General features: G+C 34.6%; 3 protein-coding genes across 6 annotated transcripts in view; 2 read left to right on the top strand and 1 right to left on the bottom strand.

The window, feature by feature from the left end:
• The first annotated feature begins 13,949 nt into the window (after nt 1-13,949).
• On the top strand, nt 13,950-37,065 carry LOC148940657 (aldehyde dehydrogenase, mitochondrial-like). Its single transcript, XM_089105034.1, has 4 exons — nt 13,950-14,146; nt 21,087-21,096; nt 28,006-28,212; nt 36,880-37,065. The coding sequence occupies exons 1-4, from the start codon at nt 13,950-13,952 to the stop codon at nt 37,063-37,065; spliced, it is 600 nt and encodes a 199-aa protein (XP_088961160.1).
• On the top strand, nt 36,904-86,657 carry LOC148940656 (aldehyde dehydrogenase, mitochondrial-like). The gene is made up of 9 exons (XM_089105395.1): nt 36,904-37,045; nt 52,584-52,773; nt 54,915-55,028; nt 57,391-57,493; nt 58,596-58,780; nt 77,547-77,711; nt 79,909-80,066; nt 83,732-83,806; nt 86,414-86,657. The coding sequence occupies exons 2-9, from the start codon at nt 52,660-52,662 to the stop codon at nt 86,484-86,486; spliced, it is 987 nt and encodes a 328-aa protein (XP_088961521.1). The 5' UTR covers nt 36,904-37,045; nt 52,584-52,659; the 3' UTR covers nt 86,487-86,657.
• Nucleotides 86,658-99,069: 12,412 nt separating this feature from the next.
• The window catches only part of LOC148940654 (aldehyde dehydrogenase family 1 member B1, mitochondrial-like), a 136,644-nt gene continuing 103,561 nt past the window's right edge, over nt 99,070-132,152 (bottom strand). For all 4 annotated transcript variants that reach the window (XM_089105382.1, XM_089105384.1, XM_089105383.1 and 1 more), the window contains 8 exons: nt 124,956-125,146; nt 118,697-118,810; nt 117,874-117,976; nt 113,884-114,068; nt 109,475-109,639; nt 104,006-104,163; nt 103,244-103,318; nt 99,070-99,314 (listed from right to left, as the gene is read on the bottom strand). In XM_089105382.1, coding sequence (XP_088961508.1) covers nt 99,242-99,314; nt 103,244-103,318; nt 104,006-104,163; nt 109,475-109,639; nt 113,884-114,068; nt 117,874-117,976; nt 118,697-118,810; nt 124,956-125,146 — 1,064 coding nt within the window. In that variant the 3' untranslated portion in view covers nt 99,070-99,241. The remainder of the gene's footprint in view (nt 99,315-103,243; nt 103,319-104,005; nt 104,164-109,474; nt 109,640-113,883; nt 114,069-117,873; nt 117,977-118,696; nt 118,811-124,955; nt 125,147-132,152) is intronic.

Here is a 132,152-nt window from a genome sequence, read left to right as displayed (position 1 = left end):
ACTTGTTATTGGGAAGTATGTATACATTTTCGTATGGGGGGACGAATTTTAAGCTGGGATTTTTTCCACAGGGGAATTTCCCATTGGGAGGGAAGTTTCCAGGAGGTGAAATTGCCAGGGGAAATTATACACTGGGGGAATTTGCCAGAATTCCTAAACAAAATTCTTTTTATATGTCTTGCTTTCTCTTTTTCGTCTCAATTTCACGCGTGGAGTTGTTAAGGGTAATTGTTAGGGGTAAGTTTTCACCACGATTGAACTGTCCAGAGAATATTTCCGTGGAGAGGGGTTTCTCCATGGAGGTGCGGCCAGATTTCCTGGCATTATTTAAAAAATGATCAGAAATTAAATAAAAAACAAGCATTTTCAACTTAAAGTAAGGAGCAACATTAAAACTTAAAACGAAGAGAAATTATTACGTATATGAAGGGGAGTGTCCCCTTCTCAACACCTCACTCTTAACGCTATAGTTTGAATTTTGTCCCAATTTTTTAAGAATGACTCTTGAAACACAAAGGTCGTTTAATTAGAACAATAAGAAGCTTTTTTAAAAGTACTAAAAACTTAAAGTTAAGAACAAGGTGTTGAGGAGGGGGCAATCCCCTTTATATACGTAATAATTTCTACTCGTTTGAAGTTTTAATGTTGTTCCTTACTTTCATTTGAAAAAACTTTTCTTTTTTCCATGATTTAATTCATGGAAGGAGTCATAAATTGAAGTAAATATATTGAACGACCGCAAAATAGTATTATAATTTATTATTTAAATGAAATTTTTACCCCCCTCCCCCTTAACACTAACAATAAAAAAAAAATAAATAATTTTTTTGCTTTGGGAAGGGGGGGGGGTATGCTGCATTTCACAATAAAAAAAAAATTATTCCCTCCATCAGATATGTATTTATATCTTTACAATGTAAGCCTTCTCGGTTAAATTGTGAAAGCAGAAGGATCGTCTCTATTGTTGGTAAGAAATACTTCCCTTCTCAGAATATTAAATATATGCCCTAAAAATTAAATTATTTCAAAATTTTCACACACACCCCCTCCTGGGCTCCGAAAAAGTGTTCTGAGCTGGTCAGAGCTCGTCTTAAATTTTGATGTTGCTCCTTATTTTCAGTTGAAAAACTTGTTTATTTTTTTTTTATCTAATTTCTGATCGTTTTTTTTTAAATAATGCTAGGAAATCCGGGCCTCCCTTCATAGCAATGTCCCTCCCCCTGAAAACTTCCTCCGTGGAAAGATCCTCCCACATAACACCGACCCCCCCCCAACTACCAGAAAAAAACCCTTGAAAACGTCTGTATACTTCCCAATAACCAATACTATATGTAGACATTGGGTGAAGTTCATAACTTTCAGCCCTCCCCCCACGGACTTTGGGGGTTTAAGTCATCCTAAAAGAGATATTTACTATATTTTCGACCATGCTGAACAAAATGGTTATCTCAAAATTTTGATCGGGTGACTTTGGGAAAAAATGAGCATGGGAGGGGGCCTAGTTGCCCTCCATTTTTTTGGTCACTTAAAAAGTGTACTAGAAGCTTTTAATTTCCGTTTGAATGATCCCTCCCACGATATTCTAGGACCACTGGGTCGATACGATCACCCCTGGAAAAGAAAAAAATAAAATAAACACGCATCCGTGATCTTTCTTCTGGCAAAAAATACAAAATTCCACATTTTTGCAGATAGGAGCTTGAAAACCTCTACAGTAGAGTTCTCTGATACGCTGAATCTGATGGTGTGATTTGCATTTAGGTTCTTTATCTTTTAGGGGGTCTTCCCCCCTTTTTCGAAAATCAGCCAAATTTTTTCAGGCGCATAACTTTTGATGGGTAGGACTAAACTTGAAAAAACTTATATATTTGAAATCAGTATTAAAATCTGATTCTTTTGATGTATCTATTGGTGTTAAAATCCCGTTTTTATTAGAGTTTTAGTTACTATTGAGCCAGGTCGTTCCTTACTTACAGTTTGTTACGACGAACTGTTTGATATTTGAGCAAAACATTTTATACCCAGGGCCTGAATAGATTTGATCTCATAGTTTGAAGTTCAAATTAACGAATTTTAATTAAAACATGGGAATTTTGAAAAAAGCCGGAAACACTAGTGATTCTCGTTTTTTTTTTAGAAAAAAGTGCAAACAAGGCACTGGAACATCGCAAAACGTTGTTTAAGATGTCATTTGAAAGCCACTGCTCACACTGCTTACGTGGTTTTTATAATCTCGTCATTGCTACGCCATCATAAAATGCTGGGCGGAACGTAATTATGAGGAGGCATAATTACGGAGGCAATTATGCATAATCACGGAGGCAATTATGTGGAGGCACAAACCAAATGGGATGTTCATCTTTTAGGTAGCAAATTAATTGAACCTTCGTCAAACTTACCGCCAAAATTTTTGCCACAAAATCCTTAGAAAACTGATCTTATTAAAAACTTTGTAAAATTACTAAAACGTCAGATCTTACCTTAACTTTACAGAATTGCAACATATCTTGGAAACTGCGAGCACCACGAGAAGCAAATTTTGAGCTTCTAATCAAAGCCAGTTCAAATTTATTCACAGACCAGGGGTTTAGTTGAGTCAAACAGGGGTTGGTTTAAATAGGGATAAGTTAACATAGGGTTGAGTTAAACGGGGACGAGTTAAACAGGATTGATAGATGTTGCCATCTTTTATCTTTTATATATCTTTTCCTTTAATTCTATCACGGTTTAGCATATTCTCATAATGTTCTGCCCATCTCATTCCTTTTCACTAATTGTGGCTTCGTTCTTATCTTTAAGTAGGACAAGTCCAGATTGACTATTTTCTTCTCAATTTATTAACGTGCCAGTACAATATATTACTATTATGCCGTCTGGCGGCATTTCTAGATATTCGGCGATTTTATATCCCGGCTTATTTTCATATGACCTATCTCTTAAATAAAGCTTGTACATACCCCTCCTCTTCTGGATTAAACATAAAGCATTGTCACTAATATTCCTAGCTGTATTTCTAACTTTCTTCCCTAAGACACCATCAACGATTTCACAAATTACTTTCCTAAAATTATTTCATCCATCTTCTACATTGTCAACTTTTAAACTCTCCAGTTTAGTATTCAATTTTCCCTGGAAAGTTTCTCTCAAATTCTCATTCTGGAGTCTACTAACGTCAAAAACTCCCGAAAGGTATTTACCATTCCTAAATTTCGGCTGTAAGTTAACCTTAGACACTACTAGATGGTGATCTTTACTTTTAGAATCCATAACAGCACTCCTATATACTCTAGTATCTTGTATTGATCCTGTAATATAATCAATATGGTTAGCTGTCTTACCATCATGTGAATACTATGTTAACTTATGGGTTATTTTACGACCAAATATTGTTTTGGTTATAACTAGATTTTAATGCCTACAAAATTGCAGCAATATGTAACCGTCCTAAGTGCAAAAAAAAAGAAAAAAAAATAACATTTTAAAGTAGGTTTATAGTTTAAGTCTTTAAGGTTAGGTTCGGTTGAAGTCTTTATCAAAAATCTCATTTGTCTTGTCGCTTTATTCACTGGCTGAAAGTAACCGTCGTTTGGCAAAGTCTTTTTCTTAATTGTTTTGTTCTTAGTGCGTCACTATACATGCCAATACTAAAAATGCCTTTAACTAATTTTTTGCCTTGAGAACAACGCAATTTTATCCTACCTAGGAAACGGTCACTATGTGATAACTGGACAGGAATTACTTTTCAGTCCGCTGGCAGCAAGATGCTTTGCCAGATTATTTGGAATAAAATACAGTTGCGAGTCAACGAATTGCTTACAAATTAGCAGTATGCCTTCCGTTCTATTAGGTCGTGCTCTGACCTACTGTTCGACTTGAAGCAAATGTTTGAAGAAGCTACTGAATAGTAAGTGCAGGTATTGCTTGACTTTATTGGCTTTGTGAAGGAATCCGACTCATTCCACATGAGACTGGGAGTAGTCCCATACCCTAAGATAATTCTCAGCAGAGACATTGGGAGAGGGGGGACTTGGAGTCTGTGCTTCTTGAAATTTTGTGATAATTTGACCTTTGGAAGAGGTATTTGACAAACTAGAACGTGGATGTTTTATTTTAACTGATGAAATTCATGACTAGTTTGCCTTCAATAATTGAAAAGAAACAACATTGAAAGTTTTATCCCAAGATGCGGGAGAAGACTTTAAATAAGTATGGACAGTTTCTCCCTATCCTTATCTGATTGTGGGATTTTCTCTTGCTATTTTTGAGATGAAACAATGGGCAAATGTCTTTCCTGAGAATTATCTTTGGATATCTTTGATATCTTTTTGGTATCTTGAGGATAAGTATGCGAGAAATCTGTTATTAAGCTTTATTAGCTATATTCCAGTATGCATTCCAGTATATTCTTATTATGAAAGGGTATAGGGAGGATAACTATGCGAGAAATAGTGCACAATGCAAGTGCTGCTTGACTTTTTGAAAGAATTCGACTCAGTCCACGTAGGACTATGAGAAAAATGTTACTGTGTTATGGAACTCCCTTTGAAAGTGTACTTGTGATTAAATGTCTACGAGGAACAGCTGTGGGCAGTGTAAACTGAGAACGCCTTGACTAATTGGTCTTTGTCAAAACTTTTGTATCGCGACACATTTTGCTATAATCATTGACATGGTCTTAAGAGCTTGCAACACTCATGAAGGAATCGAACTGCATCCGGAGCGGTCGCTCTTTGACAGTGATTTTAAAGAAGATGTAGCCCTTCGATCGCCCTTGCAAGAAGATATGCAGAAGAATACAGATAAGCTAGAAAAGAAGGCGATCCCCACTGGCCTGCGGATCAATGTCAGCAAAACAAGTCATGTTCAATAGTTAATACTTAGGTGGTTGGCCTTCATGTCTGGCATTTAGAAATTGAAGAATTTCGGTATCTTGACGGTGTTTTAACGCAAGATGGCAATTATGACACGGAGATAATTGTGTGGATTGCTAGCGTAACAGCAGCGTTTCTCTGCTCCTAGTCACTCAAACGAGAGAGGAGAGGAGAGGAGAGGAGAGGAGAGGAGAGGAGAGGAGAGGAGAGGAGAGGAGAGGAGAAAATCCATATCAAGCGGTAGAGGCCTAAAGCAAACAAAAACCTACCAATAATAAAGTGGGTTTCAAAAGCAGAAGTATGGGGTTCCCTACCGCCAACATATGTGCCATAATAACATATCTTAGAAACTTTGTCTGAAAAAGGACCCCAGATAAGAACTTTCATCCAGGCCTCCTAATTTCTTGAATTAGATTTTATGAGACAGGTCACCCCGTCTATATTTCAGTGTGTGCGGGTCCGTATCCACGCGGTTTACTCGGTTTGAACCCTCCCCGAAATATGCCTCTAACTCATAAATTAGCCTGAAAAATGCAGGTGGAAACTATTTCTCTTAAAAAACTGAATAGTCGCGAAGTGTAAATTTGTCTTAAGAAGACGAGTAAACAAAACCCTTATTTGAGACAGTCAAACCCCGGAGGCAAACCCCTTAGTATTCTGTCTGTTTTTCTCCTCCCCCCCCCCTAAAAAAACGGTCTGGTTGCGGCTTTGTATTTATGGTAAACTAGTTTATGGAAAGAAATTTTTTAACAAGATTATTTCAGACTCATAAAAATTCTCATATGTGGGTAGTACTAGTATATAATGAAAAGAGTTTCCTTTCTTGATCTAAGCTACCGGCTAAATTGGTTACACATGAAACACAACTTGAACATAAGACCAATTTTATTCATGTATTCATTTATAAAAAAAAATGTTTTGACAAACATACAAAGCTTTTGACTGCACTTCCAGCAGAAATAACAACTATTAATACTTGTCGAATAATGTAAGTAAAATTGTAAACCAAGAAACGAAGAAGTGGGAAGTAAAAAAAAAAAAATGAAAACCTCAATTTTATAATCGAGTTTATGCGAAATGATAATTTTCGTAAGGATTCATAAGGCAGGTGCACCTCTTCAAACAGTTTCTACACTCAAACCCCCACTAATCAAACTTAAAGTAACATGAACATCAGAATAAAAAATATTTTTAGCACCTTGGACCTAGTTAAAGTCTATTCCTACCAAAACCGTGATTTTCTAAGATTTTTCTTTGAGTTGTTTTCAAAATTAAGAAGTTTGCAAGGCTTCGGTTGCAACTTGGGACTGGTAAAATAAACAAGAAAAAGTAATTAATTATATCTGACAATCCTTTTCGTTCCGAAAATTTAGAACATCAGGACAACTACATTTTCAAAGAAAAACTAACACACTCTTAAGCTGTTTGGTGCTTCCATCTGTTTTTAGATAACTTTTTTTCTGATTTTCCACCCACATTTGTTTTTTTTTTTTTAATTTGGCGCTCGTTAATACTAATAACTGCATATGAATGCCTTTTTTCATTAAAAAACGTATTTTCAATTTTTCCTAACTTTTAAAGATATATATAGTGATTTAAGTTTGTAATTAACTAATTCAAACTATCAAATTTATTTTTATGGTCTTTGGTACTTCAATAAGTTAAATACAATTTTACTCTTACTGCTGTTAAGCCCACAAAAGTCTTAAATTAAAAAGTTTACTGAGTAGAAATTTCTCTAATGAAACTGAAAAAGATGTTCTACAGATGAACCAGCTAACAGGAAGAAGAACTATTCTGTTGTAAATTTCTCCCATGGTCTGGTTAAAGACATTTAAGGGAATAAAATCTAAAGGGATATAATAAATCTATTGTAAGGGAAAAAATATTAAAAACAGAATCTATCAGGATAAACTAAATTTAAAGGGACCCGCCAATTAAATCAATTCCTACGAAACATCTATTGTTGCCTTATATGCCAAAAATGTCACAGGAAGACCTCTTTATACAGGGTAGGTCAAACGTCAAACGTAAATAGTTTTAAGTATATAAAGTTTACAAACAAATTTAAATAAAAAGAAATTTAGATAAAAATACAAGTGTATATGTACAAATTTATTTATATAAGCATAAATAAATGTTTACAATAAAAAAATTAATATGGATATATAAAACAGTTTAAAAGATACAATTAATAAACAACTTTAACCCCATTATCAACCCTATTTAACCTCATTATTGGCCATCAAAAAATGAGACAATATTCAAGATTTAAGTATTTAATTATTTATATTGCAGTTGAATAAAAGTTGTATAACATATAAATATATAAAAGTTGTTTAATATAAAATTTGAATTATTAGTTACTATTTGAAAAACTCTTTAAAAAGACTTTGCAAACTGAATTTGAACGACTATAGGCGTGTTATCCTTCTTCTTAATATTTATATAATTATCTCTTCTAATTATCCAGATTATAAGGTTTAGATGATTTAATCCAGGCTTCTCATTTACAGAATAAATAAGACGACAAATCTGTGGATATTAAAATCATTTTTTTTTCTTTTTTTGGATAGCTAAGGATTATTTTTGCAAAAAAAAAAAGAGAAAAAAAAAAAAAAAAAGTGCAGTCAAAAGCTTTGTATGCTTGTCAAAAAAGTTCCTTGTTAACAAATTAATTTTAAGGAAAGTTAAGGTTGTTTTAAAATAATATACGTGAAATACAGTAGCATGAAGTTTTCTAAAAACACAGTTCTCTGTAATGTTATTCTTTTTCCATTGACCAATTTTACATTAGATTACTAAAATACTCCAGAAAAAAAATACGATTCTTCTTTTGCTGGTAGCGAAATCACAGATGGCACCTAACCTGGCATTTGTCAATGGTCCTCACTCCTCTTCTTTCTTTCCTCTGCAGAATATTTACATAAGGGACGGGGTCTTGGTCGAACAGTATCTTGCTCAGGTTCATCATCAAAATAAGAGACATTCTGAAAGAATATATTATTATAAGCTAACGATAAATAAATAAACAAAGGAACTTACTAGCCCTTTGTTACTGTATTTGAAAAAAATCCTCCCCTTCCCTCAATTTATTTTCTGACTCGTAAAGACGTAAAAAACTGAAAATACACACATGTGTGATGTATTACTTATTTGTTCACTCCCCCCCCCCGAAAAAAATTCCTGGATACGACCTGTTACTGTATATGACAAAATATTACGTTTACGCTCTTTATTTTGTTTACTTTTTTGGGAGAAGAGTAATGGGATAGAAGTTTAAAGTATTGCAGCACAGTTGTGGCAATAATGTTATTCTTGGATTTTAAAAATATTTCTGTTAAAACCATAACTGCCATAATAAAAACAAAATTCAAAAAATGAAGATCGAGAATGGGCTTTTTTGGCTCGCTCTTGGAATTAAGCTCTTTTTTGCTTTTCAGTTCTGCTAATTTTGGATTTTTTTTATTTTATATTTCGGTTCCATGGGTGTCCTTTAGACTAATCTCACGGACAGAGGGAGGAATGACTTAACCCTATCCTTTTTTAGTTATTCGTATATTAAGTAGACTCATCGAGTTCGGCTCTCTCCTGGCTCTCTAACCTATCAAATGCGCAACCCTGCTGCCTAGTGTTGTAATTTTGCTGTATTAAGAAAGACTTACCTTTCCTTTACCCTCTCCAATTAATTTTTTTAAATCTTTTCTCATGACCCCTTCCCATCGTATTTGAGGACTTTCTACTTTTCGTTGGCTCCACCCGGATGGCTGGTTTTAAAAGCTGATCATCTTTAATCCGAAACGCATAATCTGGCCATCTTAACTTTTCTTCCTTTATAGCCCTAGGAGCTTTATTACATTACAACCCCCGATGTCCCAACTTTCTTGTTTGAAAAAAGGCCCACTTGAAACTTCAAGCTCACGGTCGATTTATTTCCATAAAATAGAAATAACAAAACAATATCCCAAAGGGCTTAATAGCCCGTTATTTGGGAAACGACTTACAATAGATAAATAATGTTAAAACTGGGCATATCCATACGAAAAAACGCCTAAACGTAAATCTATAAGGAAAAAAAATCAACTCACCGACACCGACAGACCCCAAGAAACTGCCATCCTCCTATTACCCGACAATCAAAAACAGATTAAAAATTTTCTATGTCATCGAGGATCCAACGCTTACAAAACAAGACCCCAAAAATATAAAATCCTAAAATAACTAAAATTTATTTAATATTTACCCTTAATAAAAAAAAAACTGTCCATCTGTCTATTAAAGGAACCATGTGTTCATGACTGTCGGATCTCAGCAGGAAAAAAGTTCACAGCACGCCCCACAGTCACGGACAAACAGAAGTCTGAATAAACCGAGGAAGTAACCGGAATCATCATATACCCCTAGTAACGAACTGTGTATAAATTTAAATTTGTACACAGTTGTACAAATACTTTCTCTAAATTTCTAATTTTTGTTTAAGGAACTATGAGATAGACCCAGTGTATTTTTCAATATCCAGGGGGAGGGAGCAAAAATACCCCCGAAAAGGTGTTTTTCAAAATCTAGGGGGAGGGCAAAAAATTTTGGGATAGTACTCCAGTTCCCACCCAATTTACGCCACTGGTTACGCCCTTTGGTTTTAGTTACTTAGGCCTCCCCATCCAATAATTACAAGTTAAACAGATCAGAATAAAGAGTTCACAGCAAAACATCTAGTAGGCTCTGTGCGTATGACTCGAGATTTGATGAAAAAAAAACTATCAGCTGCATTTTTATTGATAATACTTGCTGCTATTTTTTGGAAGCCTTTGGCTACCAATTTTTCAAGAGGACGGACCCCCCCCCCCCAAAATGTTAGAACAATAGAAATTTGCAAAGACATACAAACTTAAAACAAAATTAATAAACGGAGATTTCCACTGTTTCTTGTAGATGATATCAGAGTTCAGCACGTTACGACTGCTTTTCTTAATGGCAATTACCAACACACCTTTACTTTAAAACGAAAGCAGCAGATTTGTGTTCAATGCAGTCTTATATAAAATACAATATTATATTTGTTATTAGTCCAGAAGAGGACACTAACTCTGCTGTTACCCTAATCAGTTCTTAGACCAAACTGGCTAGATCACACAAAAAAAACAACATAAATCCATAAAGGAAGAAATAGTTTTAGCCAGTTATCAAATATGGCTCCCGAGGGTCTTTTAGGGAGGCTTTCAAAATAGAAAAAAGTGTATTCCTGGGGGATTTCACTTAATGGGGATAAAAAGGAAATTTCCTTAGGTCAAATTTACAATAGCTTTCATTAAATCTGAATTATTTTAATATTATGTTGTACTTAGTTGAATCTGAGTCCCTGCCCACTTCCTCTTCGACAAATGAAATTATTTCGGGAATTCCTGATAAAAAACAGCCTTCCTAACATGTTTTTTCTTTAAAGAAGGTAGAAGAACAAGTTGAATGAAACTCAGGAAACAACTCGAACATAAAATCCTTAAAAACCCTGACAGAGGTTCCTCTTAGATCTTAGAGATTCATTAGAACTTCTTGGGAGGATGTAAAGAGGGAGGGTGTGGCTAGATTAGGATGGAGGAAGAACGTGAGTAGCTGTGTTGACCTCAGGCGGCTTGATACGAAATTGAGTACTACGAAAAGGGGATTTAACAGATGATTAAGTGGCTTTTATAAAAAATTTAAGAAAGGGAAGGAGTCAATGTATCAATTCTAGCACGTTCATTGTGATGTGAAAAAAAACAAAAGTATGTCTTCGTTAAGGAATTTGTGTATTAAGTTAGAACTTCCAGCGAGGGCTTAAAAGGGAACGTTGAGTGGCAAGGGGGTCCAGAAAAAGGGGGTATAGGGACATGGGGGTCAAGGGCAATTTTTCTGTAAAAGAGAGCTTATTACTGAATTTTTTTCTTCTTTTTAAGGATGCTGAGATGGATTCTTGCCTTCCCTCCGAAAAGAGACCAAGATGGGATGATATCACATCAATGCAAACTGCAAGTTCTCTGGACCAACCAGGGCCCTCTCATGACAGTGTCAACTCTGCACAGAATTCGATGAGAGAAAGCTTTATTCGCTATGCACCACGGTCACTTTGTAACGAGCTAACTGCAACTTCTATGGTAAGCGCCATTTATCAGATAGCTTTCAACTTTATAGCGCACTCACAATTTCGTTTTACAACTTCCATTTTTAAACAAGTTGCTGATAATTTAAATTTTACATTCGACTAAGAGATGACGTTCATGTACTAAAGTTAAGAAAAAAAACCGGGTCAACACGTATCTCTTAGCCTAATCAAATGTAGATTCCTTAAAAGTGTAATAAAACTTAGCATATGAAAAAACCTGCCTTTGCTCCGTGTATTCTTCAATGAAATAAGGAACTTCTCGTGAAATTTTTTTGTCCATATTTCATTTGAAGTCTTAATTTAAGCAAAATTAAAAGATCATCGTTTGTTCGGCTAACAATTTATAATCAGCTACTTGTCTGCGCGTGTGTGTTTTTACTAAAGAGGGTAATTATTGAAGAAAAAAAAGGGTGTGTAGGGGTGGGGTAAAAAAAGGGGGGGGGGTAGATTTGTAGGAAAAGGAATCTGCTTCTAGTCTGATCGCTATTTCTTACGGATGGCGAGATTTGTTGGAAAAACAATCAAGTTAGTTTTTTTAATGGGGGAATAAGACAAATATTCGATTGACTTTTTTTTATTTTATTTTATTGCTATTAGTTAAACGTTGCGATGTTTTTGTGTGTACGTGTGCGTGTTTGTGTGTGCTTGTGAGTGATCTTTTGTTTGTTTTTGCGGGGTCGTTTGTTGGGGTGTGTTTTTTTTTTTTTTTTTGTGTTTTTGTTTGTGTTTTGGGGTGTGTGTGTGTGTGCTTGGGTGTGCGTGTGGGTGTGTGAGTGTGAGTGTATGTGCGTGTGGATAGGCATATGGATGTGTGTGCGGATATGTATATGTGTGTGTGTGTGTGTGTGTGTGTGTGTGTGTGTGTGTGTGTGTGTGTGTGTGTGTGTGTGTGTGTGTGTGTGTGTGTGTGTGTGTGTGTGTGTGTGTGTGTGTGTGTGTGTGTGTGTGTGTGTGTGTGTGTGTGTGTGTGTGTGTGTGTGTGTGTGTGTGTGTGTGTGTGTGTGTGTGTGTGTGTGTGTGTGTGTGTGTGTGTGTGTGTGTGTGTGTGTGTGTGTGTGTGTGTGTGTGTGTGTGTGTGTGTGTGTGTGTGTGTGTGTGTGTGTGTGTGTGTGTGTGTGTGTGTGTGTGTGTGTGTGTGTGTGTGTGTGTGTGTGTGTGTGTGTGTGTGTGTGTGTGTGTGTGTGTGTGTGTGTGTGTGTGTGTGTGTGTGTGTGTGTGTGTGTGTGTGTGTGTGTGTGTGTGTGTGTGTGTGTGTGTGTGTGTGTGTGTGTGTGTGTGTGTGTGTGTGTGTGTGTGTGTGTGTGTGTGTGTGTGTGTGTGTGTGTGTGTGTGTGTGTGTGTGTGTGTGTGTGTGTGTGTGTGTGTGTGTGTGTGTGTGTGTGTGTGTGTGTGTGTGTGTGTGTGTGTGTGTGTGTGTGTGTGTGTGTGTGTGTGTGTGTGTGTGTGTGTGTGTGTGTGTGTGTGTGTGTGTGTGTGTGTGTGTGTGTGTGTGTGTGTGTGTGTGTGTGTGTGTGTGTGTGTGTGTGTGTGTGTGTGTGTGTGTGTGTGTGTGTGTGTGTGTGTGTGTGTGTGTGTGTGTGTGTGTGTGTGTGTGTGTGTGTGTGTGTGTGTGTGTGTGTGTGTGTGTGTGTGTGTGTGTGTGTGTGTGTGTGTGTGTGTGTGTGTGTGTGTGTGTGTGTGTGTGTGTGTGTGTGTGTGTGTGTGTGTGTGTGTGTGTGTGTGTGTGTGTGTGTGTGTGTGTGTGTGTGTGTGTGTGTGTGTGTGTGTGTGTGTGTGTGTGTGTGTGTGTGTGTGTGTGTGTGTGTGTGTGTGTGTGTGTGTGTGTGTGTGTGTGTGTGTGTGTGTGTGTGTGTGTGTGTGTGTGTGTGTGTGTGTGTGTGTGTGTGTGTGTGTGTGTGTGTGTGTGTGTGTGTGTGTGTGTGTGTGTGTGTGTGTGTGTGTGTGTGTGTGTGTGTGTGTGTGTGTGTGTGTGTGTGTGTGTGTGTGTGTGTGTGTGTGTGTGTGTGTGTGTGTGTGTGTGTGTGTGTGTGTGTGTGTGTGTGTGTGTGTGTGTGTGTGTGTGTGTGTGTGTGTGTGTGCGTGTGTGTGTGTGTATGCACGTGCGCATGTGTATGTGTGTTATTAACAAAATTTGCCCAAAAAAAAGGATCATTCAAACATTTTATTCGCGCTTTAATTATTGATATGGAAGGGGAAAAAAGTTCTTTGCTTACAAGAATTTATTTAGTCCAGGTTAACTACATCCGACACTTCAATCAAAACCGTTGCTAAACGACATAGGAAAATTCGGATTATCGAGAAAGTTACACCAACAGCAGCAGCAACCAATGTATGGGATTCATGGCCATTAACCGAAGCTGAAGAACAATGCTTCATAGAACATACTGCATCGGTTGAACGATGGTCGAATTGTTTTGAGAATTCTAATCAAGAGGGACAAGCACTAGAGCTGGATCCCTATGTTGCATTTTTATTCTGAAAAATATTTTTTTGAATAAAACCACTAGTTTTATATATCATTCTCTTGTTCTAACTTATCCTCTAAGAATAAGACTTCATTTTCCTGACTAAAACGATATATTTTTTTAACATGTTCAATTGTCATTATGAAAGACATAGACCACTGTAACTTTTTTTCTTCTTTTAATTGTTCAGATGGTGGGACAACGACTATGAAAAAATTCAAAGAGTTTATTAACTTTATAAAAAAATAATGGTTATTTCACATGGAAAATAAAATCTTTTTTCTACAGATTAATGAAATAGAACTGCCGTTGGATAATGAAACATCGGAATTTACAGGGCCAATTCTGTCACCTCCAATGGAGTTCAGAGACGAACCTACATTAGTTGTAGATAATATGGAATGGCAAGGTAGTTTTCTTAACGATTTTTTTGGGGACATAGCTAGCCTAGACGACTTGAATTGTGATACTGATATGATAGAGGATCCGGACTGGGTAGATGGATTTATGCATGAACATTTAGGTGATGTTACTAGTGTAACTGAACCGGGTCCTCGTAAAGAAATTACGTCGCAGGAAAATATTCATATTCATATAAACCACATTCCGTCGTTGAAAAGGCCGTTTTATAGACGTCATCGTCTGCTATCTAAACCTGATGATAACCTTATGTGAGGTCGAGCGATGAAAAAATTTTATTTTTGGTTGAGATGGAGTCTAGGATTTCATCAATTTGGGGCAGGGGAAATTTGTCGCTAACTACCTGCTTATTTAAGCCTCTATAGTCTACTACCAGCCTAAGGTCCTTGTTCTTTTTTGGCACTAGTATAACAGGGGCTGAATACGGGCTTATACTCGGCCGTAATAATATTGTTTCTTTCTAATTCGCGGATTCTATTTTTTAACCAATCTTTGTAGCGATGAGGGATGCAATAGGGCTGTTTAGCAACGGGCAACCCTGTAGTTTGGATAGAATGTTCATAGAACGGTATCAATCCAATATCTTCTTCGCATGTGGAAAATATATCTCTAAAATTCCAGAGTAATTCACATAATTTTTCTTTTAATTGCGTATCTTGGATATGATCTAATTTAAACTTTTCCAAAAATTGGGATCTTGTTAGTGGGTACCAATTCTTTGGATTACTAACACCAATACCATTAACTAATGTTTTCTTGGAGTTTTTCTATTCATTTAGTCCACGCTCAGAAATCACTTGTATTTCAACAAGGCACGTTCCCTTTTTTAATGTAATTATATCATTTTCGTGTGTATTGGTCAACCAAATAAAACCTACTCCTTTCTCGTACATGATGATCTGTTCTTCACAAAACAGATTTTCGGGGATTTCCTTGCACGGGGATGCAAACAAAATTTCGGAATGGTCATTTACGGGGGTGACCATATGAGAGATTTGAACTCTTTGCATTGTTTTTGGGGTGATTTTTGTTTTACGCACCGTGAATCCATAATGTTTTTCTTCCGAGTCATTTTCTATTAAGTTAAGATTGGCGCTTGGTTGCGTCAAATCTTCCGTTGGTGGGGTTGGCTGTAAGGGGACGGTACTTGGATTTATTATTTCGTTCCATAATTTTACTATTTTCTTTATTTCTGTTTGTCTATACTCCTTTATTTTCCCTATTTTTGTTTTTATTGACTCGATCCATTTGCTGCTTGATTTTCTCCCACAAGACGAGAGATGGCGTACAAAAGATTTTATTCTATTCACTGTTGCTTCCCCTTTCTCCACGCGTTGGAGAATAGACGCATCTAGACGTATGGAGCCTAATGCTTCCAGTCTATGTCCAGTAAAACTAGTCAAACTAGGAATATTGAAATTTTTCCGTCGCTTAATATATGCTGGTAGTCAATTAAATACATTTGAATTTATTACTTAAACCGATGTGCCTGAATCTACTAACGCTTTGAAATTATCACTTGCAACACCAAAATCATTTAGTATAGGTGATGTGTCATTATTATCACTTAAAGAAGGTAAAACGACTGGAAGGAACCTATAAAAAATACTGGACTCCAGGGTCCCGGTTAATTTTCTTGGGGGCCCGATTCGTTTCCCTGTGCACTTATTTGATAGGTTGGGGTTTGACATTGGGTTTCGGTGGGAAGTGAATTGGGTTCACTATCAAGTGAAGTTCTGAGTTGATTGACATTTGATTGTCTTGGTTGCCACGTATTATTGCGTGGGTTAAAATTTCTTGTGCCGACGGCTTGAGCCATTTGATCGTTTTGTATTGACGAAAAATTTCTTTCGTTTCCCGAAAAATTTCTTTCGTTTCCCGTCGGGAAAAAATATCTTCTGTCATCGCTCATATTCTGGATCAATCTAGTTGGATACACTGTCCGTGAATTGAATTGGTACATGTTTTGTCGCGTATTTGGGTTGGGGAACCGATAATTATTTTGTCGGTTTGGGGAAGGATTTGAATAGGATTGGGGAGGCGTATATTGGGAAGAATTTGAATGCGCAAATCCTTGTTGCAATGGGTTGCGGAACGATGGGAGACGTGGGGGGTTATTTTTATAGCTTCCTGACCCATTGGCATTTAAGTTTGTTCTCCCGAGCAAACGGTTATTAAAACTAGGGGTTCCTGGTATATAGTTGTTTCTCGTACGGCATTCCCTAGCGATATGTCCTTGTTTATTGCATGCATAGCATATAATTGGGGGTTTATTTGTGTAGTTTGTCGTGTTCGTGGGTACAAAACGCACTATTCTTTGTCTGGTAGGGGTTGGAGATCTATTTTGGTTCGGTTTGGGTGAATAATTTCTCGGAAAAAGTCCTGTGGAAATTTCTCGTGATCGTCCCTGAGTTGAATATCCTACATTATTTGTTCTTGACTTATTGTGGTTTACCACAATTGAGTCAATTTTAATCATCCTCTATACTTCCTGAACTGCTAGCTCTAATGTTTGAATATTTTTTATATCAACATTCTGTACAATTTTGGGCTCAATCCTTGCGTTAAAGTGTTTAGTACAATTTTGTCGTATAAAGGACCAGATTCTTTTTCGTATTTAGCCTCAATGGATACCATTACCTTTTGTAGGTATTCCCTAATATTTTGTTTTTCATCGAAACATACGGTTACGTGCTTTAATTTGTGCGTTGTACTGGTTTCAACAAAACTTTCTCGGAACGCTTTTAGCAATTTTTCTATTGAGTTTAATGGAAGGTTGTTATCTTCCCCTATTATATTTTATTTTTGTTTTAGGAATGTTAATGCTTGCCCCTTAAGTCTCATTAATAACATGCCTACTAATGATTTTAAGTCCGTTTGAGTTACTTCTACGAATTGATTTAATTGGATATTAAATTCATCTACATCTGAATCTCCGTTATATGAGGGGAGGGATTTTGAAATTTCCACTGTTTTGGCAATAATTTTTTGCTTTAAAAATTGTTCATTTGGGTCTAACGACATATTGATTCGTTTTTTTTTTCAAAATAAATTAAAATTCGGCACTGTTTTTTTTTATATTATTCAAATTTGACACTTCCAAATTATATATATATTTTTTTTGTTATTATTTTAAGGTATCAGGTCTAAATCCCCTTAACAAAATATTCTATTCAAGCCATGCACAAAATATTGCACTTTCCTTATGCGTAATATTTCTCAATAATCTTTTTTTGTAGAAAAGTTTGTCCTTGTGTTTTGCTCCTTTAAACAGGCCGCGCCAATTTTAATGGGGGGGGGTTCTTTTAATAGAAGGGGAGTTCTTATTCTTATACCTTAAGTTATTTCTTTGTATGTGAATTTCTCTGAAAAAGAGGAATTATAAAGAGTATTGAAATACAATGGGTAATTTTCAGTTAAACTCTTAGTTGACGGTTCACGAATAGCATGCCTGAGTGGAGGCGGAACTTCAAGTGTGGGGAGCTTAAATTAGCAGTTCAAATGGGGAGCTTACATTAATTGCCAAACTGAGTCGAAATCAGATTGAAGGGCTTCAGGTTCCCTTGAGAGCGAGTGGAGCCACAAGGACTAACTATCTTGAGAAATATTAACATAAAGAGAATAAAATAAGAAAGTAATGTATTTATTTTTACTCACATATCGGAACAGAGCTTCAGGTATATCAAGACACTTGCAGTAAATGACACTAGGTTAAAACTGTTCACTGGCAATAAAAGTAACGTTCAGTAATGCTGTCTTTTAATTTCACATAAAATAATAGATTGAAAATGAGTCTGCAATAAAACTGGCACGAGTCTCAAGTAAGACTTCCATAAAACTAAAACAAGACTGACTCAAAATTGCTAAGTCCTACGAACTATACCCTCCAATTTCACCTCAGGTTACATTCAGGCGTTGCTATACTAAAAAGTATATTTTACAGATTCTATTGGTTCCAAAAATATGTCCTATAGTACTATTGGAGAGGCATGTACCAATCAGCTAGTCGATTTTAACTAACTTTGATACGATTTATGACTTTTTAAAAATTCACTTTGGAATTCTTCTTAGCGTAATAAAATTTTTACCTTATAATTAGAGCGAACTACACAGTTCTACATTGTATCTCAAGAAACTATTTTTTAAAGCTTTACCTTGTAATTACAGCGGAATATTTAGTTCTACTTTTGTATCTCGAGAAACTATTTTTTAAAGTTTTTACCTTGTAATTATAGCGGAATACATAGTTTTATTTCCTATCTCAAGTGACCGTTTTTTTGTATAATAATTCCTACCACCTGTTGATCGTTTGGAAATTCAAACTCAAGATTTAGATTACATGGTTGATTGCATGTCATGTAAAATTGGTCATGCTGAATATTTATTGCTGTTACTTTTTTTGTGGGAAAGATTTTTTCATAGAGTTACAATTTTAATACAATGTTTCGCTCCTTTTTAAGTTTGATAATTAAGTATTACTTGAATTCTTTGGGTTTATATTCTGGACGATTTTATTTTACTTGGAAAGTTTCGGGGTCTTGAAAATTGATTCCATCACATAAGTGTATTTTAAAGCCAAATATACGGCCAAGAAAACAGTAAAATAACACAAATGAGTATAATGAATGGAGGGGGGGGTGTTTAACCCCACGTATAATTCCCTCCCCCACGGAAAATAAACCCCGTGAAAAATACCCCCTCCTTGGAAAATACCCTCGTGGAAAATACACTCCCTCGATTTGGAAAGTAAGGTTTCTAAATTTGAAACTTTTATTTAGTTTTTTCTTTGTTTCGTTGAAAAGTGCTAAGGAACGGGAAAAAGAGGAATTTACACGCCAGAAGTGTCTTAAAAACTTAGAAAAAAATCACAAATCCATTTCTGTTGAAAAGGCTTCCATATGATTTCTGCAATTTTCGGCAGTACCGGGTGCCAAATAAAAAAAATTGAAGAAGAAAAATAATTTAGGCAAACAATCATCAAAATTAAGCTAAAACATATGGCACCAAAAAGTTTAAGAAGGTTTTCCTATCCTTTGAAAAGATAGTTAGCTTTGGGAACCAACACATTCTAAATTGCTTAAGTTTTTACGGACAAAAGCGTTGTCAAATTCTATGAGTTTGTTTTTCTTATCTTCCAAGTGTAAACCCACCACAAATTACAACGAAGAAACCAGTTTTGTTCTTGAGTTTTATACAGCGTAAACTTGAGTGAGTTGGCCCCAACACACAAGTACCGAAACTCTTTCCCCCTACGGAAAAAAACTCAAATAAAATTCTCAAATTTGGAAAGCCTTCTCTTCCACGGAGGGGGGAAGATTTTCCCCGGGCCGAATCGTTGTGTCAAGCATGTGGACCCAACAAAAGGATATTTACATCTGTTAGGAAGCGACCATTACAAATGCACGATAATGTAGGTCACTAGTCTTGCTGCAATCACGATGTAATACACTCACTGGGATATTTCATAGCTCCATCGGGAATCCCCTCCTCCGACCCCCCCCCACCAGAAAACATTCCTCCTGAAAACGTATGTATACTTCCCAATAATCAATACTATATGTAAACAAAGGGCAAAGCTCATAACTTGCAGCCCTTCCCCTGTTTTTTCAGCTTAGCACGACACAAGACAAAGAAAAGTGATAGAATTTATGGGAAATATATAATTTGGGCTATATATTTGCACATAAGGGAGGGGGAGGTAAAGTATTTGGATACTAATTTACCCGGGGAGGGGTCTGAGGAGGGAGTTATGTGGGAGGATCTTTCCATCGGAAATACAGCCAACAACAATGTGTTCTGTCTGTCAGGAAGGCCATGACCCAGTCGATAGCTACTTTATTAATTACTATAATTCTAGCTCAAGCTTCAGTCAACGATGAGGGTCCTTATAAAATGCCTTATCATGGTCAAATAATTCACTATCAAATGCGATTCTCTGATCTATGAGCTGAATATTGTCATTATAGGCGTCTAGCAGTTTTGTGTTTATCAGCCTGCCATTCCTAAGACCATGTTCGGCTTATAGTCAAACAAAGTTACGAAATCCCAGATGGTGATGATTACTATCCTTTTCGACACTAGAGACAGTTTCTCATACTTTTACCTTTGGTTCCTATTGATGCGATTTTTTTACGCAAAACGGCTCGCGGATAGCGGATGTCAGAAAATTGCAAAAATGCTCATACAGCAACGATTTACTGCAGTCGTTGAATCGCAAAAATATTACTAAATATTTAAAACGTAAATGGACAGAAATAGGCTAGGCCTAAATCAAGTTCTAGAAGCCAAGGAAAATATTCAAAGGGCTAATCTGTGTTTTGCAGCAGAAAAACGGAACGAATTTGACGGATCATGCAAAAACGGCCGTTTTGCGTGAAATCACATCAGTGGGAACCCAGGGATAAAAGTCCAGAAAAAACAGAAGAAGTTTGACTTGTTTTTGTGTGAAATAATAAAACGTGGTCAATATGGTTTACAGAGGACTATCCATGAAATATACACAGGTAGTCTATGCATTTAGCATGCTATCTAAGTGACACCATCAAGATAGTTGCAGTTTGACCTAATCCGATCCATCCTAGTGGCTAGGCTGCTGCAAACAACTTATTGCAGCACCAAGCTGCCTGAGACACTGGTAGCTCTGAGCTTCCTCCACCCACACTTGCTCTAAGCATGACTCCCTCCAATGAAATTCTCCTTTCAATTTCAAACCTTTCTTTTTACGGTAAAATTCTACTTTAGTTACTTTTACCTATCTTGGAAAGGGGTGAGGTTAGGAAAATGAAACTTTCTTGGATAGGTCTACAGGCTAAAATATGTCCTGGGAAGGTATTTTGAAGTAATTATCTCCTCTCCTTCTCCCTCTAGAGGATCCTGAAATTTGCCTACATGACAGGTCTCTACCTAGGCTATTGAAATTTTGACAAAACAACATTTTACCTTAATTTTCAGTTATAAGATTCTTTTTCTCTGGCTTTAGTTCTGAAAATGCAATTTCTGTTATTTGAGTAGTATTTTAAGCCATATAAATGTTCATTTTCAAAAATTAGGAAATGTATTTGCATATCTTTAAAACTCTGTAAATCAGGATTGAGTGAAGTTGTGAGGCTGAAAACAATTTTGTTGGACTGCATTTTAAGCAGAGGATCTCTTTTACAAGGTTTTAATTTTATAGCACACATATTTTTACAGGTCATCAAAGGTAAGCATCCTCTAGAGAGAGAAGGAGTGGTGGTAGGTACTTTAAAATATCTTCCCGGGACATACTTTAGCCTGTAGATCTATCCCTGAAAGTTTCATTTTCCTAACTAAACTCCTTTCCAAGATAGCCAAAAGTAGCTAAAGCAGAAATTTACCCTTGATGCAAAAATTCTACTTTAGTTACTTTTGGCTATCTTGGAAAGGGGTTGGGGTCAATATATACAAAATCATATTATTGAGTTAGGACTAAAGTGAATGCACCATTTGATGCCTTTTTTTATGCTGATTACGAATATAATAAGCAGTTCTATTGGAAATGAATTTCAGCCCCCCCCCCTATTTAGGTCAATTCCGGGTTAGGTTTGGTATAGCCTTTATAGGGGGGGGGGCTGAAATTCATTTCCAATAGAAATGCTTATTATATTCGTAATCAGCATAAAAAAAGGCATTGAATGGTGAATTCACTTTAATCCTAACTCAATAATATGATTTCATATAAATTGACCAGGGTTGGGTTAGGAAAATGAAACTTTCAAGGATGGATCTACATGCTAAGGTATGTCCCGGGAAGGTACTTTGAAGTAACTACCTCCACTCCTCCCCCACTCTATATAATGGTAAATTACTGCACATTACTAGTTGTTTTAGCTCATATTTCATCCTATATTACTATCATAATTATAAATCACTGCTTACCTTACACAACTTCAGCTTTTAACCTTGTTCATTAAAATATATTCCAAAATCCTATTTTCATTGTAAGCCATTTAATTTCCTACCCATGCTGACTTTGGTCATGGTATAATGAAACTGGGTTTGTTGTGATGTCACAACTTTACTTATCATAACCCCTTACCCTTAAGGGTAGCATCCAGGTGCCAAACAACTCTTGTGTTGATAGACATTTAAACTTTATTAATTAGGGAAAGAATTTGACAAGAGATAGACAAGTAAAAATAACCAAATTGTTTTTAAAGGAAAAATTATGTCATGGGAAGATGTTTTTGAAATTCAAAATTTTCCAAAATTCTGCTTTAGAAGCTTCTTAAATATTTCTAAAGTACTAATAGATAGAGTGCTAAAAACATCAGAATCAACTTCAGAGGACACCCTTCTCCCCAAACTCAAAAAATTTCCAAAATTTTACTTTAGAAGCTTTTTTAAATATTTCTAAAGCACTAATAGATAGAGTGCTACAAATATCAGAATCAACTTCAGAGGACACGTTATATCACGGGAAGAGGTTTTTAAAATCCCCCTTCCCCCTAACTCAAAATTTTCCAAAATTCTACTTTAGAAGCTTTTCAAATATTTCTAAAACATAATTTGTCCTCTGAAGTTAATTCTGATATTTGTAGTGTTCTATCTATTAGTGCTTTAGAAATATTTAAAAAGCTTCTAAAGTAGAATTTTGGAAAATTTTGAGTTTGGGGGGAAGGGGGATTTTAAAAACCTCTTCCCATGATATAACGTGTCCTCTGAAGTTGATTCTGAAATTTGTAGCGCTCTATCTATTGGTGCTTTAGAAATATTTAAAAAAGCTTCTAAAGTAAAATTTTGGAAATTTTGAGTTTGGGGGGAAGGGGGATTTAAAAAACCTCTTCCCATGATATAATTTGTCCTCTGAAGTTGATTCTGATGTTTTTAGCACTCTATCTATTAGTGCTTTAGAAATATTTAAAAAGATTCTAAATTAGAATTTTTGAAAATTTTGAGTTTGGGGGGAAGGGGGATTTCAAAAACATCGTCACGTAAAATAATTTGTCCTCGGAAGTAAAGTCTGATTTTTTTAGCTCTCTATCTATTAGTGCTTTAGAAATATTTAAAAAGCTTCTAAAGTAGAATTTTGAAAAATTTTGAGTTTGGGGGGAAGGGGGATTTCAAAAACATCTTCTCATAACATAATTTGTCCTCTGAAGTCAATTCTGATGTTTGTAGCACTCTATCTATTAGTGCTTTAGAAATATTTAAAAAGCTTCTAAAGTAGAAATTTGAAAAATTTTGAGTTTAGGGGGAAGGGGGATTTCAAAAACATCTTCCTGTGACATAATTTGTCCTCTGAAGTCGATTGTGAAACTTTTAGCATTCTATCTATTAGTGCTTTAGAAATATTTAAAAAAGCTCTAAAGTAAAATTTTGGAAATTTTTGAGTTTGGAGGGAAGGGGGATTTTAAAAACCTCTTCCCGTGATATAACGTGTCCCCTGATGTTTTTAGCACTCTATCTATTAGTACTTTAGAAATATTTAAGAAGCTTCTAAAGTAGAATTTTGGAAAATTTTGAATTTCAAAAACATCTTCCCATTGCATAATTTTTCTTTTAAAAACAATTTGGTTATTTTTACTTGTCTATCTCTTGTCAAATTCTTTCCCTAATTAATAAAGTTTAAATGTCTATCAACACAGAGTTGTTTGGTACCTGGATGCCCATATTAGCCATATGGTGGATGTCAGGATACCATCAGATGGCTCATTTGACAGTGTATATATATACAAACCTTTAAATTAGCCAACCAGTATTTTAAGCCTAGGAGTCTAGCTGGACATAAGGAAACATTAAGAAAACAATTATTACTCTATATCATGTAAAACGATCCTAATTAACATGGTCTGCAGGGGAAGAGCCTTTGACTTTTATTCTTTGCTTGTGTTACTAGTTTTCTAAGAAATTTATGAATTTCTTAGGGTCTATATATTCACATAATATATACCCCAACCCCCTACAGTACACATATATAAATAAAATTGCATAATCAATCTAAATATAACGTCAAATTGCATCACATTATAAAGTTCACAAATGAACTTTACTCCCACATTAGCCATGTGGTGGATGTCCCTTGGATGAGCAATGTTTGTCTATTAAAGTCATTGGTTCTTTATACTCCAAGCAACAAATATTGTCATTTACTCTTATATAGAAAGCACTATAAAGTGGACATCCACGACATGGCTAAAATGGGAGTAAAGTTAATCTTTTATGCAAATGGATGTTCTATTTGGAATAAGGATGCAATTCTAGGTATATATTTACACATTAGGGGGTTGGGGGTATATATTCTGTGAATATATAGGCTCTAAGAAATTCATGAATTTCTTAGAAAAACTGAAAAAACAAGCAAAGAAGTGAAAATAAAGACTCACCCCCTGCTAAATGTGTTAACTAGAATTATTCTACATATTATGGAGTAAGAATTGTTTTCTTAATGTTTCTTTTTGTCCAGCTGGACTCCTAGGCTTAAAATACTAGATGGCCAGTTGGCTAATTTAAAAATTTGTATGTATATACACTGTCAAATTAGCCATCTGGTGGCAGGCCCTATCCCCTATAAAGTCAAACAAAAGACAATGTTGTGTTTCCTTTAAACCTGGAGAATGATATAAAGTCTTCTGTATGACTTTTTAAACATCAAACTATTATAGAGAAGTGTAAATCAATTCATACAGAAGACTTTTTGGTTTTCTTATTTAATATATGATCCACTAAAGTTCATACATAAGAAATTATATTACACCACCAATACATAGAGAAAACAAAAAGTCATACAGATGGCTTTTTATAGCCTAGGGCTACACAATTTTATGTATAAAGCTGCCTAAATAAAGTCATACAGATGACTTTAATATATGATTCTACTACAAATATAATTTCTTCTGTATGACATTTTAGTGGATCATATATTAAATAAGAAAACTAAAAAGTCTTCTGTATAACTTGATGTTTACAAAGTCATACAGAAGACTATATCATTCTCCATCTTTTCTCTAGATATAGAAATATATAATTACAAACATACAAGGTATAAAAAGTCATTTGTATGACTTTATTCATGTTTGCTTCATAAAAGTATGAAGTTTAAAAAGTTATCTGTAGGACTTTGTTCATGTTTGCTATATAATAGTACAAGGTATAAAATGTAATCTGCATTACTCTATTCATGTTTTCTCTATAATAGTGTAAGGTATAAAAAGTCATCTGTATGACTTTATTCATGTTTTCTCTATAATAGTGAGATATATAAAAAGTCATCTATATAGATTTATTTTTGCTTGCTCTATAATAGCATGAGGTATAAAAAGTCATCTGTATGCCCTTATTTGTGTTTGCTCTATAAAAGAATGAGGCATAAAGTCATCTGTATGACTTTTTATCATTCTACATAATAGGAAAAAGCATGATATTGTCTTCTGTTTGACTTTATACTGCATTCTATATAAGAGTAAATGACAATATTCTACTGCTCAGATATAAAGAAAAAATTTTCTATATTGTCATATATAGGTAACCCCTACTACTTGATGCCTATTTTTATGCTCTTTACAAATATAACAATCATTTTTCTTGGAAATGAAATTTTACCCCCACCCATATATATTCCAATTTAGGGTATATATTTAAACATTAGGGGAGTAGGGGTAAAGTTTATTTCTGATGCAAATGAGAGGTAAGTTTAAACTCTACCCCCCCCCCTAATGTGCAAATATATGCCCTGAATTGGTATATATAGAAGCAGGGATGAAATTCATTTCTGACAAAAGTTATTGTTATATTTGTAAAGAGCATAAAAAAAGGCATCAAGTAGCATGTTCACTTTATTTGTAAGTCAATATGATGAGCTGCCAAAAATTTACCTTTTGAAGTACCTACCTCCACTTTGTCTCCCTCTGGAGGGTCCTGACCTTTGATGACCATTAACAATCTGTGTGTTATAAAAGTGAAACCTTGCAAAATAGATCTTCTGCTTAAATGAAGTACAACAAAATTGTTTTCAGCTTCACATCTTTGCTCAATCCCAATATATAATGTTTTAAAGATATGCAAATACATTTCCTAAATTTTGAATAAAACATTGATATGGCTTAAAATTCTACTCAAATAACAGGAATTGCATTTTCAGAACTAAATCCAGAGAAAAAGAAACTGATAACTGAAAATTAAGGTAAAATGTTGTTTTGTCAAAATTTCAATAGGTATAAAATAAACCTGTCATTTAGGCATATTTCAGGACCCTCTTGAGGGAGAAGAAGTGGAGGTAGGTACTTGAAAATACCTTCCCAGGACATGCTTTAGCCTGTAGACCTATCCCTGAAAGTTTGATTTTCCTAACCTAACCCTTTTCCAAGATAGCAAAAAGTAGCTAAAGTAGAATTTTACCAAGCTGTTCACCCCGTCACTTCAACAGTGGATTGGTGCTTGAATAGAAAATCTGATGTTGAATTGCTAAATCAGTTGGATGTCTCAGCAGAAATATTTACTTTTCTTTCATTTTTTTACTGGCTGTGATTATATCTTGTATCCTTAGGATTTCTTATATTGTCATACTTATCAAGTATATTCTTATAAATTAATTAGCCTACAGTTGGTTACACATTTAAAATCTTTGGTGTGATTGAAAATGTATTGAACAAGACAGAAGGTTATCCATTCGGGTACAAGTTTAACATCTTTTCCTATTCAGCCATAATATATTGTACTTTGTTTAGTCTTAAATCAGATACTAGACCTATTAAGGATGTTTTTCTGTGTCCCTAGTGTTCTGACAAAACAGATGCATTCAATTTTAACCACTTTTGGAATTAGCTCTATTGTATAGAGACTATAGATTGAATACTGAAGCCATATCTCCTAAGTATGTTTGCTCTTGGGCATCTGCTTGCTGAACTTGTTGAACTCTGTTAGTGTCAATCTTGTTAAAACTAGTTTACCTGTAATTGAATTGACAGTGAACAAAATCAAGAATCAATAAATGCATAGGGTATGATAGGCTATGAGCTATATATGTGAATAGGCTATGAGCTATATATTTGGGTAAGGTTAGAAAGGTGGTAAATTTGTAGTTGGCTATATAGTTTAGCTAGGATGAAAGTGAAAACTTCATTTGATGCATTTTTTTTTTGCTCTTTCATAATTTAATAATTGCTTCTGGGGCAAATTGCATTTTGAACCCTTGCAAAGGTCCCGAAGGTATTTTGTATAAAGAATAAAAAAACATAAAAAAGCATCAAATGATATTTTCCCTTTTTTCTTAGCTAAATTATATGGCCTACTTTAAATTTACCATGATGTCCCTAGTCTACTGACAAAACAGATGTATTCAATTTTAACTGCTTTTGGAACTGGTTCTATTTTGCAGATACTATAGGTTGAACACTGAAGCCATATCTCCTAAGTATGCTCTTGGACAATAAAGTCCGCTTGCTGAACTTTAAAATTAATCCTTAGGGACTGGACCTCTTTTGTCATGAAAAAAAAATGGATTTGAATGAAAAAACACTCAAATATAGATAAGGGAGCCTAAGTCATGTATGAATTGCTCATTGCCAACAATGAACTGTTGATCCAGATTGCTTGAATTTTAAGTTTTGCAAAGGTTTATTTGCAAAAAAATGAATAGTTCTTCTTTGTTTTAACACTGAAAGCCTTCAGGAGCCGTGATAGGGCTCTAAGACCTGTGTAGCGTTGTATAAAATTTTGTTGCTAATTAGCTACTGTGTAGTGGTTATTTAACACATTTTTTAATTCTTCCTTTTATAAGTCATCTGGCTAAGTTCACTCCAAATATTTCAAGTTTTTTTTAGTTAAAGTATGAGCTGACTATTGATTTGTGTGCCTTCTTAGTTAAAGGTCAATCCTTTAAACAAAGATTAATTCCATCCATAATATAAATACTTCAGTCATCAAATACTAAGTAATTTTCATGATGAAAATTTGACACAGACTATAATATGATGAATTTAAAAACATTTCCTATCTCTAGTATTGACATTTTATGCATCAGATATTTGATACATTAAAATCTTGAATTCTCTTTTGGATTTTCCTCACTATTTAATTGACAAATATGGTCTCTTAGGGGTTTAATCACTTTAAGTTGTGAATCTAGTATTTTTGTAATATTTGTCAATTCTAGATATTTGTAAACAACAGATTTGTCAATTCAGTTAGTGGTAAGGTTTTCTCAGTAGTTAATCCAAGCACTGGAAGACAAATTTGTGATGTCCAAGAAGGTGATGTCCATGACATTGATGTTGCTGTTAAGGCAGCAAAAAATGCTTTCAAATTTGGGTCACCATGGAGAACCATGGATGCATCCAGTAGAGGAAAACTTATGCATAAGGTAACAAATCAGAATTTATTTTTACTTTACATCATTTGACACTGATTATGAAAAAAAGAGGGTTTAAAGTCTCTTAAGAAAAGAAGCCTACTTTGGTATAATTTGATTTCTAAGATGTACTTATTGCTTGTAAAATTTTGCTCTGGGAACACTATAGAATATGCTTAAACAGTCAACAAAGTTAAGTAACTTAAGTTGTACATAAATCCAACTCCTAGGGGTATTGGCGCAGGGGGCGCATAATTTTCCTGTTTAATTCTGAGGCTAACATTTCAACCTATTTGTCTTGTTTTTAAACTTTATTATGTTGTATATTTTATCCAACTTGAAGATCTAAGTAATGGACTAGGCATTGCCTACAGGGAACTCCTTGGTAAGGTTAAACCAAAAGGTCTTTCAAAAGAATGTAAGATATTTTTTTTGGTGGGGGAGTTTGAGTCTCACCCCCTATTTTCTTTTACACCCTTGTGACACCCTGCTTAAGTACAACTGCAAGCACTAACTCTGCAAAATATGAGGGGGTATCCAAAAGTAAACAAACTATTTTTTTTTTTTTTCTTTGACAACTTCTGCAAAACGCTTTCCTTGCATGTCTCTTTTTATTTTGGGAAATAAAAAGAAGTTGCATGGGGTAAAATTTGGTGATTGGGGTGGGTGGGAGGTAATGGTGAGAACATATTTGGTTAAATACCAGCAAACAGAAAGGGCTGTATGAGTGGGATCATTGTCATGATGCCAAACCAGTCCGGCAACTGCTACACACCTGGCCTTTTTTGTAACAAACTGATGTGTTATCTTCCCAAAACTTCCAGATAAAATGCCTGGTTAACTGTCTGACCCAGTGGAACTAATTCTGAATGAACAGCTGCTCTTGCATCAAAAAACAAATGTTAATTGTATTCACTTGGTGAGCTTTCTTAGGACAAGGCAATTTTGAGTCTTCTGTTGACTTGATTGTTGCTTAGTTTCAGGAACATATCCCTAGCAACATGATTCAACACCTATGACAGCATTGGAAAAAAAATTGAGCCATTTTGGAACTCTGCCTTCAGAGCAGCTCATGATTGAATACTGGGCTGTGTTTTTGCTGTGCAGTTCAAGGAATAAAGCAGAAATACCACTCAAACACTATGACATTTCAAGGGTTTCCATAACTGTTTTCCAAGCAGGAAAAAATCCTCAAGCAGGAAAAAACACAAAATAACAATCACATTGATTTTGACACAAACAGAACACAGCCCTCTACAATGGTAGTAGTTGGCACACTGACAAATAAAAATTAGTCTACATGCTGCTACTTGCAATAACTTAGTGCTACAGAGATTCCACACTCCACAACATCAGTTTGATATCTTTTGGATACCCCTCTGTATACCCTACTAATCTTCAAGATGTTGCCCAAACAGAATTTATAAGTCTCATTGAATTTTTTTATGTGTTCTATGTAATCTAAACTTCAATGTAATTTTACTTAAGCTTTGTCCCTTTGTGGCTCTTGCTTACAAAGTTAGCTGTTTAGTGCTTGATTGATAGTACAAAAAATACAGATTTTTTAAGGCTCAAATTAAAAGTTTTTGCAAAGTTCTCCACACTAAATTTCTTGTACAAAAGATATGGGTAAAATGTGAGAAGAACTGCATTTGATAATTTATTATAATCTTCTGCTTGGTGAATGGAACTTTTATGAATGAATGCACAACCCTAATTAGGATAGGATAATTGTTTTAAGGTTTCTGTCTCAACCCTTCTCTATTTTTAAGGCTGGAAAGACTCATCGAAGACAGATCTATGTAGGTTTGGTAAATGTTAACTTCTTCTTTTTTTTAGTTAAGCTTAAATAGCGTCTCTTCGTCTCTAAGCTTTGGTAAGGCAGTTTCCAGGTTTTGAGCTGCATTTTGAGGCATGTTTGAATTTACTTTCAAAGTTAGAACCTATTTTTAATTAATCTTTCAAGCCATACATGTCCTAAACAAATGTCCTGATATTGCCTATAATAAAGAGCTATGTGCCTGGAATGTATTATTATTATTATTTCCTAGGCTGTTTATTGTGGCTTGTAGAACCTTTGTCAGGGATGGGAGGCTTATTTTGATTGGAAACTGAAAGTTTTAGTTCATCTTTTAAGAGTTTAAAGTCATTTGAGGGCAACTATTTTCAAAATTTCGTTTATTTCCAATAGATGTAACTTACAGGACATATAGACAGGCCTGGTGAACCTGAATGAAAACAAAAATATTTTGAAAATTGTTGGTAGCTATGTATGATACCTGAAAGTGCCAATACTATTTTTTCAGATCAGCAAAGACTTACAGGGCATGTAGATAAAGACAAGAGAACCTCAAAGACAATAAAAACATTCACGAATGAAGACTTTGAGTTTAGTTTTTCTCTGTTTGAAAAAAAAACAACTATTCTTTCAATTTGTGATGCATAAAGTAGGCTCGAGTTTGTTTTATCTAATCGGCTTGGAACTTACTAAGGGGGTATACTGGGTCATACCAACCTATGATGAAAAAAACAATATTTTGAAAAAATTGGTTGTATTGATTTGTGAACCATTAGAATGGATCAAACATTGTTCTTTTTTTCAATTCGTTGGAAAGTTTCATTATAAGTAGTCTGGACTAAAACGACCTTTACGAGAATAATACATTTTGGAAGGAAAATGTGATTTTATCAATTCTTGGCATGAAAATTTCGACTTTTTTTTCAGGCTATGCAGACAGTTCCATTAAAATTTGACAATCAAGGGAACCTCAATTAAGACAAAAAAAAGTTGGAAACAATTCCAGTTGTGTTAATTCGTCATATCCATGTTTTAAGACAACGAAGCAGTTCTTTATTAAATAACCTGGACATGCATTGATTTAAACAAAAAACAATTACACCAACATAATAATGTAGATATTCTTCTAACAAAATGTTGAATTAAGATATATGCGCATTGAAGGGTGTCTTTAGGATGGGGGTCAGGATTGCTTCAGCCCTGTAGAAGACCAAAAATTACCGATATTTTCAATTCATTTTTCAATAAATTTCAAATCAGGCACAAAACGCCAAGAAATTGAAATAAATAATAACTTCAAATATAAAGATAACAGATACTGCTACAGATGAATAAATAAAGCCTAAGACGAATAGAAATCAAAATGAATAACCGAGTTTACCTTAAAATGAACTAAAGTTACCACAAATGGTTCTAGGCGTTTACCCCCCCCCCAGAAAATACCTCCCTGGAACCCCCCCCCCCCCCCGCGTAAAATAACCCCCGTGGAAATTAAGGCTTTCCAAATTTTAGAATTTTATTTGAGTTTTATTTTATTTTTTTTCGTAGGGGGAAGGAATTTTGGTACTTGTGTATTTTGCGCCACTCACTCAAGTTTACGCTGTGTAAAATTCGAGAATACACCAGTTTTTTGTTACTTTACAAATAAATTTGGGCTATAGATATGCATATTAGGGGGGGGGGGATAAAGTATAGCGGGTCTGCATGCAAAATGTGTTTGGTACAATTACTCTGCATATTAGATAGATGGATAGAGAAGTGTATTATAAAGCCAAATATACCGCCATGAACATAGTAAAATAACATAAATGAAAGGCCCAAATAACATAAACTTTGATCAGTGATCATCATAAAACAGTTTAATGAAACGCTACATTAACCTCATAATAGTACTTCATACTTGGAAAATTGGTCATTGAAAAAAAAACACTTAGCACTTGGAAAAAACACTTAAATGAAACATTAACTTTACTTTATACTGGGATTTTTTTTTCTGTTTTTTTTCTAATTTTTTTAGTGGCCATACCTAGAAGGAATTATTTTTTGACTTCATACTGGCCAAATACCTTACCCCCCCTCTTATATGCAAATATATAGCCCAAATTACATATATCCCATCTATTCTGTCACTGGTCTTTGTCTTGTTTCATGCTAAGATGAAAGAAATTAACGAAGAAACCGGTGTTCTCGAGTTTTACACAGCGTGAACTTGAGTGAGTGGCGCATAATACACAAGTACCAAACTTCCTTCCCCCTACGGAAAAAAACTCAAATAAATTTTTAAAATTTGGAAAACCTTATTTTCCACGGGGGGGGGGGTATTTTCCGTGGGGGAGGGCGGGGGTATTTTCCGCGGGGAAGGGGGGGGTAAACGCTGGCCACCACCACAAACAGGAGTAGAGCTACTACCCTCTAAACCTTCTAAAGGCTATCGTGTCATTTGTGGCTTACTCAGTATGGTTTTTGTATTTTGAGCAGCGTGTTGTTTTTTTAACGTCACCGCTAACACAACAACGAAATAATGTCACAAGGCTAATCAATGTTTAAAAATACGAGTGATGTCCCCTTTCCCTTAACTTTCTATATGACTGAAGTATCATTTGTGTTTTATTTGTCAAAGCATAGACAAAATAAATAAATAAAATCAGCAAAATAATGTAGATGGCTGGAAAGAACTATTGAAAATAAACTAATTGTTTACTATATAATGGTTGTAATTCCTCAGAAATTATAGGGATTTTTGATTTTTAAATTTATATTTCTATAAGAGAAAATATTAAAAATGTATTTTGATTTCAGTAAAGTGCAAATATAGCCTTCAGAAGGCTTAGGGGGCAGTAGCCCTGATCCTGTTTGTTTTGACTTGGTTATTCATTTTAATTTCTTTTCGTTCCAGGAATCATCTATTACCAATTGTCTTAGATCATAAATGGAATGGTCCAATGATCATATCGAACCAATGGTCCTAGAAGATCGGGAAAGGGCTCATTCAAATAGAAATCAAAAGTTCAAGTGGTGATAAAGATTGGAGGGCAACTAGCCCCCTTCCCACCACTTTTTTTTCCAAAAAAACATGCGATCAAAATTTTGAGATTGCCATGTGATTCAGGATAGTTCAAAGATTCAATAACTATACTTTTGAAGATAAAGTGACCTCTAATAGTCCCTGGGGAAAGGCCTGTAAGCTACGAAATTTGTCTATTGCTTATATATAGTATTTGATGTTGGGAATTGTATTTTTTTCCTTTTTATTGGGGGGGGGGGCGGTGTTGCGTGTATGGAAGTTTTTGTTGGGCATTTTACACTGGTGGAGGGGGAAGAAGATTCCCTGGCATGATTTGGAAACTGGTCGGAAACCGTATAAAAACAAGGTTTTTAAGTAAAAGTAAGGAGCAACATTAGAGCTTAAAACAAACAGAAAATATTCCATATATCAGGGGGGCTGTCCCTTCCTCAGCCTTCGCTCTTTACACTGAAGTCTTAGAGTTCTTTGAAAATACTTCTGATTCAAATTTAACGGCCCTAGTGTTTGAACAGTCTTTCTTAAAGATTTTTGACAAAAAGTCGAGCTTTAGCTTAAAGAGCAAGGATTAATAAAGGAAAAGCCCCCCCCCCCCATATAATTTTTCATATGCTGTATTATTTCTGTTCATTTTAAGTTTCAATGTTGCTCTTTCCTTTCAGTTGAAAAAATTTATTTCTGTTCATTTTATGTTTCAATGTTGCTCTTTCCTTTCTGTTGAAAAAACTTGTTTTTTTATTATTTAATAATACTTAAGCTACACATATAAAGTTAATATTAGTTACAGCAGTACAGCGGAAGCGAGACTCTCCTTTGGAATTTAAGGATCGAAGTCAAGTATGCTCTGTGGTAACGCTGTAGTAGATCTGAAGTCTTGCAGTCTACTGCTCTTTTTAAGCATCAAAAAAACAAACAAAAAACTGTAGTAGTATTGATTTACATAACCGAAAACAATGAGATGCCAGTTGGTTTTATTTTTTGAAGAACCTTACAAAAATCTACCAGTTTTCAATTGCTTTATTGAGCAAAACAGCTCTTGCTGTTTATCTTCTCCATATATCATATAGCACTAATTTTTATTATTCCTGGCATGATTTGGAAACTGGTCGGAAACCGTATAAAAACAAGGTTTTTAAGTGAAAGTAAGGAGCAACATTAAAACTTAAAACAAACAGAAATTAGTCTATATCTAAGGGTGGCTGCCCCTTCCTCAACCCTTGCTCTTTACTCTAAAGTCTTAAAGTGCTTTAAAATAATCCTCATTCAAATTCAACAGCCCTCGTGTTTGAACAGTCTTTCTTAAATAATTGTGACAAAAAGTCATATTTAACATAAAGAGCAAGGGTTAAGAAAGGAAAAGCCCCCCCCCCCCATATAATTTTTCATATGCTGTATTATTTCTGTTCATTTTAAGTTTCAATGTTGCTCTTTCCTTTCAGTTGAAAAAATTTATTTCTGTTCATTTTATGTTTCAATGTTGCTCTTTCCTTTCTGTTGAAAAAACTTGTTTTTTTATTATTTAATAATACTTAAGCTACACATATAAAGTTAATAGTAGTTACAGCAGTACAGCGGAAGTGAGACTCTCCTTTGGAATTTAAGGATCGAAGTCAAGTATGCTCTGTGGTAACGCTGTAGTAGATCTGAAGTCTTGCAGTCTACTGCTCTTTTTAAGCATCAAAAAAACAAACAAAAAACTGTAGTAGTATTGATTTACATAACCGAAAACAATGAGATGCCAGTTGGTTTTATTTTTTGAAGAACCTTACAAAAATCTACCAGTTTTCAATTGCTTTATTGAGCAAAACAGCTCTTGCTGTTTATCTTCTCCATATATCATATAGCACTAATTTTTATTATTCCTGGCATGATTTGGAAACTGGTCGGAAACCGTATAAAAACAAGGTTTTTAAGTAAAAGTAAGGAGCAACATTAGAGCTTAAAACAAACAGAAAATATTCCATATATGAGGGTGGCTGCCCCTTCCTCAACCATCGTTCTTTACACTGAAGTCTTATAGTTCTTTGAAAATATTTCTCATTCAAATTTAACAGCCCTAGTGTTTGAACATTCTTTCTTAAAGAATTGTGACAAAAAGTCATCTTTAACATAAAGAGCAAGGGTTAAGAAAGGAAAAGCCCCCCCCCCATATAATTTTTCATATGCTGTATTATTTCTGTTCATTTTAAGTTTCAATGTTGCTCTTTCCTTTCAGTTGAAAAAATTTATTTCTGTTCATTTTATGTTTCAATGTTGCTCTTTCCTTTCTGTTGAAAAAACTTGTTTTTTTATTATTTAATAATACTTAAGCTACACATATAAAGTTAATAGTAGTTACAGCAGTACAGCGGAAGTGAGACTCTCCTTTGGAATTTAAGGATCGAAGTCAAGTATGCTCTGTGGTAACGCTGTAGTAGATCTGAAGTCTTGCAGTCTACTGCTCTTTTTAAGCATCAAAAAAACAAACAAAAAACTGTAGTAGTATTGATTTACATAACCGAAAACAATGAGATGCCAGTTGGTTTTATTTTTGAAGAACCTTACAAAAATCTACCAGTTTTCAATTGCTGTATTGAGCAAAACAGCTCTTGCTGTTTATATTCTCCATATATCATATAGCACTAATTTTTATATACATATATATATATATATATATATATATATATATATATATATATATATATATATATATATATATATATATATATATATATATATATATATATATATATATATATATATATATATATATATATATATATATATATATATATAGATTACGAAAAGACATAGCCCTTTTTTTCAAAATAGAACCTGGTCAAGAGCAAACTATGACCACCAATTCAGGTTGCCGTGCTAACTCGACGAATAGTCAGAAATGAGGGTAATTAGTCTGAAAATATTCTCTAAAAATAATTTTTGCTTTAAGTGATTTTGTAGAAACACAGTTTATCACTTGATAATTTGTCTGTAAATAAATTTTCCAGTTTCTGTAGTTTATCCCTGTTTTGGGATAGTGTCTAGTTTTAGGAATAGTGTCAGAATTAGCCCTACTGTGGTATAATCCCTTTCTTTAAACCATTTTCGCCACTTTCCATTATATTATTAGCTAATTCATGATAATGTCTCCTGTAGAGCTTGTCTAAATCCTCTAAGACCGTAACAATTGTACCGCCTTTGCTAATATGGGATTTTCTTCTGTTTTCAATATGGATATTTGTAAACCTCCATTTACGAGACCATTGATCATAGAAAATTGATTGGCTCTCTCACAGTTTGTATGCTTTTGCTTTTTCATCTTTTCTAGGCCAAAATTGATTTTCCGCATTACAAAATGTCCGACAATAGCGCTTTGCTATAGTTTGATCTATTTTGTTACCTAAACAGGTGTTTAGGTACTTAATTTCTGTTTAAATGAACCCTTTCCTGACGTTGCAAAACAACTGGCTTGATACAATCATCTTGGGGGGAATAAAAGGAGACACGGCAGTACTACTCATGCAAAAATATAATAATTATTGTTGTTCAAAGTTGGGGACTGTTAACCTTCTGTTAATCCTGTTCAACAGCGACTATTTTAACTGTACGTTTTATCTCCATTGGAATTTTCTTCTGAATGGTTTTAGGGTCTTTTTTGAAATTTTATAATATTTGTTACTTATTGATATTCAGTTGTATCTGTATGAAAGGTAGTATTTTCAAAATAGTGTTACATGGGAAGTATTTGTCACTAGATTGTTTCTTTATAACATTTTTTTTTTTTTTTTGGTTACTATGGACCATAGTTTGTTCTTTGCTGCCGCTACTGCTGTAACCGTGGTTGTCATGGTCTTCTTTATCTATTTTGTTTTGCTTTTAGCTAGCAGATTTAATCGTCCGAGACAAAGACTATATGGCTCAATTAGAAACGCTGAATAATGGAAAACCACTCTCAGAGTCATATGGGGATATAGACGCATCAGTTGATTGCTTACGATATTTTGCAGGATGGACTGACAAAATTCATGGATCGGTCATTCCAATTGGTAATGCTCTAAATTTGTAAAAATGCTGCCGTTAACTTCCAGACTTCAATTCCTTCTAGCTTTGTGATATGGTTTCTTCTCTTTTATTTTTTTGTGGGAAAATCTATGCTAATCTAATGTTCGTTTTATCGATTATGTTAAAAATTTAAATAAAAAAAAAAAATAATAATGTTAAAATTTTTGGCTTAAAATCATGAAATAGAATACCGGAGCAAAAGACTCTTCAAAGCATATCTAATTATAGGCTGAAAAACTTAAAAATTTAGTACATACACAAGAATTAGGAGAGAATCAGTATGTAGGAAGCGAAAAAATTAATGAAAACTTACGGAAAAAAGCCTCCCTGGAAATGACTTTCAGATCTGTATCAATATTAAGGGGCGGAATAGAAAAGTTCCCGGCTATCTCTTCCATGTTAAATATTTTTAGCTTGTCTGGCGACACCAGACGCATAAAGGCATCAATTTTGGTTTCTATCTGTTCCCCTGATCTAGCAACATAATCTGAGTTGGATTTTTTTTTTTTTTTTCTGGGCTTTCTAAATTAGGCTTTTTCGTGCAAATCCTATTTCAACTTGTCTATAAGAACGGCAAATACAAGTATAACAAAATTAACATGGACTTGTAGAAGATTTTGAAAGGAACAACTTGACTTTTAGTGTTTTTTTCCTATTTAATTCAAAAAAGGCATTTCCATAAGTTTATTTGTTTCTACTGAAGTTGTTACCATCAGTTTTATATTAGAAACTCCTGAACTGTTGCATATTTAGTTTTAATAGGCGGGCATAAATACCAGTCTTCAGGTGATAAACAGTCAGGGTGTCAACTTGTATTAGCTGACATGATAAGTGAATATGTCTACATATTATGCAAATGGAAATGCTCCGTCAAATTAGGTTGCTGTCAAAGATTCTGAAAGAAGAGAAAGGCAATTAAAGAAGAACCTAGTTAGTTCACAAAGGTTCTGTGTTAAATACAAGAGCGCCGGCAGAAAATTTTCGGGGGGGGGGGGGGGTAAACGCCGAAATATCATTGGTGGCTGGGTGACATGGAAAATATTTCAGGAATTTTTTTTTGGTAGGAAAAAGCTTATTTTTAAATACTTTTAGAAAAGAACTCTCAAATAAAAAGAGCAACTAAATTGCCTGCAAAATGAAACAAAATACAACTAAATTGCCTGCAAAATGAAACAAAATACAGTGAATTTTAAACCGCAAAGATTCCTGGCAAAAGGATTAATTTGTTTAATCAATAATATATTCAATTATTATGTAATTAATTTTAAAAGAAAATCAAACTCAAACCAAAACTACAGAAAGATTGCTTTCGTAGATTGTAACAGTTGTAGACTTGCCTTTATACAATTTCCTACGCCTTAGAATACTTTACACAAGGAGTAGAGATGCTCAAAAATAATCCTGCCTGCACAGATACCACTTTCTGATTTTATAACAGCCTTCTAAAATATACCTCTTTCATAACAGAACAATTCTTTCCCTCGAACTTAAATCCGTTATGCATTCATACATTAAGAAAAAGAAAATAGAATATAGAAAGAAAAACAAAATTTAAACTTAATATTCAGCTGTCAAATTGACACTCTTTCTTTTTATTATCCTTTTCAACTAAAAAAAAAATGAACAAGTTCAAAAAAACATTTCGTCATAAGAGAATCTTATCAAAAAGTTTTGTGAAAACAAAACTGGATGTAAAGAGTGACTTGGACCAATATTCACCAAAACTAGAAATTTAATTCTTGTGACAATTGCTACACTAGCAGTATTGGCTTTTTATGAAAATTAAAAATATTTATATTCCTTCATTATATTATAACACACCCAAAGCCAAAAATCTTAGGACATTAGCATTATTTTTGAACAAAGGAACCCCCCCCCCCAAAAAAAAACAAGCGATCTTATTGAAAAGCTCTTTATTAGATACAGCATATCAAAGAACCCTACCGTAGAGGTTTCAAGCTCCAATCTTCAAAATGTGGAATTTCGCATATTTTTTTTCCAAAAGAAACATCGTCGCTGTATATTTATTTGTTTGTTTTTTTTTTCCAGGGGAGATTGTATCAAACCAAAGGTCCAAAATAATTGGGAGGGAGCTTTTTCAAGCGTAAATTTAAAGCTCCTTTTAAAATAACCTTACAGATTGGACCAGGGGAAACTTTTGTTTTCTTGCTGTTTTAGGGCACAAAACTACAACTTTACCCCAAAGAGGATGCATTTGCAATCAATTTAAAATTCTGAGAAGCTAATTGATTTAATAGTATGAATAACTATGTTTTAGGCTTTCCAGTTGTAAAAGAAGCAATGCCACACGGTGGCAGTACAGGATCCAACCAAGTTGATTCACTTTATTTGTAATACAGTTTGGCTACGCATTTGGCGATCTGTAATTGCGGATCAGCTATAATGAGGGGTGTGAGTCATTGTTTAGGTGGGGGTAGGGTAGATTCCTAAAAAAGTACATTTTAATGGATAAACTGCTTACTCTTCACGAGGCTTCAGATAAATGTTGAAAGAGGTAGGAGGAGTAGGAATTAATTAAATTGTTTCTCTATACAGCAAAAATGTTATATTCCCATTTCTACCAGCACAGAGGTGGATAGCAAGGCAGTTCATCATCAGCTCCGCCAGGAAATTTCTTTGGGGTTGCAAATACTGCAAGGAACTTAGTTTTCAGCAATTTTAAATGGAGGTTTTTTTTTCTAGTTCTATGAAGTACTTGAATGTATTTAAACAAATCTAGGTAATGTATTTACCGATAGGAAAATCCTATTTTAGAGGTTGAGATGGCTTCAGTTATGTAGAAGATCAAAATTCTCAACGAATTTCCATCCACAATTTCATAATGATACTTCTATTCTTCCAACCAAAATTATTTTTTAGTAACATTAACAAGGACTTCTTACCAAAATTACTATTCATCGCCAATTTTTTAAGTAGCCTATATTCAAATTTTATCCAAAATTGAAATTAAAAATTTAAACGTAGGACGGTACTAATACACGTACAATTATGGATTTACACATTTTAAAAACAATTAACCAGGGATTTAAGGAATAGGTACCTCAAATTATATCTTGGTTAGGCCTGGGTATGATTTGGAAAACAATCAGAAGTTAAATAAGAAAAGAGCGTTTCAACTGAAAGCAAGAAACAGATTTGAAACCTATTTGAAAATATTATTATTTATATGAAGTGGGCTGTCTCCTCTTTAGCTCCTTACTCTTTACTGTGAAGTTTGGCCTTTTTTCGAATTTTTAAAGAAAATTTGCAATTGGAAAGATAAGATTTTTCAAAGCACTAAAAATTCTTTTGTTCCATAAGCAAGGTATTGAGAAGGGGGCAGTCCCGCTTATATACAAAGTATTTATATGTGCTTTAAGTTTTAAACTTGCTCCTTACTTTAGTTGAAAATCCTTTTCTATTTGTTTAATTATATTTCATGAAACTGTAAAGTTTTATGAATACAGTACTTTTGGTAACACAGAAAAAAACGATCAATAGTTCAATGATCTTTATTTGAATTTTGTGGTTGATAGAATAGTTCATGATGGTTAACCTTAACTACGGAAGGATTGGACTCAATTGTAGCCTATACTCTAAAAAACTAAATTTTGAAAACAACTGACGCATCAAAAGACTTAGTTTATCATGCTGATTCCAAATGTATACTTTTAGTAAAGTTTAGTTTGACCCATCAAAAGCTACGAGCCAGGGAAAACTTGTCTCATTTTCAAAAAAAGGTGGAAAGCCCCCTCGAAGTCATAGAATTTTAATGAAAATCACACACCATCAGATTCAGCGTATCAAAGAACCCTACTGTAGAGGTTTCAAGCTCATCTGTAAAAATGTGGAATTTCATAATTTTGCTAGAAGAAAGATCACGGATGCGTGTTTGCTTGTTTTTTTTCCATGGGTGATCGTATTGATCCAGTGGGCACAGACCGTCTTGAGGGGGTTCATTCTAATGGAAATGAAAGGTTCTAGTGCCTTTTTTAAGCGACCAAAATAATTGGAGGGCAACTAGCCCCCCTCCCACGCCACCTTTTTCCCAAAATCGTCCGATTAAAATTTTGAGATAGCTTTTTTCTTCAGCATACTTTAAGGGCCCAATAACTATGTCCTTAGAGATAAAATGATTTCCTTCACCCCCCGGGGAAAGGCTTTTAAGTTGTAAAATTTACCCATTGCTTTATTTGTTATTTGGAATATGCATACATTTTTCGAGTTGGGAGGGGAGAAATTTTCTGCTGGGAGGATTTTACACATGGAGAAATTTTCATAGAGAAGGAAGTTCCCAGGGGGGTGAACTTTTCAGAGGAAATTTTACATTTTATGAATTTGCCAGAATTCCTATACAAAATTTCTTTATATGTCTTGCTTTTTCTTTACCGATTCAAATTTAGGCGTGGCGTTGTTAAGGGTAATTGTTGGGGATAAATTTTCGCCAGGACTCAATTGCCCAGAGGATATTTTTGCGGGAAGGGGGATTTTTACGTGTAGGGGGGCCAGGTATCCTGGCACTATTAAAAAAAACAATCAGAAATTCAATTAAAAAAAAAGTTTTTTCAACTGAAAGTAAGGTGCAACATTAAAACTTTTTTTATGATAAGTTCACGGATATTTTTTAAGAATATCGACAGTTTTGAACAGTGTTATCAAACACAAAATATTTAATACCTTTAGACTCAATTGTTTATAAAAAGTAACGCACTATCAAAGTAGTTTGTTCAATGTAAAACATTAAACCTAAGATTAAGAAAATCAAATAAAATTTGTAGTGTGGAGAAGGTGGTCTCTGTACGTGCGACTGTGCGGCTGGGGTTCAGCTACTGTGCTGCTATAGGGTTTTTTACTTCTCTCCATTCACTATGATCAGTTTTTTTGTACAAGAAAAAATTATTTCATGACGATTTCATTAGCCCGCTTCAAATTTTTTGTTGAAAGGAAGATACTGTTGGCGGTTTTCAATAAAAATTCAGCTGAAAATTGAAAGTTTTAGTGCTTTTTATAAGAATCAAAGGGATTGATACCAATCCATTTCCCTCCTAAGCCCGTTTTCACTACCCTTCTTCCAAACATATTTGATCAAAATTAGCCATTTTGTTCATAATGGTCAAAACGTCATGAAGTTTCACCGTAATGTCTTCATTCTTTTTTTTGTTAACCCAGGATATAGCCCTCTCCCCCCCCCTTCTGGATCATAAATACTACATGGAAACAATCGATAAGTTGCATAATTCTTCTTCTTGCCCCAGGGTTTGTTGGGGGCGAGGCATAACTGATATATGAATTTTAGTTGTCTGGTATTTAGCCCCCTTCCCCTCAATTAATTTCCGACATCCCTTTCAAAAAGCCCAGAAAGTTTCACCTTAATACCCTTGGCTCTTCTAAGGCTATTGCTGATAGAAATTTTTAACAACACAAATGCAAATAATATGCTCTGGTGTTGATAAAAAAAAACCTTTTTAAGATTGCCTTAAAGCAGTCACAATGGGAAGTGGTCACAGTCGCAAGTAGTTGTAGTCAAATTAATGAATGGTCGCAGCCGTTGGTAAAGTATTAGCAGTAGGGGGCCTGAATGTTTTCAGTTAAAGCCCTTAGCTGTTACTAAGGTATTACATATACGCCTTTTTATAAGCCATTCTTTCATAGCGCCCTTTGATTTAGCTAATAATTATTCCTCAACATTTACTAGCGTTTTGCAATGACACTCTTAGTCTTTCGGGCCTCATGCAGTGTGAAACAGTCCCTCCTTTCTCAGTGAATCCTTTGTGTTAACAGTCAAAAAAATGCATAATTTTATAATACCAAATAATTTCCCCAAAATAAACGTATTCTTTACAGTTAATATTTTATCAGTCATCCTCACGTTTTTCTCTAAATAATGATTTTTCAAATTTTATTCCTCCTTCTATATAACCAGGATGCACACAGTGGATTTTTATTTAGTTCGAAATGCCTGTAGCATCCAATGAAGTTTCACATTTAGACCCTTACTATTTTGTGACACAACCAGGTTTGAACATTTTTCCCTTTCCCAATGACAAATCCTGTGTAAACAATCAAAAAATTGTATAATCTATAAATTGTCAAATAATTTACCCTAAATAACATGGGCGTCGGCAGGGAGGCCATGCCCCCCCCCCTGGATATTTGTTACTATAAAGTAATTATGAGGAAACCAAAGGAAAGAGCAGAATAGAGAAAAACCATGGAAAAAATGTGTGTTGCTCCATTATTGGTTGCCTGCCAATAGATTTTGACCCTTAATAAGGAAAATACAAGTTCTAATTTGTGACTGAGTGACTCTTTTCTAGTTTCCCAGAAACATTTTTGCTATATGATTTGGTTCGAGCAAAAAAAAAAAAAAAAAAAAAAAAAAAAAAAAAAAAATCAAATTCTTCATAATAATGAATGACAAGTAAATAACGATCCTTGTCAATAACGAAAGTATAAGAGCCTAACTATTGATAACATCAAATCAAAGGATCAGCTTTTTATGGTGATCCTAAATATGTATTTGTTAAATAGTAATTAGTGCAGTTGTTAGTACACAAGAAAGTTTATATGATTATAGTAAACAACTTAATAAGGGGTAATTTCGGTAAAAATATGCCGTCAACTTTTGCTTGCAACGCAAGAGCACCCTTGAGCTGATATATGAAGCCACCATAATCAGAAATTTTTCCTCTAAACGTAATGCTGGGAATTTGTTCCCCCTGAACTGATACGTTTTTTGTCTTTTCCAGGAGTGATTGTATTTACCTAGTTGCCACTTTGAACAAGATTTAATTTTCTACGGTTATGAAGTATAAAGGTGGCAAATATATTGTTTTTTGGTATTCCAAGTTAAATCGCAAATATTTGATAAACATTTTTATTTGACTTTCTTAATCTTAGTTTTAAAGTACCAAGGACACCTAAAATGAAAACTAATTCATTAAATTAGTCAAGTGTAAACTTACACAGCCATATATGTCTTAAATTAGTGTGAAAAACCAATAATTCATTTTTTAGGGAGAAAGATCGCATGTTTACATAATGTATTCCAATACAAAAGTTCGTGCCAATTTCAAAAATAAAGAATGTGTGCTGTTAAAAAAGCAGAAGAACAGCAGAAAATGACCAAAAAATAAATAAATCAGCATATAACCTTAGAAAGTGTTGTTTTCTTATATGTTCTGGTAAAAGAGAAATCGGAACCTAGTTCAGCAAAGCTCTTTTCTTTGAAAAATACTTTTAAGGAATGCTTCTTGAAAAGAGCTTGGCTAGACCAGGCCTAGTCTTGATGTTACTAGGATTGTTGGCATTCCAGGATCTTTTAACCATGAAGCAGTGTAAAGGTAAACATTAATGATTCTAAAAGAAAGTATCAATATACAGGCTACCCTATTGGTATTTTTACAGACCTAATGACTTCCACTGATAGCCTACCTTATGTAGGCTATGGTAAGACACCTAGTAGGCTGTGTGATTTGCTTGAATATTTTGATATAAATCTACCTCATAGTTACTATATAATAGTAGCATATACATTTTATGCTATTTTTTTACATTAGAAATAAAAATTACTAGGGTGAGCACTGTTTGACTAGGCCTATTAAAGTCATTGGTTCTTTATACTCTAAGCAACAAATATTGTCATTTACTCTTATATACTAAGCACTATAAAATCAAAACAATAGGCAATATTGTGTTTCCTTTAGACATGGAGAATGATATAAAGTCTTCTGTATGACTTTTTAAACATCAAATTATTATAGAGAAACATGAATAAAGTTATACAGAATACTTTTTGGTTTTCTTATTTAATATATGATCCACTAAAATGTCATACAAAAGAAATTACATTACCCCACTGATACATAGAGAAAACAACAAAGTCATACAGATGGCTTTTCATAGTTCCAATTGCAGTTCAGGCAACTTGGTGGTCACATATCAATCCTAAAACTTAGTCAACCTACCTGAGAATTTATGTGGCCAGGAAAATTAGGTTTAGGATGCTTCTTCATCAGCAAGTTCCATAGATATTGTCTGTTGTGAGTCAGCCCAAAAATCTTAGTCATCTCTATTGTAATTCAAGTAGACTTTCCAAGTAGGCCTGTCCCCCTAGAGTCTAAGGCATTTTGACCAAGTTTTAGGATTAACATGACCCCTAAGTCACCTGGACTTGCAGTCCTCAGTCAGAAAACCCAATCTATAAGCCAAGACAGTTACACTAAAACAGAATTAATTGAAAATTGGTTGACTGAAAAGTTGCCTGGCCTTGTGTGCAAACAAGTGGCATAGGGTCTATCTGCCTAAAGTCTTAGACAGGCAACCCAGTTTATAAGCTCAGACAGTTACACTAACACAAAATTCATTCAAAATTGGTTGACCCAACAAGTTGCTTGGATTTGCAGGTGAACAACTGACATAAGGTCTGCCTGCCTATAGTCTCAGGCAAGGGCAGCTGAGTTTTAGGACTAACATATGAACATCAAATTGCCTGGACTCACTGGCAAACCAGCAACAATAATAATAATCGATTGAATTTTCAGAACATATATCCAATAGGCCTTCAAAAAATTATGTGTATTTATTAGTGAAAAGGATGTCACACTGTTATACTAAAGCAATGCAGGAAAAAAAGGTAGCCTACTGTTCTAATATCTGGGGAACATGTGAGAAGTGAAGTTTGGTTAATGCTAGTGAAATAAAACAAAATAGGATAAAAATATAATAGTTTAGAAACAAATTTTGGCTGTATATTTGCACATTAGGAGGGTGGGGGTAAAGCATAGCATATAATAAATACATAACCTAAACTAACCTTGGTACCTTTTTTCCTCCTAAACCCCAAAAAAACAAAGCTTGAATATAGTTCCTGAAGTGAGAAACCCCTTGTTTATAGAGCATAAGATAGGAAATTACTTGGTAATGCTATCTGTTCTTGGCTTTTCTCAAGTTGCATTCTTGCATGTTTCCCATATATTAGAACAGTACCAAAAAAAATTTAGTGGAACAACACAGGAATTATATTAAGAACAAAATTAGAGAGTCATGGCTTCTCTGAATGACAAATGTTGATTAAATAAAGCAATACTATTAGATCATTATCTGTCATTGTTATTATGTAATATATATATTATTGTATTATGAATCATATACCAATATATTATTGTATTGTTTGTACTTGCCATTGTACACTGTTTATTCTAATTCAGCATTAGGCCACATAATTTTGGGGTGCCAATTATGTGAGGGGGGAGCAGTTGCCTCAGTTAGACTTTGAGAAATACCTTCTTATTTCTATTTTGCTGCTTTTTATTTTATCATGGCTTACTGGTTATTTTTGCCCCATTTACATTTTGAGGATTGGAATCACTGACATAATTACCAGATACAAATCATCAGCACAACTGGGTTATATTTTGTTTAGTGATGAGCCTGAATAAAAGACTCTTACTTAGTTACTTCATAATAAATAAATTATTTTGGTTATTAGACTTTGAAGTTGATACCACAAGCCTACGCTTTACGCCCCCCCCCCCCTAATATGGAAATATATAGCCTAAGTCAGCTTCAATCATTAGTCAGCTACATATGACCTATTTTTCTCCGTAGCCAGTTATTTAAAGAAGCAAATTTTTGAGCATAGGGTTACTAGGTTTCCATGGGCTGTTCTGAGCCTTCTAGCCCCGTCAGGGTTCAAAATTAATATTCCCTGTAAAGTGATTATTTAATTATGAAAGAGCATGAAAAATACTCATTATTGTGAATTGTGCTGAAATGCTAAATTTAGTTGAAAACTGCAGTCTAGGCTATGTATCAAAAATATGGTGTTGATTTATAATTTAGGGTATATTTTTCACCATTATGGAGGGAGGGGGGGGCAGTCTTGATAAATTTAGCTATATATGGATTTGCAATGGAGTTCTGACTATATGTGTGTCTTATTTTTTAGGCCAGACCATCTTAATATTAAATTAGGCTAATTAGAAAACTTTGAATATAGCTTTGAACTTAGAAGCTTAATTTTTTTATAATGCCCTTTGCCTATCACATTTAAAACAGTTGAAATGGGTGACTTTTATATTGATTGTTTTTTTTTTTGCTCTTTTGGATTCTTAAAAAGATATCTTTGTATTAAAAACAGGTACTATCAAGGTACTATCACTTAAATATAATAGCTCCCGATGCCTCCCCCCCTCTGGATACTATCTTGATAGGATACCGTCTGTGCTTTAAATAACAAAAATATTCAACTTATTGGCACCCCTTCTTTAAAAAAATCGAGGGATTATAATTTAAATATTATAGCTCACTACTCCCCCCCCCCTCTCTGGATACCACCTTGATAAAATACCGTCTCTACTTTAAATTAGAAAAAGAAAAAAAATGGGGATCCCTGCTTTCAATAAAAAAAATTCGAGATATTATCATTTAAATGTAATACTTCCCTCCCCCCCCTCTGGATACCACATTGATAGGATACAGTCTAATCTTTCATTAGAAAAATAAGTTACTTAATAATTAACTAGGTCACTATATGGTTCAAACAAACACGCAAAATAACGTTAAAAATCATAGTGTTCCTTGAAAAAAATTGAGGGTATGAGTAAGGGGGCACAAAGACAACAACAAAAATGTCGAAATTACTCAGATATACCTCAAATTATTGGAAAACTGAGTCATAGATTTGCCGTGGCATTCAATAAGATCCAAAGAATACAATTAGAAGGGAGCACACACAAAATGCAAATTAGGCCAGTAGCCTATGAGAAATCGCAAAATACCCAAGACAATGAGCAAGTCCTAATGGGGGGCCTTGGGTCTATCAAAATATTTCAATGGTTTCCTAGGGAATTTGATATCATTTTCTTCTGTGTCCATTTTAAATGAAAACAAGAATTAACCTTTAGGGATCCCCACTTTTAATAAAAAAATGAGGTACTATCATTTACAAATGATAGCCCCCTATCCCGACACCAAGAGGCAATAATTTAAAATTTATTTTTGTTTTATATTTTTGATGTAGCTTCCAGTTCAATCTTCAATTCCAAAACCTTGTACATAGCTTAGTCTATAGCTAAATTTGTCACAATAGAAGGTTTTTTTGGGATTAAACTTGAAAATAAAATTCTTGACTATAAACGATGTAAGAAATAGCGATTGGGAACCTGCATTCGAAATGATTTGAACTCATTTCATAAAGACGATCCTGTTTTTTGTATACATATGAAGAACTGTGTATATTGCAATATTTGCAATTGCATCTGTCTCTTTTTTATGCAAAGTAACAAAAGAGACGAAAATTAATGAACAAGAGAGTAGTGAAGAATTATGGTAGGCCAAGTAATATTTGGCAGGGAGTCACTGGTAATAAATTGCTAGGGGTGGCACCGTGATTGCGTGATTTTCGGGGAACAAAATTGTTTTTCGGGGTGACGCATAGGTTTTCAGAGAAATGCCCGAAAATTCGGGGATAGTACAAGCCCTGCTTTAATTCTAATCAGAAAAATCGAAATACTAAACCACACAAGAAGGAAAAGCTCCGTATTTGCGGTTGACGCAATAAAGAATTGCCGCAAAATTAATTTGAAATCGACCGAACGCCGCCGCCTCGGTCGGCGGCGGCGCGCCGGCGGCGTTACGACACTTCGGTGGCGCCAGGCCTCTCGTGGGCGGCGTTTGGTCGATCCGCCGGCACGGCGTCGGGGTCTAACTGGAACAAGTATTCTGAAATGGTATCTTGCATACCATCTGACGCTTGGTCATCATCAAAATATTTTCTGACACATCAGAATAGTCACTTTCTGAACTTGAGGTCATATTTTTTCACAAAATGTATTTTCACTAATTTATATATATAACACTCAACAGATTTTGTAAATTTAAATTTTCATAAATGAAAATCAGTGTCAGATTCATAGGAAATAGTTTTCGCTAATATTATTCAGCTCCTAAGTTTATCGTTGTTTTATTATTGACAACACTGTTTTGCGAATTTACTCAAACTAAAAATGCTAATAGCAGCTAAACAAAAACTCGTAGGAAACCCGGATTTTCAGGTATGAATAGACCTAAAATAGATTAAGAGGGCTAAATGTGTTTTCATTTTGGTGTCCTTGGTACTTTAACGTTTTACTTTGACCAAACTACTTTGATAATGCGCTACTTTTTATAAACACTGAGTAGTCTAAAGGCATTATATATTTTGTTGTTTGATAACCAAATTCAAAACTGTCGATATTGTTAAAAGGATATCCGTCCAACACTTTGACATTGCTCAACACAACAGACATCTGGGAGTTTATATCTTAGTTTTTATAAGTAGGCTATTTTTTCGTCTATTGTTTGTAATGACTTACTTTTTTTTTATTTTTATGTACTTTTACTTTAATTTGTCTCTAAGCATCATTAAATAAAAAAAACAAGATTTTTCAACTGAACATATAGAGCAACATTAAAACTTATAACGAACAGAAATTATTATGTATATGAGTGGGGTTGCCCCCTCTTCAACACCTCGATCTTCACGCTAAAGTTTTTCGGCATTTAAAAAAAAATTGTGTATTGCTGTAATTAAACGACCTTTGTCTTCCAGAAGTGGCTTTTAAAGAATTGGGACATAATTTAAAGAGTAAGATGTTGAGGAGGGAGTACATCCCCTCATATACGTTATAATTTCTCCTTACTCACCGTCAGTTATCATGAACTATATGATCAACATCAAAATCCAAACAGTGATCATTGAAATGTTGATATTTTTTCTGCGTTACCAAAAGTATTGCATTCATAATTCTTAAACGTTTAATGAAATTTATTAAGAAAAATATAAAAGAGTTTTCAACTAAAATAGGGAGTAAATTTAAAAGTGATAATAGTTTGAAGTTAATTAGTATAAAAGGTGTTCTGCCCCCTTTTCAACAACTTGAATTTTAAACGAAGTTTTTTTAATGCGCTGAAAATCTTTTTTTTTTTCAATTGCATACTTTCTTTAAAATTTTTGAAAAAATCAAAACTTCATTATAAAGAGTAAAGAGTACATTATGAGACAGACTTTTGATCTTTTAAATAGCTGAAGCCATTACAAGGTCTGCAATGGGATTTCTTATCGATAAATACATTGCATTCATTTGTTTAAATACATTGAAGTACTTCATATAAATAGAAAAAAGAAAAATATTACAATTTGAAAGTGCTGAAAACTAAGTTCCTAGCAGTATTTGTCACCTCAAAGAAATTTACTGGTGAGGCTGATAATGACCTACCTTGCTTTTCCCCCCTCTGTGCTGGTAGATATGGGAATTTAATATTTTAGCTGTATAGAGAAACATTTTAATTAGTTCCGACTCCTCTCTACCTCTTTTAACATCTATCTGAAGCCTCATGAAGAGTAAGCAATGTGTCCATTAATATCTACTTTTTCAGGAATCTACCCTATCCCCAACTAAAGAATGACCCACCCCTCTCCCCCCCTCATTGTAGCTGATACGCAATTACAGATCACCAAACGTAGCCTAATTTCAATACAAATAAAGTGAATCAACTTGGTTGAATCCAGCACAGCCACCGTTTGGCATTACTTCTTTTGCAACTGGGAAGCATAAAATATAGTTATTGGTACTTTTAAATCAATTAACTTCTCACAATTTAAAATTGATTGCAAATTTGTCCTCTTTGGGGTAAAGTGGTAGTTTGGTGCCATAAAATGGCAGAAAACTAGACTTTCCTCTGGCCCTACGTGTATAGTCATTTAAAAAAGAGCTTTCAATTTAGGGTGAACTTGGGTAAGTCCGGCCCTTTATCGTGTTTTTTTCAGCTTAATCTGGTCCCAAGATTGTTTTGGAGTTTCTGCCACAATAAAAACTATTTGATGTTGCTGTTGATCATACTAGTAATATTCCGGACAATCCAGAAAGTCCCCGAGTTTTGTTGTTTCCATGAGTTGCTACACCAAAGTAACCCATCTCAGGGAGGCCGAACTTACCCCGAGTCTGGGGGTAAATCCGGCACCTCCCAGGTAAATCTTATGTATGTAGAGATAAAAATTATTTCTCACTAGGCCATGATAGAGGCTTCTTCTATGTAAAGGAAAACTATACAAACACCACACTCTTGTGAATTATTTGTCTGTGCCAAAGCGAAACATAAGCTTTCTGAGTATTATGGGATAACTCTGACAGTGATGGTTTTATACTGAACCCAAAAGACGGCTCTGAGAAAGGTATTTTTTCAAATTGTTTATTGTAAATATGAAAAAGGTAACGACATACTTCAAATAATAGGATAAAAAAAAAGAAGCAGTTTCAATTAGTATCAGCTGGATAGTAAGTTTGAATTTAGTTTTTTCTTTCGTTGTTCTGTAAGTTTTTAAATGTCTGAATATAAAAGCGATTTAGGTTCGAGAGTGAGAATTGTCCTTTTACCAAAAGGGTACATTTTACATGACCGGTATAAAATCAAAATATGATATTTATGAAAGCGAGATATTATTTGATTATTTTTACTCTTTCTGTAAACTGTTCTCAGGAGCAGGAAATTGCACAAAGACAATTATATACCTATCATAATCTATGGAAGCAATAAATCTTTCTGTAATTTTGGTTTGAATCAGATTTTCTTTTAAGATTATATGCATAATAATTACATATATTATTGATTAAATAAAGCAATCCTTTGCAAGGAACTTTTGTTTAAAATTTACTGTATTTTGTTTGAGTTTGTATGCAATTTAATTGCTCTTTTTATTTGAGTTTTTCACTAAAAGTATTTAAAAATAAACTTATTCCTTAAAAATAAATATCCTGAAATATAGTTCCTGTCCCCCAACCACCACTTGTATCTTGGCGTGTGCCCCCTGGAATAATTTTTGCTGGTTCCCTTGCTAAATAAGCGTATTCTTTCCTGTGAACGGTTTATCAAACATCCATACGTTGTTCTTTAATTGATCCTTCTTCTTTTTTAAATTTCTAATTTTTTCTCAATTTGACTAAACTTTTTCCTTTTTTTGCGATTTTGTCTTTTAAAATCAGGTGAGAACTTGAAACCCTGCTATTCAAATTCTGCAGAGTGAAGTTAAGGACCGCCTTCTAAACCCGTTTGTATTCATCAAAAGATAACCGCCCCATTTTTGCACAGTAAAATCTCTTCTGCATAGTTAATTTTCTGTTTTCATATCGTCCAGCCTTAAAAGAATTCCAAAATGGCAATGTGCCAAATAATCGTGATTTTTGGGCTACAGTAAAAGAGCACTTGTAACTGCAAAGGTACTATGATTTCATTAAAATATCTCTCAAACTAAAAAATGGATTTCAGTTTAGCCGTATGGACTTCTGTTTCTCTGATTTTTGCTTTGTATCGTGGACAACTTGAACCTTAATATCTCAAATGATTTCTCAGTTCGGAAAAATTGTAATATCTTCAAGATCCAATTTTTATTTTTCGCTTGTTTGGCTGTTAGCTCTTTTTCAGTTTTTTTTTTTTTTCACTACTAATTGCAATTACTTGTAATTCATACTAAGTGAATTTCAGATGGCCCGTATATGTCTATGACAAGGAAAGAACCAGTGGGCGTTGTAGGACAAATTATCCCTCGGATTACCCAATCATGATGCTTGCCTGGAAGTGGGGTCAAGCACTAGCTGCAGGTTGTACAATTGTTCTAAAACCAGCTGAAAGTACTCCACTGACGGCTTTATACATGGCAGCCCTTACAAAAGAGGTATTTTTAATTTTTTTTTTTTTTATGTTGACTAATCACTGTTGTCGCCTTTCTGCCAGGTATATGCTAAGTTTAATTTATTAAAAAAAAGTTAGTGATACAGCTTTCGGACTGTATATCCTGTGATATGCATAAAATATAATTATATTCTTTATTATTGTCAGAAGATGCCTGTTATTCAACGGACTGTTATTATTGCGGGCAATGTGATATTAATCTATCATTCTGGTCATTTTGAGTATTTGTGTATGGTGTGTTTGTCCTTTATTAAATAAAATAAATAAATTAATTAATATTTCCAATGGAATGTGTTTCACTTCAGGAGCACTCAGTTACAATCATTTTAGTAATGTTGCCACATTTTATAGTTTCGCAACATTTGTAGCCATTGTTAGTAGTGTTATAGATCAGTTTGCCATTTTTTCATGTGTTGCGCTGAGGGTACAGCCAAAGAAAAACAAGTTCGAATATGTTCATTGCGTAATCTTGAATATTAGAAGAGATATTCAAGGATTAAAGGATGAAATAGGCAAATTACTTGGAATAAACATTATGGGGGTCAACAGAACTCAAGTTTAAGGTTTAATTTAATTTTTAAAAATTTCACATTGTGTTTTAAGTAATTTGATTGTAAAAACTATTAAGAAGAAGAAAGTGACTAAGTAAAAGACTTTTATTAATTTTAAAGTCTTTATTGATTCTAAGACTGAGTACAGGTTCTGGTCATATTAGGAAAGGTAACCATATATTTGAAAACTGAATGCTGGTTTCCTCATATGAAAGTGTCGAAGTCTACAAAGTTCAACGCAATAAACTGGATGAGGATCTTTGAGGGCAAAATAGATGTATTTCACAAGGAAATTTGAGGACGGAAAGGGGAATTTCTTCGAGTAGTGCTATTCATGTTGTTTTCCTGTAATGGAAGCCAAGTACAAAAAAGTGCATTCATAGGCCGCCATTTTTTTTTTATTTATCAGTGAGATCCTTTGATCAACCTCGCGGGGGAGGGGAAACTTCATGCAAGAGGGTAAAGAGTGAATCTCTGAACATTTTAGGGTGAAAGATGAGCGTTGCAGCTGTGTTGGCCTCACACTGCTTTGTGCTGCGATGATTCGTCTGTAGCATCAGTGATAGTAGAGTAAGATGCCCGACCGGTAGTGCCGGGCATAACTCATTTCTAGAGAAGACAGAACAATCACTGTTTATCATAAGTCTCCCTCTAAACATTTATTATTGAATCTAGTTTTCTTCTTACACCGAGGAGGAAGGTTGGTTACCATTTAATCAACCTTGTAGAGGTAAATCTGACCAATTTCACTTCTAACATTATAGGAGGTTTTAGCTCCAAAGCGCTTAACTTGCTCTTAAGTTCACATAGTAACAGTGACTTTATTCTAAAAACGATGATGAATGCAAAAGGATCTGACCAAAGGTCAAAGGGTCAAGAATATCATATTTATGCATTAACTAGGGACTTTTTTTTATGTATACTTTTCTACAATAATTTTTGTACGGACATGGTCAAATTGGCCTATGAACGGTCTAGTTGCATTTTTTTTGAAGCAACAAGTTATCTTTGGTCTTTGCTTCTAAATCTGAACAATCTTTAATGACACCGACCATTTGGTCCTTAGATACGTTGTTTTCGTCAATGTAATCCATACTTATATAACTTAAAAGATTCGAGTATTAATGTAACTCCCTTATAAATACGAAGATAAACCTAAAGTATTCGCGTGTGTCGAGTAGAAATGAACCACTACTTATAAAAAAAGTCGTAAAAAATTTAAATGCTCGCTTTTTGAATCAGGGACTAAAATGTCATTAATGCTCAATCACCAACACCTATCAATCAAATCATCATCAATCAAATCACGAATAACCGTCTTAAATCACAAATAACTCAATCATAAATAACCTATAGCTAATTGCTGAAGGTCGTAAAGTTTTAAAAGGAACAAAAGCGTGTTTGATCTATCTAAAAAGAATACAACCAATAAGGCATAATTACCAAACACAACAAGGTATCCCCACTTCCTTCCTCCCCCCTCCAAAAAAGTAAGCACTTATTCAGGAAAAACTTTCAGTATCCTGCTCTTCTCTGCATCATAAGGGGGTTTATTAATTTGAGTCCTTTTTAGGCTGGATTTCCAGATGGCGTTATCAACGTTGTTCCTGGATTTGGGCCGACTGCAGGTGCCTCTTTGGCATCTCATATGGATGTAAATAAAGTGGCATTTACGGGATCTACAGCTGTAAGAGAAATTAAGTTTTTAATTTTACTCTTATAAAATTTTGGCAAAAATTATTTGTGTATAGATGCATTTTGAGAGCTTAAGTGTTCAAGTATCTGATATTCAGATTGTAGTAAAGACTACACCGAACCAGGTTGTAGCTGAACCAAAGGTGTTTTTTTTTCACGGATACCGTATAAAGGGATTTAATATATTTTCAAAATAGCACTATCTTAACATAACTCTAACTAAATATATGTTTATCGGTATTCATAATGTTTAGCTCTGAAACATGGGTGCTTCGAAAAATTCAGGAAGTGTTTTCTGAGGAATCGTCTAAGAATAATCTTTGGTACTCTTTTGACTGGCCGTATTTAAAACAGTAAACTCTATGAGAAAACGGTTCGATCAAACTTTCCAGGACTATAATGAAAGAAGAGTTAAGATGGCTAGACCATGTTTAATGGATGAAGGCTGATATTGACAAAAATCATGGGTTTTGGCCATTCATGTAGAGCCAAGCGAAAAGCAACTCGTCACCAGATGAGATTGGTAGAGGTCATAAGATTTGGGCGAAAGAGGAGCGGGTGGAACTATGTTGACCTCAGACGGCTTGGTACTACACTCGATTGTGAGTAGTAGTAGTAGTGTCATTAATATTCCGAGGTGGCTAAGACACTTGATCAGCAGCTGGCGAACTGCTCTGTGATTTTGTCTTATAGCTAAAGTGAACCAAACTCTCTGGGCTTTCTTTAGAGTTCGTTCCCTGCTTTTACCAAGAGCTCGTCCTACATCTAATCGAGTCGAATTCGGTTTCCACATGTTCATTTTATCAAGAAGAAACTTTTGACTTAAGAAACTAAAAGTCTTGCAAATTTGTGGTAGAGAGGTCTGTAGTGTTAAACTTTAGTACCGAATCTTCCAATAATGATATGCTGAAATATTTGCCGACACCTTTGCGAAACACATACTTGTGTCAATTTTTAATGAACTATTTCTAGAATATATTTTAGAAAAAATTAGCAATGTATGAAAAGAATGGGCGTAGGTCTTATTCAGGTCTCAATGTTGCTTATTGATTTTTCAAACTGTAACAGGTCACACAGACTTCAATTCTAGTTGCTTAGACTTAGTACCCTTGATCTACTTTAATGCTATATACGGGATGCAATTGTAGTTGCCTTTTATATGGTTCTGTCTTTAACGGAACTGTTCAAAACCTCTAGTAAAATTAAATAATGTTAGCACTGCTGATCGTGTAAACATTACTATTTTGGACATGTATTAAGAGCTGACTCAGTTTGTGGGAATCTGTCGTAGTTGTAGTAACATAATTGAGTTGTCAACGCTATGAAAATTATAGATTAGGATGGAAATAAATATTATTCAACCACAAAATATTAGTTTTCATTGTTTTATTTATATTATAGAATTGTTATTCCCTTAAAATTGCTCAAATTTTAGTTTTAGTCAATATAACGTAATTGCCAGGTAAATTCATATCATTTAGTACTTTTTTCATCCTTGTTTCTATCTACCTCTCTTTACCTAATTTACCTAATCACACATTTTTCGTTGCTTCTTATTTGTTTTTGTTTTTTGCTCCTTTTTTCTCGTTTGTGCGTTCCTAGCGTTAATAAGACCCATTGGTGTTGTTTTTTTGTTTTGTTTTTTTTTGATTTAATGCTTGTTCAGTCATCCGCTGTTCAGAATTTTAGTTTAAAAAGTAGTTTCTTACTTTCCTAAAGTTCTTTCTTTGGCTTTTTCGTCGATTCAATTTGTATAAATCTCCCCGTTTTGAGCTTACACTTCATAGATTTAAATTAAAACTTTAAAAAACAATCTGCGCAAGGAGAAATATCTAGGACATATATCCGTTTCATGTTTCTGAGTTTCTTTTCTCTATATTTTTCGTCTGTAAATCTCCCCTATTAAGGCTAATTATGTCTCAGTTGTGACATTCAAAGGAAAAAGATAGAAGATAAGTGACGAAGGTATGCTTTAGAAATAAGTTGTTACCTGAAAAAAAAAATGATCTTATGAATAGATAAGAGTTATCTGATATTAAATGTTTAAAGTAAGCTCTATATGCTAAACACTTTAATCTCTGTGTGCAAGAAAATAGCGGTGGAGGGAAGAAAAGAACATATCTTAATTGGTAAAAGGTTTGTTAGCAGCCTTTCAAAGTATCTTCCAACTGTGTCAGGATTTGTTATTCGATAAGTAGGATCTCTCATTCTCAACATTTCTCTGATAAGTAAGATCCACAACCCTTCTCTCTGCTTCATGTGTAATTACGAGTTTAAGGGAAAGATAACTGATCCTATAATCAGTTGATAAAAGATTGATTTACAGGGTTCTTACAGAATTCTGTTTGTTTCAGGTCGGTAAATCTATTATGAAATGTGCTGCTGAATCAAATTTGAAAAGAGTTTCTCTTGAGCTGGGAGGCAAATCACCACTTGTTGTTTTTGCCGACATGGACAGTGAGTTTTTCTATTCATTTTTCTATTTATTTCAATGCCTTTTTTGTGCTTTTAGTCAAATACTATCTGAGTATCATATCTTCACTCACATCTAAAGATGACGTTGTTTGTCTTGGCGTGAAAATGGTTTTTCAAAGTTCAGAGCTTAGTGATCAATTATAGAAAAGTTAAAGGCGGATGAAATCTCACCTGACTCAAGCGATGAAGGATGTAACTTGCATCCATCGAGGGCGCTGGAGCAGGTTGAAAGTTCTATCGACTCCGACTCTAGATATTTTCAATATACCGACTTCATATCTGACCCCAACTACCGAAACTTTAAACATAATTGCTCTGACTCTGAGCTGTAATACTTCCATTTTCGTAAAATGGACAGTGTTATGTCAAATTCATTTCTAAATATAATTTTAATAACCCTGTCAATACCTAATGTTTATCTTATAAATTTTATGTTCTGCATTGCCAGAACTGCTGTAGAGTGCAAAAGAGGTGTCTCTGTCAATGTATTAAGCATTTTTCTATATATCTGCATTTTATATATAATGTATTGCCAAAAATTATATGTATATTTTTAAATAGTGATACAAATAATTGAATAAATTGTTTCTGTAGTAGTACTTTAGTACTATGGGGCAAAAAATCCTATTCATTTTAATTAGCGTGCAATATTCATCTTGTTTATTATTGCCACTTTTTAGTAGTATTTAAGAGTATCTGGCTTGACTTTGGCCTTTATGTGTTTCGATAACTCCGACTCTAAAGGGTCTTACATCATTTCTGTTACTCCGACTCCACTCAGCAAAAATTTGCTAAAACTCCGATACCAAAGCTCTGGGTATAAAACTCTTTAAATTTTGTCATTTAGCTTCATCTGTTTTTTCTCTTGAGCTCCCAAGAGGCTAAGCTTTTGCCAAAAAAAAACCTTAAAAAAGATGTTTAAAACCGACGTTTTATTGGGCCTCTTTTGGAGTGATGCCTCTATTTTGGTGTTTCCTTCTAACAAGCCATATTGAATCTAATATATGCTGTACGATTTACTTGACCTTATACTTGATTTTTTTACATTATTTTTATGTTATGTAATATGTGTGCTATATTTTAGTTGACGAATCTGTGGAAATCACGCATAATGCCCTCTTTGGCAACATGGGCCAGAGCTGTTGTGCTGGTTCTAGGACATTTATCCATGAGGCAGTTTGCGATGAATTTGTGAAGAAAGCTGCAGCTGCCGCAATGGCTAGGAAAGTCGGTGATCCGTTTGCTGACGACACTCAGCATGGCCCTCTAGTATGCTTTTCACTTTTATTCTCAGTCCACTTGGCTTTTTCTTGTCCATCTTTTTGTGTTTTTTCTCTGTCTGTTTTCGAAAAAGCTACTTAGCTTATTTAAAGTATTCATCTGGTAAAAGATTTTTAAATGTTACCTTAAACCAGCTTATTTTCTGACTTAGGAAGGAAAAATAGGCATAAATTAGGATGGAAAAATTTGCTACACGACCTATAAGAGAACACGAGCTCGTCAATACAAATTAGGAGAATTCAAAGTATTAAAAGCAACCTGAAAGTCGACACAGTTAATTAAAAGACTTTTCAACAATTAATCACTTGCTGTGATGACGAAAAAGATAGTACTAGCTTTGCATAATAGTCTTTTAGCATGTCAAGTAGGAAATCAGGTTTATGTTCTCTGATTCTGATGTTATCTGATTCTGTTGACAGAAATTACATTCTAATAGCCTGTTATCTCAATACTGCTGCAAGTTTTATTTTTGTAGCTAAAATATTTGGATAGTATTTGATGACTTTTGCCTGTTTGATATAGGAGTGTCTTATATCTTGATATTGGAAGATGGGATTGAGTCATAGGTGTACATCGAGAGAAAAAAAAAATCTTCTTCCACAAAATAAAAACAAAATAATTCATGTAATTTATTGTGTGAATCAAAGGTTTTATAGAAACCCTTTTAAGGTGAGAATGCAGTGCAAGCATTGTGAATGGATGCATTGGAGGGGGCTTCAGAGAGGTGGGGTGGGGGGGTAAGCACCAAAAAACGAATTATAAGGCCTAAATTTCCCTCGGCTTGGCCAAATCAATATATAAAGTACACGTTTCACAAATAGTGTTTGATTCTAATCAAAGTTGGTATTTAAGGATTTATGACATTGTTGATTACAAACTTGAGGCGAATTGTACAATATAGATGTCAAACATCAAATGTGTTTGATGCTTACCAAAGTGGTCTATTCCCGAATAGGGAACTTAGGTACCTATAAAAAAGCTCAATAAAAGGAACGCGAAAATTTGCTTCACGGATGGTTGGTAATTTCAAGGGAAATCGGGAACTTGAATAGTAATATGCCAGAAAACACCTGTTCTGGATAAAGAGATAATCAATTATCATTTGGGTAGATTTGCTATGGTTTTTCGGGCTGAAATGTTCCAAATAGAACGGGTAGTTAGAATACTGACTGTAGAGGTAGGAACATTGCCAACCAGGCATGTCTTTAGGCTCTTTAGAATATAAAGAATCGGCAAAACAGTGAATTGGATCTCTCTAAAGCATTGCGCATCTAGCAACCAAAGGAGATAGATTTACTCTGATGTGGGTCCCATGACGTTCCGGGATCCAAAGTAATGATGAAGTTTTGGACATCACTGAAACAATATGGACGAAAATCTTTCAGCCTTATTTCTCTCAGGCTGACGGAAAGCGGCATTGAAGAGATCGAGCTGGTTACAAAAGAATTTTTTAGGGGGGGGGGTACAAAAAAAACCTTTAAAAACGTATCAAAAGTTTGTTTATATTCATTTTTGTTACGTTTTTTACGAGTTGGATAAATATTTTGAAGGGGGGTTCAACCCCCCTCCCCCCCCCCTCCTAGATACGGCCTTGTTCGCATATGCTTCACTTGATCAGGGCTATATTTTAGATTAAAAGAGAAGTGCTGAAAAACCAAACGCTTGGTTGGGTTTTATTTATTCTCCGTCGATTAATTTCCGAAAAAAGCATAAACTCAAAGTAAATCGCGCACAGAAATGGCTAGTAACAGTAGATGGCAGAACTTTCGAAACCATGGACGAAATGGAACTAAACTGGCACAGGAAAATGGGACACAGTGAAACGAAAGAAGTACTCCCGCAGTTAAATCCCACACTGACTAAACATATACTATACTAACAACCTAACCTAACATATACTATACCAACATTAAGAATGTCGGAGATGAGAATGGTAACTGAAGCCATAATAGAAATAAAAAAATTTGGGTTATCCAGCTAGGAGTAAACACCGGCTAGAGTTATTCCATCTTTTGCAAATATACTGTATAGGAAGGGTTGGGAAATCAAATTCATTATGGGTTCTTTTAGCCAATATTTAGTTGCTGTTTGTTTTTTGTTGATAGGATATGGGGGCATGACCTTTTGATGTCTGGGACTTGACTTAGAGATTTTGCGGTTCTGGCCCGCCACAACAATTAGAATTACATATAAAGAACGGCAAATGATTTAAGAATATCTTATTTTCATCTCTTTTTTTCTCTTCTTGACAATTCCTTTCATTTCTTAAGAAAGGCTGTTGTCTTGAGAAATTTTTAATTTAAGCAATATACCTAGTTTTTAGTAAAGCGCAAATGATTCTCTAGCCATTGGGGGTTTGAGGGGCTGCAACACCAACCTCTGTTGGCTTTTATTTAAAGGAACAAGATTTTGAGAAGATGAACTCACCACACTTTTCTGAAATCAAGGTCAAACATGGATTTTCGGTCTGAATGATTGAAGGGCATGAAGTGGAACCTTCCCCCACACTCCTCACTCCCCTGTTCTACTTTTTTCTTCTGTTTTCACCAAACATAGCTTTTAAGGTTTTTTTTACCTTGCTAATTTAGATATGAAACCAATTGAGCAATATCGACTTCCTTTAAATCTAAACACATAAGTTAATATTTAACAAATGGTGACCTTGCCATACATAGTTGAAATTATTATCATGTAATTCTTTTCAGTTTTCTTTATTGGAGGGGTGTTAATTTCACCTTAGTTGATATTTAAGGATTTTTTTGCTCGGTGATTGAAAATCACCGATATTGCAATATTGCAATAAAAGTTCGATATTGCTAATATTGCAATAAAAAAAAGATCAAAATAAAAATGTATTAACTTGTGTTTTTCAGATGGTTGACTTCTTGCGCCTTGATTAAGGTACGCATATTGCCATCTGTATTGTTGGAAGGCCCAAAGTAGGGCACTTGGGCCTGTTCGACCTCCAGCACTTTCTCTCTTCCCGAATTTTGAATCATTATTGTTCGGGGCCTCTTTTGAATCATTATTGTTCGGGGACTATTTATGGAATGATCCTGAATGGTTAGATGTTTGTTAAAAATCACTAGAATTGCAGTGCGAGGGTCCTAAATCAATACAAACTATCTTTTATAACCCTCGGAGTAACTTTGATTAGAAATTTTAAGTTTTAGTGGTCTTTTTAAGAGTCAAAATTGATCGTAGGGCAACCAGGGGATCCAACGCCCTTTTTTCCAAAAACATTCGATTAAAATTTTGAGATAATAATTTTATTCAAAATAGTCCAGCAGTCAAATGACTACCTGCTGGGTGAATATACCCCCCCCCCCCCTCCACATCCACCAGGGAAAAGACTCGAGGTTCTGAAAGTTGCGCATTGTTAACGTATAAGGCTTTTGGAAAAAGGGGGGCAAATTTGATCCTGGGTCTAATTATAAATTTGGGGTATTTTTTTGAGTAAATGTTGGTTTGGTTGGGATGCCGAAAACCATCAAAACCCACTATATGCATGATAGTTGTAAAAAGAGCGTATGAGCGTTGTAAGTAATGACTGATGGTATTAAGTCTAAGCTCTTAGGGTATTTCCGTTCCCTAACTCATAGAGTATTTCCATCTTTTGAATCCAAGTTGGAGTATATTTGAGGGAGGGAGTGGGTTCGACACTTAGTAAAGTATGTAGGAACGGTTGGGGTCAAATTCATTATAGGTTCCTCCATCCAATAGTTAGTTGTTGTTTTTCATGGGGTGTGGAGGTATGGCGTTTTGAAGCCTGAACCTTGACATAGAGATTTTGTGGGCCCGCCCGTCACAAATTCCAATTAAAATTACATGTAAATAACCGCTAATGATTTAAGAATATCTTATTTGCATCGCCTTTTTTCCTTTCTCGACAATACCTTTCATTTGCATAAAAAAGGCTAATGTCTTGATGAATTTTTAATTTAAGCCATAAAACTAGCTTTTAGGAAAGCACAAATGATAATTTAGCCTTTGGGGGTTTAAAAGGCTGCAACACCAGCCATATTTGTGGTAATTTGCGCTCGCTTTGAGCTTGGCTTCATTGTTCATTGTAAGTTTTGTTTTTTATAGCTCTCATTGCTTCATTCAGTCTCGTAGAGACTAGCGCAATCTCACTTGCACTTCAGATGTGTTAATTTTTCAAAAGAAAATATATTGGCTTCATACCAATATTCTGTGCGAGTCATTGCATGGGATAGTTGAATCTTTCTCGTTGATTTTTAATTTATGGGTACTGTGAATTTAGTTTTGGGATTCCATTGGATTGATTAGCCCACGCCGATACTGGTTGACCTATTTTGTGTATTAAATAAAAAAAACAAGTTTTTTTAACTGAAAGTAAGGAACGACGTTAAAACTTAAAACGAACAGAAATTATTCCGTATATGAAGGGGGCTGTCCCCTCCTCAACGCCTCGCTCTTTACGCTAAAGTTTTTTTATTGTTTAAAAAAATAGAGTTGTGAGAAAGTCAAACTTTAGCGTAAAGAGCGAGGCGTTGAGGAGGGGACAGCCCCCTTCATATACGGAATAATTTCTGTTCGTTTTAAGTTTTAACGTCGTTCCTTACTTTCAGTTAAAAAAACTTGTTTTTTTTATTTAATTTTTGAACGTTTTTGAATTAATGCAGGTTTTGATTTTGGCTCACCGTACATGAATAATTAAAACAAAATTTGCATATTATATTTGGTTAAATGGCTTTCTCGAAACTTGTTTAATTTTATTTACGAACGTTTTTATTAGTAATAAATATACGTAACTTAGAATTAACTTACGTAACGAACTTCTATATTCATAAATTTTTAACACGTATATTAGGGGGTTCGCCCCTAGTCAATACCCTTCTCTTTAAACTATAGTTCGAATTTTTTTTCCAGTTCTTTAAAAATGACCTCTTAATCACAATCAGTTGATCAGTTGAAAAACTTGTTTTTTTTTTATTTAATTCCTGATATTTTTCTTTAATAATGCTGGGACATCCGGCGCCCCCTTCATAGCAATGTCCCTTCCCCCATGAAAACTTCCTTCATGGAAAGATCCTTCCATATAGCCCCCGAACCTCTCCGTCCCCCACCGACCAGAAAAAATCTCCTCTGAAAAAGTCTGTATACTTCCCAATAACCAATACTATATGTTAACATTGAGTAAAGTTCATAACTTTCAGCCCTCCCCCTGGGGACTTTGGGGGATCAAGTCATCCTAAAAGACATTTTTATCATATTTTCGACCATGCTGAACCAAATGGCTATCTCAAATTTTTAATCGTGTGACTTTAGGAAAAAAATGAGCGTGGGAGGGGGCATAGTTGCCCTCCATGTTTTTTGGTCACTTAAAAAGGGCGCAATAACTTTTAATTTACGTTCAAATGAGCCCTCCTGCGATATTCTAGGACCACTGGGTCGATACGATCACCCCTGGAAAAACAAAAAAAAAAACAAACAAACACACAAATAAACCCGCCTCCGTGATCTTTCTTCTGGCAAAAAATGTAAAATTCCACATTTTTGTAGATAGGAGCTTGAAACCTCTATAGTAGGGTTCTCTGATACGTTGAATATGATGATGTGATTTTCATTAAGATTCTATTACTTTTAGGGGGTCTTTCCCCCTTTTTTCGAAAATCAGCCAAATTTTCTCAGGCACGTAACTTTTGATGGGTAAGATTAAACTTAATGAAACTTGTATATTTGAAATCAGAATTAAAATCTGATTCTTTTGATGTATCTATTGGTATCAAAATCCCGTTTTTTAGAGTTTCGGTTACCATTGAGCCGGGTCGCTCCTTACTTACAGTTCGTTACCACGAACTGTTTGATATACGTTTTATAGTTAGTTCATCCCGGTAGTTCACTACTCATCTTAGACTTAAGGAAAGTTAAAAGAAGTTTACCGTTTTGGATATGACACCTTGGTCAATAAAAGTGAGTTGTATTTTCGACGCTCGCTCTCCTGACCCGGTTAGGTTTGAGAGAAGTTTTTTTTTACCTTGCTAATTGAAATATGAAACCTATTCAGATATATCGACGTCCAAAAATTTTGAACACATTAAGTTCGTATTTAACAAATGGTGAGCTTGCCAAACATTGTTGAAAATAGGCATGCAAATATCTTCAGTTTTTTATTATTGGAGGGCCATTAGTAGGGGCATTAATTTAGCCGAAATTGGTATTTAATGATTTTTTCTGCGCGTTGATTACAAATCTAAGGCTAATATTGCAATACAAAAGTTCAAAGTAGAAATGCATTAATTCTTATTTTCAGATGGTGCACTTTATGTGCCTTGATTAATATGGAAATATTGCGATATGTATGGCTGGAAGCCCCTAATTGGGGCCCTTGGGCCTGTTCGCCGTCCATTTCCCTCTCTCCTTCCCAATTTTGCTTTTTTCTAGCGCCCCTTTTGGCTCATTACCATTCAGAGACTAGCTATGGAACGGTCCTAAATGGTTCAACCTTCATTAAAAACCTCTAGGATTGCAGTGTGACTATCCTAAATCAAAACAAACTATTTGGTATGTCTATCTCTGTATGTATAAAGTTTCCAATAGTAAAGAGTCATCAGGCTTCAATGTATTATTATTTATTTTATTTTTCAAGAGACTCCTCGTTTGGATTTTCCCCCAAATACATTCAATCAAAGTTTTGAGATAGCCATCTGCTCAAAGTAGTCCAGAGGTCAAATAAGTGTACCGTCTGGGGGGGGGGGATTACCTTCCACGATCCTTGGGGTAAGGACTGCAAGCTCTGCAAGTTGCCCATTGTTAACATATAAGGTTTTTTATTGCGAAAAGGGAGCATATTTGATCCTGGGTCTCCAAAATGGCTTAGGTTATTAACGTGAAGCATTGAAGAAATATTGAGAGGGATGCTGAAAACAATAAAACACACTTTGTGCATGATGGTGGTCGAAAAGGCGTATCAGCAATTTCTAAGTAACGGCTGAGAGTATCAAGTTGAGACCCTTAGAGTATGTTGGAGAGCAAGTGGAGGGTTCCAAACTCCTCCCCTCCCTCTTGCTCTTTTTAGATGCCCCCTTTCCTCAACACCGATCGAAATTCTGAAAAAGTGATTCTATTCAAAATCGTCGAAAAGTCTAGTAACTGCCTTCAGGGCTGTCATACCTCCCTCCCCCGACATAGCCGTTGGGCAATGATTGCAAATTATGCAATTTGCCCATTTTTAATGCAGGATTTATCATTAGGAAAAGGGAAATGTTTGATTCTGGATGTGTTTGAAAAGGGTAAGGGTATTAAGGTGAAACTTCAGGGAATGTTGAGGGGTATTTTAAACTAAATCAAAAGACACTATATGCATCCAATTTATAGAAAAGGCATACCTGCGATTTCTTATGAACGGCTGAGGGTAATAAGTTTAAACGTTCAAGGCATATTGAGGGGATGTTTAAAAGTGGCTGGAGGGTAATATTCCTCTCCCCATGTCCTTTTCGCTGCTCTCCCTCCAAAAAACTTCAAAATTTTGAAATAGCAATCTTTTTCAAAATAGTCCAAAGGTCAAATAACCATGCCTCTGGTGATGGCATAACCCCCGCAGCCCCTTGGGCAAGTGTTGTAAGTTATAAATACCCCATTGTTTATATGTAAGGTTGGTTACTGGGAAAAGGGGGCAGTTTTGGTCCTGAGTCTCCAAAAGGCTAACAGTATTAAGGTAAAACCTTTAGACAATGTTGAAGGGAACGTCAAACAAAATCAAAACAAACTATGTGCAGGGCGGTTGCCAAAATGTTGCAAACGCAATATATAAGTAACGACTAAGGGGATCAACTCGAAATTTCGAAATCATGTTAGGGGGGGGGGGGGGTGAAGAGTATCTGAGTGGACCAATCCCCCCCCCCCTTATTACCTTTTTAGGTATCCTCTCTAAACACTGATACTGAGTTTTGAAAAGTCATTTTATTCGATGTTTTGAAGACCACACTGCCTTCCTATGACGTACAAATAACAGTAAAATGGGATAAATAATTTTATTAGACAGTGAAAACAATGACAAGATCTCTGGATATTTTGGTCAGATACGCAGTGACTGTCATCAGCTCTGTTGATGACGGTGACTGTGTTTGTGTATGAAAAAAATTAAGGGTGTTGGGGTAAAATTTGGTTAATGTTGAGGGGTATGTTGAACTAAATCAACAAAGCTATATGTACCCAAGTTATGAAAAAGATGTATCTGCAAGGGTATTAATTGAAATTTTTAGGGCCACTAACACTGCAACTGCTACTGTGACTGCGACTACTTTTACTTGCAATTACTTTCAGGAATTTCTGAGGGGGATGTCGAACAAAGTCAAAGAAAACAATGTATAAAATCAAATCGCATAATTTTAGACTACTGTCGTAAATTTTGACGGGGATATTGAACAAAATCAAAACACACTATTTGCATACTGGTTGTCAAAAGAACGTATCAGCAATATCTCAGGGAAGGCTTACAGTATTAAGCTGAAACTTCCAGGCAATGTTTTAGAGGGGATGCTCGAAAGTGAAAGAAGGACCGTAACCCCTCTCTCTTACCTTATTTAGGAGTCCCCTCCCAACTATTGATCGAAATTTTGAAAAAAAATTGAAGTAGTCAAAAGGTCTAATAACTATGCCTCCGGGGTTACCAACCCCCCCCCCCCCAAAAAAAAAACCTCCTGGTTAAGGGTTTTAAATTATGCAATTTGTCCATTTTTATATACAGGATTTATTCTTGCAAAAAGGGGAATGCTTGGTCGTGGGTGTGTCCATAAAAGCTAAAGGTGTGAGACTTTAGGAAAGGATTTATCATTAGGAAAGGGGAATGTTTGATTCTGGATGTGTTCGAAAAGGATAAGGGTATTAAGGTGAAACTTCACAGAATGTTAAGAGGGATGCTGAACTAAATCAAAAGACACCGTGTACATCAAAGCCAGCAAGAGGGGGAATCTGTAATATCTTTGGAAAAGCTAAGGGTATTAATTAAAAAATTTCAGGTCGCTTGTTTCTACCACTACTACTATTGGAGCTGCAAATGTGATTGGTTGCGACTGTGACTGCATGTAACTGTGACTACATCTACTTGTTACTACTTTTAGGGGATGTTGAATAAAATCAAAACACACTATGTGTTTGCAAAAAAATATGATTGTCGAAAGGGCGCATTAACAATATCTCAGGAACGACTGAGGGCATTAAATTGAACCTTTCAGGACATACTGAACAGTGTTTGGAAGGCAAAGGGCCCTTCTTGTCATTTTTAGACCCCACCCCCTAAATACTAATCATGATTATGAAATAGCTAATTTGTTCAAATTAGTCAAGGTCTAATAACTATGCCCATAGGGATGTCATGTGCCCCACAGCCCTGGAGAAAGACCTGTGAATTATGTCATGTGCCAATTATTTACAAAATGAATTTATCATTAGGAAAGAAGGGGAATGTTTGATTCTGGATGTGTTCGAAAAGGCTAAGGGTATTAAGGTGAAACTTCAAGGGATGCTAAAGTAAATCAAGACACTATGTGCATCCTGGTTATCGAAAAAGTATTTCTGCAATATCTTAGGAGCAACTAAGGCTATTAACTTTACTTTTTCAAGACCATTGTTGCTACTACTACTGTGACTACAACGTCAACTTTTTGTAACTGCGACTATGACTACTTGGGACTACTTGCAAGTTTGACTACTTCCAACTTTTAACACGTGCACTTGAGAACGGGACTTTGACCGCTTGTGGCTGCGATTACTTGAAAGATCTAAAACTGAACTGGCCAGCCATGACAAAACAAAGAGAGAAAAAGAGTCTCAAGTTGAAGGAAACAAACGGGACTACGTCCAGTAGAAGGAAAAGACTAAGTAATACAACGTGGATATTTCACCTGTATAAAACAAGGCGTTTTCAACGCTAGGAACAAACATAAAATCTAAAATAATCTAAAACCTAAAATCAAATAAAATCTAAATCTAAGAAATAAAAAGAGAAATCAATGTACAATATATAACCAATAGCTAATGAGGGTGATAAGGTTTTACAAAATTACCAGGGGACTAGTTTAAATATAAGACCAAGGAGAATTGCAGCACCACAAGCAAACAAAATGATCATTTCGCAACAGAATAATTTATTTCATATTCATTTTATTTTAGCCAGTCGCCTCAGTGTTCCGATTGAAGTAACTCTGTTTAGCTTCTGTGGAGCTCAATCACTGTAGCATCAATTGTATATATATTTATTTTTTTTTACATATTGGTTTTAGATTTTATTTAGTTTTAGATTTTATCGTTGTTCTCAGCGTTGAAGACGCCTTGTTTTATACTGGCGAAATATCCGCGTCGTTTTAGTTTGTTTTTTCCTTTTACTGGCCGTTGCCCCGTTTGTTTCCTTCATCTTGGGATTTTTTTTCTCTTTTTGTTTTACGATTACTTGTGACTTCAGCTGTGACTATTTGTATCTGCTAATGCGACTATTTGTGACAACTACTCTGACTCCAAATATTAGCGAATTTGACTACTTTTGACTATGACTAAGGCATTTTCTCTCTTTGTTTTTGCGATTACTTGTGACTTCAGCTGTGACTACTTGTGACTTTGAATATTTGTGACAACTACTTGTGACTGCGAATACTAGCGAAAGGGACGATCAGAAATTACTATTTACTTTTCTTTGAAAAACTTCTTTTTCAGGAAGTTATTTGAAAAAATTAATTACTGTTCTTTTTTTACTGTCAAGGTTTTATCCTGGCTGATATTATGATTTTTTACGCAATTTTTCAGGTTTTCTTAAGAATTAATAATGTGACCAGTGGCTGTGTTTAGTTAATATACATGAAAAAACCCTGGAAGAATTTTCAAAAATTACATATAAATGCTAATGGAACAAGATGATAAATTTAGGCTAGTGGTTAGTAGTCGCAAGGAATAGTAGTAGCAATAGTCGCAAGTAGTATTAGTAGTCACTAAGTAGTAGTAGTAGTCTTAAGAAGTAGTAGCAGCTGCAAATGGTAGTAGTATTCGTAAGGAGCATTAGTGGTCATCAAAAGTAGTAGTGGTTACAAGTTGTAGCAGTAGTCGAATGTAGCAGTAGTACTCGCGAGTAGTAATAGTAGTAGTAGCCGCAATAGTAGTTATAGCTGTATGTAGTAGTAGCTGTCGCAAGTAGTAGTAAACCGCACATATAAACATTGAGCAACTTGTATTACTTACAGCCCTTGCCTCAGGATCCTTAGGGGTAATGTACTCCCTGGAGGCATAGTTATTTGACCTTCTATCATTTTGAACAAAATGGGCTCTCACAAATTAGATTAGAGGTATTTTCGGGAAGAGCAGCTAAAAAGGGCGCGGGAAGGGTGATGGATGCCTTCCGATCACTTTTGACTGTCAAAAAGAGCACTAGAACTTCAAATTTTTAATAAAATCAGCTCCTCCGAAATTTCTACGACTACCCTATCCAAATGATGTGGCTATCTGAAAAAAAAAATATAATGCATTGAAGGCTTGTGGCTCTTTCCAATAGGTAATAATATAGTGTTGCCCCTGAAAAGGGTTTAATTAAAGCTTTTGTAAAATTAGTATGTTCTTTCCCTTTTTCAAAAACCATGTTCCTAATCTTCTGTTATTTTTTTTTATCTCTGTTTTCAAAACCTCAATTTTTTGAAAATTAAAACCAGAAGACTTGTAAGGAGATATTACAAATCGACCATTACTGGAGAGCGACTCGAACTCCAATCCTCGTCTCCGGGAGAGAGTCCATAGGTGCTGTATTGTAGTAACTGTTAATAATTGACGTATTGTTAAGTTTGACGTTATTATCTGGGCATGACCCAAATAGTCCTAGGGCCAAGCGTCATCGACTATAGATTTTATTCATTTTGATTTCTTGCTGTGTGTCAAGGTGGGTGTTGCCTCTTCTCAGTTTGCAAACTTACATCATTAAGTCCTAGGGCAAACGGGCCCTCGTGTAAAACATGAGTGTAACTAGGGGCAAGTACCCGTCAAAATGGACCAAAAAGAACAAAGTTGTCAATCTCGGATTAAACATTAGGTTCCATTAAGATTGTGGCCAGTGTTTATTAATATTATACATTTTTCTGTCGCTACAATCAGAGGAATTAAGGAGTATTTGTGTTTGTGATTTTATTAATTTATACAACTGAAAACATATTTCTTGTTGAATTGCATAAGAGATATAGCCCAAAACCAAGTGAGGGGATGTTAACTCAATGAAGTTGAGAAAACTGCCGCAAAAACAACACGGTTAGAAGTATAAGATATTATTGAAAGAAATAGGTAAGTGAGCGTGGCCAAAGGCCCGAGAGTCGCTTGAGCGATAGATCTAAGTCGTCATAATGACTTAGCATGTCATTATGATTTGTTTATTTGATATGATGTTGTGACTTTATGATCTAATTTTGTGACATTATGATATGATTTATGACTATGTCGTCATGATGACAAGTATGAAAGAGCGGAAGGTCCGAGCGAAACAAATATATATTTTCAAGGATTCAACTTCGAGTAAGTTGAGTGGGGAGATTAAAAGCAGGCCAAATGGGTTTTTCACTAGCCAATGATTTAGCTAATTTAACTGACTTTACTAGCTAACTTTTTACCTTGTTATACAAGGTCTTTCGTTTTCATTTTTTTTTTTTTTACTTATTGCTTTGCTCATTTTCTTACAACCGCTTGGATTGCTCAAATTCTCAAACAGTTTTCAAAACAGGAGCTGTTTTCCTGTTTCAAAACGACCTTACTTTCGTCACTTCTTCTTCTATTTAACAGCAGGCGGGCTTTTCAGTAAAACTATATAGCCCTTTTCCTTTTGCTTCACTCTGTGGGCTACCGAGCTACTGGCTTGATTGCCTCATATTTATTAGATATATTCAGATATCTTTCAGCAGATCTTTTGACTCTAGGAGTTCAAATATAAGATGATAGATGTCGATTTCTATGCTCTGTGTGCAGGTATAGTTGGCTAGGCTCTTTGGCTGATAGTGGGATTTTGTGGTGTTTGAAGTATTTTAACAGTTTACAAAGCAAGGTATGTTGTGCAGACGTCAGCATATTACATTCAAATAGGCAATGGTCAATTGTTTCATTATTCATATTACAATGCCTGCAAAGAGGGGACAGGGGAATTGAACCACTTGAATTAGAAAGCTTATATGAGAATGCAAGGAAATTTAGTCCATTTGTTCCAGAACGATTTCTATGATAAATTTTAGAAAGATACTTATTGGGAAAGGGGGAAAGGATAGGATTAATCTTATTAAAATTAATATCTGAGAGCCTCCATCGGTAAATATCTCTAATTGGGATTGGTCTCCCACTTGGCTGGTCAATATTTATAGTATTTTTTGCTATTTCATCAACCTGATGATTACCACTTATGCCAGAGTGGCTAGGAATGTAATGAAAATAAGTTTTTATGCCACTTGAAGCAATATTATCAATAATACTGAGACAATGATAAGTGTCAATGTCCAACTTATATTGAGGAGCTGAGGCCAGCAACTCAAGGCTTGATAAGGAGTCGGAATAGATGATAATATTATTCGAATTTTTAATCAAAGGTTGGTTTTGCTTAAGGTGTTCTAATGTCATGATTATGGCATTTAACTCAGCAGACATTATAGATAAATTATTAAATAATCTCTCGCCCATTGCAATTTTCAGGTGAGGAAGGAATACACCACTTGCTGGTGAATACACCACTACACCCATCAACAAATATTTGGAAGTGATTTTAATAGGTAATTGTATTAAGTTCTGCAAATTTTTTCTGGACAAAAGCAATGGGGGTTAAATCTTTATTCCATTTTGAAAATTGAGTATTTATTATGGGAAATGACCAATTCCATGGAGGGGATTGGGGGAAAGTAGGTGCAATAGAATTTGCTGGTACAGTGAACTTCTTTTGAATATTGGCATACTCATCTGCAATACCTCTATACATGGCTGGATTTCTTAACCAATTATATAATGTGTGTGAACTATTTGATTCAATTTTTGTAAGATATTTTGTCAAAAAAAATCTACATTTCTCCCTTATTGTGATTCATCCACCCTCCATAAGAAGAAACTTTGTGTTTGTGGGTTTTCGAAGACCAAATATCAGGCACATTATATCATTTTGTATTGTTTCAATTTTTTGCATCTGGGTCTTTGCACATGCACCATAGACAATGAGCCCATAGTCAATATGGGGTCTTATGTGTGATTTATAAAACTGGAGTAAGGTTTTCTCCTTACAACCCCAGGGTGTGGAAAGAAGTCTTTTTAGTATATTTGCTTTTCTATAACATTTTTTATTGTGTTTGAAATCTGGAGGTGGAAATTAAGTTTTTGGTCAAGCATGAGACATAGGTAATTAATATGATTATGTTCTGGAATAGTTGTTTTATTTAGAGTTAGTTTTGCATTAACATGGTTTCGCTTCCGGTGAAATTGGATTATTTTTGACTTGGTGGGTGCAATGGGTAAATCTGAATGTTGAGAGAATTTTTCAAACTGGAAAAGTGACTTTTGCAGATTTGACTGTGCTATCTGAAAGGTGTTGCCAGATGACCATAGCACCAGATCATCTGCATGTTGTAGATTCGTGTGGGGTAGGTTCATGTCCCAGAGATATAGGGCAAATAGGAGGCAACTGAGGACTGCTCCCTGAGGTAGGCCTTTGGTTGTTGTCTTTTGGGGTGAAGAGACTGAACCAACACAAACAATGAAACTTTGCACTTCTATGAAGGATTTAATAAAAGATAATAGCTTAGGAGGTTCTCCAAGGTTTGCAAGTTTATTTAAAAGGATTTGGTGGTTCACATTGTCATATGCCCCTTCAAAATCTAGGAAAGCTGCGACTAGGACATTATTTTTTGAGAAAGATTCATATATTGCATTTGTTAGCAAAATGAAAGCATCTGTTGAGGAGTGGTATTTCCTGAATCCAGTTTGAGTGTGTGGGATCATGTTATTTTTCTCAACAAACCAGAGGAGTCTCTGATAAATCATTTTCTCCATTATTTTCCCCATCACAGGTGTAATCATTATGAGCCTATAAGACTCAGGGTTATCTTTTGGTTTATTTTTCTTCAGGATTGGTAGGAGGGACGGACATTTCCATATATTGGGGAACCTAGAAGATGCCCAAACGTGATTATAGCAATTTAGAAGTTCTTGTTTGTATGAAGGTGTGAGATTGTTTATCCTAGTAGGATGTATATTATCATAGCTGCTGCTAGTTTTGGTTCTAATATGTTGTGTTGCATTTTTCAATTCCTGGATTGAAAATGGGTTAGTTATGTACTTGGATCTTGGGCATGGTTGGTGACATGGACTCATAGGAATTGTGGACAGTTTGTTTTGATTATTTGATGTTAGCTTACTAACAAAAAGAGTTGCAAATAGGTTGGCCTTTTCATTATCATTTTCATAATGGGTATTATTATGTATAAGCTCATACAGGAGTGGGTTGGGGGAAGTCTTTTTCCCACATATGTGGCTTAAGACTTTATGTATAATTGGCTGATGCGTTTCTCTGGAGAGATTATTTGCAAAATTATTCCAGTATTTATATTTAGCATCTATTATAGTCCTTTTTAGATTAGATTCTGCTTGTAATTTTTTTAAATATACAGTAGGTGATGGTTTTTTTTTATGAAGTCCGTCCTAGCTGCCTTTTTTATCCTCCAATTATTTAGGCACTTATTTGTCCAACACGCCTTAGGAAGTTGCTTAGGGAATGTTTTCTTAGACGTTGTCCTGGGGATAGCATGAGTAGCTGTATTTATTAGTAAAGATGTCAAGGCTTCAGCATGTGTGTCAACTGTTGTGTTAGAAATGCATGAACTTTGGGTGAAACTTGTAATTTCATCATTTAGCTTATTTTGGAACATAGACCAATTTGCTTTAGAGTTGATATATTTGGAGGTATGAGATAAAGTTTCAGCAGGTTCATTTAGGGAGCAATCTATAGCAAACTATAGCAACATAGACTATCAATTTTATTTATGTAAATTTTGTTCACAAAATTTAAAGACACAATTTGTAGATCAATTGTGGAGAATTTGCCACTTTTGGGGTTGAAATATGTATTCAGGTTTGGAGGGGTAGCAACAGCTAAATCATTTTTATTTGAAGTCATATGCTCAATAAATTTACCAGCTTTATTTGCTGGTTTATTCTCCCACAAAAGGCTGTGGGCATTGAAATCACCACAAATAATGATATTTTTTAAAATATTAGAATTATTTATATAATTAAAGAAATCCTAGGCATCTGTAGTTTGGCCATTAGGGTTATAAAAGCTTATTATGTAGGTTTTTAAATTATTCAGCCAAACACTTATACCAATTACATCAATATCATTTGCAAAATCTGGAAAATTGATGCCACAAAATTTTATATTATTATTAATTAATAAAGCTACACCTCCTCCTTTTCTCTCAGAAGATCTATCCTTTCTCAGGATAGTATATCCCAGAGACTTAATTTGTTGATTTTGGGTTAAATGAGTTTCCTGGAGGCAAGCAATATTAATGGAATTATTATTCATAAATGATATTAGTTCATTTAGCTTATTATTTGTGAGTGATCTTACATTCCATTGGAGTATTGATAAATGTTGTGTTGTTGATTTATTCTTCATATGACTGTGTATCAATGTTCAGCTTTGTTAAAAGTAAAGCAAGATCTTTTTTTGCTTGAATGAGCATATCATCTGGGATGTAGATTTTTGCCAATTCTGCAATAATTTTTGTTTTATGTAGTTGATGTATGTTCATGGCCTGAACTGCATTACAGTTTAGAATGAATAAGCATATATTTGGGGATTGCATTTTTGGTAGTGCATCCTGTTTGTTGGTTAAGGGATTGATTCCTGGTAGTGTTTCTGGTTTGTTTCTTCTTGGGAGGGGGGGCCAGGCTGACCTCATCTCACCGGACAAGGGGGCTTGTTGGCTTGGTGATTCCTTCTGATAGGGATTTGAGTTAGGGGGCTTAGACGATGGTGTTTGATAGGGGGGGCTGGATGCCTGGGGGGCATGGGACTTGGGGGTTTTGGTTGGTTTCATTACAGGCTTTATTTGGTATTGTTGGGCAGCATTTGCTTCCATTGCTGCAAAGGGGTATGGGATGGCTTTCTCTGTTGATATTTGGAGTGTTAGAGCTCTTTTCTTGTATGCAGGGGATAATGATTTATTTGTAGATTCATGTGGGCCTTTGCAATTGATGCATGTAGGCTGAGTGTTGTTGCAAGTTGTCAGCTCTTTAGGATGGAAAGATTTACAATTACTACACTCTTGGAGAATTTCATTGAATTTGTTTGTCGTGTGTCCCAGTTTGAAACACTTCTGACACTGAATAGGCTTAGGTTTGTATTCCTTGTGTGGTTTGATTTTCCCAAATAGGAATAATTTTTCTGGGATATCAATTTTATCCTTCAGTGTGAATAAGAAGGATCTACTAGTTTTTAGGCCATTAGAGTTAGGTTTTCCAAGTTGAGTAACATCCTCAACTGGGATTGTAATTCCAGCCCCATCTGAGAGGCCTTCTTTTAACTCCTGAGTAGATATCTCTGGGGGAAAATTATAAACTACTATTTTTGTTGGTGATTGTTTTGGGTTCCAATTAGATGCAATAATTGGGGTATTCAGAAGGGATTTAAGGTTAATTATTGTATCTGCTGATTTCTGATCTTCTACAGCTATTAGTAGAGATACATCACGGTTAATGTTAAGAGAGAACATTGATTTTAGCAATTTAAAAATTGCAACTCTTATTGCAGTGATCATTTTTATTTCAAAGGGGGTAGTGGGAGTAATTTTAAGGTAGATTCCTAAGTTTTTGGAGGGAGGATCTTGGGCAGGGAGAGGGGAAATGCTTTTAATTGGGGAGATTTTTTTCCTTTTTTTAGAACTTCTAGAGAGGACCTCTTGAAACTCATTATCATCATTTATGGTTACATTAGCCCCTACACTTATCATTGTCCTATTCTCCGAATTGGAGCTATCATTAGAACTTTGAGATAGGGTGCTTGACCAGCCAGGATGGGTATCTTTCAATATGACACTCTCACTGGAATTTGATTCGGGATCTGGGGGGACTTTATTTTTTGGAGGACTTCTGATCATTGCCTATTGGAAAAAGCTTTAAACACAAAAATAAAACTAAAACAAGAAGAGAAAATGTATGATATTAATCTGTCTATACTATACTATGGGGAGGATAAACACCACAGTATAGCCCTGAGGATGACTTGAGCAGAATTGGTTTGGTACAACTGCTGTTTAGAAGAGATAATAATCACAAGAAAATTTATTTCGATTTTCTTATAAGGCTGCTGTTGCTGTTGTGTCGTGACTTTTTTTAAATACCACTTTATTTTCTTGTTCTTCATGAAACAGTTTTTGTTCATGGTTTCATATCTTCATTCCTAATAGCTTCGGGTTTTTCGGGTTAGGCGTCTTCTATATACTAATTTCTACTCGGTTTGATTTTTATTTCTTATAAAATTATATACATTCCTGAAAATTTTATTAATGAACAAAGAAAGCCATTTATCTACACGTACTTTGTCAATTCATATTTTGTAACTCACTTTTTAAAATTATCTGGTTGTTTTAACGTCTCCCTTAATTTTAAGCTTGATATCCTCGTCTATCTTTAAATGTTTGATTATCAATTTTGCAAATAACTATAAAACACCAATTAAAAACTAAGTTTTTTTTTTTTATACAGCACAGTTACATGCTAAAGACTCGTATATTTGAAGGTGAACGAGACTCAGTTTAAACGTGTCTTGGGATACATTGAGTCTGGAGTAAAAGAAGGAGCAAAATTGCAATGTGGTGGTAAACAGTGGGGAGACAAAGGCTATTTTATTCAGCCCACTGTGTTTTCGGACGTTAAAGATGACATGAAGATTGCCAAAGAAGAGGTAAATATTAATTTGTGCAATATCTTGAATTTGTACATAGAGTAAAGCCTTTTCTCCTCTTCCCTCTTTTCAAGAGGAATTTTTCCCTCTTTTTATTTCTTACTGTTTGAAGATTATGTACCAACGAAAACCTGCCGTGGCGATGTTTGAATCAAGTCATGCTTGAATCAGAATCAGGATCCAATCATAAAATTGCGAAAAATATTTGATTTCGAATAATTGAGTGTCTAAAATTAAAGGCTACCATGGTTGCTGCAGCAGCTCCAACTTGGTAATCAGCAAACCATGACCCATAGCTTCCGAGCTTAAAAAATTGGTCTAAAGATACTGTATTGTGACAAATATTTTCCCCGTTAAAAATGAAAACTAATGGATCATTTCTGTTCTCCTTGTCACACAATTTATTGATTTATTTTGACAGGTAATAAAATAGTAGAAGTTGTATTAGTTACTTGCAAATACTACCCCTTGAGACGGTTGCCGTAAATGGTTGAATGGATTAACAAGAATAAAGAAAAAACGTTTAATTGTTTCAAACAAGAACGACAGGCAAGTAAAGGTTTGACATATGTGACAATTTTGACCATAATATTATCATGGTAATTAATGACATTTTATATAGCGGGATTTTGACTCCAGCACAAGCCCAAGTGGATCATTGTGCATTCGCTAGTGTCATGGCTGATACAGCTCGTGTAAACCTATGAATTTCGCTGCCAGTCTGAGAGGACATGATGTAGCGTCAATGATAGGACAGTTTAGTTTGTTACTGTATAACAAACTCACATTGTTATACAGTAGGCTTCTTAATAATATCGCAAATATTGATAAAGGCTTTTGGGAAGCTGCAAAAAAGTACCAGCTGGTGATAGTTGTGGCTGCAAAAAAGATATTGCTGCAAAACGGCTGCCTGATGTGGCTGCAAAAAAAGTACCAGCCGGTGATAGTTTACTCTATCCAATTCAAATTCTATTAGAGTGAATCCTCGTATCTAGTAGATAATTTCATAGAGCGCACTGCCTTCCTTTTGCTACTAAAAGACAATGAAAACATAGAAAAATGGGTGACAGCGGAAAAAAAAACTTTTTTTGCTAATAATAATAAAAGTCTGAATATTTAGGTGTTGGTGTTATGTCTTGAAAAGCACAAACGCTGTGCAGAAATAAAAGAAAATACATCCTGTTAACTTCCAGTTGGATAATCTATCTTTATATCACAATTCACAAGGTAGCAAAGCAGGTCATTGATCTGATTATTAAAAGGTTGTCAGAAATTATCTACCAGACAACCTGCTTTGTTGCCTTTTGAATAGTAATATAAAGTAGGAACATCCTACTAGGCGTTAATAAGTTTTTCATTATCAAGCAGACAACCTGCTTAGTCCTGACGTTAACAAGATATCCCATTATCAGACAACGTGCTTAGTCCTGCTTTGTTGCCTTGTGCGTTGATATAAAGCCGGATTAACTACTAGACGCTAACAAGGTATCCCATTATCAGGCAACGTGCTTTATTGCCTTGTGAAATAAAATGGAATTTTCTTACTGGACGTTAATAAGATCCGAGTTTTTCATTTGTTTTTTATATCGTTTTTTTTTTTTTTTTATAAATATTACCGGAAATGAAGCTTGAACTTTCGGAATTTTATTGTTTCTTATTCTTCCATTGTCATATTGAAAAATAATAATTGTTTTCTATATTTTCATTTCATTTTAATCATGTCTAGTCGATACAAATTCTAGTGTTTTATTGCCATTAGGGGGTCTAAGCAAAGCAAAAGCTCATATGCCCAAGTAACCAAAATGAGCCACAAACTAAATGTGATTATCCATCTTACTTACAGTAGCTATTGTTTTTATCAGGATTTAGTGGGTAACATTACCGGATCCAATTACGTTTTTTCCATATGCCCTCTTATGGCAGGTATGGTCTAGTGATTAAAATTAACTACCAAATTTGTGTATTAATATTCTTTTTGCGTCTTATTTTGCACCATTTTTTTTTGGAGAGTGGAGGAGGAGCTTGCGCAGCTGTGTTGGCCTTAGGTGGCTTGATGCTACAACGAGTTACGATTAGTAGTTGCTTTTTTTTACTCTTCGGACATATCAAAAAGAACATTAAAAAATTTTTAGGGATTTTTTTTTATCTTCATGAACAAATCCTGCTTTATCTAATTTCTAGAAACGATTTCTTTTAGATATTTGGCCCAGTACAGCAAATCCTAAAATTCTCATCAGCAGAAGAATTAATTGAAAGAGCCAATAGAACTAACTATGGCCTGGCTTCCGGGATTCTAACTAAGAATATTGACACTGCCCTCATGTTTGCTCAAGCTATCCAGGCTGGATCAGTATGGTAGGTTATCCGAATTTTTCCATTTTATATTTTTCTATGCACATTTTCTTTGACAGTTTTAACAATCAACCGTTTATTTTTCATTTAAGACACCAAAAGGTGCAGACAGAAGCTGAGAATTCTCCATGGTAGGCATACTGTAGATAGCATTTTGAATATATTGCTTGAGTACAGGAAATGTGAAAATTGAGGACGGAGAATAGTTCTATCTTAATATCAAAGAAGATGCATATACGTCTAACTGGGGCTCTAATATATATTGGGAAACACACACTTTTGTTTGTTTATTTGGGGTACACTTTACGGTGCCAGAAATACCGAATACTCTGTAACTATGTAGCCTTTTAACCCATGGAAGTGCTTGGTTTTATAAATCTATTGAACTGTCGATTGAACGACTCGACGGGTAATTTTGACGGGATATATCACTCATTGAATCGACTCCACGTGGATCTGTAGGGGTCAAGTGTAGGTTTTTTTTTAATTCAGCTGTTTAAGCTGAACCTTCTTCTATTAAATGAAAGGAAATGCCAGTATATGCTATTTTGACGAGTTGGTTCAGTCAATTCTGAAGTTTTTTCCCTTAATTTAAATAATGTGGAACTGAAACGGGTACAACAGTTTAGATATCTTGGGATAATTATTGATGAAAATTTATCGTTCCATGAACATGTTAAAACTCTATTGGTAAAAGTTTCTAGGAATGTTGGGATTATGTGCCGTCTCCGCCATGTTTTTCCTGTTAATATACTTAAATCAATTTACTTTTCTCTGGTTCACCCTTTTTTCTATATTATGTTTCAGTGTGGGCTTCAACTTTTCCTTCAGTTTATAAACCCCTTCAAATTTTACAAAATAAAGTGCTGAGGATACTTTTCCAGATTGATAATAGGTCTTATGTTACTCATCTTTTTGGATCAGCTGGAATTTTTTCTTTAAATCAACTTCATTTCATTGCAATATCCCAGATATGTCACAATTACGTTTTTGGCCAGTTAGCATCATATTTCCATGGAATTTTCCCTCTTAACTCGTAGTGTCATTCATATCCGACATCACTCAGGCTCAATTTCTCACACGAGTTTAGGCGAACAACTAGAGCAGGATTTAGTTTGAGGCATATTGGTCCGAAGGTGTGGAATTCTATTCCCTTGGATATTAGAGATATTACCAGCAGTTTTGCAGAATGGTGAGGAAGTTTATCTCTGAGAGTTGATTTTGTTTTATTTACCTTGTTTGTATTTGGTCAGTTGTCCAAGAGGCTTGTTTGTATTTTGTATAGGTTTTGATTTTTTTTTTTTTTGGTATTTTTTTCGTTTTTATTTAAATTGCTACCGGTGTTTAATAATTTGTTGTAATTTTTAATGCGCTCAATTATGCCACTAGGCATGCGCGCAGGTGTATTTTGTAGCGTTATTTATATTTCATAAATAAAATATATATCTATCTATTTATCTATATATCTATCTATCTAAGTCTACCCTACCTCAGCCAAAGAAAGTAAGATATTCACAATTGTCTTGTCGCCTTGTCTGGCGACAGCAAAAGGAGAAAAGCTTTTATGATAGAGGCGAGTGGTTGCAGTTATAAAAAATAGGGATTGACGCCAAATCAAGGGTGTCTTTAAATATATGGTTGGTCTCTGGTGGTGCCATAGCCTATCCTACATGAGTTGGATGTTCCAAGAAAAATGGGATGAGAAATTATTCCTTAGCGCACAAAGTTCATGAACTCTCTAGATGGCTTCATTTTTAAAGTTGACGGCATGGAATCTTTGATAAGGAGATTAGCAGCCACTTTGTTTTTGCCTTATTAAGGCTTCGCGATACCGTAAAGGATCATATTGTCTCATCTATTCTAAGAAAATTTAAGCTGTAGAGCTTGGATAAGGGATGTGAAGAAAGAAGAGAAAACTAGAAGCCGACACCTTCTTTCCTGTAAATCTTAGAAACACTATTTAACTTTCCCCCTCTCGTGCTCAAGATAAGATGTTCAATTTTATTGCAACTCACATTATCAGAAAGTGTAATTTTTGTTTTTGATTAAATGAAACAGATTTTTCTTCTAATAGTTCAGGAAAGGGTAGATCCTAAAATATTCTATAGTACCTGCTCGGTAAACGGTAAAAATTAGTTTAAAGGAATTATCACTTGCGTAATTTGACTGGTTTGGGGTTTCTCTGTGGTGCTATCTGCTTTGATTGGCAAACTCGTCAACAAAAGGGAAGTATATTTCATTGCCAGGGAAGTCTTTTTAGGCAAATTTCACAGTCAAACCAGAAATTCTCGACAACTCTCGATGATAGCTAGTCTCCTGGGAGAATTTGCTAATGGCCCCTTCGTCTTTGAAACCATCAGTCGACGTTATGGCTCACAAATGATTCTTAAGGTATCGCTTGGCCTTAAAACTTACCATTCAAGCAATAACCTAGTTTTTAATCTGCAAGGGGTGTAGAAGCATCGTAGGCTACCCCCTTATTAATGAAAAATGTGAAGAATAGAGCGAAGCCAAGGAGACTAACTTAGGGAACTCCAGATAGCTGCAGAAACGTAAAACCATCAAGAATAACTTCCATGCGGCGATTACCTAAGTAACTTTCAACCGCAGCTTCTAGCCGACTATAAAGCTATTGGACTTGAGCATCTTTGATAAGGATCTATGCCAATCTATCAAGAGCCTATGAAAGGGTGGATGCCCTGACCTTATATTGTATCTCTGTACCAGAAGCTTGATATATGCCCAATGCAGAGCCATGAGGCACTTTAAGGTTGACTGTTCCTATCAGAATCCTTGATCTTGTTGGCCTAGCACCTTTTATTATTTTAGGTCCTTGTAAAGTGTTGCAGGAAAAGTGCTGTTGTGGACTTTCTATGTAGGGAGAAGACTCTGAGGTCTAACTGAGCCTCTATTCATTGATTGCCATTTGGTTTTAGGGATAGGGACAGTTTGGTTTTCTCTTTGTCCGGAAAGACTACAGAGTGAAAGCACATTCCTAGAATAAGGGTGATATAATTGTGACTATTTCAGCGGTACAGCGTATTAGCACAATGTTCGTGATGTGATTAAGTTGTAAAGTCTATTTATATCTTGGCTTTAACATTATGGAGGATTTTAGTAATAAATAACACACTTGGTCAAGAATTATATCCCTGCCATAGGAGAAGCTGGGAACCTCTTTGGTGTCTTGAACCAATGTCTGAAAATTGAACTTTGGCTTTGTTAAGTACCTCAATCCTTTACAAAAACCCTAACCTTTTTAGATCTCATTTAAGATTTTTCAAGTTACAGCAACTCCATTCTTACACCTTCGATCAAATTTATTTTGTCTTCGATGCTCTTCGACAACACTGAATTTTATGATTTTTTTGCTTTGTTTTGATTGTCTGATCGCAATGAAGGTTAAAACAGGATTTTTTTTCTTATAAATATTGGGATCGGCTTTAATGCAATATGAATTTTGATTGAGGGCTTATGCATGAGTACTATGGCATGCTAGTTGGTAAATAGTGCTACTTTACAAAGATGCAATAGCGCAATAGTTACATTTTTATTAATTTTGTATATTTTGTTTGATTTTACGCTAAGCTTCAAAGTGCCTTATTTGGAATGAGGAGTTTTTTCCGTTGCTTTAGGAAACCATTAGGTTGACTTTTGTAATTTTTCAGGATAAACTGTTACGATGCTGTTTGTTCACAAGCACCTTTTGGCGGATTTAAGCAATCTGGTATTGGCAGAGATCTGTAAGTTTAAATATTGCTATACTAATTTCTCTTATCAAAAACTAAATTAATTCATACGACTATAAGCACATCATCGTAATAAAATATGGTATTTTTATTATTAAATAGACAAGGTAAGGTTTATGTTGAAAATTGCATCCACAACCACACATGCACTCTCTGCTGGAAACAGAGAATCAGGAGATCGGTACCTGTGATACTCGAACCATTGGTCAAGCATGGAAATAAACTACTTCTACAACTAACAAGTTACTACAGCCCCAAGCCGTTTGAGGCCAACACAGCTACGCACGCTTTTCCTCCATCCAAATCTATTCAAAGCCTTCCTCTACACCCTTCCAAGAAGTTTTAATTTCCCTTAAATATATCCTTATGACATCCTCCCGCACCATTCTGGGACGACCTCCTATCACATACGAATAAAAGCTATTACAACCTCTACAAGAGCCGGATTCACTTCTTATGTCAGATAAAAAAAAAAAAAAACATAAAAAAAAAAAAAAACAAAATAAAAAAAAAAAACAAAGAGCGACATGCAAACATTGAAAACTAATCGCAAACAAAATGTGTCAAACACAAAATAATCAATATAGAAATTTAATGCACTTTTTTAAATTTAATTTATACAAACAAAACGTCTCGGAATTAGTAAAACAAACTTTACACAATGAATGGTAAAATTGAGAAAAAGAAAGGGAAGAGGGTATCGCACTTTATTAGCATTTCAATTTTGGACGAGGGATAAGTCCTTCTAAATATTTCTGTGAAAAATGCTATTGTTATAAAAAGGGGAATTTTTGTTGAGGAAGAACGAGGGAGAGGTTCTCCAAGCGAGAAAAATGACTTGTGAAAGCAAATTTGATCCAAACTATGGATATCATAATAGTTTCGTTCACTGAATATTCTCAGGTGAAAATGTGTGAGGTGTACTCTACTGAAGAATTTCACTTACTAGCTCTAAGTTTAACAAGATACGTGTTTAAAAAATCAAGCCTTTACCCCCCCCCCCATCCCCTTCCTAAGAATGTTTGTTATTGAAAAATGTACGTTAGTTACGCAATAACATTAATAATTCTCTTCATTAATTAGATTCAATAAGCCCCTTGGACTACATAATAACTATAGGGATTTCCCATAGTCTTTGTGTTTGTTCCTCTTTTTTGTTTAAGCATGTATTTGTTTGTTTGCAAATGGTACGATCTATTTGGAAACACTAATTAGTTTGTTTTTGCAATATATTTCTTGAATCAAAATCTATACAAAGGCATAGACTTAAAATATTGCCCTTTTTTAGAAAATAACAATCTCTTTATTTAAACTCTCGGAAAAGTCTGTATTAAGGTTTCGTGAAAAATGCGCCGGTTTCTAATACTTTGCGAAGAACTGTTTATCATTGCTCTGCGAAATTGTATCACTTCCTTAAAACGACTGTCATAGCATAGCACCGTGGCTTAAAACATATGGGTATAGCACTCGATGGTGTGCACATCAATGTGTATCAGCACAATAGGGACTGGAGTGGAGAAAAAATATCCTTTCTAAAGATACTTAAAAAAGTTTCAAATATAAAAAGAAATTAATGAAGGTTAGTGGCATATCGTTACCTTTGCTAATGTCGCGAGGTTAAGGGACCATGAGATCTAGGTGTGCCATGCGTGAGTGGTTGATACCCGATCAGTGGAGTTATATGCAAAGGCTAAGGAGCAGTGGGGAGAAGAATTGTATTTTAAGGCGGGGCTTCAAAAGAGCCAGCTAAAGTTTATTATTTGTGTTAGGTCAGATGGGTTACCACTAGGTGGGAGAAGGAAGTATCTGGGAGGGGTTAGGCAAGCTTCTGGTCCTCACTTCTGTCCCATTTGCGGGAAAGAGGAAGATGTGGTTCATTTTGTGTGGAAGTGTAGTGAATTAATAGATTTAAAAAAAGAATTGTTTGGAGTTGAGGCTAGGGGGAGATATGAGACAATAAATTTATTAGCAAGGAAAGATATGGGAGGCATAAAGAGATTCGTAAGGTTCCTGACGGTGGGTATAGAGCACAGAGAAAGGTTTTTTGAACATTAGGGGTGAGAGGAATATTTCACTAGCCTAGATTATACTTTTGTGCCAATTTATGTTTGTATGAAAGTGTCTTTGTTTGTGTGACCACGGCCCTGTGGGCTTTTGTGTCAATAAATTCTATTCTATAAGGTTTCTCCTTTAAGCCTACATACATTTCAAAATCGGTATAACTGTGATCGTTCGCATCGTATTGAATTTGTAATATCTTTCAATTTAATTTTAATTATACATAATAAACCTTACAGAAAATCTTTATCTAACTTGGGCGATGAAATTAAAGAAATCAAAATAATTTTTTGTTAAGACAACCATGATTACCACCCAGGGGCGGATCCAGGATTTTTTAGGGGGGGGCGGCAAAATAGGTTAATCCGATAAACTTGCGTTAGGAGTAAGTTTATTTAACGCAAACTTGCGTTAATTAAGTAAATTACACTACTTTAGACTATGCTGGGGATCAAAATTTCTTTTGATCCCCACCCCTGCAAAAAAATATGATGAAAACAATGAAACTTTGTGCGATTGAGGTTGTAATTTTGTCTTTTTCAGTGGAAAGGAAGGCATCGAGAACTACTTGGAAACGAAGACAATTACCATCAAGGTCCCCCAGAAAAATTCATAGGTATTGAAAAACCCAGTGAAATCGTTGTCATTTTATACATGTCAGCAATGTGATTTTCAGTCGAAGTTGCCTTTAGTGATATTTGAATTTGTGTGGTTTTTATAACTACTTGGGTTTTTCTGTTTGTTTTTTTTACGTCTTATTTTGAGTAAATGTTGGTTGTTAACAAAATATATTTTTTTTTTCTTAGAGGTTTCTCTTTCAATGATCCTATTTCCAGTAAGCGCTGATTGACCGGTGATACATTTCTTCCCAATGTCTGCTGACTGCTGATATGTCACTACATTGCAGGGGGGGCACTGAATTCCCACTTTTTTTTTATTCAGCAAGTCTTGCTGTACTCTAAATTGCTTAAGGATATGCCACGAAGCTTTAGCTTAGTTGCTGTTTAACCCAAACAATAGACAAGAAATCTCCAGAGGCAATATTAGTTTATATTCCAAGATAAGGGATGGCTAATGATCATATATTCAGCAAAAGTGGTGGTAACATTCGAAATACTATGAAAAAGAGTAAAGTAAATAAAAATTACCACATATAAGTGGAGTATTGCTACCCGTTTTTGAAGTAACGCAATTATCACAGGTGTTATATATCAAGATGTTTATGCCACTTATATATATGGTGTGCCACCCCTTAAACCCCCAAAGAGGCTAATAATACTAGTATTACGTACATATTAGACTGATAAAATTAAATCGGTCACTGTAAATCTACTTATATCGAAAAACAGAATTCTTGTAAGTTTGCAGTATGTAATTTGATATTGTCATAATTAAAAAGAAAACTCTTTTTTTGGCAGTAAGGTGCAAATGAAACTAGAATTTTTGGAGGATTATATGATGAGATGCAACAAAATATTTATTTGTAAGATTTTAACTTCGACATCTTATATAAAAGGTAGATTTCTTCACGAGGTCTTGAATTCTCAAATGACTTTTCTTGGAGATACTTAGCTTTTAATTGATTTTCTTAGAGTTTTTTGGTGAAATAGTTGCGTTTATATGAATAGTGGTGATGAGACGATTGATTGAAATTGGGGATTCTTCTAGAATCGGAACTGAAATGGAGAACATTTTTTTGATTCTTAAGACAAATCCCCCATCATATAGTTTTCAAGTAACAGAATATCGTATCTTTGGCTACCATTTATTATTTAAATATACCCATTACTAGGATATTTACTAAGTTTCTCAATTAAGATGGAGTAATCCTCTCATAATATTAACTGTTGTTTTTCTTTAAGTTTTAAACTGGTGTTCAAGGTTAAATAGGTGTAAGGTGTCATCACTCGAGAATTTTTATGTCTTTTCAAGTGCAGTGCCAAATTACTCGTTTCCTTTAGCTCTTTAAGATAGGCCTTGAAACCCATATATAACGCTAGTCACGAATAAACTTATCTCTAAGGAATTGAGTTTGTCACCCCTCCCCTCGGGAGATAGGTGAAGAGGTAATGGATGTCGAAGAAGCACTAATGTTTCCACTTAGCCTTTGGGTTTTGTATATATTGAAGCCTTTGATGAGACCATTAATTATTAGAATCGTGAGTTTTTTGGGAATCGAAACTGAAATCGAGAAAATGTTTCTTATTTTTGAAACGAGTTCATCGTCGGGTTATTTTTAAGTAAACAAAAATTGTGTATCTGCTTCCAATTTATTTATTTAAAGTTATCCATTGCTATGATATTTACCAAGTTTTTATTTTTTATTTTATGGCGTAGTGGACCTATACACTGGGTCAAGGCTCAGGTCTTAAAGGGCCATTGCTCCTGCAATCCCCCCCCCCAAAAAAAAAAAAATTTTTAGGACTGAGCTCATATAAATTGCTAGCTACTGGACCTTTCCTTTATCCACTATGTCCTCCAGCTTAGCATTCAGTGCATAGAAAATTTCCAGCTGTTATCTACTCCTAAGTTGGTGTTCTTCTACCAGATATCTCCGTGTTTCCACGGTCGTCTTACATTTTTGGCATGAAAAGGAATAAGCCCTTCCTATTCGTACAAGATCGTTTCCCAAAGTTCCCCATTCTCACCTCCGACCTTCTTAGTCGTAGAAAATGTTTAGTCAAGGTGAGATTAAACTTCTGAAGTATTGCTTTTGCTGAATTTTATCTCACCTTCCTCTGCCAATTTTCTTCCATTGCTCCACCTCTTCGCTGCTGTTTTCCAGAAGCTATCGGAAAAAGTTCCTGATTGAGGTCAAGGCAATTCTCTCATAGTATTAATTGCTAATTGCTTTTTTTAAGTTGTAAATTCCTCTAGTGTCATTAATCTGCGGGCTTGCGTAAAGGATTTTCTGTGTCGTTTGAAATTCATTACTAAATTTTTCAACTTTATGAGGATTTAAAACTGATCAACTATTTTAAACTACAATTTTTTTTATATTGGAAGTATTATTTTTTCTCTGACTCTTTAAAATTTGCGTTGAAACTCTTTTTTTTGTAGAAACACATATAACATCAGGATTTATCTCGGGGAGGATCCGGGGAATCGAATCATACAGATTGAAATTCCTCGCATAGATTGGTTTTCAACTAGGTTTAACGTATTCACCATTTACTACTACTATTAACAATTCACCACTACATTAAGCCGCCTGAGGCCAACACAGCTACGCACGCTCCTCCTTTCCAATCTATTCAAAGCGTCCCTCTTAGCACCCTCCCAGGAAGTTTCTATTTCCCTTAAATCTGTCTTTACGACACCCTCCTACCCCAACCGCGGACGAACTGCTTTCCGTTTCGCCCTAGATGGTTTGCCGAAAAGGACATTTTTTGGCAATTTGTCATCCTTCATCCGCAGAACGTGCTCTAGCCATCTCGACCTTTCTCTCATTATATCCCAAGAAATCGGGATTGAATCACACTTTTCGAACAGCCTACTGTTTGAAATACGAGTTCACCATTTGTGTGGACTAATTGAATTATCAATTAGCTAAATAAACTGTTACAAATTTGTTATGTCAAGTCCTTTTACAACAAATAAATGGGGTGTTGCTGCCCATCCAACGCTCCGAAAGGCGGAAGTCACCAGCGCTTTACTTAAAACTAAATCAATACTGTGCTTTAGTTTGAAATCTTAATTTAGCCAATTTGGTTTTTCACACGTATGAAAGGAATGGTTTCAAATGTAAGTAAGCCTGGTGTTAATTTGTTTCACACTAGATAAATAAAACACAATCGGTTGTTACATTGTGCTAATTATTGAAAAAGAATTTCCGGAAGTTTTGGCAGTATCTTTGAATATTATTTTTGGCAGTATTTTAATATTATAAAGGACAAAAAATTTGTTTGATTTTTTTTTTCATTAAAGCACAAACGACACTAGTCTTTTCGGTAGTTTGACGGACAGCAAAACCACCCTTGTTTATCGAACTTTTTGTTCATTTATTTTCTGTTATTTAATTATTTCTTTTTAACGTAGGTACTTGTCTGATATAGTCCCGACCATTCAAGTTGTTCATCCATTGAGGCATTGTAGAACCGTTTTTTTTCGTTAGTATCTTTCAACTTAGCATGAGACAAGACAAAGAGAAGTGACAGAATAGATGGGAAAAATAAAATTTTAGTTATATTTTTTCACATTAGGGGGGTAGGGGTAAAGTATTAGGACATTATGAAATTAGAAAACAATTCTTACTTCATAAAATGCAGAATAATTATTCCTAACACATTAGGCATGCAGACCCGCTATACTTTACCCCCCCCTCTAATGTCCAATTATATTGCCCAGATTTGTTGCTAAAGGATTATATTTTTATCATACTTAGGTATGTTTCATAAGGATTGAGCGTCAGAGAAACAGGTTCTACATAGATGAAGAATATTAGGTCGGGGCTATATCATACAAGTACCTTAACGTATTTATGTTTAAAACCCTTTATATTCAAATTCTGTTGGCTTTTCAATTGACATAGTGCTTATAGATCAATAGTAGTAATGTTAGGGCAATAAAAAAAAGTAAAGAATACGGCACTTGACTTTAGAATCCCTACAGGCGGCGGTGATCTCTGTTTCATGGCTTTAAAGCCAGGAAGTGCAAGGGGGGATTCCCCTTCCTGTTTACTTTCTCCAGATTTCTCCATGTACCTGTTTAGAGCTGGGTCGACTCTGGCTGAGTTTACAGAGTTCCGCCCAAGGGCGGATCCAGGATTTTTTAGAGGGGGGGGGGCGCAAAATAGGTTGATCCGATAAACTTGCGTTAAGAACAAGTTTAATTAACGCAAACTCGTGTTAATTAAGTAAATTACACTACTTTAGACTACGTTAGAGGGCCCCCCTGGATCCACCACTGATTCCCGTTCTAAACCAAATAACCAGAACTCGAACTTTTATCCTCACAGACAAAGGGTTTCAAGTCTAGCAAGCTATTGTTAATTAAGAGCAGAAACATGCTGGCCAGTAGCGTCCTTGAGGGGGGTGGCACCCCCCCCAATAATGCTTGTTTTCAACATAAGGAAAACAAGAAAAACAGGAGTCCATTACACTTCATAATACGTTCCACAATAATATTTTTCCAAATATACTTTCTTGAAACCATATCATCAAGTAAAAGTGAGCCTAGTTAATGGACAAAATAGAAAAATGTTCTATACTTCATTTTTCATCCCATTTAAATTTTTCATATTTAAGGAACTTTTAATTTCTAAAATCTATCAGTTCAAGATTAGATTCCCCTGTTTTAAAACTTTCAAAAGTGGGGATGAATACACCCTCTAAATCTGCAAATAGGACAGAAATGGAATCATTGAAGAATAAGAAGGTAGATTAACATCTGCTCTTAATATAATTTCCTGAATGAAATAGAAATCGTTGAAAAAGAAAATAAGACTTAGTGCTTTTTATAATGGTATTCGTGCTGTAAATAGATCGGTTGTAATGGTCATGAACTTTGGTAGAGGGGGATCCGCTCCAGGAATAATTTAATTGTTTTAATTTTCATTTCCAGTATTTAACTGAAAATCCAATGTGGCTCCAAATTCTCTTATTTCTAATTGAAACGCCTAATAAGCGCTGATAACGTCCTATTTCTTTCGTTTCAAATTCACATAGTAACCCATAAATGTAGAACTGCCTCTATGTATAATGCTGTGCTGACTTCTTGCTATTTTCGCTTTTCTAAATATTTCTTTTAACCAGCTCCAAAAAGACATAAATGTGGTAAGAATTGTGACTGAAATTAGTCGTATTTCACACAACGGCAGCGCTACTTGTGGGACATTTATATCTGCATCAGCATGCTGTACGAAATGTCTGCTGAGACTGGAATCAAGTGAATTTAAACAAAATACGTATATTTGTCTCGAAATTTAGAAATTTTTTGTGCACGTGTAAGCGGTACCAACCCATTCTCCTTTTCTATTGTTATCAGTTTTATCATGCAGCACAAGGAGACCAAACTTTGCTTGTGAACAGAATTATAGACATAAAAACGATATTCAGTGTAGCCCCCCTCCGGAAATGTATACCCCTCATACCCTGATTTACACAAGAAAAACTTTAGTGTAATTTTTATACAATTCGTTTTTTTTAACAAAGATACAAAGGGAAAGGTAATTTAAAACTCTAGGAGTCGAATTTTCCTTTCAATTGGCATTCCTGGCAATTTTTAATTAATCTAAGGTTTCTGCCGTGATGATGCCAAGAAAATAAAGGGGGGATATGTACTGCGGCATTAGTGGTGAATCTACCTGAAAAAAAGCCGAGTGCATACGACATTCAACGCTGCACCCTGAAAGCTTGTTTAAGCTATACTACTGTCGTCTGCAGCAGGTCATTGCTGACATCAAACAGTTCATGGTAACGAACTGTAAGTAAGGAGCGACCCGGCTCAATGGTAACCGAAACTCTAAAAAACGGAATTTTGATATCAATAGATACATTAAAAGAATCAAATTTTAATTCTGATTTTAAATATATAAGTTTCATCAAGTTTAATTCTACCCATCAAAAGTTACGCGCCTGAGAAAATTTGGCTGATTTTCAAAAAAAGGGGGAAAGACCCTCTAAAAGTAATAGAACCTTAATGAAAATCACACCATCATATTCAGAGTATCAGATAACCCTACTGTACAGGTTTCAAGCTCCTATCTACAAAAATGTGGAATTTTCTATTTTTTGGCCAGAAGAAAGATCACGGATGCGTGTTTATTTTGTTTTTTTTTTCTTTTCCGCAGGGGTAATCGTATTGACCCAGTGGTCCTAGAATATCGTAGGAGGGCACATTGGAACGGAAATTAAAGTTCTAGTGCCCTTTTTAAGTGACCAAAAAAATGGAGGGCAACTAAGCCCCCTCCCACACTCATTTTTTCTCAAAGTCACTCAATTAAAATTTTGAGATAGCCATTTTAATCAGCATAGTCGAAAATCTAATAAATATGTATTTTAGGATGACTTAATCCCCCATAGATTCCAGGGGAAGGGCTGCAAGTTATGAACTTTGCCCATTGCTTACATATTGTATTGGTTATTGGGAAGTATACAGACATTTTCAGGAAAGATTTTTGTCATGGTGGGGGGGGGGGCTGGAGGAGGGGGTTACTCGGGAGAGTCTCTCCGTGGAGAATGTTTCTTTGGGGTAAGGGACATTTTTATGAAGGGGGCGCTGGATTTCCAAGCATTATTTAAAAAACGATCAGAAATTAAATAAAAAAAACAAGTTTTTTCAACTCAAAGTAATAAGCAACAATAGAACTTAAAACGAACAAAAATTATTACGTATATGAGGGGGTTCGCTCCCAAGTCAATACCTCGCTCTTTACGCTACAATTATTTTTTAGTGCTTTCAAAAGAGCTATCTATTCTAATTAAACGGCCTTTGTGATTCAGGGGTTTGTGAATTAAATTTTTTTTTAACTTTTAACGTAAAGAGCGTGGTATTGACTAAGGTGAGAACCCCCTCATATACGTAATAACATATACGTAATAAACAAAATAATAAAAAAACAAGCGATACGGCTCAATAGTAATCGAAACTTTTAAAAACGGATTTTGATGTCAATAAATGTATCAAAAGAATGGGCTTATGTTATAATGTTGATTCTAAATATATAAAATTTATTAAGTTTAGTATTACTCATCAAAGGCTACGAACCTGAGAAAATTTACCTGATTTTTAAAGAGGGGGAAACAGAAAACCCTATTACATAGGTTTCAAGCTCATATCTGCAAAAATCTGCAACTTTGTATTTTTTGCCAGAAGAAAAATATACGAATATAGAAATTCGTTACGTAAGTTAATTTGTAAATAACGTCACAATCAAATTTAGAGACAGTCATTTAGCAAAAGAAAAGTAAAATTTTTATGCAAATTTTGTTTACTTATTCAAAGACGGTGAGCCAAAATAAAATCTGCATTAATTAAAAAACGATCAGAAATTGAATAAAAAAAAACAAGTTTTTTAAACTGAAAGTAAGGAGCGACATTAAAACTTAAAACGAACAGAAATTATTCAGTATATGAAAGGGGCTGTCCCCTGCTCAACGCCTCGCTCTTTACGCTAAAGTTTGACTCTTTCTCACAACTCTTATTTTTTAAAACAATAAAAAAAAAACTTTAGCGTAAAGAGCGAGGCGTTGAGGAGGGGACAGCCCCTTTCATATACGGTATAATTTCTGTTCGTTTTAAGTTTTAATGTCGCTCCTTACTTTCAGTTTAAAAAACTTGTTTTTTTATTTAATTTTTAGTAAAAGCCAAGCACCAGCAATTATATTTATAATTGCATAATGTGTTTTTATTGTTTATAATGTATTGCATAATGTTTTTAAATTCAACAAGTAGCGTGTTTGTTAAATAGTCACTTTCCTTCATTACCGCTTGAATAGCATCTACTTCAATAGCATATCTTCTTGCCCCCCCCCCCCATAAAAATACTGTAGCTACGCCCCTGATGCTGGCATTAGCGTTGGTGGGAGCAGTCGTAGTATACGTAGCTGCAGAAGTATTTTGAACCTCTGTATTGCGATATTGGCATCAAATTTGCAATGAAAAACCTCAGACATCCTTAAATAGAACTACGGCAGAAATCATACATACTTTGTGAAATATGTGCTTGTTATAAGTTTGGACCACTGAATAAGTTTGATATCTTAAAATAGTTTAAGGAACAACTTTTCGACAAGAAGGATCTTAAACAAAGATTATGATAAATAAAGTCACGTTTTCAACTAGGTTTAATTCCTTAAAATTGTTTAAGGAACAACTTTTTGATAAAAAGGATCTTAAACAAAGATTTTGATAAATAGTCACGTTTTCAACAAGGCTTAATTCCTTAAAATAGTTTAAGGAACGACTTTTCGACAAAAGGATCTTAAAAAAAGATTTTGATAAATAAAGTCACGTTTTCAACAAGGTTTAATTCCTTAAAATAGTTTAAGGAACAACTTTTCGACACAAGGATCTAAAAAAATATTTTGATAAATAAAGTCACGTTTTCAACAAGATTTAATTCCTTAAAATAGTTTAAGGAACAACTTTTCGACAACAAGGATCTTAAACAAAGATTTTGATAAATTAAGTCACGTTTTCAATAAGGTTTAATTCCTTAGAACAGTTTAAGGAACAACTTTTTGACAAATAAAGTCACGTTTTCAACAAGGTTTAATTCCTTAAAATAGTTTAAGGAACAACTTTTCGACAGAAGGATCTTAAACAAAGATTTTGATAAATAAAGTCACGTTTTCAACAAGGTTTAATTCCTTAAAAAAGTTTAAGGAACAACTTTTTGAAAAATAAAGTCACGTTTTCAACAAGGTTTAATTCCTTAAAATAGTTTAAGGAACAAATTTTCGACAGAAGGATCTTTAACAAACATTTTGATAAATAAACTCACGTTTTCAACTAGGTTTAATTCCTTAAAATTGTTTAAGGAACAACTTTTTGATAAAAAGGATCTTAAACAAAGATTTTGATAAATAGTCACGTTTTCAACAAGGCTTAATTCCTTAAAATAGTTTAAGGAACGACTTTTCGACAAAAGGATCTTAAAAAAAGATTTTGATAAATAAAGTCACGTTTTCAACAAGGTTTAATTCCTTAAAATAGTTTAAGGAACAACTTTTCGACAACAAGGATCTTAAACAAAGATTTTGATAAATTAAGTCACGTTTTCAATAAGGTTTAATTCCTTAGAACAGTTTAAGGAACAACTTTTTGACAAATAAAGTCACGTTTTCAACAAGGTTTAATTCCTTAAAATAGTTTAAGGAACAACTTTTCGACAGAAGGATCTTAAAAAAAGATTTTGATAAATAAAGTCCCGTTTTCAACAAGGTTTAATTCCTTAAAATAGTTTAAGGAACAAATTTTCGACAGAAGGATCTTTAACAAACATTTTGATAAATAAACTCACGTTTTCAACTAGGTTTAATTCCTTAAAATAGTTTAAGGAACAACTTTTCGACAAGAAGTATCTTAAACAAAGATTTTGATAAATAAAGTCACATTTTCAACAAGGTTTAATTCCTTAAAATAGTTTAAGGAACAACTTTTTGACAAATAAAGTCACGTTTTCAACAAGGTTTAATTCCTTAAAATAGTTTAAGGAACAACTTTTCGACAGAAGGATCTTTAACAAACATTTTGATAAATGTTGAAAAGTCACGTTTTCAACAAGGTTTAATTCCTTAAAACAGTTTAAGAAACAACTTTTTGACAAATAAAGTCACGTTTTCAACAAGGTTTAATTCCTTAAAATAGTTTAAGGAACAACTTTTCGACAGAAGGATCTTTAACAAACATTTTGATAAATAAAGTCACGTTTTCAACAAGGTTTAATTCCTTAAAATAGTTTAAGGAACAACTTTTTGACAAATAAAGTCACGTTTTCAACAAGATTTAATTCCTTAAAATAGTTTAAGGAACAACTTTTTGACAAATAAAGTCACGTTTTCAACAAGGTTTAATTCCTTAAAATAGTTTAAGGAACAACTTTTCGACAAAAGGATCTTTAACAAACATTTTGATAAATAAAGTCACGTTTTCAACAAGGTTTAATTCCTTAAAACAGTTTAAGGAACAACTTTTTGACAAATAAAGCCACGTTTTTAACAAGGTTTAATTCCTTAAAATAGTTTAAGGAACAACTTTTCGACAGAAGGATCTTTAACAAACATTTTGATAAATAAAGTCACGTTTTCAATAAGGTTTAATTCCTTAGAACAGTTTAAGGAACAACTTTTTGACATATAAAGTCACGTTTTCAACAAGGTTTAATTCCTTAAAATAGTTTAAGGAACAACTTTTCGACAGACGGATCTTAAACAAACATTTTGATAAATAAAGTCACGTTTTCAACAAGTTTGAATTACTGAAAATAGTTTAAGGAACAACTTTTTGACAAATAAAGCCACGTTTTTAACAAGGTTTAATTCCTTAAAATAGTTTAAGGAACAACTTTTCGACAGAAGGATCTTCAACAAACATTTTGATAAATAAAGTCACGTTTTAACAAGGTTTAATTCCTTAAAATAGTTTAAGGAACAACTTTTCGACAAGAAGTATCTTATACAAAAATTTTGATAAATAAAGTCACGTTTTCAACAAGGTTGAATTCCTGAAAACAGTTTAAGGAACAACTTTTTGACAAATAAAGTCACGTTTTCAACAAGGTTTAATTCCTTAAAATAGTTTAAGGAACAACTTTTCGACAGAAGGATCTTTAACAAACATTTTGATAAATAAAGTCACGTTTTCAACAAGGTTTAATTCCTTAAAACAGTTTAAGGAACAACTTTTTGACAAATAAAGTCACGTTTTCAACAAGATTTAATTCCTTAAAATAGTTTAAGGAACAACTTTTCGACAGAAGGATCTTTAACAAACATTTTGATAAATAAAGTCACGTTTTCAACAAGGTTTAATTCCTTAAAATAGTTTAAGAAACAACTTTTTGACAAATAAAGTCACGTTTTCAACAAGATTTAATTCCTTAAAACATTTTAAGGAACAACTTTTTGACAAATAAAGACACGATTTCAACAATGTTTAATTCCTTAAAATAGTTTAAGGAACAACTTTTAGACAAAAGGATCTTCAACAAACATTTTGATAAATAAAGTCACGTTTTCAACAAGGTTTAATTCCTTAAGATAGTTTAAGGAACAACTTTTTGACAAATAAAGTCACGTTTTTAACAAGGTTTAATTCCTTAAAATAGTTTAAGGAACAACTTTTCGACAGAAGGATCTTTAACAAACATTTTGATAAATAAAGTCACGTTTTAACAAGGTTTAATTCCTTAAAATAGTTTAAGGAACAACTTTTCGACAGAAGGATCTTTAACAAACATTTTGATAAATAAAGTCACGTTTTCAACAAGGTTTAATTCCTTAAAACTGTTTAAGGAACAACTTTTTGACAAATAAAGTCACGTTTTCAACAAGATTTAATTCCTTAAAATAGTTTAAGGGACAACTTTTCGACAGAAGGATCTTTAACAAACATTTTGATAAATAAAGTCATGTTTTCAACAAGGTTTAATTCCTTAAAATAGTTTAAAGAACAACGTTTCGACAAGAAGTATCTTAAACAAAGATTTTGATAAATAAAGTCACGTTTTCAACAAGGTTTAATTCCTTAAAATAATTTAAGGAACAACTTTTCGACAAGAAGCATCTTGCACAAAAATTTTAACAAATAAAGTCACGTTTTCAACAAGGCACAATTTTCCCTCTTAAGAGGTGACCAACAATTATTTAAATGTTCCAGCGATTGGAAAGTGCAATTCCTGTTCCAGCGATTGGAAAGTGCATTTTGTAACAAAAATCCTAGCCCAACACTCTTCGTCCTCTGAACTTCCATCTTCAGTCCTCTTCGCTATGTAAATGATTTGGTTTAAAGGTGTACGCCTTCATTTTAATCCTATTCAGGTCTACCTCATAAACGTCATCTCGATATGTCTTTCAGGTGGGAAGAGACAAAAATCTTTTTTAGAGGAGACAAGACTGAAGTATTTAGTTTCTCTTCCTTTTCAATGAGCATTTTCCACTGTTTTAGTTGAATTGCTCAGTTTTCACCGATTAATTGTTCTTCCCATATGATGTACCTCATTTATCCCGCCTGTCCTCAACACACGATCAGTCTTGGGGCTCACAATTTAAAATTTTCCTGAAGCTCAACTGTTAATCCCTGAAATTTTAGCCTGACAGTGTCGTGTCTTTCCTGTCTTTTTTTTATTGTTACTAGAGTCTGTAATATATATAAAATAAAACGCAATATCGGCAACAATCGTTTCAAACTTTAATACTTTCATAATTTCTTGTTTACAAGCTGAATAAATAGGTTCTTATTGATGTAAATGAGCAAGTCATGCAAATAATTGTCCCGGGTTCGACAATAGCTTTTTTTAACAACTCTGATATTGCGATATGGATAGTAGGCTCATTGGGGTGGTAACCAGGGAGGGGTGGGGACCAGTAACACATGAGAAAAAATTTACCAGATGTGTCAAAAACTAGCTTTACACTCGTTTTTATGAATTTTTACGGTCAAATGAGGTTTCTTGCTGGAGGGGGGGGCACTATCTCCTGGCAACCCCCAGAACCTTTGTGATTAAAGAAAGAGTGTTACCGACAACAGTATATTGATGAGTGTTCGTTTATTAAAAATGTCTAAAAAAATAGCACTAAACACACAAAATCAACATCATTATGTCGTGTCCATACATCAGTATGAGAATCCTTCACCTGAGAATAAAACAAGAGATCAAAATCGCAATTTATTTTCCAGAGGTCAAACAGGGCTCACGCAATTAGTTGCTTATGAATTCTTTTCGGGGACTCGGATGGTTATTGTCTTCGTTTCCAAATAGTTGTTCAAGCCTTCTTCTCCCCTGTAAAACAGTAATGTTAAAGTATAGTACATTCGGTACTCTTGCATTATGCGGGCCTCTCGGGTTAACTACTGTAGAGTAGGCAATGATAAAACCCGTTTTTGACATGTTTACCGATATGGACTAGGCACTGATAGCGTGCTTTTCATTGCGTATACGATATTAAACTGTGGCTTTTTGGGGTTTAGGGGGGAAAAAGGTACCTACTTTAGGTAAGGTTACGTATTTTATATATGCTATGCTTTACCCCCCACCCCCCTAAGTTACAAATATATAGCCCAAATTTGTTTCTAAACTATTATATATTCATCCTATTTTATTTCATTAGCATTAACCAAACTTGACTTTTTAGAAAGGCCCGCATAATGCAAGAGTACCATACTCTCGCAGAGGTAATCTTGGTATTGAAGAGTTTGATATTAAGGTTTAAAGTCTTTGTGCAATTTTTGCTGTCTCATTTTTCTGCTTATAGAAAGACAACAATTTTGCTACCATTCGAAAGTTTAAGTTCTATTCATCTATCTAGCTATGCTTTTGAAATTCGGCGTACATGACTTTATTGTAGTCATGTACGTTTGAGAAAAGTTGAAAAATAGACAATTTTCGTATTTTTAAGCAACCTTAGATCTTTGTCCAAAAAAACGTCTAACTAATATCAGTATTCTGACTTGGTGAATGAATAGATCTGAGTCTTAGACTAAGGAATCCGATGTTACATATTATATTATTATACTGTATTATATATAATAGTATTTTATATCTTGTATTTTTTTATGTACGTTAAAACTCCAGGCTTGTTTAAAAATCGCTTATTTCAAAAGGAGAATATATTTAAATGTGGGCCAAGACTATGCTGCTTTTTTATTATAGTATCAGTACCCCAGCTTAGCTGGAATAAATGTTTCTAGCGTATTCATCAGCTATTAGTAGAGATGTTACAACATGTTCCGTAGTGCTCTGTAAATGCCGAAACTTCCTTCAGTGGTATCGAACGAAATTCAATGATGGCACTTACCTTCTTATTATTAGAAGATCGTAGTTATTTTCTTACACATACTTCAGGAACTATGTCTTGAAAGTCACCTTCATATTCATTCTCTTATTAAACTTCTAATTTAGCCAATTGAAACAAAACCAATCGGATATTTTTAAAAAATTGGTTTTCTAGATTGAATTACTATTTTCAATAAATTGCTTAGAAATCCAGAACAATGAAATATGTGTATTTAAAAGATACACTATTAAGATATTCTAGCATCTCCTTAAGTGAGGGATTGAGGATAGTTCAGAATGATGTGGTAGTATATAGGATATAGGCTTTTTTTCTCACTGTATGCAGACAGTGATGCAGACTAGTCAGAGTATACACCGTAGTATAGACAAAAGGAAAATTAGCCCTTTTTTAGCCTGTTAATTATTTATCCCCTACTACCTCAATTTTTTTTGAATTTAAGAGTTACGGCACATTGTATTTTTACTTGTATAATGAAATCTTACAAGGAAAGTATTAACCCCCGGTTCAACAGATAAAAGAAATAGGAAAAAAAACAGATTGAAAAATTTAATATTAAGAAAAACATTTAAGCCAATTTCATTGTTAAACATTACCCACAACGTACCGAAAATAAATTCGTTGTACACCTGGTTAAGAGTAATTATAAAAATCTAAAATTTATCCCATCTGATTTCCACCAGGATGATCAAAATCAGCAATTATAGTTCATTTTTTTCCAACTTTGTTTCAAAGTCTTATGGAAGAATGTAAAAAGCACTAAGATTATGTACTAAAGGAAAAACGTGATTAACAGTAGTACAAGTTGGAACAGATGCAGCAGCTCTTTCTGTCTCCTTCCTCCAGTAATATTGGGCGAAGATGGGACGTTTTTCGTCAAACATTCTACCAAAAAAATTTATTAAATTTGTCAGGAAATCGTTTTAGGTATGTCAAATAGAAAAAAGAAAAAAAAATATACTTGACACAACTCGTTTACCTCTTATACTTGGAATTGTCATCAAAGCCATAGGCGTACGGAGGAGGGGGCAGAGGGGGGCAACTGCCCCCCTAGAAGTTCAAATTTACACTAGATATGGCTGAAAAAGTATATGGTAGAAAAAGCAGTTGTAAATAGGTAGATGGCTAAAAAAGCAGTTGATAAAAGGTAGATGGTTGAAAAAGCTGGAAATAAACAGCTGGAATAACAGAATGAACATCTAAAAAGAAGCGATTATCTATAATGTCTTGGAAATTTTTAGCTCTAATCCAAGAAGATTAGTGCTGAAACTTATGGATGATTTATGACTTTGGTAAATTACTTATTAATAAAGATTTCATAGGTATGATAGAACTTGCTGGCAATGTAAGGTTTTGTGAACTGCCAATATAACTTTAGCCTCCCGCCCTTCATCTCGGCATTGGCTGCCCCCCCCCCCCAGACAAGAAGCTACGTACGCCCATGGTCAAAGCCCTATAGTGAGTGAAATCGATCGTCTCCTAAGCATTAAAGCCAATCTAAAAAATCAGAGATTGAGCAATGGGTATCTCACCCTGCCCCCCATTGCAGGCCAGTAGTTTTCTGTTTTCAGTCACATTAAAAAAAATTCTGATTAAGAATTTTGCTTTAGGTTATGGATTGGCACTAAGTATGTCTGATTTTGATCAATCTTCCACAAAAAATTTCTTATATCCCAGCCTCGAATGGGAAAATGTCTATCAGGAATTAGAATAAAAATCTTCCAAAGTAGGGTGTGGTAATAATTAAAATTTTAACCTCGACCATTGTCTGGCACTTAGAAATTGCTGCCAGGTTAGATTTTTCCAAATGGACTGCAAAGTTTTCTATTATGTGGGTTTGTGGGTGATTCAATTCGGCATTTTCTTTAAGGCTCTTTGGCTATAAAAAAAAAACGGCATGACCTTGCCTTCTTCTGCTAGCTACGGTCAGTGGTCCAGTCCTTTGGCCCTACTCAGTAATGATCATGACGCCACATTTTTCTTTCTTTTGTTTTACTTTGGCGTACATTTTTTGGATTTTTATGGTTCTTTTTCATCCTCATGGCCAAATCCTATGAATTCTTGTACAAATTAAGCTATAAAAATCCTGAATATATAAACTAATAAAATAAAATTGGAAATGTTACGTCATGATAACAAGCATGTGAGGGCCGAAAGCGCGAGCTACCGATTGCAACAAGCGGAGGGATGTTTTGTCAAGCAATATTTGCAAGGGCTGAAGGCCCGAGTTTGTTATTAGGAAAGCCAAAGGTTCCAGACTGTCGTGGCCAGGAACGGCCGCCCGAGTGAGGAGAGAGAGGTGATAAAATATGGCGAAGCGAGTTTTTGCGAGCTAAATAGCCGACAAAACCTAGCTTGCTAGCAAACATATATTACTAGGCTGTACTTATTATCATGGTGTCACATTTCTTTTTTTTTACCGTATGCTATTAAATTTTATGATCTTTGTCAATCCTAACGGTTACAACGTTTTTATGATCATTGGGCAATAAAAATCCTAATTACATAAATAAAAAAAAATCTTCAGGAAAACAGGCGTACAAGGCTCGAAGAATCAAGCTGTTGAGCACAGCTGGTAGATCAACTGAAATGAAGTGATGACAAGCTCTATTTTCCTGTGTCGAAGGCCCTAGCTCATTATTATTGAGTTATACAGGCACAAAAATAGTCGTGGAGTCCAAGATAGCAGAAGGAGAGTGAAGCAACAGTAAAAGAGCCGATGAAGCATATATTTGCAAGCATATATTGAGATTTCAAATGCACTTTTTTTCCTTTTTTTTCATTACCACTGGAACGTAGGTCTAAAATTTATTTCTCAACTCCATTCAAACTTTCAGAACGTTTTCTCTGTAGTAAGTCTCAACCTCATTTTGTTTATTATATTAAATTTTTTTGTAGTAACTGACGATTAACTTACAGGTCTCTTCCAAATCCCGATTCCTTATACCCTCCAAATGGTGTCTGGGGTTTTTGAGAATTCCAGCAGTTTACCCTGAAATAAAATAGGATGAAAGTCAGAGAACATGGAAATGTAAAATATGCGGCTTTTACTTATCATTATGGTATCAATGAAACGAAAGAAAAATGCAGCCAGGCTGCTTCTCTCATTACCCGGGAATAATGACGCCAACTTTTATTATGGTCTCCAATGGATTCTAAGTTGATTAGCAAACAAATTTTCGGCTGGTAATTTTTTTGAGTCAGTAAGAGTTTATTTTCAAATCTTCCAAAAATAAGTAGATTTCATTATTCCGTTAGGGTTGAAGCGGGTATTTTGCTCAAGTACCTCTCCAAGTCCATAGATTAGAGATTCATTAACTGTATTCCAGGGATCCTAGCCGTTTTTTTCTTTTTTATTATCACGGCATAACAATCACGATTCTGTCGTTTCTGTTTTCCTTCTCGCAACACAATCAGCATTTGACATTTGTAGGGTTGAAAACATTGGAATGGTTTTACTGTTTTTTTTTGTTTTGTTTTTTTATGTTACGGTACCAAGCATATAATTAGTGCCATACGGCTGGTAGTATAACTAAAATAGATATTGTGAAAAGTGAAGCATAGTGTTGATTTTTTTAATGATATTTTTTTATAATTGTCAAAAATATGCTTTAAAAGTGTTTTTAGTGGATGTAAGAACGAAAGCTGATAGAGTAAGAGAAGTATATCGATAACTCACCATACTGAACCAGCTTGAACTTTTTGAGCAAACATCAAAGCCGAGTCTATGTTTTTAGTGATAATGCCAGCCGCCAGACCATAATATGTTTTATTAGCCCTTTCAAATGCCTCTTCCATTGAAGAAAACTTGAAAATCAACTGAACCGGTCCAAAAATCTAAAAATGTGACAAATTAGTTCAGACACAAATGGTATAGCAGGTCTTGAAATGCAGACTAAAATGGCATTGAAACACAGATCATAATATAACACCTTGCTCACTTATCCAAAGGTAATTCAATGGTACCGAATGGGGAAGAGGAAGCGGGGCCTAGCAGGGGAGTAGCTCCAGAATTTTTATTGGGGGGGGGGCAAGAGGGGTTTATATCCGGATAGTCAAGGGGAATAGGCCATACAACATTGTTTCTCCAAATTATAGGGGGAAGGGCACCTGCTCCCCCTTGTCCCCCTGAAACGACACCCCTGGTGCCTAGTTTACTTCTTAAAAACCTAAGAAAATAACCATGCTGACCAATGGTGTCCATCTCCAGGTACCTATTCGGAGCTCGGTTGGCTCTGGCTGAGATTACAATCACACTGCTAATCTCAGCTCTAAACCAAATCATCAGCGACATCAGGACTTGAACTCCAGCCCTTACGGACACGGGATTTCAAGTCTAGCGTGCCAACCACTTGGCCAGGACGTATAAAGCCTAAAAAAAATGTATAAATATACACCGAAAAGGATCAATTTTCTTTGAAATTGCATAAAAATAAAGGATTTTCTGTAGTATTTGACAACAACGTATAGCAACTTACATATAATAAATTATATTGTCTTTGAGCCTGTATAAAACAAGGCGTCTTCAGCGTAGAAAAAAAACACAAAAAAAACAATTAGAATCAAAAACTAAAATAATATAAATAGGATGCGCGAGGTTGATTTAGAGGAATAGCCGTGTAAGCCAGGAGGTGGTAATGGAAAAAGCTTCAGCCTACAAATAATAAATTAGAAGATATGATTAAAGGCAAAAATTATTGTTTGGCTGTTTTTTAATGAAATTTTGATTCTTACTTCTTATGTTTTTACAAGCGAGGTTTAGTTTTGGCTTAAGAGGCAATGAAGCCAGGCTAATCCCAGGTATTATGAGAAACTAAAATCCAAATTGAAATAGAGTGGAAAATCCATCCAGCAGTGCCCAGTGTAGTTCAGAGAATAAAAAGTGATTTTAATTTCTGCTGTCGGCCAGTGACAGATAATACCCAAACCATTTTACTACCCAAACCATTTTCAACAACAAATAATAACAGGAGTGGAAACCTTTTTAATAGCACTGAAGCAAAGCAACGATTAAACTAAAAAGTAGCGAAATGATTCTTGCTTGCTATGACAAGCAGCCTTTGCAGCTGAAGTTACTGAGTGCCGTTACCACATAATTGCTCCTCGACTTTTTAACATTCAGGGATTATTTAGGAAAGGATTCTTAATGATTAAAAGCTAACGATTTTGTTTCTATAAATGACTTCTTTCATCTTGTCATAACTTAGTTCTAGTTTTGGATTTCAGTTTCTCACAATACCTGGGAACATCCTGAAACCGCTAAAAATGCCGTCGGATCTAAACAATAAGTATACCATTGGAATTGCATTGGCCTAAAACCCTTAAAGGAAACTCACAATTCCTTGGCTTGAACAACAAAGAAAATCCCTTAGCTTGAACTACAAGGAAAATTACTTTAGCATGGGAATCTCCATCAGCGTCCCCTTTTTCTCCGCTGCAAGTAGGGCACTGGAATAACTTGTTATCTCGTCATGTCTTCTTGTCATAACTTTTCCTGGAAACTCTAGCAAGAGCCAATTTTTTGGTACTGTTTGACAAATTTGATAGGCCTGAAAAATGTCAGTTTGGGCCATGGTTTTTTATTTTGTTGCGCCTAGTTGCTTGTGACTTGACTCTTTTCTATTTCTTCTGTCAAACAATCGTAAAAATTCTTCATGTCATTAGTTACATCTTCATCTAGCAGTTGGATGCCAATTTCTAACTCTCCTGCCTCACGTGTAACTTTAATATCATTTTCCCCAATCTTTTTCAGATTAATTCATGTTCTGCGAATATACTCATTTAAATAATCCTCTTCTTTTACAACGTAACATACCTCTCCTATAGTTTCATTTTGAAACTGACAGCGAGTACACTTCAGACGAAATTTAATAACCGTATCTTTGTACACCTCTAATTTTGTCCTCTCATTCCATATTGCGTATGGCATTCCATCTTTCACTTCTTTCGACTTAAGAATAAATTTGTCATCAATATATACTTTTATGTACATGCTTCCTTTCGGAACATTTCGCTCCTTCAAATTTGACGCATATATGGTTAACTGAATCAACATTTGCGATCTTTTCATTTCTTTAGAATGATTTGCAGATTAAAAAAATTTCAAGTGAAAGTAAGGAGTAACGTTAAAATTTAAAGTAAGGAATAACGTTAGAACTTAAAAGAGCAGAAACTATTCTGCATATGAGGGAGGCTGCCCCCTCCTCAACCTCTCGCTCGTTACGCTAAAGTTTTAAGTACTTTAAAAAAAGCTTTCATCGTGGTTGCAGCGACAGCTGCAACCTAGTAAAGGACGAACCACGGCCCATAGTTACCTAAAAAAGCTTGAAACTACTAACTACGAAACGAAACTACTAAAAAAATCGGTGTCAGATCGAAATAACAGGTGTGTGATTGGCATTGCCTTGGCCGAAAACCCCTTACGGGAAACTTACAGTCCCTTGGCTTGAACAACAAAGAAAATTACTTTTGCATGGGAATGACGATCAATGTCTTCTTTTTCCTCCGCAGCTAGCAGCGAACCGGAATATCATAAACAGCTGTTTTTTTGTAAACAACTGTTTTTTCGCTTTTGTAATTTACAAAACATGACATTTAAAATAAAATCAATTCTTTGACAAACACTGCATCTGCGTATACAAAATGATGAATGACGTCATAATTGTAGTTAACTATCTAAGAAGATTTGCCTTGGAAACAGTAACAATTAAAAAAGAATATCTGTTACCTATGAAATGCGAAATATTATTAAATGTCTCGCCATTAGGATTATAGGCTCATCTGTTGGAAAGACAGTCTAGTGGGCCATTAAAAAGTACAGAGAATCCAAAATGGATGAAAGCTCAAGAGAAGATGAAGAAGGGCTTAACTCACATCCTAGGAGGAAGAGTGAACCCGAACCATCCAGCGAGCCTAAGACTGTTAAAGATGGAAGAATCTTTTGGAATTGGTTCTGAAGATGTTTCTCGGTCGAAGCAAAATTTACAGTAAAGAACGAACTCTAGCCTATAGTAACCGAAATATTAAAATGAAATGCTATTTTTGACAGAAACTGAGTCATTACATGCATGATGATGCAGCACACTTATCTTTGGCAATTCCAATTCAACGGCCTTTGTGTTCCAGCAGTCATTCTTAAAGGATAGGGGCAGAAACTCCAACTTTAGTATAAACAGAGATGGGATGAGGAGGAGGCAACCCCTCTAATACACCGAATAATTCCTGTTAGTTTTAAGTTTTAATGTTGCTGCTTCCTTTCAGTTGAACAAATTGTTTTTTAAGTTTAATTTGTGACCGTTCTTTAAATCATTGCCAGATCTAACTATGATATGATGTGGGCTAAAGGCCCCATACACCCCAATTTCCTGCTGGTAAGTCTATATCTCAATAATTGTAAATTAATTAGTATTTTTCCCCTTATTTAGTTTTTTTTTGCTTAAGAATTAAATATTGGATTGTTAATTCAAATTTTGGACAACATGTTAATATTTAGACAAAATTTTCTATGAATAAAATTTTTAGTTGAATAAGTCCTTAATACTATTTTTACGATAGAATTTCGGGTGAAGGAAATGGATAGTATTAGTTCTATGGACGGAAATTCTGTGTGACCTTTGATCTTCTCCGTGACTGAAGACATCGCTACCTCAACTATAGGGTTCTCTGATGTTTAAATGTATTGTAAACATATATGTTTATACACATTGAAAAATTGTACATAAATAGGAAGTGAAATATTGACCCTTGAAGTTACTAAAAACAAAACTTCAGGTAGCGCATACCACCCCTTCCCCAAAAAAAATTTCTGGCAAGGCTCATGATGTCCTGCCTCACCTTATTTACCTTTTTGCCGGTAGGCAGGAGAATTTAATATTTTATGCTATTTAGAAATTGTGTCGCAATGGGAGGGGTAATATTACTTCCCTCCCTGCCCCAATAGGCTAAATATATTCCTTTGAACTAAGAGAGACTATATATACATTTCTACCATCTCCTTCTCCAAAGTTCTTGTTATGTTTATCTGGAGGCTCAATGAGAGTTAGGATATTTTGGCATTAAAATGCAATCTTTTAGGCCTGTACTCCCCCCTCTTCCGCCTTAAAAATGACCAACTGCCCCTCCTTCATTGATGTGCATACACTTCACTGTGTATAATTTTGTAACATATGAAGCAAATCAGTTTAGTTAAATATAACTTTAGAATAAATGTCAGAAACACTTTCCTACATTGAGAAGGGAGGTATTACCATGCACCACCCTCATTCAGGCTTATTTTAAATGAAATGAGGTTAAAGATAAAGTTCTGCCCCCTTCCCATACCTTTTTCTATATTTATCTGAAGGACATGGAGAGTAAAACAATTTAGATGTTGAAATGCGCTCTTTTAGGCATCTGCCTCCGTCACCCACACAAGGACCGACCGCCCCTCCTTCATAATAGCTAATGCGCAATTACACATCTCCAAATAATTTCATAAAAAAATCAAGTGAATCCACTTAGTTAAATCAAGCATGAAGATAAAGGTTTATTTTTTTTTGCATGGAATACGTAACTTTTCAGGAACAAATGCAAATCTGTGTGGTGTTACTTCCTCTGCAACTAAAAAGCTCCATATGTAATTTGGTGATACTTTGAAACCGATTGATTATCTCAGAACTTTCAATCGATAACAACATGGTCCTATTTGAAGCAAAATCGTACTTTGGCAGACAAAATGGCAGAAGATGCAACTTTCCCATCTCACAATGGTTTTGGTCACTTAAAAAGGGTACTAGAGCGTTCAAACGAACCCTCTCCAGATCTATTTATTTGATGAGATCACCCTTGGGAAAAAATAAACAAATTCTCCCCTCCCTTTATTTCAAAATCAGGCAAATTTTCTCAGGCTCTTAGCTTTCGATGCTCACCCAAAAAAAAAAAAAAAATCTAGAAAGAAAATCTCGAAAAAAAGAAGCTAGAAATCCAACTAGTGTAACCATTTAGAACAAGAAGCTACGATATATTTTGTGTGGAGCTTCGGTCTATATTACCCTCCTGTATTGTCATTCCTTCAAATCTGTAGTCCCTTGTAAGATAGCCATCCCCCTGTCCCTACAGAAAAAAGAAATCTACAAGTCCGCCTTCAACTACGAATAAATTGGAAATATACCTCGTCTCTTGCAATTTCCATTGAGTCCTTGACTTCGGTGAATATAGTTGGTTCAATAAAATATCCCTTGGTGCCCCAACGGTTTCCCCCAGTTTCGATCTTCGCTCCTTCCTTTTTACCTGTCTCTATGTATGACATGACACGTTTGAACTGTTTTTCGCTGACCTGGGAAAAGAAACGGTTTTTACTTATGATGGTAGCGCATAGTAATGACCCTAACAGTGATTGGGGGTGGCAATAGTAGGCTACTTAACAGCTAAATAGCGAAAATTATAGTTTCTTAGAAATAGGTGAACATAACTATTAAAAAACATTTAACCATCAAAAATTAAAGACAAAGAATGAATTCGTAGTCTCAGGACTAACTTAGTTGCAAAAAAAAAAAAAAAATACAATAAACTACTCCCTACTTTATTTAGCTACTGATGTTGAACTATTCTAGACCAAGTAAGAAAATTAGCTAGTTTTAGTCTGAAGATTATATGCAACGAACAGAAAATATAAGCAATAAAATTTACAAATATTACAGTAAACACAGCACGCATTGTACAACCAAGTAAGGAGATTCCAAATGGATTGAACAGAAAATCTTGGCGATCAGTAAACCAAAATAATGGATCAGTAAGTCATCCTCAATATGACATCGAAGAACGCGAAAGAGTCATGGGGATCAACGCAAAAGTAGTTATAATAGTTTGTAGTCCCTTTCATGTCTTGGAATATATATAAAGTCGTCTGTTTGTATATGGTATTTCTCATATCATGGTTGCAGCAATAGTTGTGTCTCAGTAAAGGGCAAACCCCAGCCCACTGTAGCCGAAAAAGAAATTGTTAATTAATTTTACAAACGTGGAATAATCAGAATCTGACATTGATTTGGAAAGGGTAGCTAATATCTATGTTTGAATTAAAGATAAACAGTAGTGACTGAAGTGTACTAGTGAGAATTTCAGAGCTTGAAAACCTTCGAAAACCACAACGGATCAAAACAAACAGAACACCTTTGGAAACTTACAATGATCGAAAAATCTCAACCGGGGGTGTCCAACCCTGTGTCTTTTTTTTCTTTCTTTTGCTTTCAGCACTTCCCGGACAGTGAAACACCATATAGAGCAGTATAGTGGGGTTATTTGAAAGCTAATGCTTATGTCTACGTGCTTTTTAAAGTTTGTCTTGATAACACTAATATAAAGTACAATTTTTTACACAAAAAAAAACAAAAGTTCTGCCGTTATTTTCTTAATAACCTTCGAAAATGGTGGGCTGGACAAAATGGAGGTGACAACACCGCCTTTTTCCACGTTTCCCCAGCACCTTTTCAGAATTTTTAAATTGCAAAAAAAAGAAAAAAATAACGTTCTAGTAGCTTTTGTTATTTGTTGCTTAAAAAATAAGCATAGTTTATCCCCTCTTCTGAACTAAAAGAAACAACAAATTTACTTTATTAAATTCAGAAAATTTTTATCTCTTGGTTTTTTGGGTCACTTAATTGGGTTTTTGGGGCTGCTTTCAGTTTTACTGCATTCCGCCCCAGCTTCTAACGTCTGGATGCAGCCTGCGTTGTCAGGGGAGGGGGGGGGGTGAAGGAGGGGAACCATTAAACTGAGTGACTCTAAAAATTCAGTAGATAGAAATTTCATGAATCAATGAAGTGAGAACTTTGTTAGTATAGCATTCAAAAGACGGGATAAAACACACTGTTACTAGTGTTTCCACCAGCTTTTTTTTATAATCCGTTAAACGTTGGAAGCAAAATCTGTAGATCAAGTTTTGGATCCAGTAGAATTTTCTGTAAATTGACATTTTCAACGGGATTCAAATTTTTCAGTAGGTATTCCGTAAATTCCATAACTGTTCTTTTGTCCGTATACCAACATCAAATCCCATAAATATACGGAAAAATCCGTCGTGAACACCCTGGCGGTTACAGATGAACATCTTTAGTGTCTTGCTCTTTGTAAGCTACAGAAATAAATGAATAGCTTAAATAGCATGGAGACCAGGATGAACACAATGTAGGAGAAATGATCCAAGAATAAAATCAGAGATGGCCTTTGTTGGTGCTGTACTCCTTTTCTTTTTCAGATAAATGTCCCTTTTTCCTTTTAAATAAATTTATCTAATGCATGGTTATAATTTCAGAGTTAAATTCTCGTTGTCAAGGCAACAATTTCGCAAGAGAAAATAAATTAGCTTTGTATTACTATTTCGTAAGAGTCACATGGGCGATCTAAACCTTAGCCCATTGGTCCCTATTATTGGACAATGTAAGTTCAATTCTGGGTTTGATACATTGGATTAGCCTGCGTCACTCAAGGCCAGGCCCGAGGCGACCCCTTCTTTTAATGTATTCATATATTTTGTAGTTCAGTTCGTATTAAGAGTTCAAAGTCTATATTAAAAGTTGTTGCTTAGAGTTGTCATATATAGCCTTGGAATTAACACTGGAGAACAAAATTAAGTTATTTTCTACGACTGTATGAGATTATTTATCCCCGAACCCTGACAGGGTTAGGAAAAGGTTTTTGGGACTTATCGTCATTGTAGTATCGACAAGAGAGTCTGTTCCCCCTCCAAAGACATATTTACAGAAGCATTAGTGGTGACATAGAGCGTGGAACCTTGGGCCAAATAGTGTGGCCCTTACTCCCCCCTCCAAAGGTAGTACACTTCTCATATTCCCACTGGCTGCAATATCAGTGCAGAAGAGCTTGTAGAACCCTTGAAACCGCTCGAAAAATTTACAATTCTCTAACAAAAGCCAATAGTGGCATTTATTCGACTCTGCCACATAGGCTGACGCCGACAGATAACTCTGGTGACGTTAGAGACTCAAACAACCTTGCAGTCTCTTTCATCCACAGTTGATAGTCACAATTCTTCAAATTAGACCTGATCTTCTTGGTAAAAAAGAAAAATCTCCCAAACGAAGGAAGAGATGGCCTCTACGTGCTCTAATAAATAGTGAAAAGGGCCTGCTTTCTAAAAATCCCTGATTTTAGGTCTGATGCTAATTTTGTGAAAATCAAGTAAAGCTTTTGGGGTGTATCCCCATTTAGATGGCAACAGTCTCTTAGTCGAGGAATTCTTTTAAGTGTGCTCACCATTAATTAGGAGATATATTCATGCCGTTTTCATTTTGAATCTAAAATAAGTTCAAGAAAGTTTATAGATTTCACAAATTGGAATGGGAGCATTCTTTACATGAAGATGTGGAAAAGAAAAATGGCTATTAGTTATACAATTTTATTAATGATTGTTCTCACAGGGGGTTCAAAAGAATTGGATAAAGTAAACACCGCATTAACATCCTATTCACATCACTGAATAAATTATATAATCTTTACCAGCTTTCCAAATAATAAGGTTATCAGCATTTGGAATAATAGATGTGTTGAGAACATCCAGTTCAGAGATATGCAGGTTAAAAAAAATAGGATTGATGCAAAAGCAATGACACTTTTTGAAATAGTGGAATGAAACAGTGGCACCTTGTCCGATAACAAAAAAATGAAACTTTTTACCATGACAAAAAAAGCACTTTTTCCGATCAAAAAAAAAAAAAATGATGGTATTTTGTCCAATGATCGGAAAAAATAGTGACACTGTGCAAGGACACTTCAGGTCCTTTAAAAGCACGAAAAATATTAGCTGGCCAAGTTGCAAAACGTTATAGAACCGTACTGTTCTATGGGAATATCTGTTTGTAGTTTTTGTGAGGATAATACAATTTTGATGAAAAATTTTATTGACAGAATTATTTCCTTGGGTGTTATCCTTTTGGGCACAGTCCTTGTGGCTATAAAAATGTCTGATAATAATTTAGGAAAGTAGGCCTATAGACCAGAAAACAGCAAAACAAAACTCTTGAATATCAGAATTCTTACGAGCCAGCCATGTGATTTTCTTCTATATATTTTACATAGTTAGAGCGTTTTTTTACTTTTTTATGAAGCAAGGGCAGCCCCTTAGGACCCTTGAATTTTGAAAAGCATACTGCACACGTTGCTGTATAACGGGATACATTATTTATTTGACTATTGCCAAATGTAACTAATGTAATTTTTAATCCTCCATCTTCCGGGTGTAACAAAAAATTCTTTTTTAATACTTGCACGTATAAATAATAAAACCAAACAAAGGTAAGGTTTTTATCATAAAATGTAATAAAGAAAACAGTTTTTTTCACCTCTGGAACTATTTGGGCTTGACATTATATAAGGCAATTGAACTACTACAATGGAGCTAGTACAGACATGCCATCTTTGATATACAAAAAAGAAAACAAAATAATTCAGACGGCTAGCAGTGTCAATAGCTCAGTTATAAGCAAATATAGTAAATGCCAGTGAATTTTGATCATCCTCCACCTGAAAAAAAAAATGAGTAAGTTCGACTTCGATACTAACCATTGGGCCGTGATTTACACCCTTTTCAAATGGATCGCCGATCTTCCGCTTTTTTGCAGCTTCCACAGATTTTTTGACAAATTCATCATAAATAGATTCGTGAACAAGAGTACGAGACCCAGCACTGCAGCATTGCCCCATTGTTACATAAATTGCATCTTGGGAAAATGAGACTGCTTCATCGACTATAGAAAATAAATCAAATTAGTTGGAAGCATAAAAATTTTACCTAGTCTTTAGAACAAAAGTAACTAAAATACAATAATCGGAGAGCCAAGTTGCATATCTAACAAACTTCACAAATACTACTAAAGAAGACCCTTGATATTCAGCTCAGCTACTGAAAAGATCCTATAGAAAAAGCACTGGCATCTTTGTCTTAATTGCCATGCTATTCTTCCACAGGGCAATAAAGTTTAGAAATATTTATGTTTACTAAAATAGAAGTTTTTGTCTCCCAAGAAAACAGGCCTCCCGAGAGCCTACATATTTCCTCCCCTCCTGCACGACTCAATATTGACTACTCTACCAAGGCTGTACCCGGGATTTTTTTCGGAGGGGGATTTACTAAAAAAAAATTCGGGGGGGGGGGGGTTCACAAAAAAAACTCAGAAAACGCATACAAGATTTTTTTATATTCATTTTTGTTAAGTTCTTACGTTAGACAAACATTTCGGGGGAGGGAGGTTCAAACCCCCCTTACCCCCTCTAGGTATGGCCTTGTACTCTACTGAGATAGTAATTATAATGATGGGACATTTTCAAAAATATTTTTGCAGACATTTTGCAGACGTCGTGCACTAAGAGTAAAAACAATCATCTACAAAGCAACCAAGGGTACAAAAACCAAAAGTGATACCATTCATTAGATAGCTTTGCTACTGGAGTAATACATTGGTTTTGTCTTTTGTTTTCATCTGCAACTGATTTTAGCTTGTTTCGAGAGATAGATAAAGATCTTCCCAACTGATTTTTGGCCATGCCCCCACCTAGGCATTTCTTAAGTCCTGATGCCCCCCACGTGATATGTAAATTTTATTATTAAAATTTTTACGTGTATTCCCCGGAAGGAAGCTTTAAAGACCATGAACTTCGTATGTTTTTTTGGATCGTCGTCTAGGTATATTTTATGCTAATGAAAAATATTGCTTGGATACAACAGCTTTCATACTATATACGACGTCATTACGATCCTATCATGTATTCTTTTTTGCTCTTTAAATGCATATGAATGTACCATTGCTCACTTGAATTTTTTTTTTCAAAATTAAGGCTCTAAAGTATAGACAGCCGAAGGGTACATGTTCGCAACATCCGTTGCGAATAATGAACCTAGCCTCTTGAACAATTCAAAAAGCTAAGTACAATTCTTGCCAAGCGCTAGAAATGATGGTATCCCTTCTCCTTCAGTAAGAGCCAACAGTATATGAGCTGAAGTGGAGTTAGTACCGTCTGTGTCAGAGAGAGATAACCAAAGCTTTCTACTGTGCCTGAGTTTTTTAGGAATGTTTCTGAGTTCAAATGGGAAGCTCCATTGATATTAAAAAAAAAATAAACAACACAAAGATATAATAGATGAATTATTACAAGGATAGAGATAGAAACCCTTTTGGATTTATTTAAAATTGCCAATAACTACACAGACTATTTAAAGTTTAGAAAAAATTTCTTCCATGGCTTTAGAGGTTTATCAGGGGGGGAGGGCCTTGAGTCCGCTCTCAGCAAATATTTATGTAAATTATGTAAAAAAATTGAATTAAGAATCATGAATCATGTTTCAAATAAAAAAATATGGAAGTACATGGACGTTTTTGTCAATTGGAATTATGGAGAATCAGAAATTGAAGATCTCTGAGGATATAAAAACTTTCACCAAAATATGAAAACAATGAACTTATTTCCGCCTTATTTGCACCTTGTTTGAACATAAAATTTTAGTTACTCTCATTAGAAAGTTCAAATGTGTCCCATGGCCCCTCCGATGCCCCCATTCTTCCTTGCCTTCCGCCAAGGATTTTTTTTTTTGCCGAAATGCAGATATGTTGCAGCTTGTTTTAACCGAAATTATGCAACAATTCTTTATTTACATTAGTGGAAGCATATAATTTGGGCTATTATATTTGCATTTGCTATATATTGGGGATAAAGTATTTGGATAGTTTGAAGTCAGAAAACAATTCTTTCTAAATATATGACCGCTAAAAAATTATGGAAGAAATGTTTTTTTTATCAATGACCGTTTTTCCCAAGTATTAAGTACTATTATTAGGTTAGTGTAGTGTTTCATTTAAGTGTTTTATGATGATCACTGATCAAAGTTTATGTTATTTGTGTCTTTCATTTATGTTGTTTTACTGTGTTCATGACCGTATATTTGGCTTTAAAATACACTTATCTATCTATCTGTCTAATGCGCAGAATAATTGAACTAAACACATTTTGCATGCAGACCCACTATACTTTATCCCCCCCCCCCCTAATGTGCAAATCTAAAGCCCAAATTTATTTCTAAAGTAACAAAGAAACTAACGATAAAACCGATGGGTTCTCGAATTTTACACAGCGCATACTTGAGTGAGTGGCGCATAATACACAAGTACCAAAATGTCTTCCCCCTACAGAAATCAAACAAATAAAGCAAGTAAAATTCTCAAATTTGGAAAGCCTTATTTTCCACGGGGGGTGGGGGTATTTCCCGTTTTTTTCTCCGCGGGGGATATTTTCCGGGCGGGGATCCGTGGGGGGAATTTTCTTCGGGGGGGGGGGTAAATTCCGGCCACCAGTTACAACACCTCTTGACTAGTTTGAACAAATTGATAGTTACAAAATTTCGACTATTTTTGGATAGGGGATTCCAATCTCTCTTCAACATCCCCTCAGACTTTCTTGAAAATTTAAACCTAATACCCTCAGCCGTTCAATAAATGTTGCTGATATTTCCTTTTCACAACCAGCAAGGGCAAAGTGTGCTTTGATTGTATTTGGTATACATCTTAACATTTCTTTTAAATTTAACCGTAATACACCCCAGAGGCGGAGTTATTTTGCCTAATGACTATTTCCAACAAAATGGGTATTCCAAAATTTTGATCACATCCATTTTGAAAAAAAGTCCGGGCCAGGGGGGGGGGGGGGTGGCTGGTTGCCCTCCAATCACTTTTGAATCTTAAAGAGAACTAGAACTTTCGATTTATAATAAAATGAGCCTCCTACAAAGTTCATACAACCACCCCTTCTATAAAGCCTTAAATGTTAACAATGGGCAACTTGTATAACTTATAACCCTACCACCTGGCTGTGAGGGGTTTTGTTTACCCCGGAGGCATAGTGATTTCACCTTTGGACTATGTTGAACAAAAAGGGAAATCTCAACTTTTGTATGGATGTATTTGGGAAAAAAGAGCTTGTGGGGGAGGGGGGGGGTAGTTGCCCTCCGATTACTTTTGACTCTTAAAACGGGGACTAAAACTTCCAGTTTCCAATCAAATGAGTCCTCTCCCGACAATTTGAGAACCTTGGACCGATTAGATTACCCCCAGGAAATAGAGTACAGGGCTCTGTTATCATGCTTCCCGAGAGAAAATTGTAATAGTTCGTATTTTCCTAGACGGGAGCTTGAAATTTCATCAATAGAGCTCCATGATACACTGATTTTGATGATTTAATTTGTCAAGATCACTTGTTCTTTTGGGAGGGAGTTTTGCCCCTTTTTAAAAATCAGTTGAACTTGCGTAGGTCCTTGATTTTTGGTTAATAACTTAAATTAATGAATTATGCACGATTAGAATAACCATTGAAATTTTTGACTTCTGAATGACTTCTTAATTGTCAATTGATGTTTTATGAAGCAATTTTCTTTGGAAATTTTCTCATCCATTGCATGAACTAATTACCCATTTGACTACTACTTAAAAGTAAAAATTGCAATTATTGATAATTATCAAGGCAAGTAAGGGGAAGAACTTAAAACTGGCGAGGAAAATAACTTACTATCTGCATCTGGCAGTATTATTAGTGGAGACTTTCCGCCAAGTTCAAGAGAGACTCTCTTCAAATTCGTTTCTGCAGCAGCTTTCATAATCTTCTTACCGATCTAAAATTCGACAGTATTCGATATCAAAGTGTTTTATCTTCTATAAACAAAAAAGATGATAACAAAACATTAAGATAAAACTGGGAAGAAAGCGGTTAGTTACAAGAAAAAGCAATCGAGTCAAAAGACAAATTAGAATACTCGAGAAGGGAGCTATTTAGTAAATTCATATCATTTAAAATTACATCGAGTTTAATCAGCCTTTTTTCATCTACAAAACTTTTACTTAACTTCTTTTTAGTCATTGAGCAAATGTCTGCTTATGTTATCTTGTGATTTTTATCTAAGTTTTGATTAATTTTGTACTCATTGTGTAAATTTTCGCTCAAGACTTGTCTGAGGCTACCAATATGCATCCTACGACGATGTTTGACATGGAGGATAACCAACAGTATATCTACGCTCACTCGTGAAGATGACTAATTAATGAACTTGCCGTTGGGGGATTATGCTGTTCAATCTTGAGCGTTACATTTGAACTTTGAACATATGCACTTTCAGAGAACAAGAAATAGTTTGTATGCTACGCAAATTGTTTTGTGGTAGAAATTTTTGCAAAACAAAATGGTAAATATTGTCTAGTGATTTTATTGATCAGCATACTATTAATTCATAGTTTGCTGTAGCACCAAGTGGAGTATTGACAGCAACAACTGTATGGGTAATAAGAAAACTCGAATAGTAAACCTAAGTATTTTAAGAATATAACCATAGTCTTACCTCAGTTGATCCTGTGAATGCTATTTTATTAACATCCATATGTTTGGACAGAGCATTGCCTGCGGTTGAGCCACGGCCTGGAACGACGTTAATTACACCGTCCGGAAAACCAGCCTAAAATTATAATTAGTTAATTCAAGAGGAACTTCAACTGAGACATCCTATTGCTCAAGTGAAGCTTCTAGTGTTTTGTCCTTAGGTGGATGTACTACCTTAAAAGATCCCCCTATCTCGTCCGCTCTAAACTTTTTTATTTTCTGTGGCCAAACTATTTAGAACTGACTGTGTGGTCTTGCCATAACTTATAGAACTCAGATAATTGATCCGAGTAAATGACAGAGAATTAAAAGCTGACGCCCACTTTCCCGGAAATGTCACAAAAACCATTTAACTTCTCCCACTTTGTGCCAGAGAAAGAGAAATTGAGTTTGAATGAAAACTACACCATCAGAATTTTTTTTTTTTTTTTGATTAAATAGAGCAGATTTTTTTTTTTCAGAGTTTAGAAAAAAAACAGTTCCTAAAAGCGTTTTAGCATACCTGCCAGGAAAACACTAAAGATCAGTTCAAAGGTATTATAACCGAGCAATTTGGCTGCTTTGGGAGTTCCCTGTGGTGCCACCCGCTTTGATTGACAAGCTCACCAACAAAAGAGACGTAAAATTTCATTGTCTTTTCAATCAAATTTTACAGTCAAACAATAAATCTCAAACAAACACAACTTAAAAACAATAGGGAAATATTTTCCAAGGCTTTGCAATTTAAATCGGTGAATATTTCTGCCCTATGTCCAAGGGCCGTCTTCAGCACAACATTAAAGAAAAAATATATATAAAAACAAACAAAGTTTAAAACTAAAAATGCTTTTTAAAAAAACGCTTTTAAAAAACCTTTAAAACAGCCCCAGTATCCTTACTTCAACGAAGTTCAACCAGGACTGATAAATAAAATGATGAGAGAGGATGAATTCATTCAAACGAAATAAAATGAAATCATTAACTACAAGTTTTCAAAGCTAATCTTGCTTTTTTAGCAGCTAGTCTTAAAGGCCTTTTTGTAACGGGTTCAATACTATTGTCAATTGGTTTAATAAAATATTTTGTTAGATCATTTTTAATTAAATTTGAGTACAAAGAATTCAGTGAATATTCAAGTCCCTATTTAAGGAAATATTTTTGTTTATTTTGAGCCTAATTTCGATTGATTCCCGGACCACCTGTTTTATCCCCAAATCACTACTAATGAGATAAGATTTTTCAAAAAATATTGTGTGGCTGGGATTATCAAATATATGGCTAGCTAAAGCAGAATCAAAGGAGTTATTAGAATTATTAGCAATTAACGCTTTGTCTATGTCTTCTTTATACTGGTGTATCCGTTTTTCTAGATTCTGATTAGTTCTGCCAACGTAGTAATTGCCACAATCGCATGGTATTTGATAAACCCCTCTTTGGCGAGTAACTGGGGTTTTATCTTTACCGGAGTTTACGAAATTTGTGATTTTAAAATTATTGGTGAAAACTAAATACAGATTGTTTTTTGTGCAAATATTTTTTATTTTTGTGGTGATTATTGGGATGTACGGAAGATAAATTATATTAGAGGGTTTTTCCGGAGCCTCACACTGTGAAATATCATTGAATTTACGAAAATATCTTTTTAGTCTATGGTTAATCGTATTATTGACAAAAGGAATGGGGTATCCGTTGCCAAAAAGAATATCTCTGATAAAATTTATTTCTTCTTTTATGTATGAAGCGGAGCATATGTTCAGGGCAGCGGTCAATAAGAGAAGTTACAACTGCTCTTTTAACTTGTGGGGAGTGATTTGAATTAAAATAAAGATATCTATAGTTTCGTTTTCGTTTTCTATAGATAGTGAAGTCAAAATTATTAGCATTACGGATAATTAGCACATCTAAAAATGGTAGTTTATTTTCAAATTCAATTTCTACGGTAAACTGCAAATTTCTATCATAAGTATTAAGATGATCTAGGGAACCCCGAAGTTCAGTTTCCCCATAATTCCAAAGTGAAATTACGTCATCCATGTAACCACCCCAATAGACATGTTTTAAAAAATAAGAATTTAATGCCCAATTTTCAAGGTTCTCGACATAAATATTAGCCTGTAGGCCGGATAGAGCTGCACCAATTCGTAACCAATTTATTTAGTGATAAAAATTATCAAGACACGTAAAATACAGTGAAAACGTACTACGGATTTTAACAAGATTAAAGAAAACTTCACCCGAAGTCCCCGACACTTATTTTTCTAGTGTGATAAATTTCCTCTCTTTTTGTTTTTAATAACTGCTCAGAAGTAGCCACATCTATATTCGTGTACATGGAAACAATATCAAAACTACTAATTATTGTGTTTTCTGAAATACTTGTGTTATTAAGTTTTTTAACCGAATCTACCGAATTACTGATTTTTGTAGGAATTTTGTGAATATAGAAAAGGTTTGAAAGCTGTACAAAGCTATTTTCCAATATTGGAAGCGGGTGCTTTAGTATATGCTACGATAGGTCTTAGGGGAATGCCTTGTTTATGCAGTTTTAGTAAGCCATAAAATTTTGGACAGAAACTACCACGGGGGTAAAATTTGTTGCATAATTGTGGTGTGATTTGACAATTCTCTTTTAGCTGCTTTAATTCATTTATAATATTATTAGCAAATTGATCAATAGGATCATGAGTGATCGGTTTATATGTACTTGTGTCTTTTAAAAGTGAAAAGATTTTGTTGTCATAGTCTGCCGTATCCATCACAACGAGTGAGTTGCTTTTGTCTGCTTTGGTTATTATAATAGATGGGTCTTTGCGGAGGTTAGATAATATTTTTATATCATGTAAATTTTTTTATGTGAATGTGGTAGAAGACTTAGCCTCTTTTTGGCTATGATAAAGGATATTTATGAGATAAGACCTAACTTCATCAGTACTTGTGACAGATGGGTAGTATGCATGCAAAGTGGACTCTAAAGAGGAGACTATATCCTCCACAGGAACCCGTTTTGGTAGAAAAGAGAATTTTTGGCCTTTTTCCTGTGTTTCAATTTCCTGGGTTTCAAATGTTCTAGAAGAGAGGTTAACCATACCGGGTCCAAGAGTGAATCTTGGAGAATAAATACGGTTTCTCATTGAAAACTCCTCACTCAATTTTGTCAATTTTGTATAAAGTCGTTCCTTTGACAAGCGAAAATCATGGCGAAACAAATTCCTTTCTAATCTAACAACTTGAGAAAAATCATGATGGTCAATCCCCTAGAAGAACGTTAGCCGACACTGAGGCTTGCAAAATGATTTCAAGCTTTCAAATTGCCGTAACGGCAAATGGAAACCAATGATTTAGAATAACAAAATGCTCAGATTACGTATGTGCAAACCTTGGGACCAAATACGACATCATAAGTTCTAATAAACTAAATTAACTTCTAATTTTGCACCGTTAATGCGCTCTATCAAGCACACTGATATCGTTTATTATGCTGAGATCTTTCTAGACCAATTAAGTTACGGTAAAGGACAAATCTCGCCCAATAGTTACCCTAAATTAATTATTTCAATGAATATTTGGACTGGTAATGAGTCGTTTCTTATGACCACTGTTTTCCAGGCACCATAAGCAAACACTAGAAATATTATAATTAAAAATTGTGCAACACATGTTTACAAATCTTAATTGCTAAGAAAAAGCACACTTCAAATGGACTCAATTTTACAGTGTCCAACCGCTTTAATAAGCTTTTTAGAAGCATTTTCAATTTGATGATGATAAACACGAAACAAAACATCGGAATTTGACATACGTTGAAGTACAAAAGGGATTTCAAACAGTTCGCGGTAACGAACTGTAAGTAAGGAGTGGCTTGTGTGAATAGTAACCGAAACTCTAAGGAAAGCAATAACTTTAAGGAAACATCAAATAACTGGCTTTTTATGGTGATTCTGAATATTTAAAATCCATTAAGTTTAGAATTCCTCACCCAAATTTACGAGCCAGCGAGCGGTTGCCTGATATGTAAAATGGGGAAAACAATCCTACAAAGGGAGGTGATGTCGATGAAAATTACATCATCACATTTTGCACATCGGAATACTCTATAGCAGAGATTTCAAGCTTCTAGCTACAGAAATGAGAAATTTTGAGACCAAGGATTCGTGTTTATTTGGTTCTTTTGCTTCCACAAGAATTTATCATTAAAAATTATTGGTCCTGAAATACTAGAAAAGGGCTTACTTAAGCGAAAATAAAAGGTCATGGTGGATTTTGACGTAGCAAAGAGACTATGCCGTAAGAATTGGTATTCTGGGCCATTTTATGCTGTAAAGTAATAGCTACCGAGTGTACATTCTGAGATAGCGAATCGATTTAAAATTATCAAAAAACTACTAATTGAGCTCCCCAGTTTCAGAAGCCATAATACCCTGCTGTGGCACATTCCTTCTTTAAGACTCTCTTAGTCCATATCAAACAGTTCGTGGTAACGAACTGTAAGTAAGGAGCGACCCGGCTCAATGGTAACCGAAACTCTAGAAAACGGGTTTTTGATACCAATAGATACATCAAAAGAATCAGATTTCAATGCTGATTTCAAATATATAACTTTCATCAAGTTTAGTGCTACCCATCAAAAGTTACGCGCCTGAGAAAATTTGGCTAATTTTCAAAAAAAGGGGGAAAGACCCCCTAAAAGTTATAGAACCTTAATGAAAATTAAGGTTCCTTTAACAAGGACTGAAAGGACTGAGAAAACTTTACTGAAAAAAATATAAATGTGTTTACTTTAACAAGACAATAAATTTCTTTTTTGTGATTTTATTTTGGAGATTTTAACAAGACAATAAATTTCGAATAGAATTTGGTTATTTCGATTCTTAGCACAAAAAAACTTGATTTTTCACGCAGATCCGCTTTGAAATTTCAGGGCAAGTAGACACTTTAATTAAAATTTCAGGACCAAGGGGACCTTAAATAAACAGAAAGAAGCATAAAAAGATTTTTTTTTTTTAAATTGTAGATTAAGATACGCGTATATTCAATGGTACCTTCCACTCTTTAGTATACCAACAATTTCAGGACCTGGGAAACTTCAATTAAGAAAAAATAAGGAAGCAAATATGACTACACTGATCCAGGACGTCCCTTTTTTTTATAAAACATTGCTTCCCTAATGTCAGGCTTTTTGTAAAATATTGGATAACAAACAATCGGAGTTGTTCTTTAGTATCCACTGATGGCAGTTAAGGATTTTTGGATTTTGTGTAAATCGCGGATATTGGTGAACACCTCTTTTCATGGTTGTTAGGTATTTGATTTTAATTCTTATAATTTTGTCTTTTATTGCATTTTATTTATCTTTTAATTTTTTGGATGGTTTTTTAATTGGTTTTTAATCGGCTTTGTTGACTTTCCGTGTTTGTTTTTTTTCTTTGGTATTTTCCTTGTTTATATTATTTTGTTTCGCGCTGAAGAAGAGAGGTGATTGTTCTCTCGAAGTATTTGTTTTGTTTGTTTCTTCAGTATTTTTGTTTGGCCTTTAAAAACCCCATTTTTGATTGTTTTCATTTTTTGGCGTATTTTACGCCTATATCCAGGATAGGCGTAACCCAAAAGCCTCCCACCCTTCATCCCCCACAGTGTTTTCTTGTGTCGTTTAAAAGGAAACTAAGATTATAAAGCTGCAGCACAAAGAGCTGTCAATTTAATTAAGTCTTGCATATTTTAGTGAATTTCTACCAATTTTCGCCGACGTGTAAATTTAGTTCAGTAAGAATGATTAGACAATTCTTTAGGTAGAAGGACTTCTCAATTCTATCGCGCTCGTGAAAATTTCGGCCGATGAAATTTCTAGTGAAAGGATTAAAATAAAAAGAGCCGAACAAAAGAAGCCAGTAATAAGTTGATGTTTCTAGTGAAAGGATTGAAACAAAAGAAACCGAACCAGGGAGTAAAAGTAGCAAAACTAAAGTAAAAGGTTTTTACAACGTTTTAATTTCTCAGGGAAAAAAAATAATGATTACATGCCACTTGCATCTCTTACAAGTATAAAAATATGTCCGGATCAGGATTCGGTTGGCCCTGGAACCCTCCCACTACTAGCGTTATCTAGTTTGAAGTTTGTTTAAGATATAAAATGTAGTTTATAATGAAAACAGGATTCAAGAAAAAATTCTGATCTTATGTGGCAACGAAATCCCATTTTATTTTCTTAGGGGAAAAAGAAAGAATAATAATTACATGCCACTTACTTCCTTACTTAAAGCAGCCATATGGAGAGTGGTTAAGGGAGTGTTAACAGATGGTTTCATAACGATAGTACATCCAGTTGCAAGAGCAGGTCCCCATTTCCAAGCGGTCATCAAAAGAGGATAATTCCAAGGAATAATTTGTCCAACAACTCCAACTGGCTCTTTTCTTGTTATTGTCATATGTGGACCATCTATGGAAATAAGTTTTAAGTTTTTAAAATAAAATTTTGACATTAAATAACGTCTGTTACAAAATGCTTAACATTTTGAATCTACTAGAGGAAGAAATCAGACTTTAAATGTTTTCAAAATATTCTTCTAAGACTTTAAGGGTCAGTAAAACCTTTTTAAACCAGGATCAAAAGCATTGATGCATGGAAAAAAAACGGCACTTTAGCACATAGACTACTTTAGTAGTAACCAAGGTACTACTTTGCTTACGCCACATGTGCCAATACCAGGTTATTCTACAACGCCTAGTACAAACAGGTCATCATAGCTCTTTACACTCAGAGGAATGACGCAATTTCAAAGTTCAATGTCTTTTTTTAGTCCAAAAAACTGGTGTCTCTTCTTTTTACTCGCCTATTATTTTTTTGTATATATTCAGGTTGCATATTTGATTCTCCATCAGTTTCGAATCGTTTATATTAAAGATTACAAGCATTTTTTGTAAAAGAAGTTTAAATGTAAAAAAAGGATAATTCTAAAAATTTTATTGTGAGTAAAAAATATTCTCATTATTAAAAATAAACTGTCATTAAGTTAAGGAAAAAATTCTTTCATTAAACTAGAACTAAGTGTACTTATATACTTAGAAGCCTGTTGTTTTTATTAGTTGAAAAAAACCTCTAAGTCTCTTATAGGTTGAAATTTTCTGTGTTATTTCTTATCAAGATAGGTGGTATTTTTATTGAATGTTTTTTTTGAAAAAATTGCTTAGATTTTATATTTGTAATTTGGGAATTACAATAAAATTTTGATTTTTTTAATGTATTAATTTTTACAAAATATTAATTTTTCTATAAGTATCAGTTGCTTTTTTTTTTATCAAGATCAGTGGGTTTTTTTTTAGGGATTTTTTTGAAAATACTTACAGGCCAGTATTCATTTAGTGTGTTTTTTTTTATAAATATAATCTGTCTTTTTAAGTATGTTTTTGAAAAAAAGTGCTTAGCTGTCGATCCGTAAATTGGGAATTATAATAAAATATTGATTCCTTTAATGTATTAATTGTTACAAAAGCTTCCTTTTTTATTACAGTGTGATTTTTTTTATCACGATCAGTGGTTTTTTAGGGATGTTTTTTTTGAAAATATTTCCAGGCCAGTCTGCGTTGAAGAATATCTTCCTGAAATTTAATGCGTTCAAAACCCCCCCCCCCATTTCCTCAAAAATAAAATTTGTTACCTTATAACCCTATTTAATAAATAACATTGTTAGCTATCCTTTTTATTTAACGGACATAATTATCTCATAAGAGGGATTGACTGAGCCGTTCTAATTAACTTTTCCACTTCTTAAATTTCTATTTATGTCTACATTTGATTGAAATCTGATAGTTTTACTTGACTGTCATATGCAATTCTTCTCAATATTGTTTAAAAAGGAACGCAAATACTGCTTTTTAAGTTTGAATTTACAAATACAGTCACGGAAGCATGGACATAGGAGGAGAGGGGGGGGGGAGCAGTTTATAAAAGGTCCTCCAACCCACAATCAAAACCTCTTATTTTGAAATAAATATTTCTAACATAAACTAAATTATTTTCCAAAAACTCAAAATTCATTTTTGCTAAATGCTAAATTTTTTTTTTTTTTTTTTAAGGAAGAAGAGACGTGCAATAATCCTCCTTCTGAGAAAAAAGCAAAATATGGCGAACCTTCATTAATACAGACTACAAGAGCGTCTGTTATCAAATTCGTTGGAAAAGTTACACACGACCATCCATCGAACACTCACCTGAGCGTGATAGAGCCATTTGACCCCCGCGTTGGCTCAATGGCAAACCCTTCACAAGTAGTACACATGAGTTCAGATATAGAAGGCCAGTCGGACTTTGCACGTCTCTACATAATTTTTTTCTATCCCTATTTTCAAAAATAAGACAAAATTTTCTACGACGCATCTCTTTTTTAAAAAAATAAATTTTTTTTCTAAGATTTTTTTTTTTTTTAATTTAAAAAAAATTTTTTTTTTTAGGTATGTCTCTAAAATATTTTATAAATATAAAAAAAAAAAAAAAAAAAAATGTGTCTTTGGTAATACAATAAAGTTATTGGCTATTTTTTGCTAAATTTTTCTTTTTTACTTTCAATAAATTTATCTTTTATAATAAAATAAATTAAAAATTCTTAAAATTTAAAAAAAATGTATATATATCAAGTTGTTTTAGAGTTCGTTGGGGGGGTGGAAGTATGGAACCAAAAACCATTCTTATAAAGAATAAATAAAATATGTAATTACAAAAAACACAATAATTTTTTTTTTCATGTAACTTCATTAATATTTGTTATTATTGAATTAAATACATTTCTAAGATATGTTTCGATATAATTTTCTTATTTACTTTAAATAATTATATATTTTTTTTTTATATATTTTTACAACTAGTATCATATATATAAATACATTATCTTTCTTGCATTTGTTGTGGGCTGTGGGGATTTGGTATTTTGTAACCCACCCAAAAAATTAGAAATAGTACATATAATTTTAAAACAAAAAAAATCAAAGAATTTTTTTTTTCATGTAAATTATTTTTAAAATATGTTATTATTTAATAAAATATATTTTAATTCTATTTATTTATATATTTTTATTATTTAATTTAAATTAATATATATTTTTTAATAAAATAATTTAACAACACGTCTCCTTTAAATAAAAAGAATTACTTGCATTTTTTAGTAGAGGGGCTGTGGGTTGTTGGGAGGGGTGCAATCACAACACGTCATCTAATTAATTATTAATATAATAAATAATTAAAAAAAAGTTTATTTTTTTTTTCATGTTTATTATTTAAAAAATGTTTTCTAATGAATTAAATACATGTAACTGATAGTTTTTCATAATTTTTTATTATGTAATTTAAATACATTTAACTTTTTTATTACTAAAATTTACCCACACGTATCCATTAAACAATAACAATACCGTGTTTGGATTTGGAGTGGGCTTTGTGTTGTGTGTTATATTTCACTCCCCCCCCCCATTTTGATTCTTTCTATAATTAAATAGGATATACTAGTTTTATTTTTATTTTTTATTGAAATTTTTTTTTTTTCATGTTAATGTTTTAAAAAATGGTGCTTTTATAATCACATAATGGTAATTTCTTTGGTATTGGTACGACTCTTTGGGTGCGTTCTCGTGAGAGTTAAAACAATATATTTCTTTATTTGTCAAGAGATTTAAGTAATTAATTAAAAATGTATTATAAAACAAAAGTGTCTTGTTTCGAGCTTTAACTGACACTGTGTTTTATAACTTGAAATGTTTTATCAATGAAATTCACGTTTGATATATTTTTTTTTTTACGTTAAAAAATAAATTTTATTTACTTATTATTTAGAAAATTTTGTAATAAAATAAATTTAATGTGGGAGGGGGGGGGGTAAAAATATAGTTAAAAAAAAAAAAAAAAAAAGTGTATTTAAAGGTGTTAAAGAATGACTTAAAAAGAAAAAAAAACTTAATAACTAAATTGTCTATGTAAATATTTACGCGTGTTAAAAGTATGACTTAAATTTGCAAGGCCGACATATCATTTGTTTTAAGTTACCTATCTGGCCCGAGGGTCGTGAAGGTCAGTTTTTTTATATCACCATTTATTTTAAATTTACATATTAAGAAATTGAAAGTCTTATTTACTTTTTTGGACATATGTATTACTGTTAAATATTTTATGATAGACGTCTCCTTATTGAAGATATTCATGAACAAACAGTGTCAGGACATCACAACAGTGATACGTCATGGAACTGGCCTGAATTTTATCTGTGAGAATCTGCTCTAAGTCAGTTTCAAACATACAGGGTCGATTTTATCCTACCCGAGGACAACGCTGGCGATATTTTATCTGAACCTATTAACAATCTCCATAGCTATATCGACAGCATTCGAGCACTTATAGAGATTCAGATCCAGAAATGGGGGAGACAAGGTTGACTTAAAGCATCAGTGAAACAAAAACTTTTTTTGCACTTGGGGGCATCTGGTGATGTTTTTTATTTTCATTGTTCGACAGGGAACCAGACTTTTTACCCAGGTCTAAACGAATTTGAAGACAACTTTTTCAACTGGTTAAATAAACTAATTTCAACTTTGGATACATTTAGTGAGAGGGGGAGCGGGTCCACAATTTGTGCCCTTGACTAATTTGATCTGAATCATAGTATATTTAAAAAAAAACTTGAGATGAAGGGGAGGGCGAGGTAAAAGATTCAAATGTCACACGGATTTGTCAGCTACAGGGGGGGTTCAAGGTTTCACTTTTGACACTGGACTTCAATGCTTTAAATATGCATTTTTAGCAGCGGCCCATAGGACATTATATAATGAGTCAACAAAATAAAATCTTGACAAAATTTAAATTACCGTTTGGAAAAATTTCCCTCCAGAAAATTTTGAGGGGGTAGATGAACAGTATCAGGCGTCTTTTGAAGAAATAGGCATATTCGAAAACAAAAATGAAAATCTTGAGGGGGGGGTAGTTGTTCTCCAGAACGACACAGACTTTGTCGATGGGGGAAAAAACCGAATAAAAAAGGGGTTTTGTACTCAGTGAGGATACCGAAAGTGGAAAATATAAAAAATTTTGTATGGATTATTTACGAACCCCCCAAAGATGTAAATTCTTATGGTAATTTTTTCCCCGTTACGGTAATAAGTCGACTCTTATCTCAATGTGCGAACAAGGGAGAGTATTTTTAGTGTCCCATGTGTCTTTCTTCAGTCACATCTGAGCGAATGTTCTCAGATCACCTCAGACCTTGCAAACTTCATGGACCTCAGAGAATAGACATGCCGACAGAAGGCAGACATTTTACAATTTAAAATTTTTAAAAATTCTCTTCTGCAATCTGATAAAATGTCTTTGGATTGTGAAACAAGACTGGTTGAGGTATCAGACCCATCAAGGCCAAATATAGTCAAGGAACACAAACTAGTTGCGTGTTCCTACGCACATGCCCGTCGCGACGCCAACAATAAAATGCTATTGGACGAGTTTTTTTTGACTATGGACGAGGAGGGCAGTAAGGAAAAGCTATTGGTTTCCTTAATAAAAACTTCAAACAGGGCAATTTCACGATTACGTCATATCAATTATCCAATGACAGTGTTGGATAAAGAGCACCTAGCGCTGGAAAAGTGAACTATGTTCTGGGTGTTTAGGAATACCCGTGCTCCAAAAGACGGATTGCAGGATAACAATCATCTTATTAGCTCCAAGTCATCGGGGCAAAGTAACTTTCGGGGGTGGGCTCACAATTTGCTTAATTTAAAAATTAAACAAAAACTTTTTCTACCGGTTTTTATACATAACTCTAACTATGATCTGAAGTTTATGCTACCCTCCTTGACACATCTTCAAAGAAATTGAACAGTGGATGATGCATGGGTGATAGACAGCTTTACGTACAAACTCATACCTAAGTCCTCGGAAAAGTTGCTTGTGTTGGACTTTATGTGGAAATTTGTTGAAGCCAGTGTTGAGTACAAGAATAAAAGTCGCTTTTTAGAGTCCTCCAGTTTTGTCCCCAAATCATTGAGCGATTTAATTCAAGTGCAGAAAAACGATGACGGCAGCAATTCTTTCCCCCTTCTCAATCAACGATTTCCAAATGATTTATGTGAGTTGTTAACGGTCAAGGGCATATATCCTTATGACTTTTATTGTTCCATGTCGAGATTCGCAGAGGAGACTATTCCTTGTATTGAATCGTTTTACGACAGTCTTCACGATCTGAGGTGCAACCTCGAGGACTAAAGTTTTCCTAAAAAATTTTGGTCAGCGGGGGGGTGTAAAATGGATTTGACTACTGCAAGCTTTATTTGTCGAGTGACGTGTTAAATTTATTAGATGTTATGCGTAAAAATACGGATACAATCTATGAGGAGTTTAATGTTGATGTGGGCTATTATTATTCTTCGCCTCCTCTAGTGATGGACCTCATCATGAAAATTAGAGTGGAAAAAATTGGGCTACTCACTTAACGGGATCAGTATCTGGACCGCGAAAGGTCACGGAGGGGGGGTTTTGTTTGTCACGGCGACCGGATATTGGAAACTGATCAGCCGGGGGGGAAGACGGGGCCAAAATCACAGGTGGTGTTCCTCGATATGAAGTCTCTCTACCCCTCGGCCATGTCCCATTATGTACGACCTTGTGGCGACTATAACTGGCTCAGTGACCCTCAAGACCCCCAGGTCACCAACCTTTTCGATAACAGGATTGAGAATACAGGCCCAATGGGATTGTTTTTTTACATTGAAGTAAAGATAACAGTAAAGCTTCACGATTCAATAAATGATTTTGTTTTAATGTTTATCAATATACCTTTGACAAAGGACTCTATTATTACTTGAACTATTCGATACTATGAGGTGAAAGGATTGCCTCGTGCGCCTTAACAACGAAAAATTATTTTGGATAGTCTTCAAAAAAAAAACATAGACTTGCATAATATAGCATTAAAATGGATTTTAAGCAATTTTTTAAACGTAAAATATTCTAAACTGGACCTCAAATTTATCCAAAAACCTGATTTAAAATCATTTGCTGACAATATCGTCAGCAAACGTTCCGCAGCACAGACGAAAGCTGAAAAAGAAATTTATAAACTCATTTTGAATTCAGCTTTCGGAAAAATGTGTGAGAGTGTTCGTAATCGGAAGAGTTGCGACGTTTTGACCAATCCCGAACACTGTGCTCGAATTATTGCCAATCTCAATTACACTTCCTTTATAATCATTCACCCGGACAGGGTACTTTTGAATTGGAAAAAAAGACGCAGTGTCCTGAATAAAAATATTGCAGCAGGCAGTGCTATCTTTGAAATCTAAAAAAAGTTCAAGTTGAAATTCTACTACACTGTGTCTAGGGTACGGTGGGCGGAAAAGGGGCAAGTAGAGGTATGCTACGGTGACACAGAGTCTCTACTGCTCAAAGTAAAAGCCTCAAATCTGCTTGA

This window comes from Artemia sp. Qi Xiang Cuo, chromosome 19 (genome assembly GCF_049724085.1).
Source record: "Artemia sp. Qi Xiang Cuo chromosome 19, ASM4972408v1, whole genome shotgun sequence".
NCBI lineage: Eukaryota > Metazoa > Arthropoda > Branchiopoda > Anostraca > Artemiidae > Artemia > Artemia sp. Qi Xiang Cuo.
The sequence above is the reverse complement of the archived record's forward strand: the minus strand, read 5'-3'. Positions and strand labels throughout refer to the sequence as shown.

Coding starts and splice junctions, on each gene's coding strand:
- LOC148940656 (XM_089105395.1), top strand. CDS start 52,660: ATGATGCTTGCCTGGAAGTGGGGTCAAGCACTAGCTGCAGGTTGTACA. Junction 55,029..57,390: donor CATTTACGGGATCTACAGCT/GTAAGAGAAATT, acceptor TGTTTGTTTCAG/GTCGGTAAATCTATTATGAA. Junction 80,067..83,731: donor ATCCAGGCTGGATCAGTATG/GTAGGTTATCCG, acceptor GTAATTTTTCAG/GATAAACTGTTACGATGCTG.
- LOC148940657 (XM_089105034.1), top strand. CDS start 13,950: ATGATAGAGGATCCGGACTGGGTAGATGGATTTATGCATGAACATTTA. Junction 28,213..36,879: donor GAGGAAAACTTATGCATAAG/GTAACAAATCAG, acceptor TTTTGCTTTTAG/CTAGCAGATTTAATCGTCCG.